Source organism: Anabrus simplex, chromosome 1 (genome assembly GCF_040414725.1).
Source record: "Anabrus simplex isolate iqAnaSimp1 chromosome 1, ASM4041472v1, whole genome shotgun sequence".
Taxonomy (NCBI): Eukaryota; Metazoa; Arthropoda; class Insecta; order Orthoptera; family Tettigoniidae; genus Anabrus; species Anabrus simplex.
This window is the reverse complement of record NC_090265.1, coordinates 1,327,928,224-1,328,072,402: the sequence shown is the minus strand read 5'-3', so window position 1 is coordinate 1,328,072,402 and position 144,179 is coordinate 1,327,928,224. Positions and strand designations below refer to the sequence as shown.

Sequence of the window (144,179 nt, the reverse complement as noted above, 5' to 3'; positions counted from 1 at the left end):
TCTTGATTTAAGGGATGGGTTAAAAATGTGGACTTTCAGGAAACTTTTAAGCCCATAAACACCTACAGGTTATTGTTTTGAATAAATATATCTGACTGAGTTCCTATGCTGGGCCCCAAATTTGAAACTCCTAGCGTGGACCCTCAGGGAATTTTTAGAACTTTCGATTTTTTTTTTTTACGGATCCTGAATCCATCAGCTTCTTTGGTACCAAGTTTTAAGTCTCTAAGATGCCTGGAAGTGCCTCATTAATTCACGTCTATTTTCATTTTATACCTTAATTTACACCTATGTCCATAAAAAACAGAATAAAGACTAGAAATAGGAAGTTCATATTCACAAGATATGTTCATTGGTATGTTCTGCAGAAACAATTAGAATTTCAGTCACCTAGGTTCAGCATGTGTGGTATCAGTGTCACTCCTCTGTAATTTTCACACTGCTTCCTGTCACCTTTCTTGAATATTAGTATAATGGCCCCTTTCGTCCACTTATTTGGAACAGTCTTTTCTCCTCATATCACTCTGAAGAGTCTATACAACCACTGTAGACCAACTACTCCTGCTGCTATTATCATTTCTATGGTGACCTCGTCAATTCCAGCTGCCTTGCCTCATTTCATTCTTTTAGTGGCTCACTCAATCTCTGCCATGGACACCTCATTTTCCTTGTCTTCAATCTGCATTAAATCTGGTTCTTCGATTTCTCCTTGTACCGAGGTATTTTGCATGTTGTAAAGCTGTTCAAAGTATTTTCCCCACCTCTGCAATATATCCTGCTTCTGTGTCATCATTTCCTCGTGTTCATTTTTAATGAAGTTAGCACCTTCAATGATCCATATTGGAAACAAATTGAACATCTCAACACTTTTGCATCAACATCATTGTGCTCATACTTGTTTCAACTGAGCTGAGTTCTGAAAGGGATGGAACCAACTATAGGGAAGAATATACTGGACGTGGTGCTGGTAAAACCAGATGAGCTCTATAGAGAAACCAAAGTAATAGATGGTATCAGTGATCACAAAGCTGTTTTTGTCCTAGTTAAAAACAAATGTGATAGCAAGGAAGGTCTTAAAAGTAGGACTGTTAGGCAGTACTATATGGTTGATATAGCAGACATGAGGGAGTTTAAAAAAAGTAACTATGATTGGTGAAAAACGATCAATAAAAATGTAAACAGACACTGGGGTTGGTTTAAAGCAATTGTTGAGGAATGTGGTGGTGGTAAGGAATGGTAAAGACACACTTTATTATAACAGAGAAATAAAGAGACTAAGAAGGAGGTGCAGATTGGAAAGAAATAGAGTTAGAATAGGCTGTACAAGTAAGGAGAAATTGAAGGAACTTACTAGGAAATTGAATTTATTTATTTATTTATTTATTTATTTATTTATTTATTTATTTATTTATTTATTTATTTATTTATTTATTTATTTAATTTATTTGATACAGCCTATGGAGGGCCATTTTACACTAATAATAACAATTTTAAATAAGTACAAAAGATAACAAAGGTATAAACAACAATATTAAATGTCAACAATAAATTAACAATTATTAACAACAAAAATGTTACAACAATAGCAACAATAACTGGCAAGTGTCGGGTACAGAAATTAGGAAGAATAAAGGTTGGGGGTTGGATGGACTGAAGAAAATGGAAACCAGGAGAGGACATCAAAGGAATCTTTTTTTTTTTTTGAAGGATGCAAAAGGTGTGAATATGTCGATATCGGGTAGTGAGTTACCAAGAGTTGGGAGACGGTGGAAGATAGGACGTTGTTGTAAGGTTAGGCCCGGATTGGACACATGATGAGTGCGCCGGTTGTGTGTTGGGCGGGGAGGAACATGTAGAGGGAAGTATGCCATTGATTATTTTATGAAGGTAACATAGATCAGAGAACTGTAAATGGCTTCTCAGGTCAAGTATACCCAGATAGTTCAAAATGTCAGATTTAGTTTTGTTCTTAGAAACAGGATTGCGAGTCTTAACAATGAAAGTGAAAAAGTAAAAAATACCGTACAATTTAGTTGAGATATGTTTGTGATAGCAGCTGAAGACCAAATAGGGGAACAAAAGTCAATAACGGGGAGAAAATATGAGACAAAGTATAATTTTAAGGCATTAATATCATTCATTTCAATGAACCTGTAAAGAATGCCTAGGGTATGCATAGCACAGGATTTTATAGACTGAATATGAGCAGAGAATGTTAGTTTACAGTCTATTATAACACCTAAGTCTCTTACCTGAGAAATAGATTGCAATGTATATCCCTGGATGGTATGGGCAGTGTTCACTCCTTGCTTTAGCAATGAAAAGGAGATTGTATTGCTCTTCTTAACATTAAGAGAAAGATTCTATTTACTAAACCAGTCACCACACGAATTTAGAACAGTCTGTAATTCATCACAATCATCAGGCATAGATACTTCCCTTAGGATTTTCAGATCATCGGCATACATGAGGAGGGAACACTGACTATTTTGGGTGCAGAGAATTATGTCATTGATATAGAGAACAAAGAGTAGGGGTCCCAGAATACTGCCCTGAAATACACCTGATAACACAGATAACCATGGTGAGGCAGGTTCAGGGAGTGTCACTCTTTGTTTTCTGCTGGAGAGGAAACTTTTTATCAATGACAAGATGAGGCCATGGATATTAAATCTGGTAGCGAGCTTATGAAGAAGAAGTGCGTCATCCACTGAGGTGAATGCTTTGGCCAGATCTATATAGATTACATCTAACTGAGATTTATTTTCAATTGTTAAAATGATGTGGTGATTGAGAACTGTGAGGTTAATGAGGTATGATTTCCTGGGAGTGAATCCGTGTTGTTCTTCAGATAGGTACGGCTGTGTGAAAAAGAGGAGTCGGCGGTGGATTATTCTTTCAAGGACAGAGGATAGTATTGGGGCGATAGATACTGGGCGGTAAGATGAGATATCATGTTCGTTGCCAGATTTGAAAATAGGTGTGATATCAGCTTGTTTCCAACTGTCGGAGAATGTACCAATAGCCATACACAGGTTTAAAATTGCAGATAATGGTGCACAGAGAGATGCAGAAGTATTTTTTAGGAATATAGGGCTAATATCATTGAGCCCGGTGGAGCGGATTGTTGGGAGACTATTGAGAATATTTTGAACTTCGTTAGGGGTCACTGATATTCGTGACAGTGAGCAACTGCAAACACTATTGATCTGTGGGAGTTCTGTGATAGGTGCAGGAGGGGTAAAGGTAGAGTGAAAGTACTCATTGAATTTTTGAGACCTTAATTCAGTTGGGACATCATCACTATGTAGTTTAAAATTCAGTGGTGTCTGGGGTGACTTTCTACATGATGAAATGAGGCTCCAAACTTGTTTAGGGTTGTTTTTAAGATTTCCAATTATAGATGTGATGTGCTGGTTGTAGTCATTCTTAAGATGTGATTTTGAAATTTTCCTGAGGTGTTTAAAAGTATTAGACATGTGTGAATTGGGGATAGACTTCCAGAGTGACCATGCAGAGGTTTTGTTCTCTAATAGCAGTTCAGTTTCAGCACTCAGCCAGTGGGGATATTTATGTGTTCTGGGTTTGGAGAAAGGTACATGCTGTTTAATAGTGGTAAATATTAAATCCTCAAGCAGGGAAACCGCACTTTTGACAATGACAAGTCCTGATTGACAACTAGCCAGTCTACTTTACTGAAGCTCAACCTGTAGGATTCCAGCAAGATATAGCAGATATCTTGGATTCAGGAGGTCAAATGGACTGTATCGCAATTGACCTGTCTAAGGCATTTGATAGAGTGGATCATTGGAGACTACTGGGAAAAATGAGTGCAATTAGACTAGACAAGAGAGTGACTGAATGGGTTGCTATATTTCTAGAAAATAGATCACAAAGAATCAGATTAGACGAAACTTTATCTGACCTGTAATAATTAAGAGGGGAATTCCTCAAGGCAGTATTATTGGACCTTTATGTTTTCTTATATAATTATATAAATGATATGAGTAAGGAAATGGAATCAGAGATAAGGCTTTTTGCATATGATGTTATTCTGTATAGAATAATAAATAAGTTACAAGATTGTATGCAACTGCAAAATGATGTTGATAATGTTGTGAGATGGACAGCAGGCAATAGTATGGTAATAAACGGGGTTAAGAGTCAGGTTGTGAGTTACACAAATAGGAAAAGCCCTCCCAGTTTTAATTACTGCATTGATGGGGTGAAAGTTCTTTATGGGGATCACTGTAAGTACCTAGGTGTTAGTATAAGCAAAAAGATCTTCATTGGGTAATCACATAAATGGGATTGTAAATAAAGGATACAGATCTCTGCACATTGTTATGAGGGCATTTAGGGGTTGTAGTAAAGATGTAAAGGAGAGGGCATGCAAGTCTCTGGTAAGACCCCAAATAGAGTATGGTTCCAGTTTATGGGACCCTCACCAGGATTACCGTACTTGATTCAAGAAGTGGAAAAAATCCAAAGAAATGCAGCTCGATTTGTTCTGGGTGATTTCCAACAAAAACGTAGCGTTACAAAAATGTTGCAAAGTTTGGGCTGGGAAGACTTGGAAGAAAGAAGATGAGCTGCTCGACTAAGTGGTATGTTACAAGTTATAAATATCATTTTTGATCCGTATTGATGATATTTGATTGAAATATTGACAATAAGTTATTTTATTAATTTGGCCACCTAATCAATACAATTAATCTTGTCTTTATTGAATTACATTGACATGTTAATTAAAATGGTACATGTTTTGCCTTACATACAGGCTTCATCAGCCATGGCTTTAAATAAAATCAGGCATCTGATTTACATATAAATAAAATAAGACCAATTTATAAAGAGTCTTGAAGAGATGTGAAAGAAATTTAACATGTGGTGAGAGACTAGTACAATGTTGGTTTTAAAGACTACCTATGCTATGAGTGAGAAGTTTACATTTGGTGAAAGTATTTGCAATAGTGACTTTGGAAGACTATTATTATAAGTAAAATGAGTAAAGCAACAGTTTGTTATAGACAAGTGGTAAAATTGCTATAAAATGATGTTGACCAACTAGTGATTAGAACTAGAAAATAATGAGTAATGACGATCAAAATCATATTTTTTAAAACATAATGTTGAAAGATGGTCAAGTGACCTGTAATTATTTGTTTATGTAAGATAAAAGTCAAAAGTTAATAGCATATGGTGATGTTGTGGTTCACTTTGATGAAGAAGTTGATATTGGACCTCTATGGACCATCTCATTTGATATGATGCTATAACGTTGTTATGACGTGTAGGTTTGTTGACATGCTGGTTGAAAAGTCAATGTGTCAATTGAATGTAGCTAACGTGTTGAATGTTGGATCAAAAGTAGAATCATTTGACGATGGTGAGGGTAACTTGTCATGTTATGAGCTAAACGTTGTTGATGACTGTCAAGCTCTTCCTACGTGTGTTATAGCTGTAGGTATTTTTTTCCAGATACTAAGTCATACTTGTATCAATTTTGTTTGATAGTTATGCTGGAAAATACATATGTCCATTATCTCGGTCCCTTTGAATTGATTTTTTTTTTAAATCCGGAGTGTCACAATTCATCTCAGCGACTCTGAAAACTATGGATTTCCCCAAAAACCATAAAGTAGTTAGTGGGACATAAAGCAAATAACATTATTATTATTATTATTATTAAACTATGGGTTCAACACTATTTCCTATTATTTTTATATCTCAACCCTCATCCCCCATCCCTAAGTACTAGAGGTGTCTTACCCCCAAGCTGTTAGTTTCGTGATAGCAGGTCATGTGTAGGCCGTACCAAGTTTAGTTGAAATCACTCCGGTAGTCCTGAAAACTTTGGATTCGATACTAATATCAGTCGTTTTTAGTTATATTTATATTTCACCCCCTCCCATGGGAGTTCTAGGGATTGTTGTACCCACAGCTTTTATCGCAGACAGTAAGAAATATTTGTACCAAATTTAGTTCACAGCTATGCTGGAAAATACACACATACATCTATAATCACAGTCATTTTGGCAATTTTATTTTTTCACCCTTTCTCACCCCCTATGCCAAAGGGGGCTGAACTTGAACTTTAAAATTCTGGAGTGTCATTATTTATCTCAGCAACCTCAAAAACTATGAATTCGACACTATTTCCACTATTTTTATATCTCACCCCACTCGTCCTCCCCCCTTCCCCTCCACCACCACAAAAGGGGCTGAACATGGACTTCAAAAAATCTGGAGTGTCACTATTCATCTCAGCGATGCTGAAAACTATGGATTCAACACTATTTTCAATTATTTTTATATCTCACCACCTCCCCTCCTCACCGCCCACTGCAAAGGGGGATGAACTTGTACTTTAAAGAATCCAGAACGTCACTATTCATCACAGGGACCCTAAAAACTATGGACTCGACACAATTTTTTATTGTTTTTATACCTAAACCCCACCTCTAAGGGTGCCAGAGATGGCTTAACCCCACAGTGCTCATCTCCAGATACTAAGTCATAAGTGTACCAAGTTTGGTTGAAATTGCTCCTGTGGTTTAGGACGAGATGTGTCATTTACATGCATATATCCATTTTTATATACACAGATAAACTCCTACATAGCAACTCGTCTCAGTACATTACCTCTAAATTTCACTTTCTGTCCTCCTTTTATAACTGTAACACTTGCACTGTCTCTACCCTTACAATTCCTCTTCACCATTTATCTACGTATAATAATTATTTTACTGTGACCGGTTCAAGATTGACTAGTCAGTGTCAGGGACAGTGGCACATTAACTAAATTTGAGAGATCTTGCTGAGATTACCAGTTGAAAGCTACCAACTGGCATGTGCACTGTACAGCTGAGTGAGTGAATGGCGATGGATTGCGAGTGTTTCTCTTGTGTATGTAGACATAGTTGATAGTTGTGTAATATGTGTATTTATTTTGTGTGTGTATGTGTGTGTTTGAGCAATATTATTTCATATCTATATATATAAAATAACTTGTCCTGACTGACTGACTGACTGACTGACTGACTGACTGACTGACTGACTGACTGACTGACTGACTGACTGACTGACTGACTGACTGACTGACTGACTGACTGACTGACTGATTCATTATCGCCGAGCCAAAACTACTGGACATAAAGAAACAAAATTTTGGGCTAGATACATATTAAGATGTAGGTGCTCGCTAAGAGAGGATTTTTGGATATACCTTCGCTAAGGGGGTGAAAAGGGGGTTGAAATTTTAAAATGAGTGTATCTATATCTCAAAACTTTAAAAGTTTATAGATGTAAAAATTGGTATTTAGAATCTTCCTTAAAAATAAAGAAACACGTATTTTTTGTTTTCAGAAAATCCCAATAGGAGGGGTGAAAAACGGTGAAAAAGGGGTTGAATGCCTTTAATCAGGATACCGATTATTATATCTCAGAAACTGAAGATATTACAGACCTGAAAATTGGTACTTTTGATCTCTTTTAAAAATAAAGACACACGTATTTTTTTGTTTTTGGAAAATCCAATTGATGCGAGGGTGAAAAGGGGGGTGAATTTTTAAAATGAGTGCATCTATATCTCAAAACATTTAAAGTTTACAGATGTAAAAATTGGTATTTAGAATCGTCATTAAAAATAAATAAATAAATAAATACGTATTTTTTTGTTATCAGAAAATCCCAATAGGAGGGGTGAAAAGGGGTGAAAAATGGGATGAATGCCTTTAATGAGGATACTTATATATCAGACACTGAAGATATTACAGACCTGAAAATTGGTGTTTGGGATCTCCTTTAAAAATAAAGAAACACGTATTTTTTTTCTTTTTGGAAAATCCAATTAATGGGAGGGTGAAAAGGGGGAGAATTTTTAAAATGAGTGCATCTATATCTCAAAACTTTAAAAGTTTACAGATGTAAAAATTAGTATTTAGAATGTTACTTAAAAATAAAGAAACGCCTATTTTTTTTTTTCGAAAAATCACGATAGGAGGGGTGAAAAGGGGTGAAAAATGGGTTGAATGCCTTTAATGAGGATACTTATATCTCAGAAACTGAAGATATTACAGACCTGAAAATTGGTACTTTTGATCTCTTTTAAAAATAAAGAAACACGTATTTTTTTTCTTTTTGGAAAATCCAATTAATGGGAGGGTGAAAAGGAGGATGAATGTTTAAAATGAGTGTATCTATATCTCAATACTTCTAAAGTTTATAGATGTAGAAACTGGTATTTAGAATCTCCTTTAAAAATAAGAAAACACGTATTTTTTTTGTTTTCGGAAAATTCCAATAGGAAGGGTGGAAAAGTGTGAAAATGGGTTGAATGCCTTTAATGAGGCTACTTATATTTCAGAACCTGAATATTTTACAGACCAGACAGTTAGTACATGGAATCTCCTTTAAAAATAAAGAACATGTAATTTTTGTTTTTGGAAAATCCAATTAATGGGAAGGGGGGGTTGAAAAGGGGGTTAATTTTTAAAATGAGTGTATCTATATCTCAAAACTTTTAAAGTTTATAGATGTAAAAATTAGTATTGAGAATCTCCTTTAAAAATAAATAAACACGTATTTTTTTGTTTTTGGAAAATTCCAATGGGAAGGGTGGAAAAGGATGAAAAATGGGTTGAATGCCTTTAATGAGGCTACTTATATTTCAGAACCTGAAGATATCACAGACCTGAAAATTGGTATTTGGGATCTACTTTAAAAATAAAGAAGCAGGTATTTTTTCGTTTTTGGAAAATCCAAATAATGGGGGGTGAAAAGGGGGGTGAATTTTTAAATGAGTGTGTCTATATCTTAAAACTTTAAAAGTTTACAGATGTAAAAATTGGTATTTAGAATATCCTTTAAAAATAAATTAACACGTGTTCTTTGTTTTCTGTAAATCCCAAAAGGAGGGGCGTAAAAGGGTTGAATGCCTTTAATGAGGATACATACTCAGAAACTGTAGATATTACAGAACTGAAAATTTGTATATGGGATCTCCTTTAAAAATAAAGAAACACGTAATTTTTGTTTTTGGTAAACTCAATTAATGGCGGAGGAGTGACAAATTGGGGTGAAGTTTTCGAAAGACTATATCTACAGAATATCTGAGAAACGTAAAATGTTACAGACTTAAAAATGGGTATTTGGAATTTTCTGTAAATGTAAGGAAACATAGGTGATTTGTTTTTGGAAAATCCCCTTAAGGGGAAATTAAAAGGGGTGAAATTTTAAAATGAGAATTTCTACAGTATATATAAAAAAACATGTTTCAGAATGGAAATGGTATTTTTTATCTCTATTAAAAATAAAGAAACGTGTATTTTTAGTTTTCGGAAATACTACTTGGGTGGAAGGTAGGGGGTGGTAAAAGTGACTGAAAATGGTGTTGATTTCTTTTAATTAGGCTACTGATATCTCAAAAATGAAGATGTTACAGGCGTGACATTTGATATTTGGAATCTGCTTTAAAAGAAAAGAAACACGTATTCTCGCAAAAACCAATGAAGGGGGGGAGGGGGTGAAAGAATTGAAAAAATGAAGACTGCGTTAGGGAATTTTCATTGTAATGGTAGGCCCGCTTGCCTACCATCTTTCACAATCAGGTTCGGAAATTGCATTATAATGGCAGACAGTCACTCTCAACCTGTCTTTTTACATCCTCAGAAAGACTGTCTTAGTGGTTTTCCCAACTGAAATGAACATAGGTTATTACAATGACGTCAGTAGGAATGGCGCGAGTAAAAGCAATGATTTCACATGAAATAATCAAATGAAAAACCACACAGTTTCTCACTTTTAATGAACAGTACTACGCTGCCGATCTAACAGTCCAAAGTTCCAGAGCTGGAATGACCAGGCTGCAGACAGCCGTGATCCATGAACACTATTAGTCTTTTTCCGGAAAGGGTGGGGTCGAATAGTAATGCCCTTTTGCTAATCAGTTTCCTAGGATTACCCGATGTGTCGGAAAATCTCAATTCACTACACTGGCGGCGAAGAATCTATCTGACTTGGAGGCAATTTTTTCCTCCAAGCCAGAGGAAAAACCCCTTCTTCACTGCTAATTTTGAATAAAATGAATATAGAATTTAATAAAAGTGAAGAGGAAGAAGCTCTTTATTCTTTATTACTGTCCAGAAAGGTTTCCCTGCTGCTTGACCTAGCCTTTCCAGGTTATTACCAAAATCTTCCCACGACTTCTTTTTCGATTCAACAACTATTTGTTTCGCTCTGTTTCTTGCATCTATGTACAAATCCCTGTCTCCTTCAGCCCTTGTTTGGAGCCATTTCTGATAAGCCTTCTTTTTACGTTTCCAAGCTGCTCTCACTTCATCATTCCACCAAGATGTTCACCTTTTCCCAACTTTACACACAGTTGTTCCTAGGCATTCCCTTGCTGTTTCTACCACAGCATCCCTGTATGCCACCCATTCTCTTTCTATATCCTGGACCTGCTTACTGTCTACTGTTCTAAACTTCTCACTAATCATATCCATGTACTTCTGTTTAATTTCCTCGTCCTGGAGATTTTCTACCCTTATTCGTTTGCAAACCGATTTCACTTTCTCTACCCTAGGTCTAGAGATACTTAGTTTGTGATGTTTGGGACATCACTGCATGTTTTTAATTATTGAACTATGTAATTAATTGATAAGATGTGTATATTTAATCACTGATAGGTCATGTTTAAATTAATATGTATATATATATATATATATATATATAGGGTTTGTATCATCCATTTCAATCATCATTTCATTTCTTTGTATCACGGCTATAACGTATTCTGAACAAACAAATTATTGGGTAAAGTATTTCAACATCATGCATATTTATAACTTGCAGTAAATTTTCCAATAGCCGTTGTGAGGTGACCAGAGTCAGCAGGCTAATTTCAGCCCAATTCCAGGAAAAGAACGTCATCTAGGTTACGAGAGACCTTACCCTCTCTACCTCATGAAGAGACAGTTGATACATTATTAACACCCACTTTTCAAACTCCGCTTCAGGACGCTTTATTTTAGCGGGAAAGTTCAGCCTATGTGAATGAACGTAATGAAGCAACGTGATGGATCCACAGCAATACATCGGAGAAGGGATGAGACCTCGAATCTTACTGGACCATGTGATATGGCTGATGGAAGGAGACTTTTGAACCAATATATACCACCGACAAGAGCTGGAGAGTTACATAAAATCAGCTTCATGGTCCGTATCGCACTTCTCTAAGTATTTATTTTCCACCTAGTCGATACAATGATTGCTTAAGGCAATTTTTAATGGTCAAAGCCACATAACACTGTTTAGATGAAAAATGTATAAAATTGACAAAGTAATGCTTTAGAGGAAGTGTCCTTAAAATTAAAATTTTTAAGGCATTCCCTCAAAAACACTATATCTTTTGTCACTTTAGCTATTTTCATCTTTATGTAATCCTAATGCCAACCAGGCAAGCAAAGAAGCTAACACCTACCTCATCTTAAAGATGAAAATAGCTAAAGTGACAAAAGATATAGTGTTTTTGATGGAATGCCTTAAAAATGTTAATTTTAAGGACACTTCCTCTAAAGCATTACTTTGTCAATTTTATACATTTTTCATCTAAACAGTGTTATGTGGCTTTGACCATTAAAAATTGCCTTAAGCAATCATTGTATCGACTAGCTGGAAAATAAATACTTAAAGAGCTGGAGAGGTCATTGAGATTCGGACATTCTTATTCAGATTCACATTCACATTCTTATTGGACATTCTGATTCTCACTCTTGGAAGAGACTCTTACTACAATTCTACGTCTGCACGTCAGAAAAGATTTTAACTTAGTTCACTTCGCATCTGAGTATATTCTACTCAAAAGTTACTCTCATTGGGACTTGTTATCTCAATGACGAGAGGTAGTCAACGGGAGACCAGTTTTTGACTAGTATAGGGCAGGAGAGTTTTTATTATGAGTTTAGCTACGCTACTGTTCCGTAATACGGAAGAATACAAGTGTATTCTCTCCATGAACATAACCCATGGTGGTTTTGCATTTAAAATTAGGACTCATTACGACTTTATGTAAGGAGTACAATAGGAAGTGTTAAAGACAGGAAATGTGGATGTAGGACTGGAATCCAACAACAGATGAGACAGCCTGTACGAGAGATCCAGCCATCTTCAGCTTCAAGACAACAGAGTCTACATTTGGTGAGCTTATGGCATAAGTTACTGCAAGTCTTCGCGCAACAGTTCATTTTCTTAGAGTTAATTTCATTCACTTTTTCTTTTGCTTCCGTAAGTGCAGATTTAGTTAATACGCAGTTACGTCACGTTTTTCATCTTAATAAATAGCTGTTTTAATTTGTATTTTATGAAATGATTATTAATGATCCTTAAATTCCAAGTTAGTGTACTTAATGATTTGTGTTCCGTTCACCTCACCCCTGGGAGTTTTTGAGTCTCATTACGTATTATTATTATTATTATTAATTATCTACTTTTGTTTTCAAGCCATAAGCTTGAAGACTGGCGCCCTTGGGATACTGTTTATGGAGAAACAATGACATATCATTTAATTATTTTAATATTAAAGTGACCCGCCACGTTATAATTTTGTCATACATCTGTGGACCAAGTGGGTACGTCACAAGTTCACTACAGATCAGATAGTGGTATGTACCATCAAAAAATCCCGGGAAAACTCGTACATTCCTAACAGATTTCCTGAATTCGAAGTCGGTTAAGATATAGTCTATTATGGATCTGGTACCCCTACCCTCCCATGTGTAGCGGTGAATAGCCTTATGCTTGAAGAATGTATTCTTAACTGCTAAACCCAAACTAGCACAGAAGTCCAGTAAATGCTTCCCATTCCCATTAGCTTTCATATCTTCCCCACATTTACCAATCACCCTTTCATATCCTTCAGTTCTATTTCCAACTCTCACATTGAAATCACCCATTAGCACTATTCTATCCTTGCTTGACCCTGACCACGATGTCACTCAATGCTTCATAAAACTTGTCAACTTCATCCTCATCTGCACCCTCACATGGTGAATACACTGAGACAATTCTCATCCTAATTCCTCCAACTGACAAATCTACCCACATCATTCACTCATTTACATACCTAACAGAGACTATGTTGCATGCAAATGGTATTTCTGATGAACGGCCCTACCCCATACTCTGCCCTTCCCTTTCTAACTCCCATCAAGTACACTTTATAATCTCCTATCTATTCCTCGTTATCTCCCCTTACCCAAATATCACTTATTCCCAGCACATCCAGATGCATCCTCTTAGCTGACTCAGCCAGTTCTACTTTCTTTCTTCCATAAGCCCCATTAATATTGATAGCTCCCCAACTAATTCCATTTAATTCGCCAAGTTCTTTCCAAAGAGTCCCTCGCCTGTCAAATGGGAGTGGGACTCCATTACTCCCATAGGTCCGAGGCTTGCTTAAAATATTCTGAGCTCGGTAAATTCATGAAGCAGGATGCTATCCTACTTGTACATAGTCCAAGTGAGGATCTCTCCTCTGACAGGTTATGGACCACCAGTGGATTGTATAGTCCTAGCCGCCTGAGCACAAGGAGGGCCATGACTCAGAATATGTCCGAGATGTCCACTCCCATTCCATAGCAACTGTTATCCCGACTCTGAGGATCACTTACTAGGCCACTCAGCCGTTGCTCATGGTTCACGAACTAGGACGTGACTACAGTAACCCACACCATGAACCATAATTATGTACATAACAAAAGTTATTTAAAATGAATGGGCGTTTTACATATAGTCCACAGATTTTACATATAATCAATAGTGTAAGAAACAATTGAAAAAACTCTTCTGGTCTTCCTATAAACCCTCAGTTTATTCAGTGATTTTTAAATAGTATGCATATTGAAACCTGCTCCTGAGTGATTAGACTCTAAATATGAAGTTTGGTCTAGAGTCAACAGTATAAGAGAAAATTGAAAAAGAATACTCTTCTGGTCTTCCTATAAACCCCCAGTCTGTTCAGTGATTTTAAATTATATGCATATCAAAATTTTCTCCCAGATGAGTAGACTCTAAAAATGAAGTTTGGCCGAGATAGAATCAATAGTGTAAGAAAAAACTGAAAAAGACTCTTCTGGTCTTCCTATCAACCCCCAGTCTGTTCAGTGATTTTTAAATGATATGCATATCAAAACCTGCTCTTGTATGAGTAAACTCTAAATATCAAGTTTGGTCTAGATATAATCAATAGTATAAGAGAAAATTGAAAAAAAATGCTTCTGGTCTTCCTATGAACCCCTAGTCTGTTCAGTGATTTTTAAAGGATCTGCATATCAAAACCTGCTCCTGGATGAGTAGACTCTAAATATGAAGTTTGGTTGAGATATAATCAATAGTGTAAAGGTCTGCCTATAAACCCCCAGACAGTTAGGTGATTTTTAAATTATATGTATATCAAAACCTGATCCTGGATGGGTAGACTCTAACTATGAAGTTTGGTCAAGATGTAATCAATAGTGTAAAAGCAAAAGTTGAAAAAAGTCTCTTCTTGTCTTCCTATAAACCCCCAGTCTATTCAATGACTTTTAAATGATATGCATATTGGAACCTGCTCCTAAATAAGTTGACTCTAAATACAAAATTTGGTCGAAAACTATCCAAACATTTCCCCGTGATGGTGGAACAAACAAACAGACGCGAAAGCTAAAAACCATTGATACAGTCTTGAGTTGTCCTAACATGGATAAATATATCAAAATAACACAAAATAAATTAAATTACATACAGCAAACCCCTGCAATTTTATTTATAAGATAAGAAGACATGGGCAGATTTCAACAATAACCTGAAAAGGATTGGTCAAGCAGCAGAGAAACCTCCTTGTTCCTCTTAGAAAGAGAGGGAAAAAGGAAATAAAATAATATGTTTGGGACAAATCAGGTGAACTCATAATAGATCGCAGGGAATCACTGGATAGCTGGAAAGAATATTTTTAAAACCTTCTCAATGTAAAAGAAATCTTTCTGGTGACACTGCAAATAACTGAGGCAGATGATAATGATTACGCTTGAGGAAATCAAAAGGATGGTAAATGTCATAATATGCAGCAGGAATAGATGAAATTAGACCTCAAATGGTGAAATGTAGTGGGAAAGCAGGGATGAAGTGACTTCATAGATTAATAAGATTAACATGAAATTCTAGTAAAATAACTTCTGATTGGACAAAAGCAGTAATTGCACATAATTATAAGTATGGGTATAGGAAGGATTGCAATATCTAGCAAGGTATTTCACTGTTCATTATACCAGTTGGGCTGATGACCTAGATGTTAGGCCCCTTTAAACAACAAACAACAAGCAGTATACCAGTCAAGATGTTCACTGGCATTTTGGAAGGGAAGGTGCGATCAGTGGTTGAGAGAAAATTGGATGAAAACCAGTGTGGTTTCAGAACACAGATTTTCAGTGTGTGCCAGGTAACTGAAAAATGCTATGAGAGAAATAGAATGTTGATCTGGATAAGGCATATGAGAAAGTACCAAGGAAAAAGATGTTGGCCGTACTGGGGGGTTATTGGATTAAGTGTAGATTATTAAAAGCAGTCAAAGGCATTTATGTTGACAATTGGGCTGTAGTGAGAATTGATGGTAGAATGAGTTCTTGGTTCAAGGGTTAGAGAACGCTGTAATCTTTCACCTTTGTTGTTTACATGGATCACCTATTGAAAGGTACAAAGTTGAAGGGAGAGATTCACTTATATGGAAATATAGTAAGCAATTTGGCCTATGCTTATGACTTCTTGATAGCAGACCTGCACTGAAAGCCTGCAGTAAAATATCCTAGAACTTGAAAATCGGTGCAGTGAGTATAACATGAAAACTAGCGACTATAGTAATTTTTTTTTTTTATGCTAGTTGTTTTACGTCGCACCGATACAGATAGGTCTTACGGCGACGATGAGACAGGAAAGGGCTAGGAGTGGGAAAGAAGCGGCCGTGGCCTTAATTAAGGTACAGCCCCAGCATTTGCCTGGTGTAATGCAGTAAGCTTGCAGTTGTGATCAATAGTATTCTATAAGAAAGAATTCTGCTCCTGGACAAAACTCTATTTACAATGGTTTATTTTCAGACCAATTTTGCTATATAGGAGTGAAAGCTGTATGAACTCAGGATATCTTATTCATAAGCTACAAGTAACAGACATGAAAGTGGCAAGAATGACCGCTGATATAAACAGAATTTGATAGATGGTATGCATAAACCAGGTTCGGTGGTGGGGTCATGTGAGATGAATGAAGGAGGATAGGCTACCTAGGAGAATATTGGACTCAACCGTGGAGGGTAAGAGAAGTAGAGGGAGACCAAGGTGATGATGGTTAAACTCAATTTCTAATGATATGGATCCAAACGTTACCTCAGAGCTCATTACAAGTAGAAGATTGTGGAGGTTTAGTAAATTCATAGAGGTTTGCAGACTGAATGCTAAAAGGATAACAGTCTATAATGAAGATGTATGTATGTTTGTATGTGTACCAGTCAGAGTCTGGATAGTTATGAGAATCATTGTGAGCATGACGTCAGAGGAGGCTTGTACATCAAAAATATGATATGATATAGACTGACTAATTCTCAGTCAACAATAAGAAACTCTGCACAATTACTACCATGAAAACTTCATATACTGTCACTGGTTCATACAGTGGTCTCCTATAGTCACATCTTAGTTTGTGAACCATAGGCAATTGCTGAATTGCACTAGTAAGTGGCCTGAGAGTTGGATACCAGTTGGTATGGATTAGAAGTGGACATCTTGTGCAAATTTTGAGTCATAGCCTTCCTCGTTGTCAGGTAACAAGGACTTCTCAATCCACTAATGGTTCTTAAATCATTAAGAGGGAAAATTGTCACTGCGTCTATGTGTAATTAAGACCAGCACTCTGCTTCACAGATGGTTTGGTTCATGCTCACAGTATCTTTAGCAAATTTCAGACCTATGGGAGTGATGGAATTCCATTTACATCTGACAGGATAGGGACTCCTTGGAAACTACTCATCAAACAAAATGGAATTTAATGGGACACTGCCCAGCCAGATCAAATTTACTTTTCTCCTTTTACTCTTTTAGCCATTGTAATGTTCCATTTCAAGTCCTGTTGCTTTATGCTGTTGTCAGCCTGGTCCATCCATCAAAATCCAAGTCTACCTTGGTCTCTCTTTGTTTCATTTGAAATCTGATAGTTATTCTGATATTCTTTCCTCATTTATCTTTTTTAATATATTCAAACGATGAGTATCCATTTTTCCTTTTGTTTTTACTTTTGGATCCCTAATTCTTCCCATATATATTCATTTCTTATTCTGTCTTTCTGCTTATGCTCTGTAACAAACTTCTTAGAAAAGATATTTCTCCACATGATCCATCAATCTTCTCACTTACATAACAAGCTATTCTTGGACTTGTTTCATGGATGTTCACAGTCAGAGTTAATACTGTTTTGATGATTAATCAGACTGTTGTGCTACTTACTGGGTTTGTATGTAATCAATATTTCACCAACAGTATTGTGCTGTTTGCACGCATGTGTGAATCACAATGTGCTGTAAACCATTGATGGCCTAGTTCTAATACCACATATCTGACAATTCTGTTCCTATCCATTATTTTCCTCCTAGCCACATATAGATATGCAGTCCATTAGAATAACTTTTGTTGTTTTCATTTTCCTATGATGCAGTGTAAAGGAAAATGAATTTTAAATACTGTACATTATCCTGTAAGAGTGTGCAAATGCATTATGCAAACACACAATCCTACAGTATATCAGGGTAAAGTTCATTTTCCTTAACACTAACACTCTCTGGACAGGTACTAGCAGGATGTACATCAGATGACTAGGCATTATTCAGTGCAGCTTAAGGCTATGCTTTGAAAGGCCTACTGAAGAGCAGGAATTCGGAGTGCTGTGTATTCAAGTGTGCATGAGTAAAAACCTGTGTCAGATGGAAAACTAAAATGCGAGAACTTGTAAATAACTGTAAATAGTAGTAGAATTAGACATACCAGCAGCATAGTTTTGAGACTCTGATATACAAGCCTCCTCTGACATCATACATACAATGATACCCATAGCTGCACAGACTTGTTCTTACTCTGGGGCCTCCCCAAACGTTGTCACATGGTGTTAAGTCTCAAGTCTTTTCTGAAGACCTTGTTGGCGGGTATCATACATGTATGGACATGGTATGGACCCGAAAATCTATCTTTGGTAGAGTAGATACACAGTAAGCCATCAGGAAGAAGTGCATCCTTCCATCCCAGTCCCTTAGGAGAGCCAACACCACCTTCCTGAGATGCTTCTTGACAGTGTTCATTAACTGTTCTCCCAGGCATCTGACTTCAGATAGAGAGATGTTGTTTGGTTCTTGCATACACCAAGATGCTGCAGAACTTCATTCATCAACATTGATCAGGGTTGCCAGGTGCCAGACAGTACCATATTTGTGCTAAATGAACCATCTCCCTTTTAGATCCTATATGAAATGGCAGTTGTCTCGTATTTTGGACCTCAAAAGAAATACGCTAGTGTTTCCACCTCTGATGAATACCAATGACTTTATTTCATTAAAGAGGACAGATTTCTTCATTCCTTGGTTTCTTCCTTTGGTGTGAGAGTTCATGCGTCCTTTTTAGCTGTTTTTGGGTTAGCCAGTCTGCTGGATATGATATGTAATAGTAAACAGCTACCAAAGTTGGACAGAGTCCACCTTGCGCTCAAGTGAAATGGTCAGGTGTGAGAAATATAGTATGTTCCTGTTAGAAATTAAATACAGACTCATTGCAGGAATGAATACTTTAAATAAGAACACAGAAATTATGGACTGGTGCTAATTCCAAACAGGATAGTACAATAAGCCTATTGGCTGCAGTACATTCAGAGCAATGCTGACAGGCCATTGTTAAACAAAAACAAAGAAATGTTCTTTTGACTTGATTAGATATGAGCTATTTAGACTGATGCTTTCACGGCCCGTAATTGTAGACATGATAATAAGGAAACAAGGTTCTTGGCATGGCAAAAGCCTAAAGGCTTATTAGCATGTCATCATGAGTTGTACATTTCTGTATATTTACCCTCCATGTCATGTGAAAATGTTTATAAAACTGTTTTTAAAAAATCCATTTGGGGCTGTCAAGGTCACAGCTGCAAGTTTTGACGAAGAATGTGTACCGTGTGGTGAAACAATGTATCATTTCAGTATGAGTTTGAACATTTTGTTGACATTTTATTTCTTAACTAGCCATACCCACTCACATTGACAGGTTATTCAGAATGAAGGTACAGTTACACTAAGCAGAATATTTTTAAAAAATATTAGTTTTGCATTGCCTGCTGAAGAGGCTAAAGACAACATGGTCTCCACCCATTATTCTTTGCACTTCGCAGCCCAAAACAATGTATATTGATACACACAGACTCATTCCAGGGAATGAATACTTTAACTAAGAACACAGAAATTATGGACTGGTGCTAATTCCAAACAGGAAAGTACAATAAGCCTATTGAGTGCAGTACATCCAAAGCAATGCTGATAGGCCATTATTAAACAGAAACAAAGAAATGTCCTTTTGACTTGATTAGATATGAGTGATTTAGATTGATGCTTTCACGGCCCTTAATTGTAGACATGATAATAAGAAAACAAGGTTCTTGATAAAGCAAAAGCCTAAAGGCTTATTAGCATGTCATCATGAGTTGTTCACTTCTGTATATTTACCCTCCATGTCATGTGAAAACAAAGAAATGTCCTTTGATACACACAAATCATACATAACTTCTTTCTTGCTGACATACTGAATCTTAGGTGCTCTCATGTGAAGGTAATACTTAACTGCTGTGCAAAACTTAAGGACGAGATAGATAAAGCAATATAACATATCAACTACTCGGTGGAAATTGACGAAAGTGCAGCAACATTTTGCCAGAGGTCTCCCACACGTGCATAGAAACCTAGCGTGAGGTCAGCATGACTATTGCACCAAATGGGTCTGACTCCACAAAACGAGGCAGTTAAAGGAACGGGACAAGAGTCAATCAGCAAGCTGTTACAATGCACTGTGTTGGTGTTATTCATTACAACATGGCCTGGAGACAACCTTTGGATGACTTCACATGGGGAAGAATCATCGGGAAACTGGAAGAAGGACGAAGTGTGACGAGTGTAGCCCAGGAGTTTGGTATTGTTCACAGCATTGTTTCATGTGCATGGAAAGAATTCCGAACCACAGGTACTGCTGCTCCAAGGAAAGGAGGAGGTCGACCATGGTCAACTACAGCAGCATATGCCCGCTACATTGTGCAACAGGCAAGAAGAGACTCGTATCAAATAGTGGGTGCAATTGCAGCCACATTTAACAGGACTGCAAGGCACCCAATCTCACGCTCCACAGTGGTACGGTGACTGCATAGGGGTGGTCTGTTCGCCCGATGACCATTATGTTGTGTTCCCTTGACACCTGCACATCAGTAATGGGGTCACATGCTCTTCTCACATGACAGCAGATTCAGTCTGAGTAGTGATTCTAGATGTACCCTCATCTGGCGAGGGCTGGGAACACATAATGCACCCAGGAACATTGTTGAACATGATCATTTTGGTGGTCCAAATGTTATGGTGTGGGGAGGTAAAATGTTTCATGGGCATACCGACCTCCAAATCTTTGAGCAGGGTACACTCACTGGTCAAGATTATTGTGACGGTGTACTCCTTCCCTACAAGCATCTTTTCAGGGATGCATTCCATCCTGACTTCACTTTATGGATGACAATGCATGACCGTATTGAACAGCGTAGGTGGAGGAGCTCTTGAAACAGAAGGATATTCAGCTAATGGACTGGCCTGCCCGTTACCCCGACTTAAATCCCATCGAGCACGTGTAGGACACGTTGGGCAGGCATACTGCAGCATGTCCACATGCACCAATGACCATCCAGCAGTTGTCAACCACGCTGGTGGAGGAATGGAACGCCCTACCACAAGAACTCCTTACTAATCTTGTGGCCAGCATGGGAACATGTTGCATAGCATGCATTGCTGTCTGTAGTGATCACACGCCTTTTTAAAAACTATGTCCCTTCTTTTGTGATGTCCAGGGGACCATCATGAATATCAGTGACTTGGTATAATTTGTTATCTCTGTATAAAAATGTAATCCTGCTCGTCTCATCACATATTCCTTTCAGTTGCCTACCATACCATACTGTAGCAGTTCTTCCCATGTATGGTTCAAGTTTCATCAAGTGGCAGTGACACAACATGCGAAAGTTACTTTCATCATTAATTTTGCAGAGCAGTGTATATTAGAGATCCTTGAAGCCCTTCATTTATCTAATGCTTCTTTGTGCACCACCATTCATGGTTCTGTTACCTTGAGTACAAAGGAAGATTGATTTACTATTACTAACACAGGAGTATGTGATGTACAGATAGTCGGGTGAGAAGCAGCTCAACCGGAGGTCATGTCCTGCAATTCTTAGAGTCTGACCCTGTGACTTGATAATCATCACCAACCATGGACTGATGGGCAACTGCAAATGGAAACTTGTAGATGACCTATGTTATTGTCATATGTTTGGAAGTGTGTGCAGTTGTCATTGAGTGTAAGCACTTTCATAATCAAAATGAGGTAATACCTAAGCATTTCCTGTAATATGGAGAGATCTGCATGGAATCACCTCACTAACAACAGCTGGTGTAGGCATCCAGATTTGAACTGCAGACCCCCCAACACTACAGTGAATTAATACCTTAACCACTGAAGAAAGAAAAATACTCAGTAATTTTCCAGTTATAACAAATCAGCACTACTAAGTGCACCCACTGCTGGGCTATGTCCATTAGGACTTAGACTCTGAAACATTCCATAATATCTCCCTTAGTATCACATGAGAAATAAGTTTTAGAAATAGATTTCCATTAATGTTGGTAGATTTCCATGGTTGATCATGGATATTTTGTGGAAGAAGGAAATCACTGTTTTGGTCCTCCTTTAATCCCCCAGTCCATTCATGGATTTTGAAATGGTATGGGCCCTAAAACCTACCTTTGGATTGGTTGATTCTAAGTAGAAAGTTTGGTTAAAATATATCCAGTAGTTTTCCAGTTATAAGAAATCTGCTCTATGTGCACTCGCTTTTGGGCTGTCTGCTAGGATATCGACCATAAAATAGTCCATTAATGATATCTCCCTTATTAATCCTCCTATCAGAAAGAGTGTACATGTGAAAAAAAGATTTTAGAACTAGGATTCCATTAAGGTTAATAGATTTCCATTAAGTTTGCTCATTTATATATTTTGGAGGAGAGTAAAATGACTGTTTTGGTCTTCCTATAATCATCCCATCTTTTCAGAGATTTTGAAATGGTATGGATCCTAAAATCTATCTTTGGGTGAGTGGTTTCTAAAATATGAAATTTAGTTCAAATATTTCCAATAGTTTTCCAGTTATAAGAAATGTTCTCTCTGTGCACTCGCTTTTGGGCTATGTCTGCTACAACTTCTACTGTAAAACTTTCTGTTAATGATACACCCCTTATCAATCCTCCTATCAAAAAGGTGTACATGCAGAAAACATTTTACAGACAGATTTCCATTAGGGTTGGTAGATTTACATTAAAGTTGCTCGTGTACATTTTCTGGTAGAGTAAATGCACTGTTTTGCTTCTCCTATAAACCCACAGGCCATTCAAGATTTCAAAATAATATTGACCTTAAAACTACCCATGAATGGATGAATTCTAAATATGAAGTTTGACTGAAATATATCCAGTAGTTTTTCAGTTATATGAACTCAAACAGATAAGCAGACAGCAAAGCTAAAAACAATATGTAGATGGCCATTATCACCCCTGAAACAGATCACCAACTGAAAATTTTGCTAAAAAATCAATGTGCAGACAGATGGCTGTTACGATTTTATTTACATAGATTCTGAACAAATTTATTCATCTTTAAGACCATGATTCCAAGTCATTTTCCACTACTGGGACAGTATATATTCTCAAGGGGTCCAGCACCCCAGAACTCACCTCACCTCACCTCACGACGGTTGGCTGCCTTAATTTTGAGATTCTCCCTAAGCCTTTTGATGCTCAGCATTGGTGATTTTGAATGTTTTTGAATTCCGACAAGCCATTCCAATGTGTCATCTATCATTTAAAAGCCATTTATTTCCCACATGTCACAATAATTTAAAAATGAAAGATTTCTTTGGAAGACAGATGTTCACAATGTTATATTTTCCACTGTATACTTGTAAAACTCATCAAGATGAATAAATGACACCTTACACAATGTGCTAGCATTTTGGAATCAAGGGCTTCACTAATTGAAAGCTGCGCGACATGGCGATTTTAGTATTTGAAGATAATGGCGCAATTCCATCACCCAGTGATGTTGTTCCGAGGTCATATTCTTGTTAGAAGATAAAGTGATCCTTTCCCTTTGCAATGAAATATTGAACACTGTCATCACACATGTCATCTAGAAATTATTTATATTTTAATATTTCATATTTTTGTAATGCTTACCGGCCCAAGTACAATTCCATAACTATATGCATTTCCTATGTTAAAAACTGTTAACAAATGTTTAGAGGAATCAAAAATTTACTGAAATTGAACAAGTTGGTTTGTATAATGAAATAAAATGTAAATTTCAATTTATGTATACTTATTAATGCATTTATTACTAAACTATGATATCAGTTTGAGATGCTTGAGAGGCTGATCGTGGAGTTCTGGGAAATCTTCACTGCCAGCGGCCCTGAACATGGTTTTCTGTGGTTCCCCATTTTCAAGCCGGACTGTATCTCAGTTAAGGCCTCAGCTGCTCTTTCCCACTCCTAACCCTTTACTGTCCCATTGTAGCCATAAGAACTATTTGTAAGCCAATTGTAGAAAGAAAGAAAGAAAGAAAGAAAGAAAAGCTTTCTCATGATATAAACTGTATGAAACTACAAACACAAATAGTGTAAGTTAAAATATAAAGCAAAATATGACATTTTTGTGTTAAGTATTGCTTTCACTGTTTTAGAGTGATCCAAACCAGTGGTGCCAATGTAGCAATTTTTCTACTAGACCTAGTGGATTCATTATGTTTGTACTAGGGGGAATTAAAAAGTTCATGTTCTCCTAGCAACATAGAAACATCCCTTTTTATTTATGACCAAGGAATTTAGTGGATTTTTGGATCAAATCATTTAAGAAAAGGTTAGGAAAACAACAGATAAGGGAATGCCACCTGGGCAACTGCCCTAAATGCAGATCAGTAGTGATTCAGGATCCTTGCCAGTTTTCCATGCAATTGTGTTGGCCAGGCTGAACCAAACACAAGTGAAAAGCAGGGAGTAAACACATAGTTACTGTTCACTGTAGTGTGTGGTTAAGGTACATGTTGCAGTTCAATACATTTTAGAAAAGGTTTCTGTGAATATTCAAGTGTTATTTGTGTGTGATGTGCCAGTTACAGTAAGTGAAAGGAATCAGGTGAGATATTTACAAATTAAAAATCTAAATTATGAGGACTGATTGTTTGCAAAGGAATTAGGTCCATCAAGACCAAAACTCAGGTGTTTAGGGGTAAAAATAGAAGATATAACAGGAACTTCAACAAAAATGTGAACAAAAAATGTGAATGAATGTACAGTTGTCAATTAAGTAACCCATTACTTTGCTTTCTGTATATTTTGTTGGGTAGGAAGAGACTAAGATCAGCGTAAAAATCTAATATATTGTGCCCCACCTCATCTGAACCCCATGAGCTACCACTGCTCTCATCCTGCTTTACATGTATTCCACCTCAGGTTCATCCTGGCTAGCCTTTATCTCTGTTTTAAGTTCCATGTTAAGTTCATCCTGAAAAGATTTATGGCCAGTTTCTGGTACACCACAGTTACCTATAAGTTACCCAAAGGCGCTTGGAACTTTAACTGCACTGTCAGCTTTAATGAGTTTCTGGAAGCTTAAATCCAGATTTATAAGCCCCGGTATTAAACAGTACTAATATCGTCATGTTTAATATCTCTCGTCCTTCAATAGATGTGCCTATGCAAATGTTTTTAGGGTTATTTTGGTAATCTGGTTACATTTATTAGAAGAAATTTTCTATAATGAAAACTGGTTGGCAAACATGTACGCAGTCATCTCAGTCAATCTGATTCACCATCTAATAATCTCTCATAACATGAATACTGTATATGTACAATCTAATAATGCAAAAATTAGATATATTCCCCCTTCTTTCTTATTCACAGTATGCAGACATCATCTTAAATTTCACCTTGATCGTTGTCATCAGTAAAATTATACAAAATACTGTACACCGCAATTACCAAACAGATCACTTTTCACTGATCCAGAACACAACAAGCATAAACAAAAATCTATGCCTATATAAAATAACATGTCTTGACTGACTTGATTCTTGTCGCTGAGCGAAAACTACTGGACATAAAGAAATAACATTTTGAGGATACATTTATATTACAATGTAGGTTCTCACAAGGGAGAATTTTTGGATATTCCATCGCTGAGGGGGTGAGTTTTTAAAATGAGTGTATCTATAATTATCTCAAAAACTTAACAGTTTAAAGACGTGAAAATTGGTGTTTGGAATCTCCTTTAAATCTCTCTCTCTTTTTTTTTTCAGAAAATTCTCTTAACGGGGGTGCAAAAAGGTAAAAAATGGATTGAATACCTTTTATGAGGATACTTATATCTCAGAACCGAATATGTTATAGTCATGAAAATTGGTATTTGGCATCTCCTTTAAAAACTAAGAAACACGTGGGTTTTGTTATTTGAAAATTAACTTAAGGGGAAGTGTTAAAGGGGGTGAATTTTTAAAATGATCATATCTACAGAATATCTCAAAAATTAACATATTACAGACATGAATATTGGTATTTTTAATCTCTTTTAAAAATAAAGTAACTTAACATGACTCAAAGAAGGGTTGAATATTTTATATTAGGATACTGGTATCTCCAAAACTGAGGATATTGCAGACGTGAAAATTAGTATTTGGAATCTCCTTCAAAAATAAAGGAACAAGTATTTCTTTGTTTTCAGAAAATTCTATTAAAGGGGGTTGTAAAAAGGACTGAAAAAGGGGTTATATTATTTTTATGAGGATGCTTATATCTCAAAAACTGAAGATGTTACAGACATGAAAATTTATATTTGGAATCTCCATTGAAAATGAAGAAAAACATATTTTTTCTTTTTCAAAAATCCACTTAAGGGTGTGGGATGGGTGAAAAGAAATGAAGAAAATATTGAATTATTTTTATGAGGATGTTTATATATCAAATACTGAAAATATTACAGACATGAAAATTGGTATTTGAAATCCCCTATAAAAGTAAAGGAGCACACGTAATTAGTTTTCTGTAAGTCCACGTAAGGGGAATTATTAAAGAGTGTGAATTAGAATGAGCATATCTACAGTATATCTCGAAAACTTAACATATTACAGACGTGAAAATTCAAATTTTAAATCTTTTAAAAATACACTTACATGTATTCTTTGTTTTGAAGAAAACACTTAACGCTTGGGAACTGAAAAAAGGACTGATAAAGGGGCTGAATTATTTTTATGAGGTTACTTACATCTCAGAAATTGAAGAAGTTACAGACATGAAAATTTGTATTTGGAATCTCCGTTAAAAATACAGAAGCACGTATTCTTTTGTTTTTGGAAAATCCAATTGGGGGGAGGGGAATAAATGAATTGAAAAATGAGTTGAATCTTTTTGAGGACACTTACATCTCTAAAACGAAGGATGTTACGGATGAGAAAATTGGTATTTGGAATCTCCTTTGAAAATAAAGACATGCGTATTTTGTAGCAGGGGAGGGAGGGTGGAATCAACTTAAGCAGGTGTAAAAGGAGTTGAATTCTTTTTATGAGGATACAAATAAAAAGTGGACTTAAAACAATACATCCCCAAGGGTGTTTTGACAAGGAGGTGAAGAATGATGACAAAAATATGCATTTATATGAAACTGTTTGAATACATACATACATACATACATACATACATACATACATACATTATCATTATAGACCGTTATACATTTCAGTGTTCAGTCTGCAAGCCTCTGTGAATTTACTAAACGTTGCCACAATCCTCTATATGCAACTAGTGCAGTGGCCTCATTTAGTTCTATACCTCTTATCTTTAAATTGTTAGAAACTGAGTCTAACCATCATCGCCTTCATCTCCCTCTGCTTCTCTTACCCTCCATAACAGAGTCCATTATTCTCCTAGGTAACCTATCCTCCTCCATACACCTCACATGACCCTACCATCGAAGCTGGTTTATGTGTACAGCTTCATCCATTGAATTCATTCCTAACTTAGCCTTTATCTCCTCATTCCAAGTACCCTCCTACCATTGTTCTCACCTGTTTGTACCAGCAATAATTCTTGCTACTTTCATGTCTGTTACTTCTAACTTACGAATAAGATATCCTGAGTACACCCATCTTTCGCTCCCATAAAGCAAAGTTGGTCTGGAAACAGACCGATATAAAGTTTTGTCTGGGAGCTGACTTCCTTCTTACAGAATACTGTTGATCGCAACTGCGAGCTCATGGCATTAGCTTTACTACACCTTGATTCAATCTCACTTACTATATTACCACCTTGCGAGAACACACAACATGAATACTTGAAATTATCTACCTGTTCTAGCTTTGTATTACCAATCTGACATTCAATTCTGTTGAATTACTTACCTACTGACATCAATTTAGTCTTCGAAAGGCTAATTTTCATACAATACTCATTTCATCTATTTTCAAGTTCCAAGATATTAGACTGCAGGCTTTCGGAACAATCTGCCATTAAGACCAAGTCCTCAGCATAGGCCAGACTGCTTACTACATTTCCACCTAACTGAATCCCTCCCTGCTACGAGGCGTGTTTTTAAGTAAGGTCCGTTTGAAAATAAGTACACAGTGAAAGGTTATTTCAAAAAAGTAAATTTATTTTCAGAAAGTACATACTTCACTCTATTTTTCTACATAGTTGCCAAGTTTGTTCAAAAACTTATCATACCTCGTAACCAATTTTAAAATACCCTCTTCATAGAAACTTGCCGCCTGCTCTGATAACCAAGAGTTCACTGCCGTTTTCACGTCGTCGCCATCATTGTAATGGTTGTAGGGTTACCAACTGAAAATTTCCAAATTCAGGACATTGCTTAGCAAAAAGCAGGACATTTAAGAAAAATGCCTGACAATTTCAATCGATTACAAAATTATACATATATTACACACAACTTTTTACAAAACAAAATACCTTACTTAATGATCAGTCCTTGCTGCAGTTCATTTCCTTGAAGCTGTATTTTTCAACAGAACCTACTTTTGAAAGAAGACGCGAGTTATTTTCTTGAAGTACATAATTATAAAATTCTTCACACAACACATCTTTGAAATTGAACTTCACAAGTAACATTCCTTTCACTGATTCTACCAACAAACAGTTCCTTTCGTTTGTCCATTGAGCATTTATGAATGAAAACACACGTTCAGTGGAGGCATTGCTGCCTGATATGGCAAAGAAAAACTGGCAAATGTTCAAAAGTTCAGAAAATACCTCAATGTTCTGGCACTTATTAAAAAAGACAGACCATTGTTGGTCTAGTGTTGTATCTTTATCCAAAGTTGAAGTTTTAGAATAAGCCCTTACGTTGCAGAACTGGTCGAATAATTAAGAATCATCTATTTCTACACCTTTTGACTGTAAGTACTGAATACATGGTACAATATCATCAAAGCTGAGGTCTTTAATTTTTTGAAGTTTCAACCATTTGAAACACTTGAATTCCTCTATAGGATGCATCCATTTATCCAAGTACTCAGTGCAGGTTTCATAGAAACAAGATACATTCTCCATAAACACTTTGCATTCTTTATCCAAACCATCTTCTGAAAATGTATTTAACATCTGTCTGACTTTAAGGGGAATGAATTGACCTTCAAGTCTGCCTTTCAATGAAGATTGGACAGATTCTAATAGTTGAAGCACTTCTACAACTGAATTATGTTCTTTCTCAAGTGACAAAATTTTATAGTGAAAAATATGCATGGTTGAGGAAAGAAGCAAAAGATAGAGCTCTGAAGAGTCATTTTCAAGGAAGTTTCTAATTGATGAAGGCACTGATTCCTACCCTGAGAAAGAAAGTAGGATTTCAGAGCTGGGAACAATTGCAGAATTCTTTCAACTGCTGGATACAATGTTAACCACCTAGTCTTAGAATGATTTAAAAGCTGCAGATAATTTATATCAACAAATTCACAAAAGTCTTTCAGTTCCTGAGTGCGCACTGCATATATATGAAAGAAGTTGAAAATTTTCATCACCACAGACTCAATATCAACAGGAAGAGCATCAGCTCCATGTTGCAAACAGTTATGTAGAATGTGAGCAGGACATCCAACACCTACTATGTTTTCATTCAAGTCTTTTTTGAGAGCAGAGAATACATTCTTCCCTTCCCTGCATGCAAGGCCTCAAAAATTAACATTGGCATTGTCTCCAGAAAATGCAATGCATCTAGAAGTAATTTTATGCTTTTTGAGAGTATCTGAAATATAGGAGGAAATACATTCAGAACTTTCATTTGGACATGCTTGTAAATCAAGAACTTTTATCTGAATGCCATTATTTTTGTAATCAAAGAATTGGATGACAATTGGAAACAACTTTAGTGCATCTTGATTGCTTGCATCTGTTCCTAGGCCAAAAAATGGAACTTTATTGTTAAGAGTTTCAATTATAATATCTGTCGAGCGAGGAGCAATAACATTATTTATTATGGCTTCTGCTTTAGTTCTTACACAGGTCAGTTTCTGTGCTACTTCAGAACCTAACAACATACTATTATTCAATTTAGCTGTGCAGTCCATTGATTTGTACGATTGATGATGGAAAACTGTATGAAATGACATTGTAGCTTCTGCGGCTTGAACTTTTTTATCATCTGGTGAATATTTGGGAGTGACAAATGATAACATTGAACATGATATTGATCTAGTTCTCACCGTCCTTTGTGTTTTTCACTGTTAATGTGTCTTTCCAAGTCATCAACACCTTTGTATCCGACATTAACATAACTATCACACACTGCACATTTCGTTTCACTTTCACTGTGTCCGTGAGTAAAGCAAGGATACTTATGTTTTAGTTTATCCTAAAATTTACACTGTCTTTCTTTAGATTCACTCCTTTCGGGTTGCATAGATGACATACTGGTACGTAATAGGATGCAATGAGATTAATATTTCACTCCACTCGCTTCATACTCGCACTATAATTTACGGTGATAACCAGATAACCAAACACGATAGCTGCAAATCATATGGCAAGCACATGTAAACTGTAGCTCTCGACACTTCCGGTTTCTCTCAACATAAACATGGAAATGAAGCGCGTTGATTGGTTGATCGATGCCTGGACTTCGAGTTCAATATACTGAACATTAGTATTACTTATTTCCACCCTCGTAAGTAACGCCCTGAGCACATGGAGTTGATGTACGATACAATAACATGCTGTCTTCAGCCTAAAACCTAAGTGAGCAATCTTGTAACGAAAAATGCCGGACAATGTCGATGATTTAGAAATGCCGGCCGGAAATAACCAAAATGATTGAAAAGCAGGACCTAACCCTAAATGGTTGCCACTGAGGTGAACTTTGAGGTGGAGGAACAAATGGTAATCGTAATGGTAAACTGTCCAATAAATCGCGGGTCTGACCTGCAGTGTGAGGTCTTGCATTGTCATGGAGAAGGACAACTCCCTTTGTCAGCATGCCGCGTCTTTTGTTTTGAATCGCTCTGCGTAGCTTTCTCAGGGTTTGACAATATGCTTCTGCATTGATAGTGGTTTCTCGTTGCAGGAAGTTGACCAACAAAACACCATGCCTATCCCAAAACACCGACGCCATGATTTTGTGCTGGGACAGAGTCTGTTTGGCCTTCACCTTTACAGGCGAGTGTGTGTGTCTCCATTCCATGCTCTGTTGCTTTGATTCAGACGTGATATGCGAAACTTATGTTTCGTCTCCAGTTACAATCTGACTCAAGAAGCCGTCACCTTCTTCATCATAACGAGTCAAGAACTACATCGCACACTCAAATCTTTGGTTTTTGTGGTCCTCTGTTAGGAGTTTCGGGACCCAACGGGAGCACAGTTTCCTAAACTTTAGGTGTTCAGAAACAATGTTGTAAAGCACTGATCTCAACACGTCAGCAAATACGTTTGAGAAACCTGTTATTGTGAAGCGCCGTTCTCACGAATATTCACTTCAGCTGAAGCCACCAAATCGTCTGTAATCAAAGAAGGGTGACCAGTGCGGTCCTCATCATGGACGTTGTCACGGCCATCTTTGAATTGTCGTACCCACTTACGCACTTTGCTTTCTCTCATAACAGTATCACCGTACACTTCGCAAATCTGTTGATGAATTTCTGCAGCAGACAGGTTCCTTGCTGACAAAAACCGTATCACTGACCGAACTTCACACGCGGCGGGCGAGTTGATAGTCTTAAACATTTTGAAAGCACAGAACAGAACCATACACGTTAGCTACAGAGCTGAAACTGAGCACAGTTGTTCCCGAGGCATGCCGGTACATGACGCACGCGAACTACTACTGTCTACAACAAAACGGACCTTACTTAAAAATCATTCTTCGTACTTTATAACCTTCTGCAGATAATAATAATAATTTTGTGTGGCTATTACTAGCCGAGTGCAGCCCTTGTAAGGCAGACCCTCCGATGAGGGTGGGCGGCATCTGCCATGTGTAGGTAACTGCGTGTTATTGTGGTGGAGGATAGTGTTATGTGTGGTGTGTGAGTTGCAGGGATGTTGAGAACGGAACAAACACCCAGCCCCCGGACCATTGGAATTAACCAATTAAGATTAAAATCCCCGACCCGGCCGGGAATCAAACCCGGGACCCTCTGAACCGAAGGCCAGTACGCTGACCATTCAGCCAACGATCGGACCTTCTGCAGATGATCCACGTAAACTACAAATAATAAAGGTGAAAAATATAGCCTTGTCTAACCCCTGGAAGTACTCTGAACCAAGAACTCATTCTACCATCAATTCTCACTGCAGCCCAATTGTCAATATAAATGCCTTCCATTGATTTTAATAACCTACCTTTAATCCCATAGTCCCCCAGTACGGTGAACATTTTTTCACTTAGTACCCTGTCATATGCTTTCTCTAGATCTACGAAAGATAAACGCAACTGTCTATTCGTCTCGTAGCATCTTTCAATTACCCGGCGCATACTGAAAATTTGATCCTTACAGCCCCTCTGTGGTCTGAAACCACACTGGTTTTCATCCAACTTCCTCTCAACGACTCATCGTACCCTCTTTTCCAAGATGCCAGTGAATACCTTGCCTGGTATACTAATCAATTAGATACCTCGACAGCTGTTTCAATTCTTCCTGTTCCCTTGCTTATAGGTACGTGCAATTACTGCTTTTGTCCAATCTGAAGGTACCTTACCAACATTTCATGCTAATCTTACTACTCTATGAAGCCATTTCATCCCTGCCTTCCCACTATACTTCACCATTTCATGTGTAATTTAATCTATTCCTGCTGCTTTATGACAATTGAGTTTATATACCACCTTTCCACTTTCTCAAGCGTAATTTCACTAATGTCATCTTCCTTCTCCCCATGAGCTTGGTTGTTCGCAACACCACCATGAAGATATCCTTTTATGTTGAGAAGATTTTCAAAATATTCCCTCCACCTGTCCAGTGATTCCCTGGAATCTATTATGAGTTCACCTGAATCACTCAAAACACTGTTCATTTTCTTTTTCCCTCCCTTCTTAAGATTCTTTATTTTGTCCAGAAAGGGTTCCTTACTGCTTGATCTAGCCTTTCCAGGTTATTACCAAAATCTTCCCACGACTTCTTTTTGAATATATCAACTATTTGTTTCGCTCTGTTTCTTTCATCTACGTACAATTCCCTGTCCGCATCACCCCTTGTTAGGAGCCATTCTTGATAAACCTTCTTTTTACGTTTACAAGCTGCTCTCACTTCACTTTTCCACCAAGATGTTCGCTTTTTCTCATCTTCACAGTAGTTCCTAGCCATTCCCTTGCTGTTTCTACTACAGCATCCCTCTATGCCACCTATTCTCTTTCTATACCCTGAACCTGCTTCTTACTGTCTACTGTTCAAAACTTCTCACTAATCATATCCATGTACTTCTGTCTAACTTCCTCGTCCTGGAGATTTTCTACACTTATTTGTTTGCAGACAGATTTCACTTTCTCTATCCTAAGCCTAGAGATACTTAGTTCACTAAAGATCAGATAGTGGTCTGTATCATCAAAAAATCCCCGGAAAACTCGTACATTCCTAACAGACTTCCCGAATTTGAAGCTGGTTAAGATATAATGCATTATGGATCTGGTACCTCTAGCCTCCCATGTGTAGCGGTGAATAGTCTTATGTTTGAAGAATGTATTCATAACAGCTAAACCCATACTAGCACAGAAGTCCAGCAAACACTTCCCATTCCTATTAGCTTCCATATCTTCCCCACATTTAAACCCTTTCGTATCCTTCAGTTCTATTTCCAACTCTCGCATTGAAATCACCCATTAGCACTATCCTGTCCGACTCGTTGGCTGAATGGTCAGCGTACTGGCCTTCGGTTCAGAGGGTCCCGGGTTCGATTCCCGGTCGGGTCGGGGATTTTAACCTTCATTGGTTAATTCCAATGGCCCGGGGGCTGGGTGTTTGTGCTGTCCCCAACATTCCTGCAACTCACACACCACACATAACACTATCTTCCACCACAATAACACGCAGTTACCTATCCACGGCAGATGCCGCCCACCCTCATCGGAGGGTCTGCCTTACAAGGGCTGCACTCGGCTAGAAATAGCCACACGAAATTTAAAAAAAAAAGCACTATCCTATCCTTGCTGTTGGCCCTGACTACGATGTCACTCAATTCTTCATAAAACTTGTCAATTTCATCCTCATCTGCACCCTCACTTGCACCATATGAATTATGAACTTAAAATTTCAAATGATATCCTAGGTGTTAAATAGCAGAAGTTATATTATTATTATTATCGTGTGGCATTTACAAGCATAATCTGTAAAAATATACAATTAACATACACATTAAAATATAGAGGTAATTAAACTAGAATGTCCAGCTTCGACAACCAGTCCACTGCACTTGGTGTCAATTCATGCAGAACCCGTAAACCGTCCTTAAATGCTGACAGTGGACAGCTCTCAACAACATGAAGCAATGTCTGCTTCTCAGCACCACACTCACACGCAGCACTTTCACAATATCCCCACTTTTTCATCATATATCGGCACCTGCCGTGGCCTGTTCTGAAACGGTTGAGTTTTGACCACTCATGTCGAGGAAGATCGAAACCTGGCACTTTCTTCGTTGGGTCTTTAATCAGAAAGGCGTTAGTGGGTGGACATTGTTCCCATCGCTGTCTCCATTCTGCTGTTACACTGAATTTTTCATAGGAGTGTAGATCAGTCCAGAGTGGATTCCTGGATTTTAACCTCATCACAGGTGGATCTCGTAAGGCATTGAACAAAAGTGAGTTCCTGTGTGCAAAGGTCTTCTTGAGCAACTGTACTTTTGCTGCTTTTCTCCTCAGATCTGGAGGAGCAATGTTTGCTAAAACAGGCAGCCACTGAGTAGGAGTCGACCTCACTGTACCAGTAACAACTCTCATGGTTTCATTGAGCTGTACGTCAATCTTGCTCGAATGTACGCTGTTTTCCCACACAGGAGCGCAGTACTCACCAGCCGAGTATACTAGAGAAAGTGAAGCAGTGCGAAGAGTGTTTGCATCTGCACCCCAGTTGCTGCCCGCTAGTTTATGCAGTAGATTTACTCTTGTACTCAGCTTCTTTGACAGATTCGAGCAATGCTGTTTGAACGACAAGGACTGATCCAGTGTGACACCCAGATATTTTGGGAAGAAGTTGTGGGAGACCTCTGTTCCGTTAAAAAGCACATGTAGCTTCCGATTAGCTTCCATGTTATGCAAGTGGAATGCTGTTACTTCCGTTTTACTAGGATTTGGTTGGAGTCTCCATTTGTGAAAATAGTCTCACATGGTAGCTAGGTCCTCTGTAAGTACATCCTCACAGTGTGCCAAATCCGTACTCTGAGTAATTAAAGTTAGATCATCTGCAAACTGTATCTTCTTTGAAGTTGTTCTTGGCAGGTCATGGATGTAAAGATTGAATAGAATGGGAGATAAAACTGACCCTTGGGGTAAACCATTATTTAGAGATCTCCACCTGCTTCTTTCACCATTCAGAAATACAGCAAGTCGACGGTTGGATAACATGTTGTTTAGTAAGCATGCTAGCTTCTGACAAGGGATGACCTGAACAAACTTGAGCAACAGTCCCTCTCTCCAGACCGTGTCATAGGCTGATGTAAGGTCAACAAAAGCTGCAGCAGTCTTCAGTCTTTTCTGGAATCCTGCTTCAATCTCTGTTGTCAGTGTTAACACCTGATCACAACAACTACGATTCTTTCTGAAACCCCCTTGCTCAACTGGGATGACTCTTTCTATTGCTTTCTGGATACGGTTAAGTATCATTCTTTCAAGCATCTTGTAGATTACACTAAGAAGTGAAATTGGTCGATAATGTGAAGCATCAGTTCCTTCCTTTCCTGGTTTCAAGACTGCAATTACTTTGGCTTGTTTTAACAACTTAGGTAATTTACCAGTTCGTAGAATTTCATTGAAGAAGTTGACTAGCCATTGTTTTGTACCAGGGCCTATGGCCTTCAGAAACTCTGGATAGATTTCATCCAGACCAGCAGCTTTATTTATCTTTATCTTGGATAGAGCCTTGTCCAGTTCTTCAGTACTGAAGTCACAGGAATACTCCGGATGGGATGTCAACTGTGATCTTCTCGTTCTTAGTTGCTTCTTAACACTGCTTGCGTGTACCTTGTCCATCTTCGCTCTAGAGATTTGTGTCAGTCTGGAGGCAATGGTGTTTGGGTTCATTGGCAAACTTCTGCGTTTCATTGTAGGGTCACTACCAAGTTTTCTTATGAGGTTCCAGGCTTTACGACTAGAGTGTGTGAAGTCTATCTCTGCTGTAGTTCTGTGCCACTTCTCTCTCCTAGATTTATTTAGAGCCCTTAGCAACTCATCACATTTAACCGCTGAGAGCGTCAAATAGGGGTTAAGATCCAAAAACAAATATATTCATTCTTTCCTCCAAAATGGTTTAACATACAAAGACAAAATTCCAAATAGTGGTATAGATTTTAAATCCTATGTATGAAATAAGAAGGATTTTTTAACATTCCACCCCTAAACTGTTAAATGAGATCAGCTCTTTAAACAAAATTTTAGTCCATCCAAAACCGTTTGACGTAGAATATTGTAATTTCACAGAAGTGTCTTCTTTTATATCCTAGGTCTAAAATATCATATACTGTACTTCAAAATATTTCTCCCCTAAAGGGTATAGATAGGGGTTGACTCTCAAAAACACAATATCCATTCTTCCGAAACTGTTTCATGCATGAACTTAATTTTTTTTGTGAAGGGTGGTCTTCTGTATCCTAGATGTTAATAAATATTTAAAAACATTCACCCCTTAAAAAAATGTATTAATTCCACTATTACTGTTCAATGTACAAAATAAAAATTTCACAGGTTGATTGCTTTTACATCCTAGATGTAAACTAAGGGTTTTAAACATTCAAATTCTTCCATATAGGGTTTATATGAGTGTTATGTCAGAAAATAAATAATCATTCCCCCCAAACCGTTTGACGTATGAACGTCGGGCGTATTCTACAGGCTCAGCTCTCTGTGGACTTTCCAAAATATAAAACTTTAAATAATAACTTTCAGTTTAAAACCATAGCAAAGCACAGGTATCTTGCTAGAAATCATATAAATGAAAACGTGCAGCACACTTTGAAACCTGTAATTCCAGCACTGAAGTTCTACACTGACATAGTGGGCCAGGAATCATATCTAGATGGACAAAAGTCATTTTGTGAAGGTAATTGAAACAATATTTTACCCTATGCATTTTGTCTACCACTGTCTGAACTATACTAGCCTAAGTTGGTTTTGACTCTCATTGTCATAAATCAAGAAAAATTAAACCCTGAAGTTGCAATTCATCAGCTGCTTCCGATAGCACGCCTCTTGATGCATTAGTCGACAAGGAACTCTCTTTGTGATAACAGAACAAAGAATAAACGCATTAATTTAATCTTGGTATTAGGTTGTCACAATGGGTAAACACTTATATTTTTAATGTTTATATAAGTATCGGAATTATATTCATTGCATTGTAGAGAGTCAATTGTGACCAATGAAAAAGTAATCATCGCTTTCAAATTCATTAAATTCCTGTAGACTTATAAACAAATCTTGTAAGAATTCAGCCATATTCATGACTAAAACATATAGCCTATAATGTCTTCTTAATTTTCCATCTTTAAAGTGTTTTGCATATTTGTGCCTTTTTGATAAATGTAATATTGTTTACAGAACTAACTCCGCAGGTGCATCGATGTTTTGTGAAAAGATGGGAAATCTTCGAGGAGTTAGTGTGTATTAAGGCTTCTACTGAAGCATTATATGATTTTGTAGTGCACAAATATGTCCTGGATAACTCTTCTAAGGACATTTTAAGGTCCATTATCTAAGCGCTTTTAAGTGTAATTTTGGTATAAAATGGAAGCAGTGCTGTAGAAAGAAAGTTTTCTTACCAAGTGCAGTGCATGGCTAGATGGAGAAGTACAATTATTTAATAGAGACTCAGGACTTGCAACGGAGAAACCTGATCCTTCAAAAATAGAAAGAAGAAGGAAGCTTTTTACTGATAGTGGAGATGAAACAAAATGCAGACATATCCAGCCTTTAGTAGAAGAGAAATCTCATGAAGAACTTGTACTGGCTGCGGAGGTATCACTTAGGTCCACTGGTAAAAGGGAGACTGCAGGGATTCTTAAGGATATTGTGGAATCATCACCGCAAAGAGCTACGAGGTATAAGAGAGCTTTCAAATCACCATCAGTGCCTCCCGTGCGTTATAGCACAGAAGAAGCTTTAGGATTTATGATAGATAATTTTTCAGAGAGACAGTATGTCAACATACGAGTTGGAGAAAAAGCAAGGAACAGTGTCATTTATCCAATCTATAGTGTTCTGAGAGAAATGAAACTGAAGTGCTACCATCCAAAGACAGCTCTCAAGGTGACAGAGATCTCTGCTGAAGTAACATTGCAGGTTCCTGTAGACCACACAATTTATTGACTTGTAAGTGTGAAAACTGATGTTAAAAATGTATACAGTAAAAGCAGTGTTCAAGTGGAGCTGTGATGGCAGGAGTAATCAAAGTGTTTACAAACAAAAATTCCAATCGGAAAATGCAGAGTTAAGTGACTCTGATATATTTGTTATTTCTTTGGTGCCTTTGCAGTTACATTCTATTATGGCAAAGTCTGCAAATCCTTGAGTGAAATGCCAGCAGAAAAATGTTATGTTTGTCAAGCTTCACCTAAAACAATGAATGATAATCAGTTAAGATCAGAAAGAGATAATGTCAGCCATTTTGAATTTGGTCTTTTCCCCCTCCATGCATACATTAGATTTTTTTGAATGTGTTCTGCATATTGCCTACCGACTTGATGTAAAAACATGGCAGATTAGAAGACCTGAAAACAAAGTCGTAAGGAAGGAGCAGGTAGCAGTACGATTTCACTCTGAAATGGGTCTAATCGTTGATCAGCCTTAACGTGGAGGAGTAGAAAATTCCAGTGACGGGAATACTGCTCGAAGATTCTTTCGTGATCCAGTCAAATCAGTTAAAATTACCGGAATCAGTGAAGAAATAATCCAAAGATTTGCTGTGATTCTGCATGCCGTATCAACTGGATTTCCTGTTGATATTTATAAATTTGATAACTTTACTGCAAACATGATACATCTGTATTTTAAGTTATATCTGTGATATTTCTTTCCATCTACCATGAACAAGATCCGTATACATGGAGGAAATATAATTGAATCGGCCATTCTGCCAATAGATATGCTAAGTGAAGAAGTGCAGGAGGCAAGACATAGGCACATTAGGCAATACAGGGAGGGTTGTGCAAGAAAATCGTCTCGAGAATACAACATCCAGTATGTGTTTAGCAGGCTTCTGCTAAGTTCTGACCCGGTAATAACAAGTGCTTCTCCTTTCTTGCATAAGAAGAAAGAGCCTTTGCCATTTGAAGTTGCTACAGGAACCGACAGTTTTCAGCGGAACTCAAACCTTGCGTGCTGCGGACAAAGAGGATAAGGATGATGACGAGGAGGATGATTTCTAGGAGCAGTGAGTAAAGATAAAGACATATTGTGCAACTATAAAACCGAGACTATTTTCTAATCAAAGGAGTATAGAATTTATAATTAATTGCATAATTACTTATATAATTAATATAATATATAATACATATAGTATTCATAGTATAGTACAGTATAAATAACAATACCAGTACATGTCTAACAATAAAATGTCAAACATATAGCATTCCAGATAAAAATGACTTTTGTCCAGCTAGATATGGTTGCTGGCCCACTGTGTGATGGTCTGATATCCATTCGTCCTCCCTGTAACTGTTGCAGATTTTTTTTTAGTAGACTGACAAACCAGAAACTCCCACTTAAAACATGCATATGCTGTTTTTTTCTTCAAGGATGATGGACATGTACAGCAAGATTGCCGTTTCTTCAGTTTTTCTTCCGTATCTCGGTGTCGAGTCTTGCGTGTAAAATGTTGCTTATTCCTGGGAACTCGTCCATTTATCATCCTTCTTTGACATGTAATTTCACCTGATCAGAAGCCAAACCCTTCAAGAATTCCTTTTTTTTCCCCCCCAGACTTTCATGATACAACTTGAACAACACAAAAGCGTTACAAACTGTGATCTTGTATAGCCAAAAGAAAATAGCCATCACTACATTTTTCATTAGTAGTTCCATAATGTACCCCTCGAACTGAGGATTGATAGTTCTTAATAACTGCAATAGACTAGTCATTTGAGATGTTTTACTTACACTGACCATGCAACATGCATTGACAAGAATACTCTAGTAACTGCTGACGTGAAGTCCACTTCAGAATTTCAATCGAACATACCATGTTAACCCTGACCCAGGGTATGAAGTGTGTTGACACCGATAAGAAGGTAACATAAACTACAACTTCCTGCAAGATTTTTAATTAAAGAAGTACAGATGTTTTATGTTTATTGGGAGACTATGAGACCTCACGTCACCGGTTAAAGGATATAACAACATTTAAAAAAGCAATAAAAATTCGGTATTTATTATTCAGCAGGCATACCGGTACCTAAGATATTAATCATTTAGTACAAATGTAAATATTAATAGTAAATACTCTATAAGTTCAGACTGGGTGTTCACTAACTGTTGGTGGGACTCATGATTCAAAGCCTGATGAAAGAGATCTTAATATTATAGCTGCACTGAAAGATAAATTTGAGCCTGATAAAAACTGTTTGATTAGAGTTCTACAATAGAGGTATCATGCTCCGAGGAGATTGTAACCAAAACAGCTGGGACAGATGACATCATACAAGTGGAATCAGTGACTAAAGCCAGCGATAACGTGGAAGTAAACATACCGATAGAAATATTGTTGACTCTAGCACATCCAAGCACATTAAAACTACAATAAATGTATGGAACGTCTAGTTGCTAAATGTATGTTGGATTTTCTCAAGGAGAGAAACCTGCTGAACTCAAACCAGCACGGCTTCATTCCGGGAAAATCCTGCACAACACTTCTAACAAAAGTCATTGATGACTGGCAGTTCTCTTTGGAGCAGACTGATGTCTCACAAATAGACTGTGTGACTCTGGACTGGAGCAAAGCTTTTTGCTAGTTGCTTTACGTCGCACCGACACAAATAGATCTTATGGCGACGATGGGACAGGAAAGGGCTAGGAGTGGGTAGGAAGCGGCCGTGGCCTTAATTAAGGTACAGCCCCAGCATTTGCCTGGTGTGAAAATGGGAAACCACGGAAAACCATTTTCAGGGCTGCCGACAGTGGGATTCGAACCTACTATCTCCCGAATACTGGATACTGGCCGCACTTAAGCGACTGCAGCTATCGAGCTCGGTAGCAAAGCTTTTGACCAGGTGTCACATCAAAGACTTCTGTTAAAACTTAGCAACTACGGCATTCAGGGTAAACTGCTGTCATGGTTGAGGTTATTTTTGGTGGGTCGAACGCAATGTGTTGTGTACGGAGGAGCCAAATCAGACCAAACCACAATTACTTCTGGAGTAATTCAGGGCAGTGTGATAGGGCCCCTCCTGTACACGATTTATGCTCTCGACTTACCGGATTGTGTAAATTCGACCATGGCGCAGTATGCCGATGACACAGTCATTTACAGAGCCATGAAAAACAGTGATGATATTGTACAATTCCAATCGGATCTGGATAGTATAGCTCTATGGTGTGAGGTAAATAGATTGTATATAAATATTAAGAAGTGTAAATATATAAGACTAAGCAGAGCTAAACAACCACTCCAGAACCAACCTACTCTATGTGGAATCCAACTGCCGACTTCTAACTCCATCAGACTGCTCGGTATTCACATTACGGACAATCTGAAATGGAATAAACACGTGGAGGAAGTGAGGTGTAAGGCATACCGGGCGCTAGGTTTCGTCCGTAGATGTCTCTCGGGAGGAAGAAGTAAAGCCCTACGAACGGCTTATATTTCCCTTGTGCGGCCCATACTATTATATGGCCTTCCTTCCTGGCATCCAACTACAACGGAAAATATGAGGAAACTAGAAGGTATCCAGCGACGAGCAGAACGTTTAATTAACAAACACATCCCCTTAAACACAGCCAGGTCATTGCCACCAGTGAACTCGCTATGTACACAAATAGATGTAGCCTTCCTTAGGAAATCCTGACAGATCACACACACCTCTCCCCTTTCCACCGCCTGCAGCTCAATTACCGCTCTGTTAAAAGAGGCCAAGGAGTTACTCTTCTCCCTCCCTTCGCTAGAACAACCTCATATTTAAATGGGTTTTACTCAAGGGCTGCTCGTACGTGGAACCTTATACCATCTGAGGTAAAGCTACTTCCTCTTCCTCACTTCCTCCGCGAAGTAAAGAAAATGTATATCTAAATATAAACCTATATGTGATGTATATAACTTGTATAAATTAGAATTGCAAGAAGGATGGGTGTAAGTACAGGTGTATGTGGGCGAATGTGTATGCGTGCGCGTGTGTGAGTGGTTGTGAATGAGTGTGTATACAGGGGTCTGAGTGAGAGTATAAATGGCTGGGTGTTCTTACTCTAATATTTTCAGGATAAATCAAGATAATTATTATTCTAAGGGTACAGTGTTTGTGGTGTAAATATGTAAATTTAAAATTGTCTACATAAGTTTGTATGTAAATATTCAGTAGAGTTTATGTACACATGTGGAGATGGAGGCACTTCCGTGTATGTGGGGCTTGCCCTTTCTCCATCTACCACCCCTAAATTGTACATGTACAATTTAAGGAAAATAAATAATAATAATAATAATAATAATAATAATAATAATAATAATAATAATAATAATAATAATAATAATAAATGACTGTAAATATATTATAATCAGTTTATCACTTACTAATGTTTATGAAAGTAATATAAGACCTTGTACAAAACAGTATGGAGTGGCGCCTCATATCGATATTTGTTAGTAACATAGAGGTAACTACAGCACTAGCTACAGTTGCCAGTCGTTGCACAGATTAACTGTGAAGAAGCCGATAATTCTTGTTTCGGAAACTCATTTTAAACGTATCACTATATTAAGTCACTGATAACTACTCATCTACAGATAACTGTCATTCCAAAAACCGGCCATTAAACTGTAACTACATTCATCCTCACTGGATTGAAGTTGTGATGTAAGTTCAGCCTGACCAGATTGAAGTTGCGACTCCATTGCAAAGAGGACCTGTTAATTACAAGTATTCTAGTAATTTCCTCATAGTAAAACACAGTACATATTTAATCCCACTTCCAACACACACCAGTTGTGGTTGGTTTTCAGGGTCCTTAAAATTAAAATCAAAATTTTTGAGAAGTAGCATGTTTTTACTATCAACTAAATTAATTAAACTACTGTTAACACTTATTTTCAAAATCACTTGCATTTGAGTTTTCCATTCAACATAAGTTTCTTACTCACACACAGCTGAACACACAGCACTCCAGCACATTGAATTCCTGCTCTCTAATAGGCCTCTTGCAGTGGAACCTTTTTCACAGAGCAGTTGACTTCAAAATTAATAATGTGCACTGAAATCTGCATAGCTGTCTTGACAATCTCACTCCTTGCTGAGATGACTCATATAACAGTCTTGAAACTGCATTAATTTACTCGCAACTGACTCTGCGTTCCCACAGGTGTGCTCTTTATATACATCCATGGAAGGTTCCCATCGATTCCACTTCTAGATAATTCTGGGTGCCTGCTCCATTGTTCATCAGCTTCCAGCTTCTTCTAAGAGCTTTCTTATCACGAGCCTCAGTCATTTGCCAAAAGTATTGATTTTGTCACTGCTGGCTCCATACACATTGTCGCCACTGCATTGGGATTGTCACCTATCGCCAGCAGTGTAGACTTGCCAGCTCCCCTGTGTTTTTGGGCTTCATTATAAAAATATTAATCCACCACAATTATTCAGAACAAATCCTTTTCAGTATTAAGGATGATTAATGTGAAGGTAAATGCAATCTTACCAACATATCTATATATATAAAATAAGAGTTTTGTCTGTACATAGCTCAGAATTTGAAAAGAATGGTATTTCTGTATCAGTCTTGTCCATAGTAACAAGGAAATGCACTTTTTTTTACTTTTCCGTAATATTTCTGTCTGTCTGTCTGTCTGTCTGTCTGTCTGTCTGTCTGTCTGTCTGTCTATCTGTTTGTCGGTATGTCAAGTCAGGGGATGAGCCACTACAATCTAGGCTATAAAACATTTTACTCACGCTGAGTGAAATGGTAGTTTAGGGGAAGGCCTAAAATTGAATTCACCGGGCGAGTTGGCCGTGCGCGTAGAGGCGCGCGGCTGTGAGCTTGCATCCGGGAGATAGTAGGTTCGAATCCCACTATCGGCAGCCCCGAAAATGGTTTTCCGTGGTTTCCCATTTTCACGCCAGGCAAATGCTGGGGCTGTACCTTAATTAAGGCCACGGCCGCTTCCTTCCAACTCCTAGGCCTTTCCTATCCCATCGTCGCCATAAGACCTATCTGTGTCGGCGCGACGTAAAGCCCCTAGCAAAAAAAAAAAAAAATTGAATTCTCAAACATTTATATTATTAGTGGTCCTATTGATAAATACTACATAACTAAAGTTATATGCCGGGCTGAGTGGCTCAAACGGTTGAAGCCCTGGCTTTCTGACCCCAACTTGGCAGGTTCGATCCTGGCTCGGTCTGGTGGTATTTTAAGGTGCTCAAATACGTCAGCCTCGTGTCGGTAGATTTACTGGCACGTAAAAGAACTCCTGCGGGACTAAATTCCAGCACCTCGGCATCTCCGAAACCGTAAAAGTAGTTAGTGGGACCTAAAGCAAATAGCATTATTATTATTATTACTAAAGTTATATAGAATTAATTTTCCAATCATTTATGCCATACATTGTTACCGTACCAGGTTTGATAACACAGATAGTCATGAATTTGTATTTTTGTTGCCAAGTCCATATCAACTCCAAGCCACGAGAAAATGGGTTAACAGAATTTAATGAAAGTTGGTATATAGAGTCGGGGAATAAGAAGCTACAGTCTAAGCTATAAACAATTTTATTCGCCCTGTATGAAATTGTAGTTTAGGGGAAGGCGCCTAAAATTTAATGTTTAAATACCTATATTATTGGTCCTATCGAAAAGTACTACATAACAAAAGTTATAGAGAATACAATTTCTGACCATTTATGTTTTATTCAATTTTACCGTACTGACTATGATAAGAGTGGTATTTCAGAGTCGGAAGGAACTAAATGTGAAGGCCTACAATACTGAAAGTGCATAACATTGATCAACAATAACATTACATTGACCATTGTTTGCAGTGATGTTCTTTGTCTCTCATGCTGCCGCTCACTCCAATAGATGGGATTACTGCTGTGTACACCGGGCGAGTTGCCCTGCGGTTAGGAGCACCCAGCTGTGAGCTTGCATCCATGAGATAGTGGGTTTGAACCCCACTGTCGGCAGCTCTGAAGATGGTTTCCCATTTTCACACCAGGCAAATGCTGGGGCTGTACCTTAATTAAGGCCATGGCTGCTTCCTTCCCATTCCTAGACCTTTCCTGTCCCATCATTGCCATAAGACCTATCTGTATCGGTGCAACGTAAAGGAACTAGCAAAAAAAAAGAAACTGCTGCGTACCAAGTATAACAGCCTGACTGAATACTGGCGGGAAATAGCTGGGGAGTTAGAAAACTTTCTTCTTTAGCATGTCATTCCTCTGGTTCATAAATTTTCTGATACCGTAATGCTGGTACGTAACTCACTGGTTCATAATAGTATTCCAGCTATTCGATCCCTACTCTGACACGCTGTTTTGAATGAGCAGTGTGCACTCTTAAGGCAGAGGCTCACTTAGTAGTAGTAGTAATAGTAGTAGTAGTAGTAGTAGTAGTAGTAGTAGTAGTAGTAGTAGTAGTAGTAGTAGTAGTATGAACGGGTCTAGAATTACAATTTAGGCCTATTCCAAATTATAGCACCGCAATTCACTAAATAACTCAAAATTCAACCCTGAAAAGAGCCGTTTCTTAAAACGAGCTTCTTCCTCTTCACTTTTATTAAATTCTATGTTTATTTTATTCAAAATTAGCAGTGAAGAGGGATTTCTCCTTTGGCTTGGAGGAAAAAATTTGCCTCCAAGTCGGATTTTTCCGCCGCCCGTGTAGTGAATTGAGATTTTTGGATTCATCGGGTACTCCTAGGAAACAGAATAATAAAAGGGCATAGTTTTTGCCCTGGGACTCTCCACTATTCGACTCCCCCCCGATAAAAGACGTAAGAGTGTTCACGGATCACGGCTGTCTGCAGCTTGGTCATTCCAGCTCTTGAACTTTGGACTGTTAGATCGGCAGCATAGTACTATCTACGCACTTTTTAGCGATAGATTTACACTCTAGTGCTGAAGCGGTCGACCTCGGCAATCTTCGAGATTCGTACTGGCAATCTTTGAAACATAAACTATGAATCGCTAATGCATCGCTGTGCGACGTCTGGCATACACTTTACGTACTAGTACTGTTGTTATTTACACAGCAAAGCCAAACTATAGAATTCACTCTAGGAATAAGATTCGCATCGAGAAATGTTATATAATGTGTGTGTGACACAGTTGTTGGCTTAAAATAACAAAGGTTTAGAAAATTCATATCGATCGATCATATTGTCGATTCAATTCAGATTTCATTTCCATTCAGTTGGCAGTACTAACAGAACCAGAAGAGCTCCTTCCTTACTCCTCAAATCTGTACACAAATCTATCGCTAAAAAGTGCGCAGAGAGTACTGTTCGTTAAAAGTGAGAAAATGTGTGGTTTTTCATTTGATCATGTATTTCATGTGAAATCATTGCTTTTACTCGCACCATTCCTACTGACGTCATTGTAATGACCTATGTTCATTTCAGTTGGGAAAACCACAAAGACAGTCTTTTTGAGGATGTAAAAAGGCAGGTGGAGAGTGAGTGTCTGCCATTATAATGCAATTCTCCATTCTGATTGTGACTGATGGTAGGCAAGCGGGCCTACCATTACAATGAACACTCCCTAGCGCAGTCTTCATACGAGAAAACACATTCGGTGATTTCTCCGTCGCGTTTTCAGGGTAACGTTAAGAGCTATGCAATTTAATACAGTCTTGCTCATAACGTCTATTCTACCTAACCTACAATTTTGTAATAAATGTAGAATTCCATTGCGAAGCATGGGTACATCAGCTAGTATATTTAAATATATCTAAACCATTTCATCCATAGATCAGTGCTTTAATTCTGATTATAATGAAGAATAGCTGAAACCCATCAAACATGATGGTCAATGGGGTAAATATTTAGTGAAGGTCTTCCATATATGAGACATTCTTTGTGCAATTACTTTTTGGCAGTATTGCAAAAGTTTGCACTCTTAACATTGCAACATATGTCATGGCTGAAAGCTGGCTGATTTGAATGAAACCTGCACATGCCACTGTTTTGCCTTGAGCTTTATTGATTATGATACAAAATGCCAAGCGAATTGGAAATGTGTGCTACTTAAAAGAAAATGGAAGTGTTTTGTCTGATGGAGTTAAATTATCTTGAGAGATAATAGCTCTTTGCCTATTTTTAATGTATAGTGCACTGATTGACCGTTGGGGAGTAAAATGGTGGCTATTCCTTTCCACACTACTAATATAACACAAAGACCTAAATCAAAGCACTTTTGTACTAAGGGTCAGTATATGTATTGTTTTTCCAGTGCGCATGGGACCATCGATGAAAAATGCATTTTTGACATTTGTGTTATTTTATTGGGGCATAGCAAGGATTTCATTAACATACTGTAAATGAAAATTGCTCCTGGTTTGCTATAAGCACAATGTTGGCCAAATCAGAATTGAAAATTGGCACATTAGCAGTATGCTCATAGTAAAGGTACAATCCTTTGGGTTTCCATGACAGTAAATTATGACACAGAGCATTGACTCACTTTCCGAACTATCAGAGTGGAAGAAGTTCACTGCCTTGCTGATAAAATTACGACATGGAGAAAAGGACGTTGAGCATTTCTCCAACATCACTTCAAGCTAGCAAATATAGGGAGAGCTACAGAGAGTTATATTGCGCTGAATAGCTTGTTCTCGACTAAGCAACTCTCTGCACCACAATACAGACTGGAAGAGCTGACCAGAAAGACATTTGACTGCACATGCGAACTTGCCCCCTTCCACCTAATCTCTCGTATTGTATGTCTCAGCACTCCCACAGTCCAGGTGGGAAGTACTGGTGAGCACTTTGGCCATCAGAATGCTACATTTCTTTAATAATTTGAAAATATATGGCAAGAAATGTTTATACTCTCTGCAAATCTACAGGCCAAGAGCTATCATCAGAATGCTTTACAATTTCAATTAGTTCAGCCGTCCTCTCAAAATAGCGGTAAATAAATCAGCCTAGTGTTTTAAATATATAGATACCGTAACATTATAGTATTGCAGTAATTTTTTATATATATTGGTCCATTTACTACGTTTAAGTCAAAGGAAAAGCTATTAAATTGAACAACTAACACAATTAACCCTGGAGTGGTCGCGATGGGTCTACGAGACCCAGGCGGACATACTTATTGGTGTTCCTGTTGTTGGAATGCAACGAGCGCTTCCCCATCCCTGGTAGCTTCTTGGCTCCCGACCTTCAACCGAACACAGTAGCCCTTTCTCAGTTGCCTTGGAAACTTTGCGTGTACAGGCTGTTCAGGATCTTGCAGACCCCGTGCGACTGTTAACGTTGGTCTTTTTTGTCAAACTTCGCATTGCTAGTTTAGTACACTTTTTCTTCTGTGCAACAATGGGTGAAGCTAACTCTGCCTGGATATGTTCCATGTTGGAGGAATCTGAAGATGAAGAAACTCTTGGTTGGTCATTTCTGCCCGACAAACAAAGAGGAAGACATCCTTCATCTGCCCCAAGGGCCAAAATTTCATTTGTGGAGAACATGGACAACTTGTCTACAGAATGTGCATATAAATTGATTAAAGTGATGTTTCCCTGTACTTGGATGTTTCTAAAAATAATTTTATTTTTATTTTATGAATTATGATACATAATTCACACATACCTAAAGAAGTCCATAGTTTTGTACCAATAGTTCAAGTGTAAAATTCTCAAAAATTTATTGTTTTGACGCTGTGTAGAAAATAGATGAAAGTGTTGCTTTGTGCATGTAGATGCAGGAAAAAGTGAAAAAAAAAAAAAAAAGATGTGAAATACATTTTGCTGTTACCATGTTTTACCTTTCACAAGTTAACAGAAAACAATCAGGTTTTCAGTGTAATTATTAAAATACATTTTTTGGTTAAGAAACAGGATAGTTAAATATTTTAGTCATGTAGACTGCATTAAAATAAACGAAATAATGTCCTATAATACTGTAATTGGAAATAAAGTATAAAAATCTAATAGTAAAACACTGAGAAAAAATGGGTCTGAGAGACCCGATGCGACCATTAATATTGACAAAACCCATGTGACCACTCCAGGGTTAAATACAGTAAAATCTCGTTAAGATGAGTCTGCTAGGGATAACAAAACAGAACATGTTAAGCAAGAAAACGTATTACTGAATATACGAACAAAAACTATCCAACAGGGATATGGAAACACTAAATATGATTTTTTCCAACATGAGGGCATTTTACGTTGTGTAGCTGTGGGTACAGTGGCAACTATATCTACCATTTGTAAAGATGAGAGGAAAGTATTAAAAGGTGTGAAAAATATGAGAGAACAGATATGAAAACACGTGTAAGGGGGCCAATAAAAATATCAAAGTATTATTGCAGATTACTCTCTTCAAAAACAAATGTAGTAAAAGCCTTTTATTTTGGAGCAGTGGGTTATTAAACATTATTTTCTAGTCACACACTTAGGCAATGAATTGGAGGTTACACTTGACCATGTGTGACCGGGAGGAATGACTTTGGCCGCCATTTTGATTAAACCTCGACCAACTTGAGTCATTCAGTCGAAACTCAAAGGCGAGAGTTCAACATTCGCGATGTCAGAGCGCTTTTAGATGCAGATGCCAGTTCACTTTCTGGCAGATTTTAATTTTGTCTTCATTAGTAAGGAATTTCACGACTTTTTCCATATCCATAACTAGGCTACCTCCAGACAAATATGCACCACGCTAGTCAATTTCACACAATTATGTTCCTAATCCAGATATAGGCTACCATATTATGCAACAAATATTCACTACACTTCACTGTACCACTCAACATAAAATAAATTTTGAACTTCTGAATGGAATTTACAAACTTCATTGTATGTGTATTGATTGGATGGACCAAAACCTAACATTGTTTCTTAGTTTCTTCTTCTGAATGGAATGTGCACAAATATTCTCACTGTGTTGTTCAGCAATCTCGCTGCTAACTGGCAAGCAAAACTGAACATTCCTGAGGCTAACAGCTTGCTCCCTGAAGGTGCAACTTATCCTGCGAATTTCAAGAATTTAAGACCTTTTTCCATAATCATACAACTTTGGTGACACCTCTTACCTGAGTTGGAAATCACGTTTCTTTCACAAGGAATGACAAATAACATTTTCAGGACTAGGAAAAAGGTGATCGTACTAAGCGGTAATAGCAAAAATTTGTGACGCTATACAGTAAGTGAGAAGATTTTAATACGATGAGAATCGGAACTTTGAATTTATGATGTGCTAAGCAGGAAAATATGTTAATCAGGAACACACTAACGAAGTTTCACTGTAATATATTAGCTATACTATATTAATGTGAAATTTACTGATATTAATAAAGTGGTCCAAAATTCTTCATCAACTAAAAGTTAAAGCCTAACCAAAGGATTTATATAAATTAACACAGAGTTATTTTAGTAATCGCAGTCTACAGTTAACAATAGGTACCAGAACAATAAAAATCAAATCAAATCAAATCAAAATCTCTTTATTTGCAAATGAGGTGTCTACCTCGGTGGCAAATGGTACACTAAAATACACTATTGTCAAGCACTAAATATTAAATTAACAATAGAAGAAAATTTTCCTATAATACAATATTATACAATTTACACTAACATTTTTTTCTATTAAACACACAGCTCATCCTTAATAAATTTATATTGTTTAAAAAATTCTACTTATATCTCTGTACTACTTACAAATATAGTAAACTGATATACAGTATGTGGAATTACTTCAAATGATACTATACAACTGGTATAAGATTAAAATTGACATTGCATTTATTTATTTATTTATTTATTTATTTATTTATTTATTTATTTATTTATTTTTCTTTACCCATTCTGGAACCTAAGTAGCATAACGACCTGCTGCGTCTTAACCAGAGACCCTTTTGCCACCACTTTTCAGAGTTCCTGAAGGGCCTTCACAGCTACCGTAGCGGTCCCAGGGCCCTCCAAGTCCCCACTGTACTTCACCCCTACAGGCAGTCCCCTACTTTGGCTGTCCAAACTCCTTAGACCAGGGGATGGAAAATTTATTCACACACACTGCACTGGTCGAATGCCCTCTAACACTTCATTTATTTTCTCTGTTGCTGTTTATTCTCTTCTTGAATATCTGTACAGATTTTGGAAAAGGATCAAACACTACCCCTGGTAAACTGTTCCACTCCTTCACACCCTTCCCAATGAATGAAAATTTACCCCAATTGCTTCTGCTAAAATTCCTTCTAATTTTATATTTGTGGTCAGTCCTGCCGATATAATTATTTTCCAACTGAAGCCTCTCACGGATATCTCCCCATGCTTCTTCTCTTGTATAGGCTCTATATATTCCTATAAGTCTAGTTTTCTCCCTTCTCTTACTTAAAGTTTCCCCACCCAAGTTCCTTTAACATTTCTGATACACTACTCTTTCTCCTGAAATCCCCTGTTACAAATCTTGCTGCCTTCCTCTGCACATTATCTATTTCTTTTATTAGGTATTCTTGGTGAGGATCCCAAACACTGTTTGCATATTCCAATAATGGACGAACCATACTCAAATAACTTTTTTCTTTTAATTCTTTGTTGCATCCTTTAAGTAGCCTCAATATGACATGTAACGATCTGTATGCTTTCCCAACAATGTCATCAACATGACCCTTCCAGTGCAAATTACTTTCAAATCTCACACCTAAGTATTTGCACTTGCCATCTCTTGGGATAACTACCTCATCCAAAGTATATTCAAATTCAGTTTTAAAGCTCCTGTTTGTAAAAGTTGTAACCGTTGATTTGCCTCCATTAACCTTCATATTATTTTCTTCAACCCACTTTTGGATACTTTCAAGGTCCCTTTGTAATTCTGAACAATCCTCAATGTTGTTTATATCCCTATAAACAATTATGTCATCTGCATACAATCTTATTTTTGATGTTACATTGTTCCCTAAATCATTTTCATATATTAAGAAAAGTAACGGACCGATTATACTACCCTGTGCAATTCCCTTCCAAACTTTCTCTTCCTGCGATACATTATTTCCTACTTTGACTTTCTGAACCCTTGGATTTAGAGATGTTTTTATCCAACGTGTAACCCTTACGTCCAATCCTATTCCCTCCAATTTCTTTAATAATATTCCATGTTCCACTCTATCAAAGGCTTTGGAAAGATCCATGGCTATGCAATCTAACTGACCTCCTGAATCCAATTGATCTGATATGTCCTGCTGAAATCCCACCAGTTGTGCCTCACAAGAAAATTTCTTTCTAAATCCATACTGGCTCCTCATGAACCAATTTTTATCATCACATATCCCTCTGATGTACTTTGATATTAAACTCTCCAGTATTTTACAAACTATACTGGTCAGGCTGATTGGTCTGTAGTTCTCTGGTTTCCTTTTATCACCCTTTCCTTTATAAATTGGTATTATTATAGATTCCTTCCATTCCTTTGGTATTACACTATTATTTATGACATAGTCAAAGATAAATTTTAAATAAGGCACTATGTACCACCCCATTGTCTTTAATACCTCCCCAGTAATTTGATCAATTTGGTAAATTCTTGCAAGGATTATCTATTGCTTGTAAACAATCTTGGGGTCTAAATTCAGATATCTTACGCATAATATATCATAGATCGTTTGAGCCAATGATATTATATTGTGCTTCAGCATATTAAAATGTCCTAGAGAAGAAATGGGCTCAATGTAAATTTGCACAAATTCAGAGAGGATTTATACTCAGAATAATACAAGGTCATAGAACAATATCCACAAATGCTGCTCTTATTATAGCTGGTAAAGAACCTTTGCATCTGAAAGCCATAGCCAAAGCTGAATTGACTAACATTAAGAAAGGAAGACAATGCAATAAGGTAATACAAGAATATGATATTGAGCAAAAAGTAAATATCCTTGAATGTGGTCATCCAGCATATCATTATGATTATGTTATCACTGAATGTTTTCTCTCACATGAGGTACAAGTTTGTACAGATGGCTCAAGAACACCCAAAGAGGATTGTACTGTAAAGTGGGGTAACTTCGGCCAGTGATGAATAGCAACACTTATTTTCTCCTGCCTCCTATACTGAAAAAGATGAACCCTTTGCAACAACTAAAATGCATGTAAAATAGAATGCTCTATCAATACTCTGTAGTTCAAAGAACATTGGCAGGCTCATTTTTGAGTCAATCAATTTTGTCTGGTAACAGCAGAAAAAAAAAACTGTTCTCTAGGCCCAGCATTCGATTCTCCATTCCAGTGGTTTATGGGGTCAAAATGTAAGTACGTCTGGTAACTGATCAACCCAATTTCATGCATTTTATTCAAATAGGTTTTTCAGGGAATAGTTTTGTGATAAAAGTTGTCCTCTTCCGGGGTAACTTCGGCCATGCCAAGAACATACAGGAAAACATTACACGGCCGCGGGTATTGTAATTATAATCCTGTTTACTTCAAGAATGCTTTAGAAGAGATTAATAAAGCCACAGTAACAATAAACGGGGAAGTTTATCCCGACAGGGAGGGGAAAGACGGTTCCCATTTTCAATGATAAATAGACGGATATCAGTTGACATGGACAATGCACATTTAAGAACTTGATTGACGGCCCAGATATTTTCTAATTTAGAAGACAGTGTATTATGAGGACAGTCTACGAGATTGCTTTTTTTCTGATCTCCTTTTCTCTTCATACAATTGAGCTTTATGATTTTCGTAACTTTTTTCTTTTTATCTTTTGTACCATAACAAATATTTATGCAATGCAACATGTAATTTGTAATATCATAGAATGCTTGTACGCTTAGGCTAAATAAAATAGTTTCTTCTTTGTGGAAAATGTGAATTTGATCACTATACATCTGTTTCACCACAAATCGTTTTAATTTGTTTGTGATTGTTGATAATGGGCGTTCTGCAGGTGGCTGAAGTAACACTACATTGAAGAAAACTTAGTTTCTTGAGTTATTTTTATGGTGGCCGGTTACCCCAAAATATGGGGTAACTCCGGCCACTCTTTCGATAATCATAATTCGTTACTGAATAACAATTAGAATTATGTTGATATTTAAAAATGAAGAACAAACGTGAAAGAACTTCTATTTTTCAGAAAATTAGAGAGAAGATTTCACATTTTAATTTTTAAAATATACGAGAAATTTGCCGAAGTACGGTACGGTACTAATCTAGTAGGAAGTGCCTTTGTTGTGTATAAAGATGAAACAGAAATATATTTTTAGACTATGAAATTTTCCTCCCAGTGTTCCATTTTTCAAGCAGAACTTCTTGCTATAAAATATCCAGTTTAGTGGATGAAAGAAAGAAAGTTTAGTGCATGTATACATAGTGACTCGCAAGCAGCTCTGAAATCTATAAGTAACAAATACAATTTAAATTCTTTGGCATGTAGCATTAGAACAGATCTCTCACAGTATGGAAGACATATCTGTTTTAAGTGGGTTAAAGGGCATGAAGGTCTATTAGGTAATAAAAGAGGAGATGAGCTTGCTAAACTTGCAGCATTTAGTGACAATGAAACTGTATACAAAAGAGCCTTATATCAAAAGTGAAAGGTGAATTATGTAAGTTCACAATCAATGAATGGTCAAAGCTGTGGAACTCAAGTAATAAAGGTGAAGTTACAAGAACAATATTTTTTCCCACAGTACAGGACCATTTGGACTGCAGTTTATTGAAACCAAACTTCACCAGCACTCAATTTCTTCCGGGTCATGGAAAATTTAAATTTTATTTATATAAATTAAAAATTAGTAATAATAACAGTTGTGATTGTGGAGATGAAGAAACTGCAACTCACCGTATTTTTGATTGTCCATTCTTCGGCAAAGCTAGATATATTTTGGAACAACACAAATTGTTTACAGTAATGTTAGTCAAACCTATTTTAGGATATTTCACAAGATCTGTTGTTTGAATGAATTTTTTAAGTTTATGCAGTTTAGAAAAATTTAAGAATAGTTTTTCCTTTAGTTTAGTTAATTTGTGTGTGTAATCACTCACTTCAAAAATTTTGTATTATATGTTTGTACTATTTAAGGTAACTAGTTATAACCTACAGCCCTAACATGCTAGACAAAGTATGGCTTTTTCATGGATAATAAATAAATAAATAAATAAATAAAGTATTGAAGAATAATACCTCATGTTTTCTTCCTGTGCCATGAATAAGTGAATTAAGGCCCAAATATCAAGGCTTTTGAGTCTTTATATGAGCCTAGAATATAGTACCATTTCTGCCTGTAACAGGGCACATAAAATTATCATTTAAACATTTCCATCATTGTATCTACCATCAATATTGAACCATTAGATATCTTAGATTAGTCCAGTTCCTTGGATGAATAGTCAGTGTCGAGGCCTTCAGGTCAGGGGCTTTAACCACATTTGATTAAGTCCTCTGACTTGGGGGACTGGATGTAAGTTTGTCCCCATACACTCTTCTTCATATACAAAATACACCACACTACCAACCACTACAGAAACACACTTATAGTGAGTACATATCTCATCATAGGGTTAGCATCAGAAAGGACATCCAGTTTGAAAATGGCCGAAGGCCAAATCCAAATGTGCGACCCCATCAGTGTGTGGGAAAAACAGTAGAAAAAGAAGGTATCTTTGACAACCAGTTCCATGTATGTAGTTTAATCTGATACTTTCACATTTCCTCAATTCGTGCATCAGGATCCATGAACGTTTCGCCTGTGTGTGCGACACCACCATCTCAATCTCTATATACTGCCTGCTCTGTGCCGCGAGAATTCCATTTACAGCGACATTGCAGATGGTAGCACTTACCGCACCCAGAGCACAGGTTGGTTAAATGAGAGTTCGTCCGTAACACCAATGTTAAATGAAAAATAATCCTTATCATGTTCTGAGAAGGTAATGAACATACAGAAATTATTTCACATTTGAGCTTCACTTAAGATATAGAAACTTAAAATGTATAAAATCTTACCAGTTACAGAAGATATATTACGATCATCCCACTGCTGCATGGTACATACAAATTCAAATTTCAGAATCTTCTCAACACGAGTAACGGAGCACCTTTTCAGTCCTTTTCTTACTGTTATTTACCAGCAGTGGGCGCAAAAAATTTCTATCACTATTTTGTTGACCCTCTGTTCATGACCAGATTTCAGGATACGTTTTATAGCACATAATGCAGTGCGTGCGTCCGTCATGTCATTACATCCACCACCCAATCTCACTGCACTACATAGAGCTTCTATTATGTCTCCAGAAAATCATCTAGTGAGAACATGAAATAACCGATTTTGTAACAGATAAGACACATATTCCACTATAGATTTCACAGATAGCGAGACAGCATCTGCCGTCTCATTAGTCAAGACACTTCAATTTTTCACGTTTTGACTCCAACTGAATTATTTTCATGTACTCGATGAAATCATCATTCAACCATTGTAAGTATTTTATCTGCTGGTGAATAGCAATGCACACAATCTGGATTGTTTTGCCGAATATGCTGAGTTCTGTCAATGACGCCGCGGAATGTAAAAATTTGTACATTCGTTCCATGAAGCGCACCGTCCATTCCGCGTATGAAAAGTCTAAACATGTGTTTATAAACGGGAATGGTTTTCTTTCCTGAAGCGAATAGCAGCAGCGATCATTGGGGAAATATTTGTACAGCAGAACATTAATCTTTTCCGAATTCCTCTGTTTATTCGTAATACCAAACAGGCTTGGATGTGAGGTCTCTCTGGAGGCGATAAATTTCTTTCAAATATTTGGTGGTAATGATGCCATTGCTGTCATTTCCCTGTCTAGGAACTGGGACCTCACATTTATCAAATGGTAATCGCAAAAAATGAGAAGAAGTTTACGACTAGGATAACATGGGTGAATCACACAGGTTCTCACTTTTCCCTCTCCAAAACGTTTAAACATTGGTTCTATGATTTCAGGCAATGGTGTTAATCATTTCTGAACTAAAAGGAATAGATCGGAGACTTCTAAGCCTTTAACGAGGAAGTAGGCAGCAGGAATGGGGAGCTTTTTGAAAGTCCGTTTACAAGAAAACACAACAGTTTATTCGCGAGAGCAGGAAATCTTCCAATATCTGTGCTGCATACACCTTCAACACTGACCACGCAAAGGAACTTGTCACTGGTTCGGTCATAGAGGAGCCATACCTAATTAGCCATTTAATGATTTTAATCAGCAATCACTCTTACACTCCTCTCTGTTGGTCTGAGAGTTTTACATTCAGCTCTAAGTCTTTCCTTCAGTAATTGGAAATACCAACAAACACTATCAATATTTTCCATTTAGACTACCTGTCCAGAGTACTTTGTGACAGATCTGACAGTAGACCAGGAGTCCTGCCATATATTATAACCGTTTGGGATACTATTCCCCACACCACCGTGTGATTTGTTCTGACCGCACAGATTTTGTTTTGCAAAAATTATGATTTGATTTTAAAGATAAAGTCTTTTTTTTCATTATATATAGCTGCTTCCTTTGCTTTATTCAGATGATCAATTTCTGGGTTGTCTTTGAATTTCCTCTGTAGTCATTTAACTTAACTTCATTATGGTTAGTCATCACATCAGCTGTTATTGCAGTCTCAGAATTCTCGATAGGAGCCTCTAATGTCTGATTTTCTGATCACTGCTGTCATTCTTACTCGTTGGAATATTGACTTGGATTGAGACGTCGTTGTTCACATGAATTTCATACTCATTATCCGATGTATTTCCTGCAGTTGAAGAGCTTGTTTTATCACAGATTTCTTCCGAAGAAATATCTTGTCGCTGTCAGGTCTTTCGTGGAGCTATTTTTCTGGTTTGAAGAATTCAGAGACTGACTATGCACGCTCTCTTGCTTCAATATATTTTTCTTTTAGTTTTATCTTTTATCTCCATCTCTAAAATTCAGGCTACAAACACCAGAATAATAGGATGGAATCCATTGATTACCCTTGGTTGATCCTTGCTTAGACAGCATTAAGCCAATTTTCCCGAAGTTCTTTACTTGGGGGGATTTTAGGAATCCTCACACCTGAAGAATTTGGATTTCTTGCTATGATATAGAGAAGAGGAACACAACAATTTCATTATAGAAACAGAGACACCCACATAAATGCTCGATACAAACGCAGTGGAACACAACAACGTGGGTACGGTGATAACTTGGGTGCGTTAGCTGGCGGCCCTAGTGGAGGTTGTCACACTAAGAGCTCACGCCGATCAGCATGTTAACCGCATAGCATAGAGCAGGCAGTACACAGGATTGAGACTACGGTGGTGTGCAGTCACACAAGAGACCAAGAAGATGCAAGTGTATTATCCAAAAAAAAATCTGCTTCCTATATCAGTAATCACTAAAAATAAACAGTTATTTTGCATGTCCAAAGAATGTGTCAGGTGAGAAGAATGAAAGTGCTAAATTTGGAAAAAATTTCAACATTCTTATAAGTGTTAAGCAAACATGTACACATACATATGACTCCACAATGTAGTTTCAACTGATTTTGCTAATTGATGGTTATGAATTTCATGTTTTTGGTCCGTATTGAACAATATATAAGTAATAATAATAATAACTTAAATGTTTCCACCTTTTCAATACAATATATTCACAAATTTACAAAATTATACGGTACTAGTTTCGACCCATCTAGGGGTCATCATCAGCCGTATTGAAGCAAAGATCATTTGTGGCGAAATCCTAAGACAATATTATTTTAAAGAATAACAAGTGACATGAGATGTTATGGTAATAGTTAATAATACAAGGAATATACATAATAAGAGGTATATTATGTATATTCCTTGTATTATTAACTATTACCATAACATCTCATGTCACTTGTTATTCTTTAAAATAATATTGTCTTAGGATTTCGCCACAAATGATCTTTGCTTCAATACGGCTGATGATGACCCCTAGATGGGTCGAAACTAGTACCGTATAATTTTGTAAATTTGTGAATATATTGTATTGAAAAGGTGGAAACATTTAAGTTATTATTATTATTATTACTGATTTTGCTAAGGTTTACAACAATCGTTTTGAGTGAATAAACTCTTACTTCATCACTAATCTGATAAAAAAATGAGATCTCATTACTTTCCAAAGACACTTTTCTAATTAGTACTTAGTAAGGAAACTCTTGTCCTCATTCCAAGGTTGTGCAGCTCAATTCTTTCTTTCCAATCTTATATTTCTGGCAGTACTGGGAACCGAAACCAGGTCCCTGAGGATGGCAGCTAACAGTACTAACCATCACACTAAGAAGGTGGACAGAACTTATTTGTTAAGGTTGTATTACTGGATATGGAAGGTCAAGAATAAATAATAAGACCAAAACTTTTTTTTAAAGTGTAATAGTACATTTTTGCAGAAATACATCTACATTGGAAACTATTTACAATATTGAAGTTAAACATTATACTGTATGTAATGCGCTGTATATAAAGGAAGACCTACCTATATCTAATCTGCAACTGGCATTTTTTTCTTTCTTTTTATATATAATACAATAGATTTTTCACAGTAGTCTCTGCTAGTTACTACTCAGAAAGTGACACTGGCTGAATACAGTGAAATGCTAGGGTCTACTCTCAAAGCCCGAAGCTGCCTTGATGGGGAGCTTAACATAACAGCTTGGTCCAAATGTTGCTGCACTTTTTAACTAGGTGGTAGTTAAAAAGGTTTCAACATGATTTTTCAGTCAAAAGGTAATAAAGTTTTCTAAAAATGTCTGACTCTTGTTCCTTTAGATAGATGAAAATCATTAAAAGAAACATGGCTTAGACCAAAAAGAAATTAATATCCCATCATTAATTATGCTATGATTTTATGCCCCAGTAAGTTAGTATAAAATTTCTTTAAATTTCTTTCCAGTGCCCCCTACCCTCATACCATGAAAGTTTATTAAATTAATGTAAATATTATGAATTTTAATGATGCATTTGAATAAATCTAATCAATTTTCTATATCCTTCTTGACATGTGCCTGAGATTCTATCCTGAACGCATGCCAGTAAATATAAATAAAATTCAAAGTAATTTATTTTATCAAACAGAAAGCGTTTATGTTAATCAACAAATCTTTTCTTCTTTTCTTGGACATACTTCTTAGAATGTAACAGCTCATCATCGACCATTCTCAAAAGTTAGTTTAAAGTAATTTGGTGAATATTTTGCAACGAATGTGTTAAAAATTGATAGACAATGACAACAAATTTGAAGCCAATTTAGAAAAGAAGTCAGAAGACAGTATAGAAACAATAATATAGTTTATTTTAACAAAGTATCTGAATGTATATGGAATTGTACACAATGGAATACAAGCTGAAAGGAACAAATGCAATGAAAGTAAACCCATGAATTGAAATATTCTTTATATGCAGAACACTGCAGTGATAGAAAATTGTACCAACGTGCTCATCCTCATTCTTTATAAAACTGATTGTATTTCACTGTCTTTTCTTTTTGAATATTCAATACTGTATTACACAAAAGAATAGTATTGGTATATTTGAGAAAGGCAGAATAATATTTTATCACAATAAAACTGAATACTTTTTGTAGCCAGTTCTGTCAACAGCGCAAAAGTCTAATCAAGAAACAAAAATGTATAAAAGTCCATTATAAAAGAAATACAGAAAAATAGTGTTTTAAATAAGAAATTGTTCTGCACAATATGGCACCAAACCAATCAAATTTGAACTGATTAATGTTATTTGCACTGTAACTGCAATCAGATGTAATCATTCACAGATATTGCATGTTTTGCACCAAAGTTATATTTCCTAAAGGACTTCTTATTAAGGCACTACCTAAACTTTAAATTGCAACTCTTTGTTTCACAATTTATAATCTGCTATGCAGGGTATATCCTATGATCCAAAAACTTCATATCTAAAATGATGTAACAGATCATTTTTCCACATCCACTCCAAAATTCTGAAAACTGTGATTAATGGTCACACAAAACTAGAAGACCCTTCTAAAAGAAATATCTGAGCCATACTGTACGATATAATCCAACTTTTTCAAACTATATTAATGTTGTATTGAATTTATTGTAGACAATTTTTACTCAAAGACTGCCTATAAATAAATTTCTTGTATTTAAATGGCAAGTTATAATCTTGTTTTTAGAACACTACTTTCACTAAGACTGAAAAGTGCAGAGGGTAATGCAGGCAAAGACAGGATTTTACAGAGAACAGTTTTTGTCTGCATATTTTCATCCCTATTGATCCACTCAAACAATATACTGTTAACAAAGCTGTAAGAATACACAACAGAACACAGCACAACCGACACAGGTCATGAAAAATCATTTTAAATTCTTCAGCAAAAACTTTATTACTGTTATAGTTGTGATGTGCCTACGCAAATGTGATTTTCTTTTATAATTCCTTTCTTCAAGCAGGTGGCTTTTTGTTAAGCAAATGGGAGTCCGACTCGTTGGCTGAACGGTCAGCGTACTGGCCTTGGGTTCAGAGGATCCCGGGTTCAATTCCCGGTCGGGCATTTTAACCTTCATTGGTTAATTCCAATGGCTCGGGGGATGGGTGTTTGTACTGTCCCCAACATCTCTGCAACTCACACACCACACATAACACTATCCTCCACCACAATAACACGCAGTTACCTACTCATGGCAGATGCCGCCCACCCACACCGGAGGGTCTGCCTTACAAGGGCTGCACTCAGCTAGAAATAGCCACACAAAATTTAAAAAAAGCAAATGGGAAACCAAGACTTACTCTGCAGCTTGACTGCAACCTACAATAAACCAGTACTTTTCCCACACTTGAATATGCTGATACTCGTATCCGTGGTAGAAATAAATAAGAGAAAGAATTTGCTTTTATTTTAAAATGTTGATGTCTAACTTCAAATCCCAGAATTAAACACTATGGAAAAATAACTAAATTTCACTTACAATCTGAATGCAACAGCAGTTACTCTCCTAGAAATATATATAATTAATTTTTTTCCCTTTTTATGTATAGTTCTTAATTCATGCTGCAGTCTTCAATCCACGTGAATTTGATTCTTTACAAAATGATATAACATTCTTGATCAACAAATTTGCTATGAACACAGTGAATTCTTGTCTTTGTGTAGCTACATAGAAAATTACCTACTTCCAAAACAAAAATATGACAGTAAAATATATCATGGATATAAGGACTAATGTAGCCCTGCAGCAACCCTCACCCTCATTAAAATAAGTTATATCAATGCAAACTTAAAGTTCTTGCAGCCATAAAATCTAAAATTTCTTCGATCAAATTTCACACAATTCATGCAATAATGCCACATCTGACAGCAGGGTTGGTGCCATACCATTAACACAAAACGAAACTGCCTCAACAAGCCAATATCATTCTAAAGAATAATGTTTTGTTTGTACTGTGTTTCTCGTTCCCTTAAATCCCCTGTACAAACACCAGTATCATTCTACTTGCTTCAAACAAAACTACATATGCCAAAAATACTGGAATATATGTCATAGGAGGGGCAGGGGGATTACATACAGTTAGAATGTGTGAGTGTTGTCACAAGAGTTTTGCCATATATGCAAGTGCTTCTACTATTTTTTTGGCAATACGTAGACGAGCATTTAATTTCTTTTGAACGTCTTATTTTTATGAATGTCGATTTAAACAATAAGTATAGAGAAAATATATTATATTTGGCCATCTGTACAAGATAATAAACATATCCTGTATTCAATTTGGATCAAAAATTTTCAAATTACACATTCACATAAAAAAATCTATGAATACTTTATATGATCCATTAATACAAAAATTGCAAAAGATACTAGGTGGTGATACTATTATTGTTTCCAATTCAGGAAGAAATGTTTCTTCAAATGCATTTTTGGTGTTTCCACATTAAAAAATTGTTCTTACAATCTGTACCTCAATACTGCATCAATATAACCGTGAAAATAGTTGCCACTTACAAACAGGACAATGCTCATCTACGTATACACACATGAGTTTATGATTTGTGCACCTCGCTAATAATACTTTCTTAAAGCCGTACACTAAGACATCATATAATTGGATTTGTTTTCAGTCATGCAGGTATTGCGTGTATATAGAGTGTGTATGTTTGTGAGTGTATGTGTTTGTGTGACTGTCCCTATGATAATACGGATTTTGTTATTTTATACAAGTTTGGTTCTGACGACAGGTAAAATATATAATAATTATTAATTATTATTACAGTACTTCTAAGTTCTAAACTGGCCGCCAATATTTACTGTCTGCCATTATTCTTTTTTCAATATGTACAATAAATACACATACATAGTTGTTTTTTTCTCTCTTTTCTCATATCATATAACATATCTGCCACTTCACTGTACAAAGTGGATATTGCAGTCCTTGCCCCCTTGACATTTGCATTACTTTACGTGCTCAGTTCATTCTTGCGTAGGAGCCACAGTAGTAAAACGATGCACTCAATCTCGAGGCATATTTTAAATAAAACGAGTTTCTTGTACATGGAGAATGTACCTACACTAGAATTAAATGTAGCTGCTTTGGTCGCGTGCATTGATCAATATCACAAACCACCACTTCTGTAACTTAGCTTTACTCATTTGTCACCTCCAAATTTCCATAGCCAATAAATCTACATCGCAACCAATTACTTTGCATAGGCCAGAGCTCGTGCTGATAGTTGACTGTGCAGTTCATAATAAATTTTGAGTCAAAAACTTCTCTCTCCAACATAATATTGTCTTTCGAATTAATAAAATTTCTTTTATACTTCACTGATAAAACACTACACTGCTCCCATACAATTTCTCTGGTATCTCTTCCTCCTTGACTGAAGCATGGCTTCATAAATAAATTTCACTAAAATGGCTGTTTATTTCCAAGTATGGCAATTTTATGTGCAGACACCATAAAAAATATTCTTTGTCGATTGAAAATTGATTATAGTTATAAGGAACAATGGGAAGGGAATATTGCTAACTGCAATAATAGTTTGTCATTGGTGTTGCACCATCAGAGCTTGTGACACAATAGGAACACTGGATTTGAATTGCTTTACTAATGTTTGAACATGTCTTGGAGTATGAGTTATACAATGTCACTTCACTGCTCATACAACCAGAATATCTTACAATAAAAGGAACGATGTTATTATTTTTGTACGATTTCACTAAAAAAAAAACATTCACTCGATATTTTTATACGAGATGTCAGTTAGTGGCATTAACGACTGCCATAACCTAATCGTCGTAAAAGGAACGTTGGGAAAGGGGAGACAGCAATTTGTACGATTAAACAGAATCACTCGAAGAGGGCAAGAATATCGTCGCTTGTTGTGTTGCCCGGCGTGCCGTTATTTCCATTGCTGCTGGCTCCACTCGATGGAGGTGTTGCAAGATCAGGAGGATCGAGGTACGATAATAACTCCATTGGATCCACCACATTATCTGGTAATAACTGGAAAAAACAGAGAACAGATTGGTATTTAAAATCCTAGTTCAGTATGAATATATATATGAACATACTGAAAATAAAAAGAAGACAATATTAAGACTGGTGTTCCTCTCCTCAGACATTGCATATATTTATATATTTTAGCCATTTCTATAGTAGCATTCATCATGTTTTCTATACTTCAATGCCTTTTGTTCACTAGTGTGTATAGTTTTCAGAAGTAATTTCTTCCTTTCAGGCTTTAATTCTTGTACAAAACATGTTAAAAGATGACAATCACATAGCTGCATGACAGATGTAGTAATAAGTGAATCCCCCAGATCAGTTACACTAGCACTCAAATGCCATGGATACGGTCAGCGACATTATTGCTGAAATGACTGTGATGGTTGCTGAGGAATCCCATATTCTATTACCAATGAAAACGTCACATTTCTCTTCTCCTTGAACAGCACAAGACAATTTGAGAGTATTGAGAACAGTTGTATGGTCGGTCCTTCATGAATTTTAATTCTGAATATGCTACTAACTATGCTGAAAGTTAAGTCAATGAATTCTCAAGTTATAGTTGAAACTGAAGTGAATTTGTGACACAAAAATAATGGTATTGTAAAACATGTTAAAGAAAAGGCAGGAAATAAATAATGTACCCAAAAGTCTCCAGTCACCCCACTGAACGTCCAGCTGCGCATCCAAAGGTACATAACTACAGGCGCAATGCATCAATATACATATATATATTTTTACAACGTGCTACATATCGCAGAAACTCAGATAGGTCTTATGGCAACAATGAGATAGGAAAGGGCTAGGAGTGGGAAGGAAGCAACCATGGCCTTAATTAAAGTACAGCCTCAGCATTTGCCTGATGTGAAAATGGGAAACCACAGAAAACCATCTTCAGGGCTGCCAACACTGGGGTTCAAATTCACTATCTCCCGAATGCAAGCAGATTGTTATGTGACCCAAACTGCGCAGCCATTTGCTCAATGTCAACATCATACACGTTTTTTGTCGACATGGGTCAGCCTAGAGAACTGAGTTGGAATAAGACATGATTATAGGGGTGTACAAGTTCAGGCATTCCGTTTGAGAGGTTTCGTGGGAGTTACATGTGCTCAGGTTCAATTTCAGCGATGTTATTGTGAAGTGGAAACATCAACAAAGAACTGAACCCAATTATAAGTTCAGATAGGCCTAAGAAATTAACTGATACGGACTAAAGAACTCTAAAGCATACTGTATGAACCACTCATCAACATCCTCGTCAACTACTGCAGAGGACTTCTGCTGCAGGTCAGGGACAGAACAATCTGTCAAGAGGCGATAGGACTCAATTTTTAGCGTTGTGTTGCTGCCCAGAAGCCACTGATTACACTAATAAATGTGCGACGTCACTTAAGAGTGGTACAAATAACACCATCATTGGTCTGTAGAGCAGATTAAAGCTTGATGGAGTGATGAGTCATAGTATATGCCGTGATACCGAGTGTGTGGACCTGGCAGGTATCTGGGAAACAGTATTCACCTGAGCGTGTTGTGGCAACAGTGGAATTAGACGGATTGATGGTCTGGGGCTGCTTTTCCTGGTCTGAACTCTGACCATTAGTTCTGGTCAATAGCACAATGAATGTGCGTGTTTATGAAAACATTTCATACAACAGCATGCAACAGTTGGGAATCGGACCAGTTTGGAATGGGACCTTTTCTGTATCAGCATGATAACGCTCCTGTCCACAAAGCAAGCTTCATTGCATTGTGGTTTGAACAAAATCAGGTGGATGTGCTCGAGTGTCCTGCTCCCAAGTCCCAACCTGACCACCCATCGAATAACTTTGGAAAGAACTAAAGCACTGGTTGCCCAACAACAACTATTCATCATTCTTCAGCAAAAATGGAAACAAATTCCACCTTTAGTCTATCACAACTAAGTGGATAAGCCTTGCACGAAGATTAAACATTGTAACAGCAAAAGGAGGTCCTGAATGCTATAAGTTACATGGCTGGCATCTCTGGAATGAACAGCAAGGGGTGTCCAGAGACTTTTGGCCACTTTCAGCACATAAACATGTCAAAACTGTAAGTGTCTTCCCGAAGGAGCCTCCTTAGTAGATAAACCTGTCAACATGCGTGAGAAGATTGTACAATATGTAAGATGCTAGTAGAATATTGTTAGAATAATATTAGTTCAAAAACAAATAAAAAAATTTCAGTGACACTGGGATTGGGAAGGTTGTGACCATGGCCTTAATTAACACACTGGAGACGCCGCTCATAGAAATTATGGGCGCGCTATTTAATTGCTGCTGACAGAGCTCGGACAATGTACGGGCACGTTTTCACTGTAGCTAAAAAATAGTAGCTGCCGTACCTGTGAGCTGTGACTTCACTAGAGTACTGTTGAATGCCTAGCTCTTCTTTCAAGGCATTGATAACACAGACTCATTTCTACAGGACCTGGGGCTGCGTAATCATCGACTCTTAACTGTGAAATGGGCGGGAAAGTACACCCAGTACATGCAGACAGGAAGAATGTGTGTTCGAGAGGCAGGGTTGATGTGTAATTCTTGTGAATATTTACCATGTCTAATTCAAGAGTAGGAAATTTCAAAAATGAATCCATAATGGATGTTCTTATGGAAGACACGAGTTCTGAAAATGAGGATGAGGATAACAATTACACACTAGGGCCCGTATTCACCAACGTGAGTAAACGCTTTTATCTCAGTTTAAAGCTATGTAAACCCAAATAACAGTTCAGTTTGTATTTACCAACAACATTATCTCGGATAACGGGTATTATATCGGTTTAAAATTTTACTGGAGATTGGTTGACCGGAAAAATGTGAAATGTAAGATGGCAGCCCATAGGTGGCTGGAATATCTAATTGAAAAATAAAATCACAGCGACGAGTAATATGATCAAGATTATGCCATTAATAAACGTCCTAGATGGATAAAAGAATGTGCGACATATTTCCAGCACTACGACGACTCTGATTTTCGGACGCATTTTAGGTTATCTAAAGCTTCTGAACATAACCTGGAATACCCAACACATAGGTAGGCCTAAAATGAATTCTCGATTACAGCTAATACCTTGTACTGTACATGACTGGGTGACTTTTAATGAAGAATTAAGGAATACTGCCTTATTTTTTGAGTGATGTACAATGTGTAGGCTATAATTGGTTTTATTATTCCCTTTGTTAATGCTTTCTGCCACCAAGTTCAATAACAATTCACTCTCTTGGAAAGTCATATTACGCTTCTTTCTTCGTTACTACTCATTAGCGGACATAATTTATGCAAATTATTTGCAAACCCTGAATGGAATCAAAAACTTGTTTACAATTCGATAGTGGCGACAGCATTACATAAAATCAGCACAGTCATTTGTTTTCAGTACGTCAGTATGAAAAATTAGCGATTCAAACTCAGATTGAAACGAAAACTTGGTTTTGATAAACTGAGATAATAAATTCTGTGGTGAATACAGAAATGAGCGTTATTCGAGGTAATGACATATCCGAGTTTTGAAAATCTAAGATAACAGCAAAAGTTACTGACGTTGGTGAATACGGGGCTAGGTCAACATGATGATTCTGGCGCTTCAAGCAAGTAAATGTAGATAATGAGCTAATTATCTAATTGGTGTGAAGTGTAACGTAGTTTTATACCACTTCCTGAAGTGGATTTTGTAATACAATTTTATACCGCTCCCTAAAAGTGTGGTGGTTTCTCATGTACACATGACAACCTTGCAGCAGCTCGATGCAACCACATCGTCAAACAATGAACAGAGGGAAAGCAAATTACTGGTCGTAAACAAGGATACTGGTGCCAATAGACCAATAACGTTAGAATCTGTATTAGTGTGTTTCGCTAGACATGTCCACAATATTGACAGATTTTGAAATATTAATCAAACTGGCGTCCATAACAGCGTCCGATTATTATTTTTTCTTTGTAAAACTTATTACCTTCATAAATTTATATTTAAAAATTGCTACACTATAATGATAATTAAACTCATTTTATGTAGAAGAAAGTGTGGTATTTCTAAATTCCGTAAAACCTTGTTAATTCAAAGTCGTTGGGACGCAAAAATCGGACTTCGAATTATGTGATTTCGAATTAACCACCAACACGTATTTCGGAAATGCCAACCCTTGCGGCGTCACAATATATTCTAAGACCTGTTACTGCATGATTCACAGTTTAAAGCTTTGCAAGTTATGAATCTCATTCCGTATTGACGGTTATCACTTTACAAAAGAAAATATTTATAAAATTTATTTGTTTGTATATTATGTAATCATTGTTTTACTACTGAAGATGGTCTTGAGATTAGGCTGAAACATGTATAGACTTTGCTTCATCTAACAGATGACTTGACTTGTATTGATAGGAGGATTTTATAAATATTTTCTTTTGTAAAGCAGTTTAAAGCTCTCAAATGCCATGGAAAAAAACTATTTACAAAATGAATCCAACAAGGTGCATTTACAGTATTCAAATAATGCACTTGGATAACTCACCAGCAAACATAACCTCACACAACTAAATTAAAACCAGCAAACATAACCTCACACAACTAAATTAAAAGAAAGAAAACATGATTCTAAGACGAGGAGAAATCTACACTGGCTCCCCTGTGCAAGTGCTTTATTCATTGGATTACTGTACTGTATGCAATTTAGATGCCTTGTGCTTCCACAGAAAGTACCCGATGCCCTTAAAACATCGTGGCTTATCAAACTTTCCTATGACGAGGGGAAAAATCTCGCTTCTGTCCACATTACAACAGTACAGTGATTATACTTGTACGATTTCCTGCCATAGCACTTCTAAGACCCATTAATGCATGCAAATGCCTTGATTCTCAGTTTAAACCTTTTCAAAGGCCGTGAAGAACACTATTTCAGATATGTACTTCTATAAAACAATGACAAACATAACCTCATGCAACGAAAGGATGAAAAACACAATTCAAAGACGAGGAAAAATTATACTGGCTCCCCTGTGCAAATGCTTTATCTCTTGGATTACTGTACTGTTTGCATTTTTAGATGCCTTGTACTGGCAAGGAAAGTGCCCGACGCCCTTAAAACATTGTGGCTTTTTGAACTTACCTATGACGGGGGAAGGAAGTCTCTCGCTTTCGTGTGCACTGCATAGCAACACAGTACATTTCCCGGCTGGCAATTCTCTCCTTCAAAACCTTAAGTTCGTTTGGCCTCAACATTTAAAACAATAAAACAAACAATGCAGTTTCATCGGCATTGACAATAATTTTTGGTGAGTATGAAGCTATAAGCCACGCTTTTTCCCCAACTGTCGGCATTGCCAGTATTCGCGGATTCATTCTCTCTGCACACTGCCTGCTACGTGATATTGTGGCGTTCCTTGAAACGCTGAATAAAAAATAATTACGATTCCGCTCGAACATAACAGATATGAAGCACACTGTAGACATGCCGAAGTAGGTGAAAGCGCGCAAAGTTACCCCTACATGCTCCGTAAGACGCGTTCTTTCATGATGCGGAGAAATTTTGAATATAAATTATTCTGTAAAATACTATTTTTTTTCAAAATGTAAAGGCAGTTTCGAATTAAAAGTCTGAATTTCGGTAACGGGACCGACATTGTTCTTCGAATTACGAATTATCCGTATTTCGAATTAAACTATTTAAATAACATGCAAAACCGTACCTCATGTTTCGGGGAACAAGAGCTGCTTCGAATTAAGCGAGATTTTGAATTAACCAATTTCAAATTATCGAGGTTCTACTGTATTCCAAAAAAAAGTTATAATAGCATTGAAAACATTTCAAAAACCATTAAAAATCTGCGATTTCTGAAGGGTAGCACATTCAAATATGGCCATCTCAAATGTGTTAAGGTACAGCTCCAGCACTTGCCTCAATGTTACCGTGAAAATGGCTGGAATTTTAAAAAATTATTATGGTCTACAAGTATTAAAGATCTTCTTCATGTGCCACATATGCCCCATTAAAAGCTTCAGCCTGCCAAGATGATGGTTGTCCAACCAGATGACCTGAAGATATTGGAGCATCACATCAGCATGACTACTTCCTCAGCTGTATTACTTGCTTTCCTTCAATCAGGTCTGCTTCCCTTCATAACAGACAGCTCCTCAGTTGTACTCAAGAGACTGAGGCAACCCAGGTTAGCCCTTAGCCCACTATTAAAAAGGAAGAGTTGGAAAATGAAATCTGAACCCTCTCAGCAAGAGGCAGACATGTATTTGATAGGACATGGACTGCAACTTTGGAATAATGATGTAATAACCAGGGAAACGTACTAGAGAGTGGCGCCTTAACCAGTTTCAACTGTATACAATTAATACCAATATAGTTGGTCAGTTAATGGACATTGGACATACAATTATGTAACTAAATTCTGGATTAATTTCAGTTGAAGATGGCATAATTTATTTGTAAAAACATTCGCGCACACAAATACTGTAAGTACAAGCAAACATAGCCGAAGTTTTAATTGCAAATAATCTTGTTTTGATGTGCTTTGCAATGGAAAAATTTTCATTTGGGCACTGATTTTGTTGGCTGTGAATGAGCAATGACAACTTTCCAACTGGAGCTGTTCTGCTGCTTGTCACCGACTTTAATTCCTTTTTGTACAATATGAAAGAGTGACGGACAAATAAACACTGTTCTCCCGCAGTGCCATTTCTTGTAGTTTGCGTGAAGGTCAATAACCATTTGTGGTTCATTAATCAGACAACGCCCATGTGTGACCTAAACCTAAATACGACTGTTTACGTTTATATTATGGATATATATGAAAGAAAGTTCATGGTCTAATAACACAAGTATTAACACATTGGGGACCGAGCCCGAGTGTGTAGTCGAGGTGGGGTAACAGTGCAGACTGACCACGCCCGAGGCTAACTCGGGCACGCATATTTGTTATATTGTCAACACAGCCAGGATGAGAATCGGGCGGAAACTATACATAAAACTTTGTAGAACATTTATAACAGGTATACCGTGCGTTCATGACCTCTGTCATAGTTTTCTCGAACTTATAGCAGCTTATTTTTGCACGAGTTCACTTCTACACTCCATGCTTCCAGCTGCTCAAGGCGCGCGCACGCTTTCAGAGTTTTGTTTACATCGTGCAAAATGTTTAGACTGTATTTTGTTTCTGCTATCATAAGTGGATCATTGAATGAAAGTGGAAGATGTTAGAGAAGATTTTTCATGACAGTGGTTCAAAAGAAGAGGTAGATGATTCAGATCTAGACCCTGATTTCAAACTTCATGTTAGTAATGATTCACATTCGCCAGGTACTTCTGATGATTTGGATGCACTTGCAAAGTCTGTGCAGATAAAGGAAATGCAGGAAATGGGAAAGTAATGAGAAAAGAGATATGCTGGTGGTGTGCAATGTGTACTGTAGCACTCTGTGTCCTTGAATGCTTCAAACTATTCCACACTCAAGCTCATTATGTGTACGACTTTGTTGTTGTTGTTGCAAGAGGCATACCGTTGGAAAATGTATAATGTGAAAAGTATTCAATAGATCTTAATGCAACTTTTTAATCTGTAGAATAGAACAGACACTTTTAATTTTTTGATGATATATATGTATTACAATTGCAACCTACGTACTATTTTTTTTTTAAACCTTTGAAATATGACGATCTGCCTGCCCATGTGCCATCTTAAGACATGGTCTCCAATGTGTTAAAAAGTAGTTTTTAGCCTTATTCATTCACATGCTGTACATACATACATACATCTCCCTCATGTTTTCGGAGCGCTCTTACTTTACAAGAAGCTCTTTAACTGCTCGAAGATGATGGAGGTGATAACTTGTTTGGGAAGCAATTGCAGACACAAGCTGAAGTTGTATTGTCTGAAGGTCAGCAACTGGGTGGAGATGAGGCTGAGGATGTCATAGTTGAAAAGAGAGAAGGACCTAAGCCAAGTTTCAAAAAGTAAACCACCAAGCAGCCTGAAAATCTGGACAAGGAAATTTTTATTTTTCCTCACGCAGATTACTCAACCGACAATCAATCGATCATCATTCATCTGCATTTAGGCCTGTCGCCCAGATGGCAGATTCCCTATCAACTGTTTACCTGTCTGTCTGTCTGTCTATATCGGTCCCTCAATTCTGAGGATCGTGATCTCTGAAGATATTTCTTTGTACCCGTTTCCATCCTCCAAAGCCTTCTGCTATATGGATAGATTGTATGAACAATGTCTTTGTACCTAGTATTTTCTAAAATGATTTCAAAGAACTTGGTAATTTATCAAATTACTAGATGACCTACGTAATTCACAAGGAAAGAAATATGCGTATGAAGAATGCAGCTCCTAGACAAGCACTGTGTCAAGTAGGACTCTGTGTGCAATGTCCTATCAAGCTCCATGTTCGCAAACAGTAATGCTTAATGCCTAATTGTGGATATTTCAGATTGCTGTCTCCTTTCCCTGTAATGTATTAGTATGTTTCTGCATAAGATTTATTTTTTGTGTGTGTTTTGAAAAATATACAGTCGAAACTGGTTAAGACATCCCTCTCTAGCACACTTCCCTGGTTATTATGCCATTATTTCAAAGTCCCAAGACGTATCCTATTAAATACATGCTAAAGAAACCTGGATAACAAATTTACGTCACTCTTTAGTAAGTTTGTAACTCCCACCATAAGAAATTTAAATTAGTATTCCCGACCACGTTGCACGCAGTACAGGCCAGCGACAACTGGCCTGGGTAAGGATGTGTAAAGAACTTAATTTCACGGCCCCGGAGCGCGGCTGCATGACGGCCTACAGCTGCAGGGAGAGTCAGTCCCAAGCCAGTCTTATTCTCTTTGCATCTGACATGTTTCGTTCGTGAGGCCTCTTTCAGACGGCGCAGGTTCGACCCGCTTCCGCGCTTAGCCGCCGGTCTGCCTAGGCCTAAACCAAGAACTGATTGTTCAAACAGAATCTTCCATATAATGCGGAGGCGAAGAGTAAAAGCGTGCGGGAGAAAGGTTTGAGCAGGCAGTCTGTGATGAGTCGCGGTCCCACGCCCACAGTTACTTGTTATTTTACATTAGTATTTTGCACGTCATCATACACTGCGGATCGACCGTGCTCGCGACATCAGTGCAGCGAGAACCCGATAGTGTACCTATATGAAAATAGAAATGGATTTAGATGATAAACAAAAGTAGGTCTGCTCTCACTCATTTGATATTTCTCATTTTCAATTTAAAAGTGTGCACTTTCCGTTTCCTCTGTGATCTGCAGCGGTTGTTATGGAACCCGAAATAGACATTGAGAACTTAATACTTTTAATCTCGGAAATACCAGTGGTCTTATATTTGGGAAACCGTGATATCATTACTTTAGACCCGTTGTTGAGAGAGTATCCTCAAAATTATACCCATCTCATTCTAATGAAATTTGAAGGGCACAGCATGCTGAACTATTTTTGTATTTTCATAAGTGTAGAAGGTAAACGAAGACTATGATGGTCCATATTTATTACCCACAATGAAAAGTGTGTTGAAAAGGATCCGCTGGAAAGTGCGGGGAATTTTGCACTGCTCGACCCTCTCTGTGTGTAAGAGTCAGCAGAAGTGGGCACCGCACACCCGCGCATACACACGGGCGTGTTTTACTTCTGTATTGTCTGAAAGAGGCCTGAGTGACTTTTGTAACAACGTACGTAAATTAGGCCTATTATACTTACGTATACAGCTGACATGTTGGCGCTTAATTTTGAAGTGAATTGTGTAACAACGTACACAAATTGGCCTAGGCCTACTGTACTTACGTATAGTGGTTTGCAGGACATTCAGTTATGGAGAAAAAAGAAAGCTAGACAGTTTATAGATGATGAAAAATTATTATTGAGAAAGCAGATGCTAAACCACACATGAAACGTGTGCAAATCGCCCAGATGTTGGACTTCCCTGTGACAACTTTAAACATAACTGTAAAGAGACGGCTGCGACATGTATAATTTGCGTTTCTAAGAACATTTTTCCTTGATGTTTTACTATGTTGGTTTTCTAAAAATGCAAGTTAATGGATACCACTGGCAACTACCCCAGTAACCACACTGCTTCTCTTCACATACGCACAAAACTTGTTGACAATAAACGACTGCCTCTTTACTATAGCCTACATTGCTAGCCGTGACAACCGGTTGTACAGTGCCTGTGTGTAACGTCACCGGATCTCAGGAAATAGTGAAGAGAGAATGGCTTTCTACTAGCCTCTACAAAAACGTTTCTCAAGTCTGCAGAATGGCATCAAAACATGCGAACCTTCGAATTCTTAAAAAAGCCATGGCTACTCAGTCGCAGGGTTATAACGCGTCTATTGTACTTGACACTTAGTCAAATTAAGTTTCGTGATGGACAGTCATATTGTAAAGATACGTGGAAAAGATAATGCCGGCAAATCTTCAACGGGTTCTAGTCTATATTATGATGCCAATTTTAAGTTAATGTTTATTAAACACTTGGAAATGTAAAATAATTGTGTAGCCGAAGGAAAATACGGCATAGGCCTAACTAAAGCCAATATTTGGAGTTAGCGTGAAGACAAAGCTAAAAAAATGCATACTGTACAAAAAATGCATTCAGTGGTCCGCAACAAGCTCACTTTAAAGAAGTTGAAGATGAAATTGTGAGGTATGTGCACGAAAAACGCAAGGGAGGAATGGCCATAACGTGGCGAAATAAACTCGTTCGTTGACTTTCAATGTGTGCAATTAGGCCTATACATCGCTAGCTGCTGAATTTGGCTGAACCCAGCAAGCGAGATGTGTGTGTAGCAGTAGCCGGTTATATCTGACGCTGAGTAAAAGTAACAGTTTTATAGATAGCAAGAATTTCCTGAGGGATCGTCATATTGTAGAGATGCATGGAATAGGTATTGCCGGCAAATTTTCAACCTCTTCGGTATTATGAGGCCAATTTTAAGTTAATGGTCCTTAAACCCGCGGAAATAAATAATAATTGTACAGCCGCAAAAAAAAATTACGGCATGACGAAAGTCAATGTTCAGCGTCTAAAAACAGTCTGAAAATGCGTAGGCCTACTGTACAACAAAGGCATTAATATAATTTTACAAAGTAATTTTTCAAGCCGGATTAAATTTTTTGAAGGAATAAGTGGGGTTCATCTTGGATTCGGAAAAATACGGTACCATATTTTTTTCAGACTGAAATTAAACATACACTTTCACGTTGTATCGGATTTCGAAAAATAACAAACAAGTAACCTGTAGTGTGGATATCATCTGCAGGAACAAGCTGCCTCTGTGGATCAGTGGTAGTGTGTCGGCCTGCGGATCCCAAGATTGTGGGTTCAAACCCGGCAGAGGTAGTCGGATTTTTGAAGGGCGGAAAAAAGTCCATTCGACACTCCGTGTCGTACGATGTCGGCATGTAAAAGACCTCTGGTGACACATTTGATGTTTACCCGACAAAATTAATTAAATTTCAGCCATAGACGCCCAAGAGAGTTTCGGTTTACTCGGTCTGCCATCTAGTGGGCCTAGAGTAAAACGGAACGTCGAAATTGACGAGCAGACAGCCAGATGGCGTCAAATTGAAAGGTTTGCACACGGTAGCTGAGGCCATACGATTATTATTATTTTATCTGTAGAAACGCAAGTTTTAACAAAATGATTGCCATTTCATACTGATTTTAATGTACATGGGGGGTTTTCCAACTTTTATACAAAAATTGGATACAACGACAATCCGCTATAGCGAGTTAATTTTTCGTTGTTATGAATTCTCACTACAACAGGCTTCTACTGTACTTGTAAAACATTTACATTATGTCCAGGGTTAGCTGTTTATTTTTACCAGGCGAGTTGGCTGTGCGGTTAAGGGCGTGCAGCTGTGAGCTTGCATCCGGGAGATAGTAGGTTCAAACCCCATTGTCGGCAGCCTTGAAGGTGGTTTTCCATTTTCACACCAGGCAAATGCTGGGGCTGTACCTTAAGGCCACAGACGCTTCCTTCCCACTCCTAGGCCTTTCCTATCCCATCCTCGCCATAAGACATCTGTGTCAGTGGAACATAACGCAAAACTGTTTTAAAAATTTTTATTTTTTTCTATTGTATCGCCGAACAGGTTTTCTGCACTTCCCTCAGGGCACTGTTTAGTCTCTGGGCTTTCAGTATTTTAATATTATCGTATATGATTATGCTGCAAGAGACTATCCTCATTTTTCCGTATTGAAAGTCTGTTAAAAGAGAATTGTTCTCCTTTACGATTATGTTATCAAGACCAGAATAAATGTTGGATCTTTCATACATACAGGCACGGGAGGTCTTGGGATAGCCTATTACTGTTTTGGTCCTGGGAAGGCTGGGAATTTTACGTTTTTGCGTTAAAATGTCATAAAAACCACAGTTTTATCTGCGCAATGTTGTATTTAAGAAGTTTGTATCATTTCCCACTAGTACTGTATTGACTTGTGCAGTGAGCGAGCTTTCCAGCCGAATTCAATGTCACGAATAACTGTAATTTCAGAAGTTTTGATATTTTTTATCTCTCCAATTTGATTGTGATTAGTGACAGGCAGAATTGAATATAATGCATTTGAGAACGTTTGAGAATCGATATGTACATTCGAAACCATATTTTTGAGTTCAACATAACCTTTAAAAGTCGAAGTAAGTCTAATTTACACGGTACAAGATTTACAGAAACTGACAACGAACAGTATACCGGTGACCAAATTACAATGGAAGATTGAAAAAAGGAAGTGATTTTGCTGTCATGTTGGGCACTTTTGTATGTAATTTGCTTTATTTTATTAGATTAGAGAATTAAAAACTACATGTAGCTGACTGTTGTTCGGCTTGGCATTATTAGATTTTTCGAATAGTTTGACTGATCCAAGTTGCTAAACTGAAAGAATTTTTCGTGGGAGACTGACAAAGTTACCCCGGTAAAATGTCATGTGAAGTATAGAGATTTTTAACTCTTGTACCGGTAGTACTTGCCCGCCTCTCACCCAAAGGGCCTAGGTTCGAGTCCTGGCCAAATCAGGTTTTTTACCATGATATGAGGGCTGGTTGCAAGTCCACTCAGCCTACGTAATTACCTTTAATTGAGGTGTTATCTAATGAGATGGAGACCCCAGTCTAGAAGCCACGAATTATGGCCGAGAGGATTCGTCACACTGACCATACGTCACCTCGTAACCTGCAGGCCTTTGGGCTGAGCAACGGTCGCTTGGTAGGTGAAGGCCCATTGGGGCTGTAGTTTGGTGTAGTTTAGGAGTGTTTGTAAGATTATAATTATACATACAGTAAAACCTTGTTAATTCGAAGTCGTTGGGACTAAAATATCGGACTTCAAATTACGTGATTTCGAATTAACCACCAATTCGCAATTCAGAAGTACCAACCCTTGTAGCATTACAAAATATTCTAAGGCCCGTTACTGCATGCAGTTAATCTTGATTCACAGTTTATACCTTTCATATACCATGAAAAAACAACTATTTCCAAAATGTATCCAAGAAGGTGCATTTACAGTATTCAAATAATGCACTTGGATATCTCACTGGCAAACAATCTCGCGCAACGAAAGAAAGAAAAAGCACGATTCAAAGAGGAGGAGAAATATATGCTGGCTCCCATGTGCAAGTGCTTTATTCATTGGATTACTATACTGTATGGATTTTATATGCTTTGTATTTACACAGAAAGTACCCAATGCCCTTAAAATCGAACTTTTCTATGACTATCCTTGTACGATTTCCCGCCATTGCACTTCTCTCGTACGTCAGAAATGTGAACACTTACCGCATCACAAAGTATTCTAAGACCCATTAATACATGCAATCACTTCGATTCACAGTTTAAACCTTTCAAATGCCATGGAAAACCTATTTCCGAAATGTATCCCATAAGGTGCATTTACAGTGTTCAAATAATGAACTTGGATAAATCACTGAACAAACATAACCTCACGCAATGAAAGAAAAAAATCACACAATTCAAAGATGAGGATAAATTATGCTGGTTCCCCTGTGCAAATGCATTATTTTTTAGATTTGTATACTGTTTGCAATTTTTAGATGCTTCATTCTGGCATGGAAAGTGCCAAATGCCCTTAAAACATTGTGGCTTATCGAACTTTCCTATGATGAGGAGATAAAGTTTCTCGCTTCCATGTGCATTGCAACGCACTACAATGACCCCCATCCCCCACCCTTGTACGATTCCCCAGCTGGCATTTTTTCCTTTAAAACCATAAGACCGTTTGGGCTCGCATTAAAATAATGCAATGCAGTTTCATCGGCAATGACAATAGTGTCTTGATTTATGAATTTCATTTTCCGTATTGACATTTACCAATCGTCATAAAAGGAAAGAAAAATTCCACCTAATCAATACATTTATTTTCTTGTAAAGTATTACAATCTAGGACCGGTTTCGACCCTTCATAGGTCATCCTCAGCTATATCAGAATCACATTTTCATTTCTATCTTATACCTCTGAAAGACCTTCGTGATATATTGTTTCATAATTTTCAGTGAAAACTTATCTTAAAAACAAATTTCTAAGCGTTGTGTTAAAATTAAAAATTAAAATTACAAAACTTTGTCTATTATATACATGCCCTTTGGCTGACAGAATGCATCCTTGGGTTGATTAAGCATCTATCTTAGGTATTGTTGCTTATTCTGTTGAATCGATTCCCTTTTATACTTATGTACAATCGTGAATAGACTATCAGTAAAATTTTATAAATAAAGCTTGCGTGATAATTATAATAAAATATCATGTTACATCTTTATACCATATTGCTGGAGTGATATTATTTTAGGTAGAATATAAATGCGTGTTGACCTCTATAAAATATTTTGACATAAACACACTAATATATTTTAAAGTCTAATCATTGTACTTTAAAGTCTAAAATACTTATTGCTTTGGATCTTGCGTTGTTATGTGGTAAAATATTGTAACAATTTGTCTTATATAACATCAGATATTGATAATATTTAAATATGCCGTGTATGGTTGGCTTTTTTAAGTCTAATGATTAAATGTCAGTTCCTTCTTGCATAAAATTACAAGTTTCATATTATGTTGATTATGTATTGTATAAAACATAAATGTCTATTAAATAGACTGCTTATCATTTACTACAGAAGTTTTTTTAAAAAAACACTTGAATGTCTAGTAATATAGTCAGTGTATTAGTGACACTGAAACGTGTTGGCCTTGATTCTTGCGTTATATTTCCATAATTTGCCTTTTTTTATATATGTCGAATGTTGGTCTTTATAGGTTCCATTTGTAAATAACAGCACTTTCCTATAATTGTGAAATGGATCAATATAAGCTTGATACGTGTTAAATTATGCACTATATGTGTGATTCAGTTCTGGCCTAACTTCTTCAGTTTTCTCCCATCAAATGCCGTAAGAATGTGGTGGTTCCTTTCCCTTTTTGAGGCTGGTAAAGTGTGTAAGCCAAAATGAATGAAGTGAGTTAGATTTCAATAGAAGTGTAATATTGTGTGAATTTGTAATGCCTGAATTAATTTACTTACTGCTGGATGTTTGAAATGCGAGTTTCTTGGCCGTTTGACGAGTAATGTACCTCGTACTGATGGTTCTAGTGTTGTCTGTTGTGAGAGGGGCGGAGGGATAAGTAGGGGAGGTTGTTACGTGTGTATGGGCAGAGTCACTGAGGTTCGCTGTCTGCGCCGTAGCTTGTGTATGACGTCGTCTGTTGACTATTTTGACGTAGTCGTTTTTTAAGACAGGAACGATTTTATTGAACAAAATATTAGTTTTTTCAGATAACTCATTTATATTATAATTAGGATTTGCATACTGATCTAGTGTTATATATAATTCTTCACTTATATTAAGCAAAGGACCTTTAGGTTCTACATTTAATATTTTTAAATCGTTATTTATGTCCGTAAAATTGTGCTTATATTCACGCATATGTTGCCCTATTGCCGAGAAATGGTTATGCCTAATTGCGTTTACATGCTCATTATATCTAGTCGTGAAATTCCTGCCCGTACGCCCCACATAACTTGTTAAACAGTTGTTACATTCCATTCGGTAGACTCCTGATTGAAGATATTTGTTACTACTATTTACTGATTTGCTATTATATATGACATGCATATTATTTTGTGTAGTCTTAAATGCTATTTTAATGTTATGCTTCTTCAGAACATTGGTTAGTGAATATATATTGAAAGTGAAAGTTGCGTAATTTTTTCTGGGTTGATCTGCTTTCCTCAGAGTGGTGTTGGGTCGTGATTTGAACTTACGAATGATGAAATTAACCATTTCTTTTCTATAACCGTTTTTTTGAACTATTTCGTGAATTAGTTGTAGTTCATCTTTGAGATCTGCTTTTGACATCGGTATATTAAACGCTCTATAAATCATACTTTGATATGCTGCTTTTTATGTGGTCCTAGATTGTAATACTTTACAAGAAAATAAATGTATTGATTAGGTGGAATTTTTCTTTCCTTTTATGACGAATGACAATAGTGTTCGCTGCCTACAAATTTTTTATATGAGCCAAATTTTTTCGTCAACTGTCGGCATCGCCAGTGTTTGCGGATCCTGTTTTTCTGCACACTGCATGCTGCATGATATTACGGCGTTCCTTAAAAGGTTGAATACAAAAGAATTCCAATTTAATTCAACTTAGCAATCATGAAGCGTACTGTAGACCCACCGAAGTGAGTGTAAGTGCGGAAAGCTACCCCTCCACGTTCCGAAACATGCATTCTATTATGACGCGGATAAATTTTGAGTTGACATTACTCTGTAACACTATTGTTTTAAAATGTAAAGGCAGTTTCGAATTAAGTCTAAATTTCAGTAATGGGGCCGACATTGTACTTCAAATTACGAATTATCCATATTTCGAATTAAACAATTTAAATAACATGCAAAACTGTATCTCATGTTTCCGGGAACGAGAGCTGCTTCGAATTAGGCGCAATTTTGAATTATCAAGGTTCTACTGTACTTCATTTTTGTGATGTTTCGCCTAGTTGTTGATGGTTTCCATTCATTCCCGGATTTTCCGTTTTCCCGTGTTGTACGATTCTTTTTTCGTGATCCCTCCCAAAACAGAGAACCGAGGTTCCACTGTATTCTCTGAATTACATTGTCGCATTAAGTTGACAACTATGGAAATGTCTTGAAGTATAGTGTGTTATGATGAAGGACGCTTCATTTGATGTACTTTCTAATTGTGACTAAATACTTGTGTTAACTGTTCTCCTTAGACTACTGATGGTATTACACTGGTAATTTTCTTTTTTCATTAGTACAAAATATCAATACAGTTGTAAGAAATAGAACAGTATTTAGGTAGAGGTAACACTTGAGATCAAGAGACCCTGAAACATCATTTGACTTATAAAACAAGAATGTACTTCTCCACAATGTAAAATACTCACATTCAGACCCTCTTGGCCCTGGCCCTCTCCATCGATGACAGCCGCTGGGTCAAAGTTGAGATCTGATGGGATATCTGGAGTTTCCGTTGTTTGATTGGTAGTAGAGCCAGTATTACCACTATTGGCATGACTGCTGCTGCTATTGTTACTGCTGTTGTTGGCAGTATTGTTGCTGCCTGGACCCGAACTTTGATTGTCAGTTGAGGTGGCAGGAGGAACGCTTGGTGGCCCACTATTTCCCCCTCCAGGGGTATGAGCACTACCTGGAGTGCCTCCAGGGGTATGCGGTGTATGAGGTGTGTGAGGAGTATGCGGAGTGTGAGGCATCTACAGAGAGAGAGAGAAAACAAACAATAAGATATGTACAAAAGCAGAGGGGTCTTTATTAATTTAACTCGGTATCCTAGTACTTTTTGGTATACTTTGTCAAAATATTAGTGGAGGGAAAAGGATAATATCATTATCAGGAACTCAGCTTATTAATTTGACAATGAATTCTTATATTAACTACATACAGTAATGAATGCACATGTTCTAGACATCACAGATTTGAGAGAAGTTCTTTCAATAATGGGAAGTCCAAACATATACTCTAAAATACACATTCTAATTCTCTTGATTTGGAAACAAGATGACCCCAAGTACAGTGAAAAGCCTGACCCCTTTGCAACAAAACAAAACAGCAACACTATTCCTGGCACTCTACCTTGAATTCTGAGTTTACATTCCACTCAACATTCTCTTTTAAATTCTCTTCTTTCATTCAACAGCCTACAGGGGTAATTCAGTGCCTGTTAGTTATAGATATCTTTTGAATTCATTATACTCACTTGTTCATTCAATGTCTTCTCCATTGCATTAAGAGGATCCAAGGAATTGACTGACTCACTGAGATGAGACAACGGCCCACCTCCACCCGAATACTCGTTGCTGCTTGGATTCGAACCAGCACCAAAATCGTAAGAATTACCCCGACTCATTCCACTAGCATTGTACGGAGGAGGTCCACTATTCATCATAGAGCCACTTGCAATGCCTGAAATAAACGAGAAATAATTTTGACTACAGTTCTTTAAACACTGGGATGTTCATGAAGAGAGAGACTAACCACACTTACTGTTCATGTCAGGAGGAATGTATGGAGACATGGCCTGGTTCATATCCCAGTTGTTCATCGTGGGGAGAGTCATACTCCCTGGTGACATGGCCTTGTTCATACGTTTCGCTCCACAGGAGTCACTGTCATCTTCCGTCTGCAAACAAGAATTGAACTAATTATAAAACATTCAACCCAAACCCCTGTGGGTGGGGGCAGTAGAATAACATCCACGGTATCCCATGTCTGTCGTAGGCGGCGACTAAAAGGAGGCCCAGGGGCTCTCAACTTGGGAGTGTGTGTGTTGGCGACCACGGAGCCCTTTAGCTGAGTGTTGGCATTGCTTCCACTTGTGCCAGGCTCCTCACTTTCATCTATCCTATCCGATGTCCCTCAGTCATCTCTTCTTTTCCAATCCCTGTTAAGTTCCCAGGGCTGAGGGAGTCTCACTTTCACACCCTTCATGGCCCTTGTCTTTCTTTGGCCGATACCTTAATTTATGGAGGTGTTGGATCCCTTCTATTCTTCCTCTCTGATTAGTGCTATATACAGTGCTATACAGTAAAACCTTGTTAATTCGAAGTCATTGGGACTCAAAAATCGGACTTCGAATTACGTGATTTCGAATTAACCGCCAATTCGCAATTCAGAAGTTACAAAATATTCTAAGGCCCGTTACTGCATGCAGTTTATACCTTTCAAATGCCATGAAAAAAGAACTATTTCCAAAATGTATCCAAGAAGGTGCATTTACAGTATTCAAATAATGCACTTGGATATTTCACTGGCAAACATAACCTCACGCAACGAAAAAAAGCACGATTCAAAGATGAGGAGAAATCTATGCTGGTTCCCATGTGCAAGTGCTTTATTGATTGGATTACTATACTGTATACACTTTAGATGCCTTGTATTTACACAGAAAGTACCCGATGCCCTTAAAATCGAACTTTCCTATGACTCTATCCTTGTACGATTTCCCGCCATGGCACTTCTCTCGTACTTCAGAAATGTAAACACTTGCCGTGTCACAAAATATTCTAAGACCCATTAATACATGCAATCACTTCGATTCACAGTTTAAACCCTTCAAATACCATGAAAAAAACTATTTCCGAAATATATCCAACAAGGTACATTTTCAATGTTAAAATAATGCACTTGGATAAATCACTGACAAACATAACTTCACGCAACGAAAGGAAAAAATCACACAATTCAAAGACGAGGATAAATTATGCTGGCTCCCCTGTGCAAATGCATTATTTTTTGGATTTCTGTACTGTTTGCATTTTTAGATGCTCTGTACTGGCACGGAAAGTGCCCGACGCCCTTAAAACATTGTGGCTTATCGAACCTTCCTATGACGAGGGGATAAAGTTTCTCGCTTCCATGAGCATTGCAACGCACTACAATGACCCCCATCCTCCCCCCGTGTACGATTCCCCGGCTGGCATTTTCTCCTTTAACACTAGAACGGCCGAACATTCCTCATACCTATAAAGGCCGCAGGCGGTCATTTTGACCGCTGCAGCTTACTGACATATACCTAGGATCCAGGATCTGAGAAACATGCGAATGTTCAATTATTTATTTTAAAACAACATAGTTAACCATTAGGATGTATTGTATACAGGTCAATCCAATGTTAAATATTAATAATTGCTCATATTATCTCACTTCTGATAGGTAACAATGAAATATTTCGGCGGACTTGCTATTGAATGCCTTTGTGAAAAATTATGATAAAAATAACGGTCTCTATTTGTTTACAAGCCTATTTAGGCACTTGACAAGCAATTCATACAAGTTATTACCTTACACGAACATTTTCCACAGACTACTTTGTTGCACGAAGAACATGTGTCGGAGGTTTTGTTCTGTTTACAATTGGAGTTCACTTGACATTGTCGTTGCTTTCGACTGGCATACTGAACCTGAATCTGAGGCTCAGGCTGAAGTGTAGGGAGTTCAATCAACCGGGATCTTGTCTTCACAAAATCAGATCTTAGTTCTTGTATTACTTCAAGAATATAATCATGTCGAGAGATTCTCTGTCCCGTAACTTCCTTGTAGACTATCCATGAATTTATTGCTGCTAGATCAAGTACGTTGTAAAATACATGTACAGGCCACCTTCGGCATCCAGCTCTAGTGGAGTATTTACGCGCCATTTGATCAACTACATCCACACCATACTTAGTTTCGTTATAAAATTCAGTAGTACTAGGGAGCTTCTTGTTATCTTCACTGACTTGAACGCTTGGATGTAGAGTGCTTAGCAGAAGCACATTCTTGTTCACTTTTCCTTGATATACTGTGAGAGTGGTGTGATCTTCCTTCTGAAGTACGACAGTCTCGTACAGATTCATACGTAGTGCTTTGATTGACACCGAGATTTCCTTCCTCACTCGATTGATTGTTCCAACAATACTAGTTTTCTTCTCTTTCAGTCTCTCAGCCAACTTTACCGATGTAAAGAAGTTATCAGTGGTCACGTTATGTCCTTTCATGAGGTATGGGTCCATAAGTTTCATGACAACATTTTCAGGCAGTGACTCATTGGCGGGTCGCATTTCGTCTTTCCCAAGATAAGGAAACCCATTGCACACATACTTAGAATCAACGTCTACCAGTAGCCAGAATTTTATGCCAAATTTATCTGGCTTGTTGGCCATATACTGCGTGAACCTGCACCGAGCTTTGCTGGGGAAGAGTTGTTCATCAGCTGTGACATTTGCTCCTGGTTTATAGCACGCATAACGATTCTCAATAAATCTATTCCAAATAGCCGAAGCCAAAGCAAATGTATCTGTCTGCAAACGAGTGGATCTAGTTTTACGGAGATCAAAGCGCAAATACCTTAGAATTTCTTTGAACCTGTTTCTTGCCATAGTGTTAGTGAAAACAGGGGGACCCCATAAAGAAGACCACATATGATCTACAGCTAGACTAGTAAGTTTATAAGCTCCACGGGTGTATAACAAAGCAATAAAAGCATCTAATTCTTCCAAAGAAATAGACCAATTATTATCCATTGTCTGTCTACGAGCTTCGGTCTCTGTACACATCTTTATATGCTTCAACATGGATGCGTCAATGAATAAACGCCAGGCACTAACCTTGCTGTTAGTCTCTACGTTACGCTTAGCGTGAGAAGTAGGCCCTGCTGCCTCTTTCAGCACATTCTGAGCAGCCATCCTTCCAGGGCGGTTCCCACTACTGTCGACAACAGTCCAAATAGTTGTTCCATCATTACCACATAACTGATCCCCTGGTGCAAATGAAGAAGACTTTACCAGTTCATGACCTCTCCCACCTAGTTCCCTTCCTCTTCGAACAGGTTGCCTGCTGCTAAGAGATCGTCCTCTGCTGCAAGATTGATCACGGCTGGTTGAAGGAGTAACTGCGTCTATTGTAGGTGCAAAGTCCACTGTGTGCATATTTTCATCAGGCGAATCACCATCACTATCCGACATATTATCACACTGTTGAGTTATAAAATCCTCATCGTCACTCATTGCGTCTATATCTGATAATGTATCTTCGTCACCTGATTCGTCTTCTCCTAGCTTTTCAAGTTCTGCTAATAATTGAACAGGAGTAAGTTTTTGCCGCCGAGCCATTATTACGCACTATACGACACAAGGGACAGGCACTAACTCGTCCACTCGCAACCACTGCTAGAGGCATACTATTTAGTTACATCATACGCCCCTATAGCACCACTTGTAAATATATCACAGGAAGCAAGCAGTGAGCAGAATAGAGCTCACCGTATCAAGGAAGTGAAGCGGTCAAAATGACCGCTTATGGCCTTCCTAGGTATAAGGGACAATATCGATGTTCCCTTATTATCTACGGATGTAATTTTTGGCGTGAATGTACATAACCCTAAAAGATTAAAAGTCACAAAAGAACAACCTCGCGCGTAAAAAATTACGAGCGTGGAAATACCTTGAAATTCGGTAACGGTCAAAATGACCGCTCTGGCCGTTCTAGTGTTAAAACCATAAGACCATTTGGGCTCACATTAAAATAAAGCAATGCCGTTTTATCGGCAATGACAATAGTGTTCGCTGCCTACAAATTTTTTATATGAGCCACGTTTTTTCGTCAACTGTCGGCATCGCCAGTGTTCGCGGATCCTGTTTTTCCACACACTGCATGTTGCGTGATACTACGGCGTTCCTTAAAAGGTTGAATACAAAAGAATTCCAATTTCATTCAACTTAGCAATCATGAAGCGCACTGTAGACCCACCGAACTGAGTGTAAGTGCGGAAAGCTACCCCTCCACGTTCCGGAACACGCGTTCTATTATGATGCGGATAAATCGAGCTGAAATTACTCTGTAACGAATTATCCATATTTTGAATTAAGCAATTTAAATAACATGCAAAACTGTATCTCATTTTTGCGGGAACGAGAGTTTCTTCAAATTAGGCGGGATTTTGAATTAACCGATTTCGAATTATCGAGGTTCTACTGTATAGAGGATGGTTACCCATTTGTACTTCCTCTTAAAACAGTAATCACCAACACCACCCCCACCACGTTCCGCCAAAAACACAATATTTATGGGGAGTAGTGAATCATTTTTTCAATCTGCTTTACGTTGCACCCGCACACATAGGTCTTGTGGTGACAATGGGCTAGGAGTGGGAAAGAAGCGGCTGTGGCCTTAATTCAGGTATAGTCCCAGTATTTGCCTGGTGTGAAAATGGGAAACCACAGAAAACTATCTTCAGGGCTGCCGACAGTGGGGTTCAAAGCCACTATCTCCCAAATGCATGCTGATAGCTACGTGACCCAAACTGTACGGCCACTTACTCGGTGGGGAGTGATTAACTCAGTGGCTTAGCTGCTGGTTTCCCACCCAGAATGCTGTGGTATGAATCCCAGTTGATTCTGGGTTGAGATTATCATCTCAAAAATCACGCAGTGTCAGGAAGGGCCTTAAATTCCTGGCCAAATCTAAAATGAGCCTGGGTGGCTTTAGTGACTCCCACAAAGGACTGAAATATGCTGAAGAAAGTTATAGAAGACACAAAGGATGGTATGGCAGTGGCTTACCATTGTAACAGATACTTAACAGAATATTTCAAAATTCTAAGTCTATAAAACTTTAAATCAATCATTTCTGATGTAAGTAATGGAAAGGAATAAACAAAATGAAATCTTAAATTATGCTTCTATTCACTTGTGTTTATCCAATTGTGCATTCCTTTTCATTTTTGATGTAAAGTTTTAGTGAAATTCAGGGCTATTTGCCTCTCCAGAAGTAAAATATTGTTTCTAATTTTTTGAAGTTCTTGAAAGAGAATCAAATCCATACCCTTACTGCCTCAGCTTGGTGGTCTCCTCTCTAACACCATTACATGGGATAATTATTTACAGCTGTTAAATGTCAATGTTTAACTCCAGAAAATAGTTATATGTCTAAGAAATAAACTTTTAACAATATAAAATATACCGTATTTACGCGAATAATACCCGCATAATTTTTAAAAACATTTGAGGCACGAAATTGGGGTGCGGGTTTTATTTCTTTTTTTTTTTTCATAATCAGCCTTCCTAAAGTCAGGGTGCGGGGATTATTCGGTGGCAGGTATTATTCGCGTAAATACGGTATTACACTTATCTTAAAGTCTGAGTTAATTTTAACTGCCACAACAATGTAAAGGTGAATCCAGAGCATTTAAAATATCACCAGAATATTAGTCTGAAAATGTAATTTTATGAATTCTCTATCAAGCAAAAAATTAAGCAACTTACTGTACTAGGTGTCACTATTAATAACAGTACAGTACCGAGACTAATTTGCGTCACTAATGGCAATCTGAATGCACTCTATCTGAGCTTAAATATAGTCTTTTGACAGTTTTCTATTGAAAGAGCAGATACATGAAGCTAAGTCAGAGTGTCATCTTGATTATGTACCATTAATATTACTCACTTTGATCCCCTGAAGGCTCTTTGCGGGCTTCCAGTTCGCTGAAGAGTCAATAGTTACTTCTTCAACTTCCGAACTGTTGAGGGTATTGAGAATGCCCCACATGTATTGGTCCACCTCCAAGCCTTCTAGCTGAGCTGGTTTACTGAAAAATTGAATTAACATTAATATTCTAGACGGAAGCAAAACATAGGTGATGCTATCATTCTTAATACATGCATACAACTCACAGGAGAGATGAAGATTGGCCTCCATGCCCACATACCATTTGATATTATTTTCTGTTTAAAGTGGGTACACTGGCAAGGTAAAAGACCTTCCTGCAAAACTGTTTATTACCAATACATAATGTAACACAAAAAAAAAATATTGGTTCAGAAACAATTTCTTCTTTCCCTTTTAGTTCCCAATTCATATTCAAGATTAAAAACATTACCAACTTTTATAAAAAGCGCACTGCTAGGAAGTAAAAGAGGCTAGTGAAAATGCAACCCTAAAATCAAGCAGAAATCTTAAAAATGCTAGGGATATTACAAACAAAACATACAACTTACTTGCACACAGGACATCTCCAGGAGCCTCTTTCACAATTCAACTGAAGATAGGATTCAAGATCAAAACACTGAATGTGTTTACAATCATGGCCTCGTGCAGGAAGGGTAATTCTTTTGAAAGTGATTGGACACTTCAGCGACACCTATTTACATTAAGAAATCCAGTATTAACAAACATTGATACAATGCTTTTCAACCTATATCATTAACATAACTAAGCCTGTTGTACTACTCAACAGATAAGTATAAATGTTGCAATCTGAGAAGCACATCATCATTTATCAGTGAAAAGTCTCACCTTAAGAGCTGTCTGCTCAACACCATCCCTATCAGTTCCCATACCACCACCAGACGATGCTGTATTGCTGAAATTCCTCTTTATTTTAGCAATACAATGGTCAGCTGTAAGTAATCGTTTCCTCAGTAAACCTTGTAATACACTTCGTACGCTCGGCCGATGCACAAGTTGTAGCACAAAGAGATGGGACTGTAAACAACAAATAAAATAATTTCCTCTATGAATCTCAAAAGGAGCCAAGCTCGAAAGGTTCAATTTTACAAAAGTGGAACCTCAATTCTCTATTTTTGGAGGGACCATGGAAAAAAGCGTACAGTACAGGAAAACGGAAAATTCAGGGACAAATTAAAACAATTAAAAAATGGCTAAACACCACAATAATGAAATACCGTATTTACACGAGTAATCCCCGCATATTTTTATTTAAAACTGAGGCACGAAATTGGAGTGCGGGTTTTATTTGCGTCAAGGTTGGCAACATGCTCCTATTCACCTAGTTTTCGATGTCGGGTGTACAGTTATGCTTTGTGTAACCGCAGATGAAAGAAAACTGTCCCCACTTGTCATATTTAAACGGAAAACAATTCAGACTTGTAATTTAAAACTGCCTCTACATTTTAAAAAATAGTATTTTACAGAGTAATTTAAATTCAAAATTTCTCCGTGTCACAACAGAATGAGTCTTCCGGAACGTGCAGGGTAACTTTCCGTACTTTCACTTCGGTGTGTCGACAGTATGTTTCATAGTTGCTAAGTTTGAGTGAAATCGTAATTCTTTTGTATTCAGCGGTTTAAGGAACACCACAATATCACGTAATAGGCAGTGTGCGGAGAAGCAGAACCTCAAATATGTTCAAGCAAAGCAGCTATATCCGTAAATTTACACGTTCATATTTGCGTAAAGACCCTGTGAACTCCACAGAGTGATATGAATTGTTTGTTTATGCCTACGCTACTCTTTCGGTGGAAGGAATTTCAGTTAATTTCATTTTTCAAAATGAGCCTTCCTAAAAGTAGGGTGCAGGGATTATTCGCCAGTTATACGGCAGTTTAAAATGCATTCCAATCCTCAAACCAACATTTAAATCCCTAGACAAGTCATAAATTGAACCTGATACCTCAAATTAAGAAGCAGAGGTTCTTCCCCTTCACCATGGAGCAGACACCATTCCTAGTCAGAGCTCCATAAAGAGTTGAAACTTCTAAATTCTTGTACATTTATACACTAGGCCTAACTGTTATAGTGAAATTGCTACTGCAAGTTTCTAACAACCAAGAGAAGAATGGCAAGAATGAAAATCTCGTAGAAAAGAATAAGTATTCATGAGCACCACTTCCCATCTGCTAATCATTCATAGAATGTTTTAAGTAAAATATCTGCTACAATTTGACACAAAAATATAATCAATTTGTCATAAAAGTAAGTGGAAATGAGGCAAATCTGCAAAATATTGCAATATTAAAAAACCAGAGTGAAATACATACACAACAACATGCTGAAACTGTAATTTGGATGGTGTTTCGACCAGGTTGACAAACTTCCTTCAGGTAAAGAGGTTTATGGGAAGTTTTGTTTTCTCCTCGGTCAATACTGAGGGGGGTTGCATTCACAGAAACTTGAACACTGGCCGGCCAGTTGGTGTTCATTTGGCGATCCTCATGGTGGAAACATTTCAACTGGAGTTCTAAGTCTGACCTGTTGAATAAACATATGTTTTAGTAAAAAGAGAATTCAATATGAAAACAAGATTTCATCATTTTGTAAAATTTAGCTCTTAATTTAAATGTCAAGCACTAACAAATTCAAAATAAATGTACCTCCACATGAGGGTTTGGTGCACGGTGGGCTTAAGTTGGAAGACATGGTTGCTGACCGCCAGGTTATGTTCCAAACGGAACGGGGGAAGAATGATGCCATCACGTACAGGGAACGTCAAGCGTAATTCATCATCTTCTAGAAGAAATTGAGAAATATTTTAGTTACTGGTAAACTGAAGACATTTGTAAATATACAACAAATACATTTTTTTATAAACATCCCATCATAATGAACAAAAAGGTACAGATTGACTAATAAAGTTAAACATCAGAAAGAAAGAAAAAAAGACAAGCTGATCAAGAGTGAAGGTAAGGAAAGTATTCAGGAAGACAAGAATTGAGTTTATGACAACTGACATTAGTGTACATATACTGACTCATTTTATAGAGATAATTTTCTATAAAACTACTAATTTAGATTAGATAAGGGACACAAAGAGAAACAAGATCTGCTGATCTTTGAATAAGGAGCTGATGAAGGTCACATTAGGGACTGTAACATTCCACTGGATTAAAAATTATTAGGAACTAATTGTACTGAAAAAATCTGTTTTATATAAGCATCAAGCAGGTTTCAAAGGTCAAAGAGTTTAAATGATGATGATGAAGATGATGATTGGTCTTTAAAGGGGTCTAACATCTAGGTCATTGTCCCCTACTGGTGTATGAGATGGGAGAAAATGTAATGACAATTAAAATTCCAAAATCCATCCACTGACTAAAATTCAAAAAGACGATGAACAATGATTATGAACTTAAAACAATCAGTGAGTGGATCTGACCCACTATGCCCCTCCCTTCCCATAAAATTGCTTAAAACAATAGTATAAACTGAACAAGGGACTGCATTCCAAAGCAAAATCCTAAATCGATGATACTTTTTATCTAAAGGGGTCCAAAATCCAGGACACCGGCCCCTCATAATGGTAGTAATCGCTGGTAAAGTAGAACAATGGTGTTCCTTATGTAGTGGTACTAATCCCAGGTGACGGTGTTCCTTGTATAGTGGTACCAATCACAGGTAATGTACTACTCACAGGTAATGCAGACCTATGGTGTTCCTCACATAATACCACCACTCATAGGTAATGCTAACCCATGGGTTCCTCACATAGTGGTACTAATCACAGGAGCCTCCCAGAACCATGATATTCCTCACATAACGGTACTAATCACAGGACACTCCCAGAACCGTGATACTCCTCACATAGTGGTACTAATCACACGAGCCTCCCAGAACCATGATATTCCTCACGTAGTGGTACTAAACACAGGAACCTCCCAGAACTGTGATATTCCTCACACAGTGGTACTAATCACAGGCAACACCCAGGCCCATGGTGTTCCTCGTATAGTGGTACTAATCATAGGTAACGCCCATACCTGTGGTGTTCCTCACATAGCGGTACTGGTCCCAGGCAAAGTAAATCCATGGTGTTTTGCATATAGTGGTACATTCCTAATCTGTATGTAGGTTATCGTGTGACAAATATTCACTTACTCATCACTGTACCAATTAACATAGAATAAATTTCTAACATCTGACTGGAATGCAAAATACTGCCACAAACAGGCTTACCGAGTTATTAAACAATCTCACTGCTAACTGGCAAGCAAAACTGAATTTTCCTGAGACTAATGGATTGTTTCCCAAAGCAAACTTCCCCTGTGAAGTTCAGGAATTCAAGGCCTTTTCCTGTTATTGTGCAACTTTCACCAACTTGCCTTCTGTGGTGAGGGCCCTTACCTGTGTTGGAACTCATATTCCATTCACAAGGAATGACAAAGAACATTTTAAGGGCTGGAAAAAGTGTGATTGTACTATGATGTAATAGTGAAAATTTGTAATGCGAAAAGCAAGGTATTTTTGATAGATTTAATATGATGGTAATTGGGGCTTCGAATTTGCGATGTACTAAGCAAAATAAGGTCTTAATGATGTTTCATTGTATTAAAAAATTATATAATTACTAGAGAACCTCAGAGCAGGTTAACAGAAAATAAGATTACAAAGATTAAATATGCAAGTAAATCTCTTCCCATGTAAAAGAATTAATTCTGGCTTGAGCACTCTATACTGTTCCAAAAAACAAGTCTGGATTAGAAGCATCCTGACAAAAAAGTAATAAAAATAATAATAGACTCACTCTGAATAGGTAGAGGAGGCTTGAGCTCTGAGAAGTTGGGCTTGACATCAGGGTTAGGACTGATGTACGGTGGCATACTGCTTGCCGGGGTAAGAGGTGGAGTGGGGTTGCCGGGAATGGGACTGTGCTGGTAGCTCATGTTGTTTCGCATGCTGTTTACGTCTTGCTGAAACTGGCTAGCCGCTGCTGCTGCACTATACTGCGCTGCTGTTCCCGTACTCCCGTACTGAGGCCCAGCTCCTGCTTGGTGGTGAGGTGGAAACTGTGCGCCTCCTGCTGCACCATTGTGGTGCGCAGACATTGCACCAGGCATACCCCCTGCACCGAAGTATTGATGGCCAGCTTGACCATTCGTAGAGTACGGTGGTGTGTTTTGTCTAATACCCACACCACTACCTCTAACCCCAGTTCCAGGCCCAAAAGTACCGGTAGGGCCCATAGATTGCTGGGGTGGGTACTGATTTTGAAAGCCAGGCCTCCCACTACCATAACCACTGGGGTACTGCAACAGAAAACAAAATAAGAAATACTTCGTGAAAATCTTTCAGGATAGTAAACAACACATTGGAATGAAAATACAGAGCAGAACAAAATTTCAATTGAATGCACCTACTTTGATGACATGCTGCATGCTGTGTTGTTTAGGGTTCTGACAACTCATGAACCCCATGCCTTGAGGAGTGACGTGATTGGGTTTAATGTATCAGTAAATGGGTGGATCAAATGAAAACGGAATAGGGGCCACAGAATGAAATCAACAAAGTTTATTTCAAACGTTATCTCCAATGTTACACAACAATTTGTCCCACTGTTTTACCAAGCAGTGATTACCCTGCTTGTAGAACTCCTTTGACTGAGATTGGAACCAGTTACGAACACTGTCCAGGACTTCACTGTCCAAGTAGAAACGCCGACCCTTCATGTTAATTAGATAAAACAATGGTCCAATATGACAGCGAGTCTGAGACAGAAACAATGCAAAATGGATGCCTGCCGATGCACTTCTCAGAACAGTGAGAACAAGACATTGGAAGTCCGCTATAGCGAGTATGGGCGGGATATAACGAGAACCCCATTATAACCTTTTGAAATACAAATAATGTTGAATCATTTTCTAGTGGCTCAGCTGCTGATGAGCAAGACTTACTGTACCATTCATAGCATCAGTCATTTGTATCAGCCAGTTTAGTCACTTGGACCATACCTAATTCTATCTGATCTCTCTGATTTTATTGATGCTAGAAAGATAGTTCACCTTTAATCATATCTCACAGAACAAAATACAAAGGCACTACTCAATCTTGGTTAGTCGTGTCCTGTGTTCAAGGCTGGAAGATTGAATTCTGACATACACTCCATTGTGAGAGACCCTAATCAGTAGATTTTCTGTCATATTTAATAGTCTCATTTCAGGGCAAAATTCCAGTACTTTTTTAGATCAGTAGCAGTTGAAGGGACACAAACAAGTACCATAATACACAGTCCATTGAAAATATTCAAAGTAGAGAGAAAAAGAAAAGAACTTACTTGAGGAGCACCTGTTGGTGAAAATCCTGCCTGCATATTTGGTCCAGCTGCAGGATTAGGATATCCCTGCTGCCTTTTTTGGCTCATATGCATTGCAGGACTTGGATAGGGAGCCATCCGCCTGGGATACACTTGTGGCCCTGGTCCCTAAAATTAATAAATCACACACTTAATGTTGAACTAGGTGACAATGCCAGAATTAAACAACAAAAGTCAATTATTTCAAAATTTGATCACATAATATATAATTAAGTAATATCATGTAATAATTAGATACCATTATAGAAATTACCAGGTAACATTCAGAAGTAGCAGCTAAATTGTGATTAAAATCTACCATAGATATAAATATACTTGTATCCAAAATACAGCACAGCTTTACAAAGCTGCCTGTAGCCTATTCATGTGCAATTTTCATAAAATTTGCTGTTGTTATAATAAAATTCTAACAGATTATTACAATGTAGCAAATTATGTGTACTTGCATTAACTGGTAAACTATTCAGTTTAGTATGTAGAAACAAGCCAGAGCTGTCAATTTATCAAAACCAATTATTGTGTTTGTACTTTCTCATGTTTGGGTACAAAAGACAATAACCTGAGTTAAAAACTATCTTAGTGGCATAAGTACTCTATATTGGTTACCTCATTTTGGTAGCTTCAACAGTTATGTGACTTCTACGTTACTTAAAAAAATTGCTGCTTTCTTATTTTTTATTAATCAGGTAGTCTGATTTTTTAAGGAGGTAAAAGAAACTGCCAAAGACCCTACAAGAAAACATTCCTTCAGCAATTCAAATATTACTCTGCACATAACGATATCAAAAATGAGAATGCTATGAATATGTATTGCAATTAGGTACTGCAACTTTCATATTAATATAGATCTCAAGTTTCCACAGTAATGAAAGATAAAGAGTCTGACTGTCTCCATGGAGCCTGATTAAAACACATTCACTTGGGATATTAATAACAATTTTGTGTGGCTACTGCTAGCCTGGTGTAGCCCTTGTAAGGCAAACCCTCTGGCAAGGGTGAGCGGCATCTGCCATGCATGGGCAAACTGCGTGTTATTGCGGTGGAGGATAGTATTGTGTGTAGTATAAGCATTGCAGGGATGTTGGGGGCAGCACAAATACCCAGTCCCCAAGCCAATGGAATTAAGGTTAAAAATTCCCAGCCAGACTGGGAATCAAACCCAGGGCCCTCTGAATCGAATGCCACTATGCTGGTCACTCAGCCAAAGAGCCAGACACTTGGGGAGTTGAAATGCTATCACATTCTAAAGGTGGACAAAGGTTTCTTTTAACCTCTTGTAGCAGATGGTATTTAATACACGATGAATGTAAAATTATTATGACTAGGTGGCTCACAAACATGCACTAGTGTCCATCATTTAATCATTCATATAAACTTGTGCTAAAAATTGAAGCACCATAAAGTCAAGTTCCTAGCAATGAGCACTGTACCTGCCAACTGATCTAAAGGGAACCATATGCAAGTATGCTGTGTTTAATCTTTCATTTCAATCAATTTAATTTTTTGTTCTTATCAATCGTCATAATCTAAATAACTACTAAAAAGGTCTCACGTCTAGATATTTATGAACTCAATCCGTGTTTCAAAAGTGCAATTTCGAACTTAGTGTAAACAACATACTATGGTGCTTAGCACAATTACCACTTTACCACTCCATAGTATGGCATCATATGCAGTAGTACTCTAGTCCAAAACATAAATTCTCTACTAACAAGACTTTATCACGTATCGCTCTATACTAATTCAGATTACTTTTTTATTTACCTGCATTCCCATCTTGTTCATGGGCATAGAACCTGGTCCCATTCCTCCCATCATGTTCCCATGCATTGCACCATTCTGTCCCATCATGCCCATGCTGGCCATAGAGTTCATAGGGCTCATGCCATTCATGCCACCACCCATTGAACCCATGCCCATGTTGCCCATGGTAGTCATAGCCGTAGTAGGATTTCCAATCCCCATGGGTCCATGACTTCGCTGCCCACCATATGCTGTCCCATACTGCTGGGCTGGCATACCATGTTGAGGAACACTATTCATCTGAAACAATTTATTCATATACATATAACTATATAGAAATACCAGATTCACTCAGAATTACACGTAAACTCCTTGGGAGAAATAATTACTATTCTGATAAGGTGTGGTGAAGACAACTTAAAAGCATCAGGCTAAAATAAGATACTTTCCAACATCCGCAATGTGAGATTTGTCAGTCTGCTGAAACCAAAATTAGAAAATTTTAACGGGCTGAAAAACCTCACAATTATAGATTAAACAAGTTGAAACTGAAAAGAAATGGCTTCCTCTATAACACATCCACAGTGGTTAATAAAGTATTCATGGTATAAATCATAATTGAAGTACCATGATCAATTCAACAGAATCATGGCAAATTAATTTCAGTACATTCTGTGAGTCTACTTCACTTGTAAATCTACATATCCAACTATACGTTCAACCATAGGGTAATCAAGACCTGATATCACTTCTTTCCAAACCAAGCAGATTGGAAACAACTCAAACCAAACCTATGAGATGCATATAAGTATCTAATCATTAAGGACGCATGAGTTATAAATACAAGATTTTTTAAATTATTTTTTTTTTTCAATACAAAGAATTACTAAACAACGCAGAATAGTGTACATTTGCAGCCATCATTCAGTCGCATGTCTGCATCAACCTTTGAAATCAGCCATTTTTAATCAGTTCTTCACTCCAAAGATAATACAGTGACAAATTTATCAACAAAGACATTCTGGAACCTGAAAAAGAAAAAGAGAGGGAGAAGTCCAGCTTACTCTTGAAGCAGTGGTAAAAGTAGTGTGTGCTGAAATTGAAACTGAGAATATTTTCAGTTTTTAAAAATTTAGTGAATTCATGCAGTCTACCTTATAACACCTTTGTTGCTAAAAGAATGAAAGCAATGAAATCAACTAGACAACGTTAGGTATAAATTTAAATGTGAACTCTTTGGAGCCAAACTCTTTGCAACCTACTTCATCAAGTTTGAGAATGATTCTGACATCCATAACTAGGTATAAGTTATATGAGCATGCAACCTGTACAACTATGTACATATTTCCAATTACACTGCATTTTTTACCCACCCAAAATCTTTCATACATCCAAATAGCAAATTGGGCAGTGCCTAACTTTTATGCAGTAATCTCATTTTATAATAAATTCCATCCCTCTTTATCTCTTTATAAGTACCAATATCATCCCCTGTGCAGACCTAATAAATAATAAATCTGAAGAAACGGCATCACCAGAACAACTTGGCAAATATTTTATTTACTACAACAGTATCTTTCAGATTGCACTATGCAAGTACCATAACAAAGAAAATTCGTAAAAATTGTTTAAAGTCTCAGGTAAATTACAAAGTTAACATCCTTTTCTACTGTGATTAATAAACTATTTGTTGAAAGTTTATTTCCCTAGTCACAGACTAAAAATCAAACCCAAAGTACCGGCAGTCTTCCTAAAACATGATGACTAAATACTGCCCACAGCATCCACAGCCTTCCACCCAACATCTCTCATGTATTTCTTCACTGGAATTTTTCCTTTATTCTTAATTCTCTTTCGTTGTGCTGTTCTGTCATCTCTTCATCGTGGTTTTACTTAGCAGACTTTCGATGGCGATGAGTTTCAGCTTCCAGTGATCCCATTCTGGTGTAAGCTACAGTGAGAGGGCACTGTCTCAATAACTCAAAATAATGCGCAATAAGCAATACATTAAAACAGCTAGGTTAAAAATAAGCATTTCTAGAGTTCATACTTAAATGTAAATAGATAAGACGTAAGTCAGATGTGCTTTTTCAGGTGAAAAGTATGAAAGAAGACAATCAGGCAAGAAAAGTATCTTCGTATTTATTAATGTTTCAAGCAGGTCAAGACAGTCTTAGCAATACTTTTTTTCCAAACTAATCAGTCAATATTTGAATATGATCCAGTGGCGAAGTTAGGAATGTGTTGCAGGAAGGGCAAAATGAAATGTTGTCTATGCTAATAGCTTTTCTAGCTTTAGAAATATTATTTCCTAACAATTACAATATTTCATTTCTTTTTCATTAGGATAAAGTGGCCCAACTCAGTTATCCTACAGCTACAACTGAAGTTTACAACCATTATGAATACAAAGCCATCTCATATTTCCATCCGGAATACATTTGTTTATTATACCATTTTCTTTGCTAGTACTGGATTCGTGTAATATTGCATGCTTGTTCTCATAGTACACAATCATAGATAAAATCATAAATAAAGTTTATCAGTATGATCTGGTCAATGTGATGCCATGTCAGTTCTTCACGGACTAATCCACGAAAGGGCTCTAGAGCAGTGGTGGCTCATGGGTTCATGTTACGAGGAGGCCAGTGATAATAAAATTAAATGCACATATGTATTAGTTGTATGAAATTAGATTAGGTGCATGCTCACAACTAATAATAAAGCCACTGTTTACCACACAAACTTCCATGCTTGTGCTTTACAAGCAGCTCTCGGACCATGTGCATCACATGGCCTGTGATGCTAGAATGGGAGTGGCCTCTGCTGAATTTGAGTGCTAGCATAGGAGGTTGACTGGTTACCATGGCAACGATGACGTCATGCGTCTTGTCATGGCCAGGCAGCACACCTACACCGTCAATAAGGTCTCACTTTTAAAGGCTTTACATCATCAACCAGCGCATGTACCAGCTTACATACTATGTTTAATTACATCACATAATCTTTCCCATATGAATCATTGCATTACATCTCACACTGTACATATGAAAATATTACTTTATTATTTACTATGCGAGAGAAATCCAAACAAAGGGCTATGAAGTTTGGTCATGAACTTCTGACAGGAAATAAATTAGGTCCTCAGTTGGTTCACAGGAAAATCTGAATGCTTCTGAAATACAAGTAAAGGAGGCTGACCTCCCATGCCTCAGCCCAAAAACCTCCTCTGCTCTAGAGACCAGTGGGAAGGTCATCAGTAATGTCAATGGACACTAGCCACTACGTAGGTATTTTTTCAAGTCTGGTTTAGAGCAACCAAGCAAGTGGCCATGCGGTTAGTGTTGCGCAGCTGTGAGCTTGCATCTGGGTGACAGTGAGTTCGAACCCCACTGTTAGCACCCCTGAAGATGGTTTTTCGTGGTTTCTCATTTTCACACGAGACGAATCCTGGGACTGTACCTTAATTAAGGCCACGGCAGCTTCCTTTCCACTTTTAGCCCTTTCCTATCCCATCAACGCCATAGGACCTATTTGTGTCGGTGTGACATAAAGCAAATTGTAAAAAAAAAAAAAAAAAAAAAAAAAAAAAAAAAAAAAAAAAAAAAGTAAAGCTAATTCCAGAGAGTGTATGAAGGACATGTTGCAGGAACAAAATGCATATTTCCAACACTCATTAACTAACCAGTTGAAGTTCACATTTTTTAAAAATATAATCAACCTATGAACATAATACCTCCTGGACTCCCCTTACACTTCGCCACTGAAAGCCATCACCCAATCACATAAGGTCATTTTAAAAGAAGAAGAAAACGGGGGGAGGGGGCTTCATCCTCTGCTGATGATGAAAGGAACTCACCTGGTTAAACTGCGAGTTCATCTCTTGTCGCTCCTGGAGTGCCACAACGCTGGCGGTAGCCGTCGCGGTGGCGGTCGCCGCTGCCACCATTGCTGCTGCACTAAGAGCTGAAGGCGAGGGATGGTATTGTGCACCACCCTCCTGCACCCCGGGGTTACCCGGTCCTCCGCCGGCTGTGCCTCCCGCTGCACTCATCCCCCCACCAGTCGACTGGGGCCCAGGTCCGCCATACCCTCCACCGACACCACTGCACAACGTGGGAAAACCACATGTTAAAAACTCTCATACAGAAAATTCTTTGACCTTCTCCTTGCTTAAAAAAAAGCTATTTTGGTTGGTTTACACTGAATTTGCAAGGAATAAGTGCATACACAATATTAAAGACAAGATCTTACACAAACAACATGCTAGCAGGGACAAGAATGTGTCTTCTCCCCCGACCAAGGTGCAACTGAAATGCTGTCATTCATACTGAAATCAATCTTCAAAACGGCCATCTGTAACTTCAATGCAGATGCCTGAGAGTGCTGTATGCTACTATCGCTGTCATCTCTACCCGTCTCCCAAAAAGACATCGGCACCAAGGCTCTGATCCAACTTAATTGGCAGTCCTAAAGTTCTAAACATTTTCTCAAAAACAGGAAACTCTTCTTGAATTAAAAAAATAAACGGAACGATGTTAAAATATGGTAAGGTCGATAGGCTATATCGTTTTCGCTTAATCCAGCGCTTTGCCGGATCGGGAAAGCAGCAACATTATATGCAGGGGCGGCTCTTGGCTCGTGCAACCCGTGCCGTCGCACGTGTCGCCGCCCAGACTGTGGCGCCGAATCTAAGGTCAGTAAAAGGTTTATTTCCGAAAGGATTCTTTTTGTTTTTACCTCAGGCTATAAATATCGTGAATAAAACAAAAAATAATTTATTAAACTTGGATAGTGCGCCACTACTACTAGCCTATATTACCGTATCGGGTAGTGCAACGGTGCTATAGCGTTAGCATTTGTACCTTCATTTGTATAATTGTATTTTTCGCTTCTATGAAGATAATATTTCCTTCCTTCCCCTGTGCTTCCAAGAAATGATAATGGACTCGTTGGTGGCGCAAGGAACGTCCCCTCCGTCACTCCCCTAGAATTGGAGATGGCCAGACGCAAAACAGCTAGGGGAACCGTGGTCGCCAACCCAAGCTCCAAGTTGAGAGGCCCTGGTCCCCCTTTTAGTCACCTGTTACGACAGGTAGAGAATACCGTGGATGTATTCTACCGCCTCCACTCACAGGGGGTTATAAGTTATTGGCACAAAAAATGGCGTATGGTTTTAGTGCCGGGAAGTGTCCGAGGACTTCGGCTCGCCAGATGCAGGTCTTTTGATTTGACACCCGTAGACGACCTGCGCGTCGTGATGGGGGATGAAATAATGATGAAGACGCCACATACACACACATACACCCAATCCCCGTGTCAGGGGAATTAACCAATTATGGTTAAAATTCCCAACCCTGCCGGGAATCGAACCCGAGACCCCTGTGGCCAAAGGCCAGCACGCTAACCAATTAGCCATGGAACCGGGCAGTTATTGGCACAGATAAATGAACGCTTTAGCATCAGAATAATAAGCAACGCGTGTTTCGATGGAGAGTTGGGTCGAGTCGGTGTGTGGACGGCTTAGCGGGTGGGAGATAAATAGAAGGGGGATAACGTGTTTTACATGGGTACGAATTTGGTCTCAAGCTACCCCTGAGCCTGTGGCCTCAATTAGTGCCCTGAGGTTTTGATACACATTCAACTTCAACACTGCTCTCTGAATCACAAGGTTGCGAGTTCGACACATGTGTAGATACGCTTGACAAAACAAATTAAAGTGGCCTACCCAGCGACTGGCTCCAGACTACCCGTTCGGAATTACAAAATAAAAGAAATTACCGTGTACTATCAAGTATTAATATGCTAATGATGATGTGAAGGAGATTCAGTAGAATAACCTAGCAGGAAATCTGCCAACAGATACTTCATCCACCAAACAAGTATATTGGTTGGAGGCTACTAGCTGCCTAACCGCTATCACCACTCGCACATCCCCCCAAAAAATAAATATTGCAATGACGTTCTGTAAATAATCACAATAATGGATAGCGAAGAACCGCAACCAACGTAGCTAGATCTCTACTTCAAATTTTGTTTCGTACATCAATTTACCAACGGTGAATCGTATAAAATGCGAAGTTGCGCTGTACAAAACTTAAGTGACACTAGCCGATAAGACTTTTAATTCGAGTAACAGTCTGCAGTTAGAGCACTACAGCAATCGTTCGTCTATCTAGTACCATACATGTGGCCAGAAGGCGCCTGTATCATACCCCTCCCTTGACGGTGACCTACATCGGTTATCTGACTTGCTCGCTTCTATGTACTCTCATGAGATTGCGCCCCAAGCGTCTCAGCACGACGAAGCGAAGCCAAGCTGAATTTGCCCGTATCTCGCACAATACTTCGTAGCGGCTACGAACACAACACATTGAGGACGTCCCCACAACGAGGGGGGAGAAGAAAACTACCTGCAAACATCAACTCCCTCCTACCACTAACCCTCCAATCATCGAACAACCCTAAGTTCCCCTAAATATTTAATCATAACAGCTTTCCCTCCACTAGAATCACAGACTGCAGATAATGATTTTTGACAAAAGCAATAAGGGGTTTCTGTTTATCGAAGACTAATCGATATTGATCTCTACAATAAATAAATACAAGACATCTACAGGGCAGAAGGAATTGAACATTTCGCACTTGCGACGCACAATTTACAACCACCATGAATCCGATACAAATCGCCGGTCTGATCTCATTCTTGCTCTGCGAATCACAAGGTCGTGAGTTCGACACGAATGTGTAGATACGTTTGACAAAACACATTAAAGTAGCCTACCCAGCGACTGGCTCCAGATTACCCGTTAGGAATTTCAAATGAAATGAAATCACTGTGTTGTCGACAGACGTAAATTGGGACACGAAGTTAAGAAATATTACGACAATATTGTCAAATTGCAATTAAGGGTTTGCAAGTAAAACATTTCTTCAACTGCCTGAAGCCAACTGATACCGAAAAGAACTACGGTAGTCGCCTCTATGTGCATAAATTCAGATGCTGTTAACCGAACCAAACCGTAGAGACGTTTAGCTAATCAACAATATGAGAACAAGAAATTTGGGGATTTATAAGTTGGATCCGCACCTTTTTATTCCTGGGTGTCCCAATTTTCCATTCATTACTCCAATCTACGACCAATAAACGTCTGTTTAGATATTAAACGCCAGGAACCTTCAGTATCATGTGCTTATTCACCTCCCATGTAGATACAAACCCTGTGGACACTCGTAATAAACATTATGTCTATAGGTTCAATTGTTTCTCAGAAAAGTGTGTGTACCTATGTGGTAAAATACCATGCACTTTTTTTCTTGGCGACTGTACATTGATCACATCCCTTATGAAGAATGACATGTTGTAAAGGTCACAATTATATGAACTTTAATGGCATACTTTGGTATCTTTTCTGGGATATAAACAGAGATAACAACTGCAAGTGCTCCGTAGCACCCCATTCCCGAGCGATCACCTCGTTCGGTTTTGATTTCCTGGCTGGGACAGAGACCAGTTTGTATAAACTGATGTCAGTGTTGATGGGATACAAACAACAGCAAATGTAACCTCGACTATTTCAGCCTTGGCAGCTTCCTAGCTCTCACAGACATATGTACGATATATGCTCTTGAACATTTACGACATCACACTCCATGAAAACTTGTTAGGTCTGCATTCTATTTAACACTATCCACACATACACGCAGATATACTGTAATTTTCTCATGTAGAGACTGAGGACAATGTTGTTAGTAATCCCATGTATTCAGTATGTATGGGAGTGTGGGGACCGAACGAGTTGGCTGCGTAGTTCAGGCCGCGTAGCTGTGAGCTAGAATTCGGGAGATGGTAGGTTCGAACTGCATCATCGGCAGCGCTGAAAATAGTTTTCCGTGGTGTCCCATTTTTATACCATGCAAATGCTGGGGGCTGTACCTCAATTAAGGCCACGGCCACTTTATTCCCAGTCCGAGCCCTTTCCCACCCTTACGTCACCGAAAACCTTCGATGTGTTGGTGTGACGTTAAACCACTAACAAAAGAAAAAAGAACGTGCGTGGAGTCTGCTTGATAACTTGACGGTCTAGTGCGTTGTATGTTTCCTCTGGACGTCCTGACATTCGCTCGGAACTGAAGTGGAATACACCGAAATATATGTCAGGGTGTCATGAATTGAATCCAAGGAGTCAAGGAAACCGGAAAAGCAACAGTGCTGGCCGCATATACAACCATGAAAGTGTTAAGTTCATTCACAAAGCCTGGAATTCTGGCGAAAAACGTGCATATACAGAGGGAATGAGAGAATTTTTCGAATCAAATACAAACCTAAATTCCTTTTCCCTTGTCTGTCATAAATAAAACTTCAACACAAAGCTATATTTAAAATAATAATAATAATAATAATATATTATTATTATTATTATTATTATTGTCCCACTATTTTTACATTTTTTGGAGAACATTTAAAACTGCATTATGTTAAGAGTATGTTTGGAAACACACACAACCTAACAGTTAGAAGGCCCTTGTGTCGTGGTGTTCTGTTGCACAATAGCTGCTACAGATGGTGACTGATACAAAGGAAGAATGCTACGCAAACTGGAGTCCACAGTTATTTTAAACACTGACCCATGAACAGAATCAACCCTTTCAAAACATGTAGAAATACAGTAACTGTCCCACACTAACATTTTAATCGTTTACTGATGTTGAAAATTTTGATCACGTTATACTTTTTACGAAATTATGACAAGGAAACCGGAAAAGCAGCAGTGCTGGCCGAGAATATACAGCCATGAAAGTGATAAGTTCATTCACAAAGCCTGGCATTCTAAAACACTATTTAATAAAAATTATGTGCAAATATAACTATATTTTATACTGCAGATTTCTTTTGTCAGTTTTTGAATAAATACAATCAGAGAGTAATTAATCAGGAAAGGGCATGGCCCAAATTGCAGAAATAACATTAGAAATTTCTAAAAGTAGAAATACACCCTATTTTTTATTAAATTAAAGCATATAATTTTCCAGATTTTTCCACCGACTGACAAAATACAGATAAATAGGTTCCTAGCATTCTGCCAGGTTAACAACACTATTTACCCTCATAATTGACAGTTCAGCAGTAATGGGCTGGTAACTAGGCTGAGGTCAAATTTTCCATGGACAAATAGTTCCAAGGATGAAACATCAGTAAATGAATTAATTTAACCACTCGAGACTTGTATTTCTTTCAAGTAGAACAACTGCCCTCTCAAATGAATAATTAAATTTAGAACTACAGAAACCCAAGTCATAACATCACAAAATGAACATAAGTGAAGCATCTTAAGCCTAGTACCATAAGAAGACTAACAGAAAGAACTATAACTAAAAATAACACATTTTTAAACCACACCATATTTAGTTAACTTTGTTACGAGAACTTCTGGCAGTAAGAACCATGTAGTATATTTTATGATACACATATTAGGGGCCCTTACTTCGAGGCTTTCTAAATTATCAAAAATCAACAGACCCTTGAAACTATAAACAGAAGAAGTTATAACTTAAACCTAAATATATATGCACTAGTACTAGCCTAATATTATGTTGATAAAAATGGGTCAATGAACACTGAAAATTCCACTAACAGGAATGATCTGTAAGCTGAGGCTACTACAAATAAGTCAGCATTCCTCACACATCACCCATCCCTTTTCTGAGAAACTCTCTTAGTATAGTAATTTTCTTACTCTGTCCAACTTGGTGCTCTAATTTTTCTCCCATTCTTTGTAACTAAATGGATTACCCACCTCTTTAGTAATGAACACATGCTCTTCAGAATCTCACTCTGGCTGCTGCAGAATGAGACTCAACAACCTGAAGTTCACAACTTCAGAACACCATTCTAAAGAGTTCTTTTAATACTACAGGTTACTCAGTTAATAGATTAGAGCAGAGTTAAATTTTGGCTACCCCCCCCTCAATCAGCAATGGACTTTAGGACAACAAGAAACCAGCTCAAGGAACCTTGCACCAGAAGTCACAGGTAACACTTAAGGATGATTGATTTTTAAAAGCAAAAAGTGTAAAATGATCCGTGAGCATGATTTGATAACACTCCAGGTAAAAAGTACATTTCATTTCTATGTTTCAACATTCCATGAAAAACCATCTATATTATTTCTCACAATACAGCCCAAATTGAAGAAATTAAATATCAGTGAGAGAGAGAGGTAATTTGGAAAACTAGGCCATCATGCAATGCAGCTCATAACAACGCCCTTTGCCAAAATCAATTGTAATGACAAATTTTCTAGCCATCCTCACTGTTTTCCATGTACTGATTTTCACTTTGCTTCTCAGGATTTCTTCTAACAGGTAATAAAGGACCAGTGAAGTTTGACCAATACAAACTATACTGTGTGTACAAGGATATTTTTCAATTGCATGAATTAGGCAGTTCATTCTCGTTTCAAATGCAAAAACAAAAGCTCCTTTAGAAGAAAGTGGTACCTTTAGCTATCCAACTGATGTTTCACTCAAGACACTACCAACAAATGATACTGAAAAAACAATGAGTGACTTTGAAGGGTGAAGACTCCCTCAAAGAATTAAACTTATTAAACTACGCAACTTCAAATCTCAGAAACCTATAACTCAGAGGCCCTAAAGTTTTATCTGCAGTATAAGTAACATAACACGCAATAGCTGACGCTCTAGTCACAACCAGGTTGGCAAAAAGACAATCATGCTAACTTTGTTATTACATCTAATATGGTACTTTAAACCAATCTTCCACAAAAATTTAGAACCAAGAGAACTGTTACATCTGGGTAATGATATACTGGTAATAACATCAATAAGTCTCATAAGTAAGAAAAATTATGAAATAATTGGTGACTGCAAGCATTGCTTCCCTTAAAAAACAAATTAGCCCAGCCACAATAAACCTATAATTCAGACAGTGAGCAAAGAAAAGCCCTCTGTTGTACATAAAAGTATGTAGTATTTGACAAACAAGTAGGTTACTGTGTCTACTTTAAAAACACAGCAGTACACATTCAATTAAGCAGTTACAAGTTATACCTATTTCTACAAAAACCGTTCAGTATAAGCCAGGGGATATAGATTATCAGAATGCTAATTTCTCAAGAATACCAATAAGCAGGGATGCAAGATACAGGAAATGCAAATATGAGATAATTGAAAATTATATCAGCCAGCCAACCAGCTACCAAAGAAACATATACCTATCAATGTTATGTACTTCTATTATGAAGAGATTATTTATTATAGTTAACCCTGATATTTCAGACATACTACCTGCAGTATAAGTTTGGTTTTTGAAAATGAATTTACTGCATTTCATTAGGTATAATTATATTCACCACCAATCACAGTAAACATATTTTACAATACATTTTCTTTGTTATGTGGACAAGAGTTTGTAAAAAAGAAAAATGAATTAACCTCATAAATATGGGGACTTGGTAAACTGAATACATAAAAGCTAGGTTCAAAGAATATGTGAAATACTATCTGCGCACTTTTTAGTGATAGATTTACACCCTAGTGCTGAAGAGGTCGACTTCGGTTATCTTCGAGATTCGTATTGGCAACCTTTGAAACACAAACTAAGAATCGCTTATCATCGCTGTGCGCCATCTGGCGTACACTTTAAGTACTCGTACTGTTGTTGTTTACACAGCAAAGCCAAACTATAGAATTCATGCTAGGAACACGTTTTGCAACGGGAAATGTTATATAGTATTATATATTGTGTGTGTGACACAGCTGTTTGCTTAAAATAATAAAGGTTTATAAAATTCATATCGATCGATCATATTATCGATTCAATTCAGATTTCATTTCCATTCAGTTGGCAGTATTAACGGAACCCTTCTTACTTCTCCAACGAGTACAAAAATCTATCGCTAAAAAGTGTGCATACTATACTTATCTGGCAAACTTATTAGACCTACAGAAAAGCACAGTGACAGTTTCTAACTTAATAACTGCAACTACAGGCTTTGAGATACTTTTACAAAATACTCCACGGCATTCAAAGAACAAGCGAGTCCCAACAGCTATAGTGATTTTGCTTAACTATTATCCATGATATTACTTTGTACAATGTATCAGGTAGGGTCCAAAAGGCAAAAAACAGACATGGTTCCCTTTGTTGGTGCTCTAAATTCTGTATTTCATGAATATTAACATATTAGACCCTACAAATGAATAGTTAACTCTTCAGAAACTGACTTTTATAACAAATTGAAGCTCACTGATCTAGATTTCTGAGATTTAAATAAATATCCTCATGTAAAGAGATAATTACATAAATTCTACACTGACAATGTAAAAAACATTTCTTCCTCCTGAAGATACAGGCAACAAGACCTGCTTTTTTGATGAAGGATTTCATCCTTTAAAAAGGTCCGGGGGGGGGGGGGGCAAGAGAACACAAAAAATTCACTGGCAGGTCCCAAAATATCATATTAGCTTAACATATGCAGTAGGCCTATGGCAGGCATAAAAAGGTCAATTAAGCATTACAGATTATTGGGTAGCTAATCCACTTAACTCTTGGATTTTCTTTAATGAATACATAGCAGGTGGTTGTAATCTATGGGATAGGTGGCCATCAGAGCCCACAGGAACGACAAAATTAAAACTAAAAGAGATTGGTGAATAAGGGGCAACGGTGCGATTCTCTGGTGTAGAACTAGGCTACAAAATATTGCATGACGACCAAAGCATGAGAATTATTTTAAGTGGCATGCAGCATGGCTCATTTATGTATAGCTGCTGAACGGTCATACATTCGCCAATCCACTCTAAAGCTGCACGTTGAAGCAATGACATCACATAATAAGAATCACAATCATCGCAATGGGGGGTTCTTTCCAAATACCATAATTGCAGCTGACCTCATGACTTGACTATAAAGAACCAAAACCAACTATTGAATCACAACTCTCGCTTTCGTATTACTATCGCACAGTCACCCCTTAACACCCGACAAAAATAAACAAATTAAAACTTTGCGCGCCAACTCACCCTGGGGGTACGCCCTGACGATAGCCGGCCGCGAACGGGGTGCCCTGTTTGGAGGGCGGCCCTTGCTGTGCGTAACCCGCCGCCCCTGGCCCAACGCCGCCCGCCCCCGAGCCCGCGCTGCCCGGGAAGTTGTTGTGGGGACCCGACTGCGTGGAGGTAGTCACTCCCCACACCGTGGTCACCACTGACAACTGTTGCTGCGTGGCGCCGCCCGGCGACCACTCCCTGAAACACAAGCCAACACTCGCGCCTGAAGTTGGCCTAGGTCGCCTACCGTAACTGTAATTTTTTTTAAATATATATAAAACTAGATCAATTCCTCACAAGTCGAACACAATTTTGCCCGGGCAATTTTCCGATTCAATCAGCGATACACATGAAACAGCTGATGCCATATGTGCGGTACGGAAAATAGTTCCACATTCCGATGCATTTATAGTAAAAATTTAAGGAAGGCAAATAAAGCCGTAACATTCCTATACAACGGTTAACACTTCCATGATAAACACAACATCGTAGAATTAGAAACATGAATATTTTCAAACTACCACATATCTTATTCCTCCGGCTGATGAATGAACTATTTAACACAACTCAACTGCATGCCCCATAGCTTACGTTCGAGTTAATTAACATAACTGCAAACTTGCTTACTACATTATACAATCTTAAATCGTTTGAAAAAGAGGGAAAGAAACCACCTCTTCGGCACCATAAGTAAAAACAGTTAGGTTAACCGGGATAAACTACATTTCTCGTGCGACATCGTATTCTTTCCAGGAAGGGAAATCCTCACACTTCGATGGGAGAGCACCACCATGGAAAAACTTCAGGAGAATGTATAGTTAATGACACTGATGTCAAGAAGTATCCGCTTCCGCACATTAACGAGATAAACAGGAGGAAATAAAATAATGTACAACATAATTACGCCCTCAAAGAAAGATAATAAATCACTCACATTATTACGTAAGATTTTTAAAGCAAGAATTTGTTGTTAAATACATTATATGGCCAATTCCGGTATGTTTAAAGGGAATATGTCGAAAGACGGGTTTGTATATCTGGTCCGAGAGATAGCCTACCTTCAATAAATTAAAAATACGGATCACGACTGTAAAAAGTTTACTCGTCGCACAGAGAACAAGAAATACGTTCGACCTGTGGGGATTGACATCATGCAGATTTTATGTTATATAATCTACGTTAAAAAAATAGGACTAATTAATTTATAAATATACTAATAGCACAACTTAAAATTAGCCTTACATCTAACGCTACAAAAGAAACACACTGTTTACGTTCTCGTACATGAAACTAAATCGAACTGTTAACTTTATCACTATAATAGGCTCAGCAATAAGTAATAATTATATCCTATGATCAACAATAAATAGTTTTACTCTAAATAAAACAATTATTCATAATAATTCTCATCATTATACGAAATACGTGCACCAAGGAAACAAAATATCCAACGGTAATCTTCTTCCCTTATATTCCCAAAATTACAAGGGCCTCCGCCGAGTATCTACACCCGATTCAGCAACATGATCACGTAACGTTGTTCATAATTCCACCCTAAACTACAACCTTTAAATATAACACTCGACAGCACCTGGCAATTTTCCATAGGAAAGAGAAAATACAGACGTCCTAGATCAAACTCTACGCAATTTCTGAATAATTCCATGGAATGACGCCCATCACCAGTTAGACACATTTCACTTGCTGTTTATCCCACTAAAGTAGTGTGTTCTAAACAGCGCATTTTACAAAACACGCAAAAATATGATTTTTCCGCCAAATATTATGATTTTAAATTGTCACTGTCCACTCTTCAGATAACACCGATTCATTTATTATCTTGACGAAAGTTAAAATACGGGTCCAACGATAGAAAGTAATTAGTACTTAGATTGAAAGTAACAGCAGCTGAAATGATAGCAGTAATAAACATTGACCTATTCTCTCGCCGAAATCATAGAAATAGTAATGCCAATCATAAACCTATTTTTTCAACTTGATGAAGTAGCGAAAAACTATATGTCGGTAAGTTAACCTAGACCACCCCGATTCCTTTTTGAATTTACTGGACTATTAGGGCAGCTAAAATGCTTATTCTAGAAAAGATATGAACTCAAATTTCTCACGAAGTTTGTAAGCAGTTAAGGGCTACAGTTTATATGCAGCACTCACTTATCCAATAAGCATTTATAACTTACATTTCCTTAATCATTTCGTCCTTTACGGGAATACGTAAATCATTCGTGCGAGATATTAAACGTTTAAGCAAAAATCCTCCCACTCCCGAGATTTAACACGATCTGAGCATTGACATCTATGCTTCCCTCAAAAGCATACTTCTCTTTGATGCTAGCCCACCCAAAATGAAAAATTTGTAAATAAATTAACTTTACACATTGCCACAGAAATGATTCGGATGTTCGCCTGACATTGCCAAGTGCAGTGCAACAACTTGAGGTTGAAAGTCCGTTGGCTTTTTTAAGGCTAAAATAAACTGTTTGGCCGATGACCTAGCTGCTAGGCCCCTTTACACAACAAGCACCACCACCAACATCAAAATAAACTTGTTTTACATGAATTTCTATGCTATCTTTCTCTACAGATCATGCCTATTACACGCTTAATTTAGAAATATGCACATGTAATGCTGGAAATAAAGGAGACACTTTAGAATTTAAAATGCTGTGAGCAGTTCGACAAGTCAGGTTTCATAATTTCTTAGAATTACGAATAATTCAGTTAAACCAATGCACCGCACAGATTGTTTCAACGTTTAGTAAGCTACAGCGTCCCTATCCTAATGCCCATTGCTTAAATGGAAGCCGCAAATTTTCCAACATCGACGTAAGCATATGAACTATCAGTTGGGCATGTATAAAATTAAGGTTTTAATTCCTACGAAAATGTCATCGTCACTTTAGCTTACGCACAGTATTTTGTAAAAGGAAATGTTCAATCGTGGCATGGCCTCTACGATTTAAAAAACTGAATGAAGGAACTCACGTCTGATTTCACACGTGGTCTTAGAAATACAACAATAGTATTCAACCCGCAAGGTAGTCGTAATATACGTTCAGTAGCTGATATAACAGCAAACTTTGGGACTGTCAAAATATCCTACGTATTACTCTAAGCCTCCACAAGTAAGCAGCGCCTCGTGTCCCACGAAAACGGGACCAAACGTTCACTTGTCATTCAGAACAACCTTGACGTGAATATTTCATTTCAGTGGTGTCTCATGCAGAATGTTCATGGCCTACAAAGCTACAGCTACATGTCTATCAGCCGTGGCAAGCAAATAGGATGTATTTAATGTGTTTTATACTACTCACGATCCTTCGCATATGAGGGTCAACCGTACTTCTCCTAGCATGTGAAGTAGTCCTTTTTAAAGTGATAAAGGCCACAAAGAGCACATATGCCCGCATGTAAGTAGGTGGAAATGCTTTAAAATGAGAACAAACGTGCTGAGGAGTATACTGACTTGCCTGGCTGGTGTCGGGCTCTAGCGAACGAACTTCATAACACGGTACCGGATGACAAGCAGAGCTATCATTTATTATTAGCCACTCCTGCGAGCGAATCCGCAGATAGCTCCGCTGCATAGCCACATTCACTTGCCAGAGGCTATAAAAGACGGCTCCCGTAAAACTCGAACGTAATTTGTTCAGCACCTCCGAGAATCAAAGAAAGTCTCTTGTCACGTTCCTTACCATTAATATTTTACAAGAGAAAAATACTCACGACTTGTCCTAGTGTAATGATATAACTTTTATTCGTGACTAAACTGTTACGATATCTGCTTATATCCAGACAGGCATGCTCATGTTAGAATCAGCTATGGGTTACTCCAAGTACCTTGAATTTTATAAAAGCTCGACAGGCATCGCTAAGTCATCTATTAATAGAATTAAAACACCGCCGTGTTTTGAGATTTCATAGCTTTACCTGAGGGAAACCATCAACACGAACGAGTACTCACCGACCAACGCAACCTTCAAAGGATTGATGCCATCTAATCGACATTCATCACAAGCGTAAGTATGGCACGAAAACAAATAAAAACACAGTGTAGGCCTACGTGATGCACTTACGCACCCGTGTGATGAAAAAAACCTTTTTATATCTCGTCCCTCTCCCGTTGTGAAGTTAACAAGATTCTATCATTTCAACTGCAAATATATGCCTAATTATTGGAAGTTTTAATATAAAGCATTTTTCCAGCACTACTTCAAAAGCTACAGAAAGTGATCTAATCACCCGTTATTTCAAAATCTACATCACCACTGGAAAAACCTACCATGATAATATTTTATTATAAATTAAAATTTATTAATAAGTAGGACCATAATTCTGAAGGAATCACTAATATTTACAACACTGACTACAGCATGCGGCATATTCGCTAGAGTGCAGCTTACATGCCAAACATCGGCTACGTTTCAGTTGAAATGCATAGTGCCCATTGTTGGCACAGCTGCTATGAACCGTTCACTTCAACACAAAACACAACACTTCCTCGTGAGTTTCATCCACTGCGCTCCATATGCTGCCAACAATCCGATGACTTAATCAAACATCCGTAGGTACCCTGAATCACTCAATAATCGACTATCACTAATTGTTGATGAATTTCAATTATCATCCTCGCACAGTTTTTCTAAGTCACAAACTATAACACCTGGCAAAATATTTTCCTAGGTTACAGATAATCCAGGCACTCGAAAAAAACCTGCTCTATGTCAATGAAAATACTCAATCACGACACTCATAAATATCACCAGCAAGTTGTACTAGTCAGGCTAGTTGTCGAGAAGTGTCGGCACCTGGTGGCAGGCTTGTAAAGTAGCACACGCTTTATTCACTTGATAAATTAGAACAGCACTTCTCGTAATCCATTAAGAGTGGAGTGAACCTAATTTAAGCCTACCAATAATCTCGTTTAAATGTAAACCGATGACAATGGTGTCGACAGACAACCATGTTTACAATCACTTAACACAGTTAGCGACACTTTTTATCACTTCACTGTTGTAAGAAGATTAATTTAGGAACACTTATGTTGTGTGGCAATCCAATTAGTTTCCACTGTAAAGCACTGGCTGTAATAACGTAATCCAAACGCGTGGGTCGACACAAGGAACATAAACACTGTCTTCAGGTCGAACTTTTACTATCAATTATCCTCAACGCCTAATATGTACGTGATAATTTTAGAAGTAGATATATTTAAGACAAATAATCTACCTGTAGGAAGTATAGCCCAGCATTGGAACACACACATAAAGATGTTATGAAGTTGACGAAATCCTTTACTTGTATACGTGCGTGCAAGCACAAACCAAAATAACACTTCAAACTTTATCTACATGTACATATAGCACCACGAACGGTTCGCCAGCGCGTGCGATCGCTAAACGGCTGAAGGTAAAACTGTCCGCCTAAGCTTGGTGAGAGGTTGTTGAAGCTAACGGAGGAGGAGGTGGAGGAGGCCTCGGTAGTGGGGGAACTCGAACGAGGGGAAGGCAGATAGGGAGGGTAAGGAGAGGTACCGCGGAGGGGGGACTGCACCGGTCTGACCCGGTCTTCCCCTCCCTTGCATTCCTTTTCGCCCTTCGGACGGCCACAATATCGGTTATAGCTACACAACGTTGCCACATTGTGCGCAGAACCAATCCTGTGGATCAGTGTGGGTGGAGCCTCGGCCCCCTTCCTCTCCGCGGCTCTATCAGCTAGGGTTCACGCATGTTCGCGGAGTACATTGCAGAGCGGACAACAGTCGGAGAAAGGTCGGAAATGACCGAGGACCAACTGCCGGTTAGTCTTTCATAGTCTCAATATTCACTCTCATTCACGTTTCCTATCACTTTACGTAACGTTCTGATTACCTATCTGGCCTTCCTCGTGGGCGAAATCCAATACTTGTATAAGTACGACCGGCAAGATACGTTCTAAGAAAGACTCAAACTGAGTGGTTCGATTCCAGTGTGGAATTCCCACACTTTTTGAAGGTGCATGGTGATTTATACATAATGTTATGGAACTCGTCCCTGTAAAGGAATTAACGTTATCACAGCCCAGAACATAAGAGATTTCATTTGACATGATTAGAGCGTGTCCATTTTATAATCCACTTATTTGGGTAAGAGATATCCATGGTTTGACATCACCAAATATCCCCGGCCCCCTAGCTAAATCAGCAGCATGCTGGCCTTTGGTCCAAGGAGTCTTGGGTTCGATTTCTGGCCAGGTCGGGAAACTTAACGATCATTGGTTAATGCCTCTGCCTCGGGGGTTGGATGTTTGTGTCGTCTTCACCATTAGAATTCGTAGTAGGTAGGTCACAGACGCACAGGTCGCCTACAGAGCATCAAATCTAAATACCTGCACCAGGCCTCTCCGTCTCTATTGTGATTCGAACCCGAGTTATTAGTGAAAGGCCCGCGGAACTGGAATTACCTAAGTCTTTGAAAAGCCGGGATGAGTGGCTCAGACGGTTGAGGCGCTGGGCTTCTGACCCAACTTGGCAGGTTCGATCTTGGGTCAGCTCGGTGGTATTTGAAGGTGCTCAAATACACCAGCCTCGTGTTGGTAGATTTACTGGCTCGTAAAAGAACTCCTGCGGGGCAAAATTCCGGCACCTCGGCGTCTCCGAAAACCGTAAAAGTAGATGGTGGAATGTAAAGCCAATAACATTATTTATTAGTCTTTGAGAAGTATCACCAACTATGCCATATGCATCGCTAAAAAAAGTGCGCGCTAAAACAGTTGTCATGTTAGCAGCATACAATAGTAGATCGAAAGTATCTTTATATTTGAGCGATCACTATTCTTTTAGCTGGCTGTGGGAGCGCTGCTCATCACTATTAATCTCACATCCAGTACTATCTACTATATAGTACTACTATCTGTATTCCTTTCATTTCACAGAATATTTGTGTATTCATAATTTTTTTCACTTCACTCCGATATTGATTAAATAAGAACTAGCGTAATAAGAAAGATGAATATACCGAGCTCGATAGCTGCAGTCGCTTAAGTGCGGCCAGTATCCAGTATTCGGGAGATAGTAGGTTCGAATCCCACTGTCGGCAGCCCTGAAAATGGTTTTCCGTGGTTTCCTATTTTCACACCAGGCAAATGCTGGGGCTGTACCTTAATTAAGGCCACGGCCGCTTCCTTCCCACTCCTAGTCCTTCCCTGTCCCATCGTCGCCGTAAAACCTATCTGTGTCGGTGCGACGTAAAACAACTAGCAAAAAGAAAAAAAGATGAATATGACCGTGCGATTAGGTGAGCGCAGCTGTGAGCTTGCGTTCGGGAGGTAATGGGTTCGAATCCCACCGCCGGCAGCCCTGAAGATAGTTTTCTGCGATTTCTGATTTTCACACCAGCCAAATGTTGAGGCTGTACCTTAATTAAAGCCACGGCCACTACCTTCCCAATCTTAGCCCTTTCCCATCCGTGCATTGCCAAAAAACCTTCAATGTGTTAGTGCAGCGTTAAACAGGTAGAAAAAAACTGAATATGTTAAAGAAATTAAGCGCAAGAGAATTACAATAAATAGCCTGCAGTTTTAAGTTCCTCGCAGAGCCTCAGGATTGACGAATGTACTCAAATCTGTCCTTTATACTATTTAATTACTTTGTTGAACGTTAGCCTAACCTGGGTTATAAGATTCCAGCTCGCTTCATCACCGTAACATAATGTTGACTAGCAAAGCGTAGAGCCAGAAAGATCTTCCCTCTCGCTTGCACCTAACCAGATGTTAGTTGAGATTGTGTTCAATAGAACTCGCCTCTGTCTACATGTGGCGATGTAACCTCGAGATTCGGACGGTGAGGAGGGGAAGGGAGGGAAGGGAAGGGCAGGGAAGACTCTTGGAAGTATCAGTGGAGGAGAGCAGCGAGCTGAGCAAGTCTTGTGTATTGTGACGAGTGTTGGATCAAGCCGGCCAGCCGCCGCCCGCTACTCTGTTGGTAACAAAAGTTTATATTTGACCGGGCTGACGAGCGATGCGCAGCACAGTTGACCCATATGCCAGGCTAAGCCCAAGCGGCCGAGGGAGATGCACGGGCTTTTGGCTGCGTCTGTACGTCAGCAGCAGTCAGCCGTTTGGCTCGTGCGCGTCGCGCCTGTCTCCCCTCCCTCTCCTTCGCATTCCCCTTGTCTCACTTTCTATCTCTGTCCGAAACGCTCTATCCTCGTCATCCTTCCTCCTTGCCCTCCCTCACACGACCCCTCTTACTCTCTCACTTTAGCAGCCATTGCCTCTGTTACGGGTTCCAAGTAGGCAATACTCAACTTCCACAAAGTTAAATCCCAAACTAACAAAGGTCAGTTGATAGCAAGCGAAGATAATATAAAATGTTTATTCACTGTTGCAGTATTACCTATGGCTTGTCATCAACTATCCCTTTGTTAATCCTGAGGCGTAGAAATAAATCACATTGTAATTACTGCTGAAGCTGCGAAACCTACGGCTGTGGAACTTGAAAACAGAAGGGTGAGTTACCCGTTCTGAAATATATCGGTCCTTTTATATAAATTAGAAAGAAAACTGTTCCCATCAAAAGAACATTGGCATTCCCAGTCCGATACATTACTAATATAAAAACCATCTGCTTTTCGTTCAAATTAATTTAGTCGTTACGGATCAATAGTCGGAAGAGCTCTTTATTACACCATTGTCTACGTAACGTGATTCTTTTCTGGTGCAATAGAGAGGAATTAAAGTATACCGGTGCAGGCCGAATGAACCTCAGAACCATGTGCCTCTCCAGAAGTGGAAATCTCCTTTATAAATTTGTCGACTTCCTGGCTGGGAATCGAACCCATGTCCTTCCAGGTGAAACGAGCAGGCCTTTACCGCCGCTTCGGCTAGAGAGCCCTTATTTTGCGTTGCATCCTCAGCCCAAAGGTTGATCACGACCCGAACAGTTCCGAGAGAAATGAAGATCAAGGTAGTTAATTACCCCATGCTCTCCTCACTAAGCCCGAAAGTGCTATTAGCCTTCGGTTCTTAAGGCCCGTAAAAGCCTCTAAAAATGATCAAAGAGGCACTAAAAATAGTTATATTGTACTTTAGTACAATTTCACGTATTTAAAAATAGCCTATTGTATGCACCCAAAATATATATTTACTTACTCAGATAATAATTATAATAATTTAATTAGTACTTTATATAGTCACAAATACAAAAAAAATATTGTGGTTAGAAACCACGAAAAACAATCTTCAGGGCTGCGCGACAGTGCAGTTCGAATCCACTATCTCTCCGATGCAAGCTCATAGCTGTGCGTCCCTAACCGCACGGCCAGCTCGCCCGGTGATGCGAAGACTGGTGTATTTCTTGTGCTTGAGATAAGTAAGAAAATAGAGGAAATACTTTCTCCTAATTATCAGAGTTTTGTATTGGTCACTTGTGGGCTTTTATCACTGACAATAAAGAATACATGCACTAATTAAGAAAACATTTTAAAATGGTCTAAAAATTCTTCAAAATGTTATATATTGACCGAAAACCTTGAAAATTAAGATAATGACTGATCATCCCAAATCGACAAAAAATGCAAGATAATGCAAAATAAAGTCCACCTCTGTGGTGTAGTGGTTAGCGTGATTAGCTGCCATCCCCGAAGGCCCGGGTTCGATTCCCGGCTCTGCCACGAAATTTGAAAAGTGGTACGAGGGCTGGAACGGGGTCCACTCAGTCGCGAGAGGTCAACTGAGTAGAGGTGGGTTCGATTCTCACCTCAGCCATCCTGGAAGTGGTTTTCCGTGATTTCCCACCTCTCCTCCAGGTAAATGCCGGGATGGTACCTAATTTAAGGCCACGGCCGCTTCCTTCCCTCTTCCTTGTCTGTCCCTTCCAAACTTCCCATCCCCTACAAGGCCCCTGTTCCGCATACCAGGTGAGGCCGCCTGGGCGAGGTACTGGTCCTCCTCCCCTTTTGTATCCCCCGACCCAATGTCTCACGCTCCAGGACACTGCCCTTGAGGCGGTAGAGGTGGGATCTCTCGCTGAGTCCGAGGGAAAAACCAACCGTGGAGGGTAAGCAGATTAAGAAAGAAATAATGCAAAATAAAAACTTGCTATTATCGTTTGTTATATCGGATGAATTTCTATACTACTGAGCAGCGACCTAACGCAAAGGGGAAAAAATATGGCATTTGAACAACATCCGCCCCCTAATTATTGATGGGCTATCCCTCGTTGACGAATATGATTGTCTTCCTGGAAATGTTTTTGTGAGATCTTTAATTAATGACTGTAAAGGCCAATCCTAGAAACGCAGATTTTTCCGCATTTTTAACACACATATGTTCAGTTAGGCACTGGCTGTGTAGTTTGGTTTTTCTTCAAGAGCTCCTGTTGTTTTCTTGCATTGCGCTTGTCAATTTCTGTTCTCCGCCTTTCTTTCTCGAAGCGCTGAGTTCCTCCCCAGACATTACGACGCCAGACTGTGCGGTTACGTGCAGTAGCTTCCCAGTTGTTAGTTTTGATTTTACATTTATTCATGTTGATTTTTAGCGCATCTTTGTAACGCTTTTTTGGTCTTCCAAGTTTTCCATGACCATCCTTTAGCTGGGAGTACATAATTTGTTTTGGGCGACGGAATGCAGGCATGCGAACGATGTGGCTGTCGAGCGGAGTTGGTGCTTGATAATCATGGCCTCAATGCTAGTGGAGTTAGCTTCTTCCAGAACACTGATGTTAGTGCGTCGATCTTGCCATTTCACCCTCAGGATCCTTCTCAGACAACGTTGATGGTATTTTTCCAGGCATCGTATGTGCCTTCTGTAGGTAGTCCGCGTTTCGCATCCGTATGTAGCCTAAGAGATGGTATAACGGTAGCTTTGTACACATAAAGCTAGGTCTGAGTGCTGATATTATGATTATCAAAGACCCTTATCCGAAGACTACCAAAAGCCATACTAGCACATTTGAGGCGGCGTTGAACCTAATCATCAATACTTGTATTTGCTGAGAGATGGCTGCCGAGGTAGGAAATGTTCTATGTTCTTCAGAACTTTGCCTTGGACTGTGATTGTAGGACATACGGAGGTGGACATGGGTGCAGGCTGGTGAAGGATCTGCGTCTTCTGGATGTTACGGCTTAGAACAATTTCCCATCAACAAATATTGAGAACAGAATGGGAGCTATCACACAACCTTGCTTCACACCTGCTGTGATTTCAAAATTTTCTGCAGGGTTATTGTTGACAAGAATCATGCCTTTCATATTATCATGCAGCAATCTAAGAATATTTATGTACTTCTGAGGACAGCCTATCCTTGCTAGGATCTTCCACAGGGCATCTCTTTTAACCGAATCAGAGGCTCCGGCAAGATCTATGAATGCCATGTACAGAGGGAGATCTTGTTCTTTGCATTTCTCCTGCATTTGTCTAGCATAGAAAATCGTATGTTTTGTGCTGCGATTGGGTCGAAATCCACACTGAGTTTCAGGTAAGCAGTTTTCAGCGAGAGGCATCAGGTGGTTGGATATAATTCGAGCAAGTATTTTCCCAGAAATAGAAAGAAGGGTTATTCCACGGTAGTTACCACAGTCAGTTCTGTCTTCTTTTTTGAAGATTGTAACTATCAGAGCATCTCTGAGATCAGGAGGTATTGTTTCAGTGTTCCATATTTTGACTATGAGCATTGTAGAGATGAGAATTATAGACACTAAAAACAGTTGAAATAGGCAGGCATATAGGCTCTTAAATCAGCCAAAATAGGCATTTAAGTAGGCAATTAACGTGTGAAATAGGCAACAAAATAGGCATGAAATATACGTCTAATTTAATAACACACTCTATTACTATAAAAAGAATTTACAACAAGTGACTTTTCAATGTTTTCCTGTCTCTCCTGTCATCCAGGATGTTTTTTTACTGATAGAAAGAGTCTCTCAACATCACAGGAAGTGATTCGACAAAATTTCAATGAAGCCACTTCATCTGGTTTTAGTTCAACAGTTTCATCTACCTCACCTCGTAGCACCCTGGCTACTTTTACCATCGCTTTCCATCCTGGATTCTGCTGCAGGACTCTATGGAACGTTTCGCTGACAGCAACTACCTTTCCAGAGGTTCGGTCAAAACTTCCCCTGACTTCTTCCACAATCCTAAATGACTCCACCAGGGACATGCCACTCTTCTCCAACTCGGTGATTGCTCCCGGCAGCTTGTTGAAGTTTGAAGATGCTCCTGTTTATGCAGGGAGATATTAGCTCCCACCATTGCAGTGCATAGGTCTATAGAAAATTGTTGTTGGTCGCTGTTCACGGTGGACTAGTAGAAAAGCTGCGTTGACACAGCTTTCTGTACTCGTGTCAAATGTATCGCAGTATTTCTATGTTGATCTATATGGTATTTTTTCACATTTGATCTGAAAAATAATAAAATTAAATTACAATATTCCTATATCTTATATTTCTACAGCAGGGCTAATTGGCAATAATGCTTAGTATATAACATGCATTTGTTTCATAAAAAAGAAAAAAGACTATTAGAGGTGGTGTTTCTAGAAGTACAAAACTTTAAAGTAGGAACAAGAGAATCCGTAATTTACATGGAAATATGTCCTCAAAATGTTTTCTGTTATAATCTGGCAGTTTCCTGTCAAGTTCATCGGGTGAAAAAATAATAAAAATGATGTGAAACGATACCTGAGTAGCGTAGAGGAGAGATCCTTCCTATATGCTTGTCAGGGACTCACTAAGCTGCCCCTAACAGTATTCTTACTTATATAGAAGAATTAAAATGGAGGCACTCTAAATCTCAGATTTGTGAACATTTTATTTGTTGCTATTCGCCGGCTTTGGTCAGTAGGGTCAGCTGTCATGAAAACTATTTTCTGGTTGTCTGCAATAGGTCCTGCATCACCTGTGCTCATAAGACTGCCGCCCTTGTTGAAAATTAGAAAACCGCGTAATTTGAAATTGTTGTGACATGCGCCCATAATCTCACTTTTGTCACAATTTAGAAAGACTCTAGATGGGATGCTAGAGCTTACCCCCCCCCCACTCTCTTTGCTTGCCCCCCCCCCCCCCAGCATTACGGTTACTAACCGGACCTCACCAATCCAGACCAACGGTCTTTTCGGCCTGGTCTTGTAAACATAGTCTTGGCAGCCTTATAAAACATTCTGTGACATCGTTCGAGCCGTGCCATCTTGTAGGTCTAGCCTCTGTGACACTGTCCTAGCCGCACGACATTCGATCTTGAACCTATGTTTCGCGAAGGCTTAGTGGAAGCAGAATAGAGTTCACTAGAGCCTGGTGAAAGTTACTCACGATTTCTTAAAACTGCATTTCAGTTGTAGTCCGCTTCTGTGGTGTAGTGGTTAGCGTGAGTAGCTGCCACGAAATTTGAAAAGTGGCACTAGGGCTAGAGCGGGGTCCACTCAGCCTCGGGAGGTCAAATGAGTAGAGGTGGGTTCTATTCCAGCCTCAGCCATCCTCGAAGTGGTTTTCCGTGGTTTCCCACTTCTTCTCCAGGAAAATGCCAGGATGGTACCTAACTTCCTTCCCTCTTCCTTGTCTGTTCCTTCCAATCCTCCCATCCCTCTACAAAGCCCCTGTTCAGCATAGGTGAGGCCGCCTGGGCGATGTACTGGTCCTCTTCCCAGTTGTATCCCCCGACCCAAAGTCGCATGATCCAGGACACTGCCCTTGAGACGGTAGAGGTGGGATCCTTCGCTGAGTCTGAGGGAAAACCCGACACTGGAGGGTAAACAGATTAAGAAAAAAAGAAAGAAAGAAACGAAAAGAAAAGTTGTAAATCTCTATTTTCATAGGAAATGAATCAGAGTTCAAATTACCGATTTTTAATTTTCATCCACTCTGTGACAAGAGACCACTGACGTTGTAACTCCTCGTTCAGTAATTAGCAATATCAATTATTGAAAGTTCACGACTAATACAGCATTGCAACAAAACAACTTTCCATAATACGTAAATTAATAGGCGTATAAATGCTACAGTGAAATGCGATCGTAGTTAAGACACAAAAAAAGATAAAAGGAACAGACGAACTTACCTCTTTACAGCAAGCTTGGCAGAAGACTACCCTTCCATCCGTAGTGAAATTGGGATCCCCTGTGATCCACCGCTTCAGCCAGTAGGACTTCGACGATTTTTCTTTGGGAATTGCCACAGACACACTTCTTCTTTTTCTTATTCTTATTCTTCTTCACAATAATTTACAACACGTTCTGAAGATAAAACGTACGCGTACAACAGTTTACATCGAGAAGGAGGTAGAGGGGATATGGGTTGTGCAACGTAGTTCGACGTTGATAGGTTCTCGCATATGTTATGGAAGGTTGGAAGGGTTGAAGACTTCGAGGTCAAATTGTTCCTTGTTTCTCCTGATGGAAATTTCCCAAGAACTATTTATGGTGACTTCTAAGAATTCCCATTTTTGTTCGTGGGCTAAACAGATATCGAGAAATGAGAAAATAATTATGTCGAGCACATGCACTGGAAGAAAATCGGTTTCTTTAAAATAGATTCAAAAGGCATCAAATAGGCAATTATACTCCAAACAGGCACAAACCTCTGAAACAGTCATTTATAGGCACAATAAAACCAACGAAATCTAGCTCAAAGGTCCCTAAAATGAGTTTATATCTCAAAAGCCTACGTTTCTGAACACAGGAATAAAATAGGCAAATAGGCAAATTCCCATCTCTAAGCATTAGTGTATGTTCAGCAAGAATTCGTCCACCTTCCTTGAAAAATTCAGCAGGAATGCCATCTAACCCGGCAGCTTTATTATTTTTGAGCTGTTTAATAGCATTTTCAACTTCCTGTAAAGAAGGAACTTCGCCAAGATGAGATTTTGTACGTATTTGTGGAATTTTCAAGACTTCTGCGTCGTTGATCTCTGGATCCTTGTTCAGTAGTTCATGGAAATGTTCTTTCCATCGTGCATTAATGGAATTTCTGTCTTTCAGAAGAGTAGAGCCATCCCTAGACTTAAGAGGGTTTAGTCCTTGGGATGTTCAATCAATCAACACGGTTTTTATCATGCTGAAGAAAGCTCTAGTGTTGTTAGTTTCTGCTATATGTTGCATTTCTTGAAACTTCATCGTCCACCAACTGTTTTTCAGAACACGGGTTTTCCTCTGAGCATCTGCTTACGCTTCTTGATATTCTCGTTTCTTAGAGAATGAACTAGGATTTATTTGCCAAGCTTGGTGTGCTGCTCTCTTTTTGTCTATTAGAGTCTGAATTTCTTGGTCATTTTCATCAAACCAGTCTTAGTGTTTGACCGTACGGTATCCTACTGATTCTTCACCAGCTGATAGTATTGCAGTCTTCAGTGTTATCCAGTGTTCTTCAGTGCTTTCAGGGTATTCATCCGGCAGTTGGAATTGTTGAAATTTTGCTTTAGTGCTATAATCCTTGAGACGGTCTGTGTTCATTTTATGTCTCGTAAGTTTTCTCTGTTTCCTTCGCTGTACGTGGATGTGAAAAGTCATCATAGACCGTATAAGTCGGTGGGCCATCCAGCAGTCGTCAGCACTTGTTAGAGCCCTTGTAATTAACACATCGCGTTGGTCTCGGGCGCGTGGAGGGTTCCATTAGAGTTGCATTTCTCTACTCCCTCTTTTCCAATTACTTTGGGCCTTAGTGTTGAGTCTCTACCAACTCGCGCACTGAAGTCGCCCAAGAAAATGATTTTATCAGCTTGAGGTATTCTCGTTAGAAGTATGTCGAGTTGGCAATAGAATGTTTCCTTTTCATCTTTTTCACAGATGAGGGTCGGGACATATGCACTAATTACTGTAACTCGTTGATTGTTGGTGTGCTTGAGGCGTAAGCTCATGAGTCTTTCATTTATGACAGAAGGAAGTTCATCAAGGTGAGGAACAAGTTCGTTTGCGATGGCAAAACTAACACCATGAATTCAGGGCTCATGAATGTTTTTACCCTTCCAAAAGAAAGTGTGTCCACCTCCTTGTTCTTTAATTTGACCTTCATCGGGCCTTCTAGTTTCACTCAGTGCTGCAATATAGATGTTAAATCTTTTTAGTTCACGAGCCACGAAAGCTGTTCTCCTTTCTGTCTGGTTAGCTGTATCATTGCAAAATTCATCTTTTTTTCTTCTAACCGCTTACGGTGTACCCTCTGGGAGCGGTTTCCCATTCGGGTTGTGTTGAGGCTGACTATGTTTAGGGCACCTTTCATAGCCCTCTCTCAATTCAGCGTGAGCAGAGTGGTTCCTGAATAGGCCTGCTTAGTCACGAATGCAGCACACGAGTTGCTTTACAGACTTTCCTCAAGCAAAACGGCAATCACACATTCGTCGCCTACGTGTCGGTTTGTCACTAGGAGCTCTCAGACTACACAAACCTGCTCTCGTCACAACTCCCCGATCCGATTGTCGCAGGACTTGTAGTGTATGTGCTGATTTCTTCAGAAGACGCCTGTGTGTAGCAACTTTCAGTGTGCGAATGCCGCTGCACATCAACAATCACACATTTCTTGACAGGCTCAGCACCTATCCCCAGTGGCATAAGAGTTGCGACTGGAGGCTCTGAGACTGTTGTAGCATTCGTCCTCCTTCCCACCGCCAGGGAAGCTTTAGTTGTTCCTACGCCTGGTTCGCCGTTGAGGACTTTCTATGCCGTTGACCATATACGGTTCTTCTGCCTTAAGAGGCTGTTTCCCACCTCAAGGGCAAAGAGAGTGCCCCAGCCCCTGCCAGCTCATCCGCCTTCATAAGGACCCGTTGGTATAGCAGAGGAGGACTCCCTATCCCGGAGTCGCTCGGTCGCCAGAGCCTCGTCAGTCGAAAGCAGGGTTCACCACGTGCAGGTGAGGTTGACATTTAGGAGAACCTACCCCTTACAACCCCCCTAATTATTAGGCTTACACTAAACGAAGAAAAATAATTTTATTCCATACTATGACGAAATTGGCTTCTTTCCAGACCCAGAAATGTTAGGAAAACGATACATTACGGTACAGTCGCTACTTTCCGGACGGACACTTTTATTAGAAATCTTCTTTGATTGGTTGAACTCCGGTTCACAATAATGTAAACACGCAGAGCCAGATATATTATGAATAAGCGAACACCAGACTTAACTTTGTGTAGAATTGTTTCTCCACCTGATTGCAGCACTGTGGTTCCATGTCCATCTACACCAAAAATGGCGTTTCTGCATTCCCAGCTCAAGTAATCTGCCGGCATGGCCATCTTGACTGTTGTGTAGGTTAATCAATTTTTGACAGATATCGCATAGGCTATATCACAGTATATCATAACATTCGTATAATCTTGATTTATCCAGGACCGGAGGACCATGTTTACGACTCTGGAGACTCCCTGACTGTTCGCTGCTTTCAATAACATTAATGTTGATATTTCATTACCATATAACTTCATGTACACAGCTCTCATATCTTTCATAGCAACACACACACACACACACACACACACGCCAAAACAAAAAAGGTCATTGCATGAGTCAACATGGGTGCTTTGGGTGACACCGTGTCAAAATTATACACTGCCGGAAAAAACACGCAACATCCTCAAGGATAAGGTCATTTTATTCACAAACGATGTGACAGGTAGTTCATCATTGCAGAAGTATATTATTACAAATTCAGACCAAATGCTTGCTACACACATACCACAGTAAAGGGTGCACAAACAGTCGCATCAATACACAGTGTAACCCCCCCCCCCCCCTCTGGTGGCAATGTAGGCGTGTATTCGCGCATGCCACAGTAAAGGGTGCACAAACAGTCGCATCAATACACAGTGTAAACCCCCCCCCCCCCTCCTCTGGTGGCAATGTAGGCGTGTATTCGCGCATGCAAACGATCATAAAGTTGTCGAATGGCATCCTGCGATAGGTTGTTCCAAGCAACTTGCATCTTTTGATGCGATTCGGCAATGGTTCTTGTAGGCTCTGGAGAACGCGTAAGTTCCCACTTCATCATGTTCCATACGTGTTCAATTAGCGAGAGATCCGGTGATCTTACCAGCCAGGGCAGTTGTTGTACACCACGCAGAGCAGGTTGCGTTGCAGCAGCTGTCTTCAGACGTGCATTGTCCTGCTTAAAAATCACATCACCTTCCTACCGAAGAAATGGCAGTAGCTCGGAGAGAACAACCTGTGCAATGTAGTGGACACTGATTACGTTACCCTGCAGAAACACCAGCTGTGACCACGACTTGTAACTGATGGCCCCCTGGGGTGGGACCTGGGTGTCGTGGGCGAATGCACTCTGGATTAGGCCACTCAACAGGTCTACGCCATACACGTGTACGTACATCACTTGCATACAGACAGAACCTACTCTCGTCACTGAAGACAGCACAGCGTCCATTCCCCTAACCAGTCAATACTTTGACGACACCAGAGTAGCCGTGGTGGTGTCGTGGTGTCAGTGGTAGACTGGCCAGAGGCACACGTGTTCGTAATCCTGCTGCAAGGAGATGGTTCCCAAAGATCATTGGTGACACAGCAGGTGCAACATGTGACCGGATTTCCTTTCTGGATGATGTTCGGTCGGCCACCGTTTCTCGCACAATGCGTCGATTTTGACGTACGTCTGCACAACGCGGACTTCCGGAGCCTGGTCTACGGGTGTGGGAATGTTCCACAGACCACTGATGAAAGCAGCGACACATCACCGATACATTATGTCCAACATATGCAGCAACCGTCGATATGTCGATCCAGCTTCCTTCAGGCCCGCACTGCGACCCCGTTCAAATGGCTTGCAGTTGTTCAACATTAGTACGTACTCGTCGGTGGGGCATGGCTGTACCCTAGAATGAATGTTGCAAATACTGTTCACATCTAACCTCAACACAGTTACTACCTGGAGAGTCAAAACAGAGTGAGCACGGACAGGCCTCCTGAGCGCCATCTGATCGTCAATGTCCGTAACAATGAATCACTAACACAACAACCCCTCAGTATGCACATATTGCATACTGGTGCCGCTGAACACAGTCCTTGAGGACGTTGCATGCTTTTTTTCTTCGGCAGAGTAGGTTCTGTTCTTGGTCCCCTTTTGTTTGTCCTCTATATAAATGATATCTCCTCTAAAATAAAGTATAATAGATATCACCTCTTTGCCGACGACCTCCCAATTACTGCCACGTTAATATAAATGATATATCGAATGCAATAAGAGATATTAACTCCGGCTTTCAACAACTTAGTGTGTACGCCAGTGAAAACTCTCTCCTCCTCAACCCCCCAAAAAACTCAAACAATTATTATCGGTTCTCAGAAATTATTAAACATCATGTATAAAAATTATGCTATTCCTCCGGTGACATTAAATGCCACCGTAATCCCGTTCAGTAAGGAAGTGAAGAACCTAGGTATGACCCTGACTGAAACTCTTGACTGGTCTGCACACGTAAGAAATACATGTAGAAAGATGTACGCGACGCTACACCCTCTGAAACGACATAAGGACATTTTTAGCCACAAGACGTAAAGATAAAACTACTCCAAACTTTGATACTACCAATACTTGACTACTGCGACATTGTCCTCATTGATGCAACCCGTGAACAAACTATGAAACTTCAATGAGCATTGAACTCTGGTCTTCGATTTGTTTTTAACTTGAGTTACGATGCTCACATGACCCCTAGCTACACATTTCTTTCCTGGCTGAAACCCGAGAGGCGACGGAAATTCCACGTACTTACGTTGATATATCGAACTCAGAAGGAAAATCTACCCAAATACATCTCTTCAAAATTCCATTTATTATCCTCATTCCATAATTGTAACACTAGATCTGGCACTTCCCTCGCTATTCCCGTCAACCACTCTTCAGTATATAACAGATCTTTCGTTGTGGCTGGGTCACGACTTTGGAATTCACTCTCAGCTGCTGTCAGGAACTCAAACTCAATATCGAAATTTAAGAATGCATGTAGAGATTACCTGTTGAATACCGCTGATTGTTTCGTGTGTATGATGACGTATGATAGGTTGTGTGATTATTATTATTATTATTATTATTATTATTATTATTATTATTATTATTATTATTATTATTATTATTATTATTATTATTATTATTATTATTATTATTATTATAGTGTAATGTACATAATATTTAGCTTCTAACTCATGTACATCACTTTTATGGCCATACTTATATTTCCATTTACTTTATTACTTATTGTGTTCTCTTTATGCATTGCTTAGTTTTTCCAGTTTGTATCTTACTTTTTCATTATGACATTGTCTCTTTCTCATTATCTATACGCTCCGAATTTTATTCTATTTTATTTGTTGAACTCTGTTTTCTTTCTTCATCATATGTTGTCCAAATCTGTAATTTTTAGCTTATCCTTGATTTTATGATAGAAAAGTATATTTCTTTTATATATGTATTAACTGTAGATTAATTATGTGGTTAAATGTAAGAGAAGGCCACGAGCCCTAACTTCGCCACTGCTAAAGTCAATAAATAAATAAATAAATAAATACATAAATAAATAAATAAATAAATAAATAAATAAATAAATAAATAAATAAATATTGAATTTAAAATAAGTAAACTAGCCAAAGTATGGAATAAAATATTGTACGCAATAGCCATTAAAGTGGTAAGTTTACATTACTCCCTTCGAAATTCCGTTCTCGCCGCATCTCGCTCATAACGTGAAACATCACTTTCCGTGGCCGTTCCGTAAGTAACAGATAATACGTATATAATAATGTTATTGGCTTTAGATCCTACTAACTACTTTTACGGCTTTTGGAGAAGCCTATGTACCGGAATTTAGTCCCGCAGGAGTTCGTTTACATGCCAGTAAATCTACCGACAGGAGGATGACGTATTTGAGCACCTTCAAATACCACCGGACTGCGCCAGGATCGAACCTGCTAAGTTGGGGTCAGAAGGCTAGCGCCTCAACCGTTTGAGCCACTCATCCCGGCGTAAATAACAGACTATTGATGTATATGGAATTTCTGCCTCCCATGCGACCCATGTGACCTTGCCTCGTTGGGGAGGCTTGTGCGTCTCAGTGGAGCAGACAGCCGAGCATTAGGTGCAATGATATCGGATGGGACAATCATCAGAAAGATGGATACTGACATTCTGCGAGTCGGAGCGTGTAATGTTATAGGTTTGAAACGTTGTGGTAGGTTAGAGAATCTGAAACGGCAGACGGATATACTAAGATATAGTTGATATAGTTGGTATAAGTGAAGTACGTTGGAAAGAACAGGATTTTTGGTCAGGCGACTACAGAATTATCAACATAAAATCAAACAGGGAAAATGCAGGAGTTGGTTTAATGATGAATAACAAAACAGGGCGGCGGGTAAGCTACTATGTCCAGCATAGTGAAAGGATTATTGTTGTCAAGATAGACAAAAAACCAACGCCCACCACAATACTGCAAGTCTATATGACAACTAGTTCAGCGGATGATGAAGAAATCGAAAAAATATATATGAAGAGACAGAAGAGTTAATACAGGATGTAAAAGGTGACGAAAATATAATTGTGCTGGGAGACTGGAATGCAGTGATAGGCCAAGGAAGAGAAGATAGTACAGTAGGAGAATCCGGATTGGGACAAAGGAATGACAGATGAAATCGGCTGGTTGAATTCCGCACCGATAATAATTTAGTCCTTGCTAATACTTGGTTCAAAAACCAAAAAGGACGGCTGTGTACGTGGACGAGACCTACACACTGGAAGGTATCAAATTGATTTGATTATGAAGATGCAGAGATTCAGAAACCAGATGTTGCAGCAGATGCGGACTCTGACCACAACGTGTTGAGCATGAAATGCCATCTGAAGTGTAAGAAAGGAAGGAATGCATGCAGATGGGATCTAGATAAGTTGAAGGAAAAGAGTGTGAGGGATTGTTTCAGGGAACATGTTGTACAAGGACAAGAGGGAAACACAACAGGGGAAGAATGGACAGTTTGAGGGATTTCTTCAGGGAACATGTAGCACAAGGACTAGGCTAAATGAAAAGGCTGAGGGAAACACAACGAAGAAAGAATGGATAGTCGTGAAGAATGAGGTCAGTAGGGCTGCTAAAGAAAAGTTAGGAAGAAGGGAAAGATCAACTAAGAATTAGTGGTTAACTCAGGAGATACCAAGCCTGGTTGATGAGCAATGAAAGGACAAAAAAGGCAAAAAATAAGGAGAGAAGAAAAAATACAGGCGATTAAAAATGAAGTGGATAGAAAGTGCACGACAACTAAGGGAGAATGACTGAAAGAGAAGTGCAAAAATGTTTAAGCTTGTATGGTCCTAAGAAAGGTAGATGCTGTATAAGTTCCAGGAAAATCAGAAAGGAAAAACTAGGAGTATGAATATTAAGAACTCAGATGAAAAACCACTTCTGGGGAATGAAGACAAGACAGAAAGATATCAGCAACGTATCCAAGAGCTGTATCAAGGTAAAGACGTAGGTACTATGGTTCTGGAACAAGAAGAGGCTGTTGATGCTCATGAAATGGAAGACCCAATTTTGAGGTCAGAATTCGACAGAGCTTTGAGAGATCTAAATAGGAACAAAGAACCTGGAATTGAATACATTTGTAACGTTCCAGACGTTACAGTGTAATTATGTTAATTTTATTATGTGTAATTAATTCAGGAATTTAACGTCATGATATTTATTTTGGTATGTAATTGTATTATAATTCATGTTTAATCATTTGCTCACTATCATTTCATTACTTTGTAACTACGACCTGTAAACGAGGGCTGAATATCCTAATATTCACTTAGATTCTTGCGACAGTTGGTTAAAATTAACTTGCAGTAGATTTCCTTTATCTTGCCACATCACCGAGGAAGTTGGAAGGACAGATTTAGACACCAAGTTCTGAGAAATGCGAGCACGTGTTCACGCGTCCTAACGTAAGCTACCGTATTTCGACCAGAATTATTCGAACTGATCAACGCCTATATTTTCAAAGGAGCGTCATGTTGCCATGGATACTGAGTGAAAGGACGAATAGAAGAACAGTTGATATCATGATTTTGGCCCGTCAACTCTAATATCTGGAGTGGGGAGAGAGGTGTCATCTGATTGGACCACGTGTAAGCGACCTGTAATTAGCGCGAGAAAAGGTTATAAAAGAGCGTGTTGGAGCTCGTGGCATCACTTATTCTGATTCTTATTCGCTCTCTACATTATTCTACGAGTTATTCTACAGCTTCTACTTGATTTTCTACTTGATTCTTCGTCTCGATACTTAGAAATTCTGAATGAGGGGTGTATAGCCACTCTCATCAGGAAGTACGTACAGCACGGCTATAAGACCGGTTTGAACCAGTCTAAGTCAATAGATAGTTTTAATCTAGATAGAAATGAAACTTCAGAGAACATTTTCAGTAAAGTTGGAAGGATTCTTAATTGAGTATCCTCTCCATATAACCCAAGGTGGTTCTTCTAACGATGACTTAGGGCTTATCTCCAATATATGGGATAGAGCATAATAGGGAGTGTTAGTTTTGAAGTCATCTTCCAATTAGTGGTGGGTGCAATTGGCAAGGCAGGAATGGTACTGAGCTGCAGATGAAGAGATCTCAAAGACGAACGGTGATGTTCCCGCTACAAGGAGGGAAGCTTTCCAAGGACCAGCAGAACAAGACGACATGGTGAGCAAGCGAGTTAAAGATATTGCAAGTTTTCGCGAAGTAGAGTCATTCAATTTTTTATTAAATTCATTTTCTATTTTAAATTCAGTTCTCGTTAAACCGTCGTCATTTATATTAAATATAATAAATAGTATTTTTCTAGTTTACTTTAATCAATTTGCCTTAATCAGCCTTTTAATTTCTAATTCTCCTGCTTAATGATTAGTGCACTATCACCTCACCCCTGTGATAAGAGTCTGTCCAAGCTTGATTATAAATTTTATCTTTAAGTCCTCAACTTAAAGATTGGCGCCCTTTGCTTGCTTGGTTGCATTTCTCATTTGATGATTGTTCTCAGAGAGGGGAAGTCACATAAATGGCGCCCAACGTGGGGCGAGAAAATCATTAAGTACGGAGCAGTTAATGACAGTAACGATATCAGAATTCGTATTATGGGCAAAATTTGGATATCCACGTTTCATTAAGAGTGTTTGATTGTGGGAAGGGTCATGGCTGATCAGACGAAAGAGGAGAGGATGTTGCGCAGTGGACGGGCGATAAAAGGCAATAACGTATTGAGTTCAGAGGAAGAGTTGTGTAGTCTAGTAGAGGAAAATGAAGATAGAAGTGTAAGTAGTATGGAGAGTGAAGGCAAGCAGAAAGAAGTCAGTATGGAGTCAGATGATAGTAGGATGGGGGGCGAAGCGGAAGTAAACTCTAACAATGAAAGTAATAATAATGATCAGTTAATGGGAATGATGCAGTTAATGTTAAGTAAGATAGAGGACAGTAAAACTGAAATAAAAAATGAATTGGAAGAAATTAAAAGAGAATTAGAACAAACTAAATCTGAGCTTAAAGGTGAATTAGAACAAACTAACACTAAAATTGAGAATATTAAATATGAACTTAAAGAACAGTTAGAACAAACTAAAGCTGAATTAAGCAGGGAGATGAGGGAAAATAAGGAGGAAGCGAATCGGAGAATGGACGAACACAGTAAGCAGTTACGCGATCTGGTGGTAAAAAATGAACATTTTAGTAAGCGATTAGAGGACCAGGAAAGTGAATATGTACGGCAAGGGAAAAAGGTAGAAGAAAAGTTTGCGGAACAGAGAAGTGAATTCCTGGAATTAATGGGGAAGGAAAACAACTCTACTAGGGAGGAAGTAATGAGGCACGTCACTAGTATTGATAAGAGAGTTGAGACTCAAAGAGGGGAAATACGGGTATTTAAAGACCACGTCCAACAAGAGATTGACACGGTAAAGCTTAGAATAGAAGATGAGACCCGGGCAAGTGAAGAAAGGTTTGCGATAGCTGAAGAGAATAAGATTGAAATTAGGACATTGAAAGAGAAGCAGGTTAATTTGGAGAGAGAAATTGATAGGAGAGACAGAGATGTAGAATGCCGGATGGAGAAAGCAGAGAATAAGTTAAAACAGGTGGCAAAGGATAAACAGGTTTTCACGGGAAGGCAATGTCTAGGAAATAGCTACATTAGGGAAATTGAACTACCTAAATTTAATGGGAAACAAACGAACCCGCTAGATTTCCTTAAGATGATAGAGAAACGGTTTGAAAAGCGTCTAGAGGAAGGGTCTATGGACTGGGAAGACGTTATGGAAAATATTGACCATGCTTTTGTAGGAGAAACTCGGTCTTGGTTCATGGTATATAGGCAGACGATGACGAACCTGAAAGAATTCAGAAATAAGTTTAGAGAGAAATTCTGGAATGAAGCGATACAAGCTCGGGAGAGAGAAAGGGTGGTATTTGGGAGGTACAAACAACATGAGGGAGTTACTATGACCGAGTACTTCCTGGCACATGTCATGATTTGTCAGAACTTAGATGGTATAACCGAGGGGTCTGATGTAGTAAGACTACTTTTAAGACATTTTCCGGACAGGGTGAGAGAAGCGGCCTGTATGCAAAAAGTTGGAACTATTAAGGAGATGGAGAATCTACTAGGCAGTTTTGATGCGTTAGGTAACCTTAGAAGTAGAACGGAGAATATTCAGAACTTTAGTCATCACAACGGAATGAGACATAACGGTAGTACACAGAATTACGAAGCTCGCAATCAGTTCAGACCTCAGCAGAACAGCAGGAGCGGAGCACAGGAATATAGAACAGGAAATTCCCAACGGAGGCCAGAGCAATGTACTAATGAGTCCAACGTCAATACACAAAGGGAAACTTTAAACTAACTAGAGGCTGTAATGTTAGGTCAGAATTCCAGCCTAGTACGAAGGTAGCGAAGTGTCTTGCCATGAAAGTGTTACCATATGACCTCGATGTTAGAGACGATTTGCTGTATGAACCCGAGCAGAATAATGGAGATTCAAGTAATAAAGTAGTCAATCCCGTTGTTAAATTGAAAGTCTGGGGGGCGTGGGTTAAAGTTTTGATTGATTCTGGTAGCCAAATATCATGTATTAGTTCTCAGTGGTATGAGTCATTAGTGAAACAGGGTATTCAGTTGGAGGAAATGCCTGTTAAGTCTACTTTCATCATTACGGCTGTTGGAAAGAGGTCTAAGCAAATTTGTAAACAAGTAGCTGTCCCGATCTGTATTAATAATTTTATTAGCGTTCAGATATGTTTGGTAATTCCGCATTTGATATTTGATCTTATCTTGGGATCTGACTGGTTAACGTTAAAATTGGCTCAGTTAAATTACAATGATCTAGTGCTAAATTTGAGGTGGAATAATGAGGATATTAAGGTCAAGTTTGAGGAGGAAATTCAGAGGAAAACGGAAGTTAGTACAGTGTGGAGAATGAGAGAGGTTTCTAAAGTTAATGAAGAGGCTAGTGAGGGCCTGAAGTTGTGTCCGTTGTGGATTCATGAGGATAAAATATGTGGTTTGAAAGAAGCCGTAAGTAGAAATGAGTTAAATGAAATCCAGAAGGACAAGTTATTTGAAGTGTTATGTGAACACGTGGAGATTTTCTCCGAGAAACCTGGTGTTACCCATCTGTATGAACATTCTTTTTCTGTGCTGGATAAGACTCCATTCAGCGGACCGCGGTATCCGATACCACACAAATATGCAAAAGCAGTAGAGGATCAAATTCAAGCTATGTTAGCAGACGATGTGATTGAGTTATCAAACAGTCAATATGTTAATCCCTTAATTGTCGTGCCTAAGTCTGATGGATCAATACGTTTGTGTATTGATGGCAGGGAGAGGAAGAAACGTAAGGTACGGGATAACTTTGAGGTAGGTGATATGGTTTTGTTGAGAGTTCCCATGTTGTCAAACAGTGAGGATAAGGTAACGAAGAAATTTTTTCTTTTATATCAAGGCCCTTATAATGTACATAGAAAACTAGGACCCTGTGCTTACAAGTTAGCGGATGGCGAGAGCGTAATGAATGGTTCATACAACATTAGTAGTTTAAGGAGATACCTGTCGTGTGAGGTGGCTGAACCGGATTGTGAGATATAGGTCAGTAACTCGGGGAAGTTGCTACTTGTTATGTCAGACTACGAGCGGTATGTGTTTACGTCTCAATTGTGGTGGTATTTCCTAGTTGTGTTTGAAAACAAGGAAAGTGTTTGTGTGGCGGTAGATTTACGCGTTCATTGACGATAGATCATCTGTTTTCCGTATGTGAGGCCATGAAATTTTATATATTTGTTTTCTGAGAGGTTACATAAGGCTAATTAAAGCTGACGACGGCAAATAATTAATTTTCCCGTATGTGCATTTCTAACTTGCAATAATTTTACCGTGAGCTTAAATCACGTGTGTATTTGTGTGAAGTGTATTGCATCCTGCTTCAAGATAAGGTGAAACATTCGAAAGAGTGATAAAAGTGTAAATTATTTGTATCATATGTTTTCCATTTTTTTTATGTAAAAGATTGGAAGAGAACGTGTTACTGCTATCTAGCAAAGCATGTCGGAAAGATGGGGAAAAAGGACAAAAAGACACTCGGCAGAGTTTGTAATCTGAATTGTATATATTATGTTATATTCTCTAGGATAATCTTGTTCTTTTTTTTTTACAAAAGTGAAAAGTTGCTTATGATGGGCATAATTTAGCATCTAAACCTCAAGATGAACTGAAATAACAGACATTCGCAATGGTAAGAAGTCTAAGAGAGATATGGAAAGAGTGAGATATAATTAATTGTATGAAAATAATGTCGCTCGTTATGGGCAGGTAATAGAGGTATTTCAAGTCAATGTGGGAGTAAGTGTGTGAGTTCTCAACTCATGTGATATTTGTTAAGAACTCATGGGGGCGTATGTAACGTTCCAGACGTTACAGTGTAATTATGTTAATTTTATTATGTGTAATTAATTCAGGAATTTAACGTCATGATATTTATTTTGGTATGTAATTGTATTATAATTCATGTTTAATCATTTGCTCACTATCATTTCATTACTTTGTAACTACGACCTGTAAACGAGGGCTGAATATCCTAATATTCACTTAGATTCTTGCGACAGTTGGTTAAAATTAACTTGCAGTAGATTTCCTTTATCTTGCCACATCACCGAGGAAGTTGGAAGGACAGATTTAGACACCAAGTTCTGAGAAATGCGAGCACGTGTTCACGCGTCCTAACGTAAGCTACCGTATTTCGACCAGAATTATTCGAACTGATCAACGCCTATATTTTCAAAGGAGCGTCATGTTGCCATGGATACTGAGTGAAAGGACGAATAGAAGAACAGTTGATATCATGATTTTGGCCCGTCAACTCTAATATCTGGAGTGGGGAGAGAGGTGTCATCTGATTGGACCACGTGTAAGCGACCTGTAATTAGCGCGAGAAAAGGTTATAAAAGAGCGTGTTGGAGCTCGTGGCATCACTTATTCTGATTCTTATTCGCTCTCTACATTATTCTACGAGTTATTCTACAGCTTCTACTTGATTTTCTACTTGATTCTTCGTCTCGATACTTAGACATTCTGAATGAGGGGTGTATAGCCACTCTTATCAGGAAGTACGTACAGCACGGCTATAAGACCGGTTTGAACCAGTCTAAGTCAATAGATAGTTTTAATCTAGATAGAAATGAAACTTCAGAGAACATTTTCAGTAAAGTTGGAAGGATTCTTAATTGAGTATCCTCTCCATATAACCCAAGGTGGTTCTTCTAACGATGACTTAGGGCTTATCTCCAATATATGGGATAGAGCATAATAGGGAGTGTTAGTTTTGAAGTCATCTTCCAATTAGTGGTGGGTGCAATTGGCAAGGCAGGAATGGTACTGAGCTGCAGATGAAGAGATCTCAAAGACGAACGGTGATGTTCCCGCTACAAGGAGGGAAGCTTTCCAAGGACCAGCAGAACAAGACGACATGGTGAGCAAGCGAGTTAAAGATATTGCAAGTTTTCGCGAAGTAGAGTCATTCAATTTTTTATTAAATTCATTTTCTATTTTAAATTCAGTTCTCGTTAAACCGTCGTCATTTATATTAAATATAATAAATAGTATTTTTCTAGTTTACTTTAATCAATTTGCCTTAATCAGCCTTTTAATTTCTAATTCTCCTGCTTAATGATTAGTGCACTATCACCTCACCCCTGTGATAAGAGTCTGTCCAAGCTTGATTATAAATTTTATCTTTAAGTCCTCAACTTAAAGATTGGCGCCCTTTGCTTGCTTGGTTGCATTTCTCATTTGATGATTGTTCTCAGAGAGGGGAAGTCACACATTCTCTCGGAATTACTGACTGCCTTAGGATAAACCAGCATGGTGAAGTTATTCCATTTAGTGTGTAAGATGTGCCATCTGATTTTCGGCAGAATGTTCATATACCTATTCCCAAGAAATCCGGTGTTGACAAGTGTGAAAACTACCGCACCATTAGTTTAGTATCTCACGCCTGCAAAATTTTAACACATTATTTACGGAAGAATAGAAAGACAAGTTGAAAATGAGATGGGAGAAGTTCAATTTGGCTTCAGAAGAAATGTAGGAACACGTGATGCAATCCTGACTTTACGTCTGATCTTAGAAGACCTAATTAAGAAGGACAAGCCCACGTACATAGCATTCGTAGGTCTAGAAAAAGCATTTGAAAACGTTGATTGGACCAAGCTATTTGACATTCTGAAGATGATCGGAATCAGATGACGAGAACGAAGAATTATCTACAATCTGTATAAAAATCAGTTTGCAGTGATAAGAATCGACGGCTTTGAAACAAAGCAGCAATACCGACAGTAGTGAGGCAAGGCTGCAGTTTGTCCCCCCTCCTTTTCAATGTTTATACAGACAGTAAAGGAAATCAAAGAAGAATTTTGAAAGGGAATCACAATCCAAGGAGAGGAAATCAAAACCCTGTGATTTGCCGATGTTATCATTATTTTATCTGAAACTGCAGAAGATCTGGAGAAATTACTGAATGGTATGGACAGAGTCTTGGGTCAGGAGTACAAGATGAAAATAAATAAGTCCAAAACAAAAGTAATGGAATGCAGTCGAACGAAGTCCGGTGATGCAGGAAATATTAGATTAGGAAATGAAGTCTTATAGGAAGTAGATGAATATTGTTAGTTGGGTAGTAAAATAACTAACGATGGCAGAAGTAAGTAGGACATAAAATGCAGGTTAGCACAAGCAAGGAAGAGCTTTCTTAAGAAAATACATTTGGTCACTTCGAACATTGATATAGGAATTAGTATGATGTTTATGAAGACTTTCGTCTGGAGCGTGGCATCGTATGGAACTGAAACATGGACGATAACTAGCTCAGAAAGAAATAGAATAGAAACGTTTGCATTGTGGTTTTACAGAATGATACTGAAGGTGAGATGGATAGATCGAATCACGAACGAAGAGATAGTGAATTGAATTGGCGTGAGGAGATCGATTTAGCTAAATTTGACGATAAGAAGTGATAGAATGTTAGGACACATCTTAAGACACCCAGGACTTGTTCAGTTGGTTTTTGAGGGAAGTGTAGGCGGTAAGAACAGTAGGGGTAGCAATATATGAATATGACAAGCAGATTAGAGCAGATGTAGGATGTAGTAGTTACGTGGAAATGAAATGATTAGCAGAGGACAGGGTGGAAATGGAGAGCTGCATCAAACCAGTGTTTGAACTGATGTCTCAAACAACCACATAGAATTTCTGATATAATTATTTTTAAATGAGGTTCAAAAATCTGTGTGAAAACAATGGAGGAATAAATATATTTGAATTCAACTTGATGTTAATATACAGGGTTATTCACCTAAGATGTTACACGGAACTCCATATGCATATTTCATAAATGTTTGCAAATCTACTGTAATATATACAACTTTTTCTTCAGTTATAATTGACTGTAATAACTAAATCAAAGTATTTTATCAAACTCCTCCTGTGAAATTCAAAACTTTCCATTTCATTGCCTATTGCCCTATGCAAAGCAATGTCTTCTCCACACAGGCCATGAAGGCCCTGGGAGTGGTGGAAGTTAAACGTTTCCACTATCCGTAACTTCGGTAGAGTGGTTAGCTCTACACCTGGTCGCCTTTGCCCCCAGGAATTAACCTGGTACTCATTTTTGATGTAAGCTGATTGAGCCTCAGAGCCATGTTCACCTCCGGAAAATTGCTCTATGAATTTACATAAAAATAAGTTATGCATTTTGGGCACCATAAATCCCTACAAACGTTCGTGTCCTATACTAGCAAGAAACTCATACTTTGCTACGATGTTAAACCGAAGGTTCTCTTTCAAAGATTTAAATTTTGGCGATCCCATTGTCAGTGTAGCCTCTAGAATACACCCTCAGTTCGTACGCCAAACGGTTTTGTAGGAATGAATATGTTTGTTTTCGGAGCCAATCCTCATTTTAACCCACAAGAGAGTAATGCTTTTACATATTAATTTTATTTTTCACCTAGGACTAAAAGAGCAACCTTACTGTGAAATTTCAGCTTTGTACGTCAAAGAGTTTCGGACTAGTGATGATTTTAATTTTCGGAGCTAGACACCATATTAACCCTCTAAGAGTGGAATAAAGAGTAAAATGTATCATATTTAACATCTAGGACATGGGCTGAAAGAACAATCATCACGTGACATTTTAAGTTCGTCAGTCAAACGGTTTTGGAGCAATTAATATTTTAGTTTTCAGGTCTTATCACCCATTATTATCCAACAGGTGAAAGTTTTTTTAATGCGAACGGTTTCGGAGAAATTAACATTTGATTTTCCGGATTTAAATCCCATTTCATCTCCTTAGGTGTGGAATTCTTTCAAACCGTTCCTCAGTGAGCTCTAACCTATAAGAACAACAATAGTGCGAAATTTCAACTTTTAAAATGTCATTGGAGGGTTTCGGAGATACAGTGATCAGTCAGTGAGTGGGTTTTTCACTTTTGTTAGGTTAGTGCATAGGTCCATAGCATTTGGATGTAGGTTGGAGCCACCAAGATAGCCAAGAACTTGTTTATCGTTTGTCAGTTGTGATTTGGAGTGACACGGTTGTGCTTGTGGATATGCATTGCATTGCGCAGCTCCTAAGAAAGTCAAGTGTTAGAAGCACGGTCGAAAATGGAGTACCAACTGGCAAAACACGAACATTTCCGACATTTTCTACTGTTCTAGTTTAACTGAGGAGCAAAAGTAGCTGAGGTGGCTCGAACCATTTGCATTGTGTACGGGGACGATGCTATCGGGGAGAATAAGTCACGAAAGTCGTTTAATCGTATTAAACAGGGTGGCTATGACCCGAAAGACAAACCACGCCTTTGAGAAAGACCAACTCAACGAATCGATTCATGATGACCCACGTCAGTCAGCTCCAGAATGAGGAAGTGCAATTAACTGTAACCAGTCAACCATCGCGCGACATTTGCACTCCATGGGAAAGGTTCAGAAACGGGAGGGGTCTACCATATTATTTAAGCGAAAAAACAAATAACAACGTGTAACCATTTGTGCGTCTTTGCTGGATCGTTGTCTTTTAGCTCATGAACAGCATCAAACATTCTTGTCCGGGATTGTTACGGGTGACGAGAAATGGTGCCTTTATCTGAACATCAAAAAGAAAGAAAGAAAGAAAGAAATGGGTGAGCTCTAAAAGAACGGACAAGCCCACGTCCAAGAGCTATGTCGTATCCCTAAACTGTCATGTTGAACATCTGGTAGTACAAGGAGTGTATCGTGTTTTGGGAGGTGCTTCCCCGAAATGTAACAGTCGCTACTTACGTCTATTATCGACAACTGAAACGCCGCAATGTAAGAAAATCGACCGGTTTGACATCAAGTGTTGCCAGTGCACGATAATACACGCCCGCATGCAGCTGACGTGACAAACACAGTTATTCAGTAGCTTGGTTGGAAGATTTTTCCACATCTGCTTTACTCTCCCGGTCTTTACCTCTTCCGGTCCTTATCGAACAATATGCAAAGACGCTTCCTTCATGATGAAAATGATCTTAGAACTTGGCTTGTCTACTTCTTTAACGCCTAACCAGTAGATTTCTTCAGACGTGGAATTGAAAAATCGTCCCAGTTTGGCAGAAAGTCATTAATGCAAAACATCATATTGCTGATTATGGTGGTGATTAGGGACACTAGTGTCTAGTTTATATCGCCATTGCACTCCATTATCCCAAGTGTGCAACAATTAAAGGTGTAATAAGATTAGCACCTCTTGTCACAGGTTAGAACGCTATGAACTTACGTATCAACCCAGTATAGTGTGTACTGTATAAGCCTATAGATAAAGCTTGAGGATATTTAATTAGTTATAGTTTGGCCAGATAGAAAACAATAGGGAAGATCCGATGTCTATTTATTACGCATTAATCTGCCAGACCCCTCACAAATCGGCTCTACAATTAGTACCATTCATGATAGGAACTGGCTGCATAAGGAATGCCTTTACTAACATCACGTATACATCAGTCACTTCCATACTGTCAAAATCAAAGATG

The 144,179-nt window shown here is 38.4% G+C and overlaps 1 protein-coding gene across 3 annotated transcripts; it reads right to left on the bottom strand.

Moving 5' to 3' along the window:
* Positions 1–59,785: 59,785 nt before the first annotated feature.
* On the bottom strand, positions 59,786–116,047 carry tna (tonalli). Of its 3 annotated transcripts, none has more exons than XM_067137743.2 (15): positions 115,885–116,047; positions 110,611–110,835; positions 101,423–101,669; positions 97,585–97,863; positions 95,782–95,928; positions 94,255–94,756; positions 92,108–92,243; positions 91,775–91,985; positions 90,290–90,478; positions 89,992–90,134; positions 89,441–89,582; positions 83,504–83,639; positions 83,217–83,422; positions 82,387–82,713; positions 59,786–64,910 (listed from the first exon to the last, which is right to left on the bottom strand). In XM_067137743.2, the coding sequence occupies exons 1-15, from the start codon at positions 115,905–115,907 to the stop codon at positions 64,755–64,757; spliced, it is 3,069 nt and encodes a 1,022-aa protein (XP_066993844.1). In that variant the 5' UTR covers positions 115,908–116,047; the 3' UTR covers positions 59,786–64,754. The 3 variants fall into 3 exon arrangements, with proteins under 3 accessions (XP_066993844.1, XP_066993846.1, XP_066993845.1); XM_067137745.2 differs by lacking the exon at positions 115,885–116,047 and adding an exon at positions 113,641–113,765; XM_067137744.2 differs by lacking the exon at positions 110,611–110,835.
* Between the last annotated feature and the right edge of the window lie 28,132 nt (positions 116,048–144,179).

What these genes read in the sequence shown, in the direction of transcription:
- tna (XM_067137743.2), bottom strand. Translation starts at nt 115,907, where the DNA reads ATGCTGGGCTATACTTCCTACAG. An exon ending in TTGAGCAGACAGCTCTTAAG is followed by an intron (nt 90,135 to 90,289) that starts GTGAGACTTTTC and finishes TAATGTAAATAG; the next exon opens with GTGTCGCTGAAGTGTCCAAT. An exon ending in CATTCCTCCTGACATGAACA is followed by an intron (nt 83,423 to 83,503) that starts GTAAGTGTGGTT and finishes CGTTTATTTCAG; the next exon opens with GCATTGCAAGTGGCTCTATG.